At 38.7% G+C, this 144,179-nt stretch overlaps 10 protein-coding genes and 1 long non-coding RNA gene across 11 annotated transcripts; 2 read left to right on the forward strand and 9 right to left on the reverse strand.

Annotated features, from left to right (window-relative positions):
• Positions 1-26,775: 26,775 nt before the first annotated feature.
• LOC109204425 (E3 ubiquitin-protein ligase TRIM7) lies at positions 26,776-28,028 on the reverse strand. Its single transcript, XM_019365277.1, has 2 exons — positions 27,732-28,028; positions 26,776-27,684 (listed from the first exon to the last, which is right to left on the reverse strand). Exons 1-2 carry the CDS (start codon positions 28,026-28,028, stop codon positions 26,776-26,778), a joined length of 1,206 nt encoding a protein of 401 aa, XP_019220822.1.
• A 1,821-nt stretch (positions 28,029-29,849) lies between these two features.
• LOC109204655 (nuclear factor 7, brain-like) lies at positions 29,850-32,697 on the forward strand. Its single transcript, XM_019366219.2, has one exon. The coding sequence runs from the start codon at positions 29,983-29,985 to the stop codon at positions 31,399-31,401; it is 1,419 nt and encodes a 472-aa protein (XP_019221764.1). The 5' UTR covers positions 29,850-29,982; the 3' UTR covers positions 31,402-32,697.
• A 7,415-nt stretch (positions 32,698-40,112) lies between these two features.
• On the reverse strand, positions 40,113-41,224 carry LOC112841853 (E3 ubiquitin-protein ligase TRIM69-like). Its single transcript, XM_025897114.1, has one exon. It carries the CDS (start codon positions 41,034-41,036, stop codon positions 40,113-40,115), a length of 924 nt encoding a protein of 307 aa, XP_025752899.1. The 5' UTR covers positions 41,037-41,224.
• Positions 41,225-52,547: 11,323 nt separating this feature from the next.
• Positions 52,548-54,718, reverse strand: LOC100705847 (nuclear factor 7, brain-like). The gene has a single exon (XM_013270931.3). It carries the CDS (start codon positions 54,452-54,454, stop codon positions 53,069-53,071), a length of 1,386 nt encoding a protein of 461 aa, XP_013126385.1. The 5' UTR covers positions 54,455-54,718; the 3' UTR covers positions 52,548-53,068.
• Positions 54,719-61,854: 7,136 nt separating this feature from the next.
• Positions 61,855-63,240, reverse strand: LOC109204426 (tripartite motif-containing protein 35-like). The gene is made up of 2 exons (XM_019365278.1): positions 63,169-63,240; positions 61,855-63,033 (listed from the first exon to the last, which is right to left on the reverse strand). The coding sequence occupies exons 1-2, from the start codon at positions 63,238-63,240 to the stop codon at positions 61,855-61,857; spliced, it is 1,251 nt and encodes a 416-aa protein (XP_019220823.1).
• A 9,843-nt stretch (positions 63,241-73,083) lies between these two features.
• LOC109204629 (tripartite motif-containing protein 35-like) lies at positions 73,084-75,167 on the reverse strand. Its single transcript, XM_019366150.2, has 2 exons — positions 75,127-75,167; positions 73,084-74,883 (listed from the first exon to the last, which is right to left on the reverse strand). Exon 2 carries the CDS (start codon positions 74,647-74,649, stop codon positions 73,705-73,707), a length of 945 nt encoding a protein of 314 aa, XP_019221695.1. The 5' UTR covers positions 74,650-74,883; positions 75,127-75,167; the 3' UTR covers positions 73,084-73,704.
• A 1,325-nt stretch (positions 75,168-76,492) lies between these two features.
• Positions 76,493-78,753, forward strand: LOC106098184 (nuclear factor 7, ovary-like). The gene has a single exon (XM_019366149.2). The coding sequence runs from the start codon at positions 76,627-76,629 to the stop codon at positions 78,034-78,036; it is 1,410 nt and encodes a 469-aa protein (XP_019221694.1). The 5' UTR covers positions 76,493-76,626; the 3' UTR covers positions 78,037-78,753.
• A 7,256-nt stretch (positions 78,754-86,009) lies between these two features.
• Positions 86,010-87,155, reverse strand: LOC106098176 (zinc-binding protein A33-like). The gene has a single exon (XM_025897115.1). The coding sequence runs from the start codon at positions 87,153-87,155 to the stop codon at positions 86,010-86,012; it is 1,146 nt and encodes a 381-aa protein (XP_025752900.1).
• Positions 87,156-98,851: 11,696 nt separating this feature from the next.
• Positions 98,852-100,390, reverse strand: LOC106098177 (nuclear factor 7, brain-like). Its single transcript, XM_019366151.2, has one exon. The coding sequence runs from the start codon at positions 100,314-100,316 to the stop codon at positions 98,868-98,870; it is 1,449 nt and encodes a 482-aa protein (XP_019221696.1). The 5' UTR covers positions 100,317-100,390; the 3' UTR covers positions 98,852-98,867.
• Positions 100,391-106,213: 5,823 nt separating this feature from the next.
• On the reverse strand, positions 106,214-107,670 carry LOC106098178 (nuclear factor 7, ovary-like). The gene has a single exon (XM_019365279.2). The coding sequence runs from the start codon at positions 107,653-107,655 to the stop codon at positions 106,231-106,233; it is 1,425 nt and encodes a 474-aa protein (XP_019220824.1). The 5' UTR covers positions 107,656-107,670; the 3' UTR covers positions 106,214-106,230.
• An 8,351-nt stretch (positions 107,671-116,021) lies between these two features.
• Positions 116,022-117,950, reverse strand: LOC102076607 (uncharacterized). Its single transcript, XR_266094.4, has 3 exons — positions 117,815-117,950; positions 117,466-117,679; positions 116,022-116,247 (listed from the first exon to the last, which is right to left on the reverse strand). It is a non-coding gene; the product is annotated as an uncharacterized LOC102076607 (long non-coding RNA).
• Positions 117,951-144,179: the final 26,229 nt, after the last annotated feature.

The raw sequence follows: 144,179 nt of genomic DNA on the forward strand, positions 1-144,179 counted from the left end.
CAATACACCCGGAACCGTGGAAGGTCCTGCACCTGGAGGATCTTTAACGATCAACACGCCACACTGTGGAAGAAACTTATCACAGAGCTCTACACTTAGCTCGATATAGCCAAGGTAGGGAATGGACAAACCATTAGCCGCTTTAAGCTGCAACCAATGACAAGCTTGGAGACGCTCTTGACCCCAGGACTCAAAATGCTGGCGGAAAAAGCTTTCAGTAATGGTAGAGACCATGGACCCCGTATCAACCAAACAAGGTACCTTTATACCGCCCATGTCCACATCTATATGCGGACAGGATGAAATTAATTTGGAGACTGCCTCTGGACCATTAGAAACAACCCTTGAGCCAATAGACACCCCACCCGAACTGTGGCTCGGCAATACGGAGGGTGCTAGTTTTCCGAAGCCGTATTTAAAGGAGAGTGCCTGCGATTATGCAGAGGAGCCTGCGAAGGAGGCCGGGAACGAGGAACACGTTCCCCATCACACTCCCGAGCAAAATGTCCAGGTTGCTGACAACGTCGGCATATAATGGAATCGCTCCGTCCTGAGCGAGACATTCGATGGGGGCCCTGCAATTGAGCAATGCTCTGAGTGAGCTGATTAAGTTGCTCCTGCTGGCGCTTTAACAATTCCTTCATCTCACTCATCTCAGACAAATGGGTGGGCTGGGCTATTCCTGAAGGACCGCTATGGACCCCATACTGAATCCCATAGACAGAAGGAACAGAACTGCTTCTATGTCTAACGCCACTAGGCAACCCTTCACGTTCCCACCTAATAGCTTCCCCTCTAATCTCCAGCAATGTCAGTGTTGGCTGCCTCCTTACTAGCTGCTTTAACTCCCGCCGCAAGGTACTGTCTAAGACCTGTTCAACAAATTGATCTCTTAATAAAACATCAGCATTGGGCATGCCACTGGGGGCACTTGATTTAACTTTTTCCATAAGACCCAAGAGAGCGAGAGAAAACTCTTGCAGTGTCTCACCTTCCTGCTGTTTTCTAGAGAAGAAAGCTTCCTGCAATGCTACATAGGAGTCTGAACAGCCATAAAGTTCTTGCAATATAGTGATTATCTTAGCGGGATCCGACCTCTCTGCACTAGGGCGATATTTGATCTCCTCACGTGCTTCCCCTTCCAGGTGGTCAAACAGGAAAAATGCTTTATCAGCCAAAGACAAATGACGTGCTCTAGCACAAGCTTCTATTTCCTCCAACCATTCATTCAACCCTATACCTGATTTTCCTCTAAACATAGGGCATTTTCTGTCACGGGGCACAAAAACTAGTCTCTCTGCTACAGAGACACCAGCAGTTGGGGGGTTAACAGATGATGCAGTCGAAGTAGAAGGTGTAGCACTAGTACCTGACCCAACAGCCCTCTCCTGACGCAGCCTCTCATTGTCTGCTTTCAGCTGCGCGATCAAGTCCCTGAGTTCCTGTAACTCTTCCTCCATCTCTGTAACACAGCTGTGGAATCCCACACCAAAGTAGCTGCTGCTTTGCTTTTATCCTACACAAAATAAATAAAAAAACAGTTTACGTTACACCAAATAATAAAAAAAAATAAAAAGGAACACACGTCTCTGTTTTTAAAGAGTATATCCTGTCGACAAACGCCAAGTTTGTGGCAGCACGAGGTGGAAATAAAGTAATTACTCTTCACAGTTTTAAAAAGACAACGCCACCCTGGGAATTTCACCCAGAGAATACTGGAGGTAACACTAATCACTACGAAGGCAGTTAGGTTTGTTATACTCAATACAGAGACGAGGTTCAATGATAAAATAAATTGACAATTTATTAATTAAAACAACATTTAAAAGCACAGTGATAAATATCAATGTAAAAGTATGCAAAAAAAGGTATTCAGAGCTGAGGCTTACCAGTGGAGGGCAGGGATGCCACACACAAACTCAAAAAAAGAAAATACACCAAGACACAAGTGCAGCACACTCACACTAATAAATTAAACAAGGCAGGTGTGTACACTCAGAGGATCCCACCACCAAGGCACCCTAGTCTCCTCCACGTCAGCACTCCGCATCTGAATAAAAGAAACAAAGGAAATTTTAATATATTACAACAAAACTAATATATAGCGCTGGGGGATAACCCAACTGCAAGACCACACTGGTGATCTGCAGCTAGAAAAAGGGCCTCCCACCAGTGGCGTAACAAAAATCCAAACTACAAATCAAACAGTAAAACATACAATCTGGGTAAAACTCTAAAATATGGAGCAAACGGAATCGCCGTAGTGCTCCGACTTGCCGTCTGCACGGCTATAAGTTAATTATCCAGTCAGTTAATCAATATGCGCGCCGGCCGACCCGCGTGGCATGCATATGGCCGTTGTCCACGCCGACGTCCACTTTAAAGGCTGGCAGCAGCAAAGAAACTTCGCAGCCGGAACAGACAGTAAAAGTAAAGTAAAACAAAGCAAAGGATCACAGCAAAGCAAAGCAAAGCAGCAGCACTTCAGTTCACGTAGCTTGGCGCAAAACTCAGGCCCACACTTCCTGCAAAGCATAATAAATAATTACTATAAAAGAACAACAGAAGGCAGAGAGCGTAACAGAAGTTGATTACGTACCAAGTAAGCCGTGTCATAAAACGTAAGCAGAATGGCTCAGAGGAGGCTTCTACAGCTACGACCTACAAACAATAGCTGTTTACCATCAAGCAAAGTAATATATACACTACAATGAGTAAACACCTACCAGCTGCGATGGAGGCTTCAGAAAAGTAACCCGCAACTAATCTCAGCAACACCAACAGGAAGTCAGGTGACCAAAAAGGAGGTCACAGGTAAGCGATCCAGGGACACTCAAATGGCCACTATTTATACTAGCGCCCCCTAATGCGCCAGGCTGCAAGTGGGTTGGACCGAGGGATACCATTCATCCTGCCACATAAGCTTATGAGATCTCAGAACAATACACTACCCGGGTAGTACTACTAACATTAACACTATACACACACACTCACACACCTGAACTGAAAAGACTGAAAAGAACTCTGAACACTGAACACTGAACTCTAAAACTGAATACACGGACTGACAAATATGGACTATTGGAACTGTTGTGAACTGTTGAATGACTGTTTTTGTTTTTGTTTTGAATAAATGTTGACTGTTCTTTTAGCTGTGTGTCATTCGCTCCTTAGTCGATTCCTAGAGAACATAAGCCCAAGATCCTAACTTTCTCTACATTCAGTAGTGGTAAAGTATCGCGTGTTACACTTATATCTGAAGATGCATTTTCCAGTGACCGCACAGCTGATTGTTCAACAATGTGTTCGCCAGATTGGGATGCTAGCACGGATGTATCCGTGGTAACTAGCCAACTGGCTAGAATAGCTGGAGACAGTCATGTGGAAAGTGATGAAGGGTCTGATGCGGAGTGTCAAAGTGGGAGAAAGCATGTCACCTCAGACTGTAACACAACCTCATCAAAGAAGCGCAAAAATTATGACAATTATATTTCGCTGAGGTTCACATGTATAAATATTGTTGGAGTTTCCTGGCCACAATCTGTTAATTGCGCAAAAGTATTGTCTCACAACTCAATGAAACCTCCACTATTGCGCAGACATTTAGAAACAAATCATCCCCATTTGAAAAATAAACCAAGAGAATATTTTGAGCGACAGCTAAAATCACTTCCAACAAGTAAAACCAGCATTCGAATGCCAGACCCTATGAATAAAAACAGACTACATGGTAATATGTCTGTGAAGGTTCTCAGTCATCCAGGTCATCGTAGTCAAAAGAGTTTGCAAAGAAAAAGCGTCTGGACTTCTTTAAGTTGCTCGAAGACGTTTCACCTCTCATCCGAGAAGCTTCTTCAGTTCTAAGGTCAAATGGCGGGGAGTCCCAGATTTAAACCTAGTGGGAGTATCCCCCCACAGAGGGACAAAAGGACCCCCTGATGATCCTCTAATCGCCTGAGCCAAGGTGTGAAACTGGGTGTGGGTCCCAATCAGCCAGGGTTTCGGGTGAGCTCATTGTGAAACCTGGCCCCACCTTATCATGCGAATTCCTGAGGTCAGATGGCCCAGGATGTGAGTGGGCGTTAAGGCGTCTGGGGAGGGAACTCAAAACTGGATTATAGATGGCAGACAGTTGGTGTCGTAAACCGCCGCCTCTGTTCAAAGATAGTCGCTCACAGTGGACATAGATGGCTTCTTTCACTCCTCTTTCAGGGGGTCCTTTTGTCCCTCTGTGGGGGGATACTCCCCACAGAGGGACTGTCTCTAAGCCTGTCTCTAAGCCTGGAACAAGTATTGCATCACTTTGCAGTGGTCCTGAAGCAGGGGTGATTCTAGGATCAGAGCTTTGGGGGTGCTGAGCACCCAGAGAGCTGCCCATCCAGGCAAGGTAAACTTTACTCGTCACAATGAGACTGCTTCCCTGTCTCTGTCAGTCCCTGCATCCTTAAATGTCTCCCGTTGTCCCGTGTTCCCTCTGACTGTCTCTTTGGTGCATTTAAACCCCTGTTCCTCCCTGTCCTCATCGTCTGCTGTCTTCATCTCCATTATTAGTCATCATAATTTTACCCTCTCTGTGCAAGTCTCCAAATTTCTTTATTAAATCATAAGATTCTTAAATTCATCAAGTCTCTCTGTGCCTGGGTCCTCGTCACAAAACATGACATCACTGTTTTGTACATTTTAACACAATTTAATCCCCACATTTGTGAAAGAAAAGCAAAACACTTTTTTGAAAAGTCTGTAACAAAACCATCAAATCTGATAAAGTTTATTTAAAGGCTGCTAAAGAAGAATGGATTGGAATTTTTAAAAAAAAATACATATCCTAACCTTAATTACTGGGGGAGAATAATGAATGATGCTCATAGTGAGTAAAAAGTAAACTGAGTGCATTTTTTGGACAGAGATTCACTTTAAAAGTGTATGTATAATATAATACAGATACATAAAAAATACACTCCAAAAATAGAAGAGTCCTTGAAATGTACAAAATATTATTAAAAAATTAAAAAAATGGAGACACCTTGGCCTATGGTACAATGTATACAATGTATGAAAAGATCTTTACTGCAGATACTACTATGGCTCTGCAGATTTTTTCTTTTCTTTTATCCTATGTGTCTGTCACATTTTGGTGGTCAAGTCTCTCAAGCATCTTTCTCAGCTGACATCACAGCCAGGTGCTGGAGTCTGCTTTGACCCATGGTCCTTCTCAGCCAGGTATAGAGCTGACTCAAGACACTAAAAGACCTTTCACAGCTACAGCTGCTAACTGGGTTTGTTAGGTCAACCTGAATAACAGTTTTCAGTGTGGGGAAGATCTGATTATCCAGAAGATTGTACAATGTTAACATATCTGGGATGGCACCAGCCTCACTCTTGAGCTTCAAAAAGTTTTTGGCAACCGTGACTTCCTCTGAATGAAGTTCAATATGGTAATGCAGGGCCAGGGCTGACAACCCAGTTTGTTTTGCAGACTCTGTATAGCAGCTTTAATATAGGGAGAACACAACTTCCAGATTGTATGGATAAAATTATTTGGGTTTTTTCCTTTGCCAGTTTAACAGTTTCTGTTTTGCCTGTTAGTACTCCCTGTCTGTTTCCTTACCTGGTTCTTCCTGACCTTGTACTTTCTCCTCACGTTCCCCTCTTTCCTCTCTCCCTGTTCGGACTGACAATCATACACAAATAGATTGTATTCAATTAGATTAAAAAAATATATTATTAAGATCACTAATAAAAAAAAGTCCTCTCTCAGTGTACTTTCAACCAAAAGGCAAATAACCAAACCACATGTACATCTAATAAAAGATATAAATATTGAAACACTGATCCAACATTATCCTTTATTGATTCATTTCATCTTACACTTTTACCTGAATGTGGCTCCTTTTTTTAAAAAAAAAACTTCCTCATATCCATTATGAACCTGGCTGTCTCTCTGTACACACACACACACACACACACACACACACACACACACACACACACAACAGGAGTTATAAGGTTAATGGGCATCCAGTCAGTTAGCTAGTTAGTACCTTGGGTTCAATATCGGCACATGCACATAGGACAAAATAACCAGTTTCTCTCATTACATTTCAAACAGGACAGTGGTAACAACAGCAGGCTATGGACAATGTTAAGTTTTAGATTTTAAATAGGCTATATACATTTCAGTGAGATCAACAGGACGGTCAGATGTCGCTGATCTTACTACAGAGCAGGACGGATTGTAGGGTAGCAAACATCGTCGGGAAACACGTTTTCAACACAGCAGGTTACCTGGGTGTAATGTTTTTCAGCTAAAAGGAAACATGGTCTGACTCCTGCCTAACTATATAAAGAGTAACTGAAGGTTAAATGCAGCTAACATGTCCCGTTTTAAGCCAGGCACTTACACCTCCGCTCCACTGGGTCTCAGCCACCATCGCTCTGGCAGCAGCGGCGCTAGAGCCAGAGTAGGGGAGAGGCGAGCTGGAACAAACCTTTGGGAGGGGTTATCTATACTTTTGTTGTTTGTGCTGAAGCACCCCTGAAAATGGGCTAAAATCGCCCCTGTCCTGAAGCATCATCATCAACAAACCAACCCCAGCTGATATGAATCTGTGATCTAAAAAGCGCAACCAGGCAGTAGATCATTGTTCCTTTGAATGACGGCCTGATGTGTGCTGTGCACAAGCTTTTCAAGATTTACTGGGTATGTAACTTGTCCTATCCAGCACCACTTGATGATGATGATAATGATAAATGTACTCCTGAACCTAGTATAGTTGTATTTAGTGATGGCCAAATGAAGCTTTCTGAAGCATTGAAGCTTGTATTGAAAAACGGTTCATTACTCGAAGCTTTTCAACACAGTCCTCTCTGGTGACATCTGGTGGCCAAAAATATGAAGAGCAGCTTGAATCCACAAAATAAAACCAACCGCTTCATTATGACTGCTCACTCTACAGAGTGAAATTCTGTCTGATATTGGGCCTCCGTTGTGTTGCTTTGGACGTGTATTTTTGGGGGGTTAAAAAAATGTGGTTTATTTGTTTAATAAATAATCTTGACCAGTAAACTCTCCTTGTTCAAACATGCACCATTGTGTGGTCTTTCTTTGCTTGTGACTTTTTGATGTTGGTAAATACAATAATTGAAAAATACCACATTACATATAATATACATATAATAATGTACAACACATTATGGAGTATGCTTCTGCTGTGAGGTCCTGCCTCCATGCACTTGTGCAAGAGCTAGACGGGTATATTTATAAATAATATTATATTAGGGAAATTTTCCTAGACTTATTTTTGACCTGGGGGTAGAATTGATTGTGAAATGGAAAGGGAAAATGCTTATGAACTTGCAAATTAAAAACATGATGCATTTAAAGTAGCCCTTTTTCATTTTTATTTAAGAAGAGAATTTCTTCTAGTGTGCGATGGCCAAACCTGTTCCTTTTCGTGGAGATCATTTCTCCTGCCTTAAGGAAAATCCCTTCACATGGCACAGAAGTGGCTGGAGTGCAGAGAAACTGGTAGAGATGCAGTTATACAGTCTACCTGGGCCCCACAAACTATCAGCTAAAGAGAATAAATAGATTAAATTGCTGCACATTTGGCAGACTAACATTTTCAGATTAATTAAACAATAAAATATATTTTTTTATAACATTACATGTAAAGAGTCAAGTGGAAGTTTCTCTAAAGTTATTTAATGATATTTATATTATGAAAGCAGATTTGTTGACATTTTAGGTTTTTTCCCATTATAAGATAAAATAAACACGCACAAAACAAAAGCAAACGGCTAGAACACAAAGCTGTAAAACCCACCCGACTGACCAAAATCAACTCAAAATACTCCCACACAACAGAACCTCCTCTATTCCTCGCTGGCTTCAAATCTTTCAGTGGAATGATCAGTGGTTCGCATAGCTGGACTGGCCATCGGGCATACCGGGCATTTGCCCGGTGGGCCGCTGGCGATTTTTTGTTTTTATGGGCCGATGGATTTTTTTTTTTTTTAGGAAGGGTATATGAAAGGTGTTGGATTGGCCAATTGGTCATGATCGACTCTGGGCTGGACCAATTACAGCCGAGGAGGCGGGATGCACCCTCCCCCTTGTTTAGCAATCATAGGCTACGTTCACACTGCAGGCGAAAGCGCATCAAATCCGATTTTTTTGATCCTATGCGACCCATATCCGATCATGGTATGACAGTGTGAACGGCACAAATCCGATATTTTCAAATCCGATCTGGGTCACTTTCATATGTGGTACTGAATCCGATACATATCCGATGTTTTAGAAAGCGACTGCTGTTTGAACTGTCAAGTCGCATTAAATCCGTCTTTTACGTCACTGACACAAGACAGACGCCAATTATCAGCGCCGGAGAAGCGCCCGATAAGACATCGTGAACGATTCCTGGCCATCCGGTGAAACTGTTGGAAAGACCATGTTGAAGAAACATGAACATTTTATTTGTACTGTATTTTCTGCAGATTCTGACAGAAATCTGCAACTATCCTTTGAAGCACCGCTCCTCTAAAACAGCAATAAGGATCATTATTAGGTTATTTACATTATTATGTAAATAACAAAATAACTTAAGCAAAAATTGGGAAACATAAAGTCCGAAGTCTTTATATTAAGGGCCATCAGTCAAACAATATTGTTTGCTCTGGGTCTAAACAGAGCGCGTTGTGTGACATCTTCTTTTGCGCATGCGGGCCGCTTTGAGCGTTTGATGTCGCATTTTATGTGTAGTGTGAACAAGCAGACAAAAAAAATCAGATTTGATCAAAAAATCGGAATTGAGCATTAAGACCTGCAGTGTGAACATAGCCTTATAGACGAACTAAATAAAATGGAGAACAAAAAAAGGAAAGGTGGTGTTTATGAAAATATCACTAAATCTGTCATCTATTAATTTTAATATTATTTAATGATCATGTCTCACCTCTAGCGTTCTTGGTCTTAATTTAAGGTTTCTACCATGTGTTGTAGATAGTTCAGGAGGTTAACTCGACCAAGCAGTCTTTTTGTTTCCGCTATGTACTGTTTAAAATCCAGAATAGGGAGGATGGTGTAGGTTTAAGTTCATTAGATTGATACATAAATACCAACAAGGCAGTGTACATCAAAGCAGTTGTTTTCATGCAAAGGCTTTATGGTTTTTCCTATAGCGATTGACAGATCACGTGACTTTCGCGCATTGCATGCCGGGAACTCGTGGCAAAACAATCCAAGTACCGCATCAAATGCAAGCATTTGCAGCACCGCAAAGCGTTCATTCTCCGGTTCCAATACCTTCTTGGTTTTTCTTTGCCTCACAAAAAGAGGAATGTACAAAACGAAGGAGAACAATGCCGGTCCGTACAAAGACAGACTCGACGAAAAGGCAAAGAAAAGATACGAGGTAAAAATCAAAGGAGTGAAAGGGTCAGACCCTTACGAGCACACAGAGTGGACAAAAGACGATAGCGCGCTGCCCAACTTTCACCACGCTCAGATTTATAATTATATGGTTCTTGGAGTGAGTGCATACACTCATGAAGTTTTTAGTAACTTCAGGTCACTGCAACAGGTACAGTTTACCGACGGATGGGTACAGGACCTTGAAATGCACCGTGTAGAATGAAAGACCATCGTACAAACAAAGGTAAGTTTACCAGTCTCACAAATCGTTGTCATAAATACACACTCATAAACCGTTTATTAATATAACCTTTGAGCTCAACGGTAAATAATTAGTAGTGGAAATAATTTCTGGTACGCATCACAGAAATGTAGCAGTGACAATGATATTGTATGTTGTAATCGCACTGGACAATTAGTGATACGAAACAACTGTTTTATCCTGTGAATAAAAGTATATGTTTTTGTCAATGTACCATGGTAACAACAGAAGCGAAACGCAATATTCTGTCAGGACAATTTACTATTTATGTACAATAAACAAAGGAGCCTAGCGCGACAATTTCTGTTCAGCGCCAGACTTGCTTGTAACTTATATCACCAATTATGTTAAGAAAAATGACATATTAGCTCCTACAAAACACTGACCTTTGTGGGAATGCTTGGAGCAGACTAACATGTGAGCTGGAGTGTTCTGAGACGTTATATTTGGTATATCCAGACCATCCGTCGGCTCTTACTTCGGAAACATGGCTTAAAAAAAATTCTCTTCAGCGATGTAATCCGATAAAAAAAAAAACAAAAAACAAAAAAACGATCTCTTTACCCGTTGGCTTCCCGTGGCTGTCATGTCATTGCAGTTAATAATACAACAGCTTCTTGACATTTTTTGGGTTTCTTTTTATCGCTGTGTAACTGAGTTCAATTGAAAGCCTGCGTGCGCTAGTACCTCTTGCCACAAGTTCCCAGAATCTTTTGCCGATTTTACCCCTGAATGACGTCACATTTTCAATCTCTATCCTGGTGGGCCGGTCTCTAGTCAAAATGCCCGGGCCGATTTTTTGTCCCAGTCCAGCCCTGGTGGTTCGCTATCTGTCACCATCAAAACACCACAAATCCCGCGAATGATTCACTTCCTTATAAACCACTGAATCAGACACCGAAGCAGTTAGGCTCTAAATGAAGCTTCGGACGTCACTGATCACGTGACTCTGGCCAAACGAATCAAGCTTCGACACAGTGCTTCTGAAGCAGTGTGTTGATTTTTTTGACACACGCACCGAAGCGTCAGCTTCAAGCGAGCCATCACTAGTTGTATTATTATTTCAGCAAAGACTTGAAAAGGATTTGCTGAGACTGGATTGTCCTCCATCAGCAACAGAGTAAGCATTAAGGCAGGTGTTGTAGACAGTAGGACAAAATATAATGGAAAGGAAAACAGTGGGGTGATATAGAAAATCATCTCTGCAGATCCTCTATCCTCTGCATAAATCAAATTGATACTCCCTATCCAATTTTGTTATTGTAGGGTCTCTACCTCCCAGTATGAAGTATCTTAAGGTGATTATCTGTGAGTTGGAAACTATATAAACAAAATGAATTGAACTGATTTTTTTTTTTTTAACTGGGATGTTATTTCAGTTTTTTAGGGATAGATCCTACGTGAGAAATCTTGCTTGATGAAGGCTGCAAACGAAATAGCTGTGGCAGAAATCGCTATTTTTATTTGTCTCCACCAGATGGCGCTCCTAGGCTGTTATTCAGATACTCCTGTTTTCTGCCTGGGCAGTTGGTCTCAATACAAAAACCAAATAAAAGGAAAAACAGAACATTTTGACCTCTCATGCTTTACTTTATCTTAATACAGCTTAAAAACGACACACAGAATGTGAAGATTGTGATATCTTACTTATTGAGAAACACTTCAATTAGCTGATCATCACCAAACCAGTTTTACAAGATTTGTTTTTCAGCTGCAACAGGAAACATTTTCTGCGAACATGTCAGCAGGATTGTGTCTGTGACTAAAGACGACTCAGTTAACAAACATGCAAAAAGATTCAAAATTATTGTTCTGTAAAAACTTTGCTGAGATTTTTTCTCCACTTTTCTTTAAAATGTAGTTCATTAATGATAATAATAATAATAATAATAATAATAATAATAATAATGATACATTTTATTTGAGGGCGCCTTTCAGAAACCCAAGGTCACCTTACAAAAAAATACAATTAATAAAAGGAACAGTAGTCATAAAATACATAAAATAAGTTAAAATTACAAAACAGAGCGTGACAACAGGTAAAATCAGCATTAAAGCAAATAAGCCAGTTTAAACAGATGTGTTTTGAGCTGTGTCTTAAATACGGAGAGGGAGTCAATATTTCTTAGTGCAGGAGGAAGAGAGTTCCAGAGCCGGGGAGCAGAGCAACTGAAAGCTCTGTTCCCCATAGTAATAAGGTGTGAGGACGGAACAGTAAGATGAATAGCAGATGATGATCTGAGAGGGCGGGAAACAGTGGTGATATGGAGCAGGTCACACAAATATGAAGGAGCAGATTTATGGATACACTTGTATGTAAGAAGTAAGATTTTAAAATTTATCCTGGCTTCTATGGGGAACCAGTGAAGCTGCTGAAGAACTGGGGTAATATGAGCACTTAACGGAGTGCGAGTTATGACCCGAGCTGCAGAATTTTGAAGAAGTTGGAGTTTATGAAGGGACCTTTTAGGGAGACCAAATAGGAGGGAATTACAGTAATCAATAGGGGATGTAATAAGACTTTGGACAATGATGGCAGCAGCATGGGGGGTAAGGAAGGGACGGAGTCGGTTAATATTATGTAAATGGAAGTAAGCAGACCGGGTTATGTAATTAATGTGAGACTGGAATGAAAGAGTATTATCAAGTATGACACCCAAACTCTTAACCTGAGGGGAGGCAAGGGTGGGAGAACTTTCAGTGTTAATGGAAAAACTGTGGGATTTGGTTAAGATAGATGGTGTACCAACAAGTAAAACTTCAGTTTTATTACTGTTAAGTTTGAGTAAATTGGAGGAGAACCAAGATCTAATCTCAATAAGACAGTCTGAGAGGGAGGTAGGTGGGAGGGATGAATTGGGTTTAGAAGAAAGGTAGAGCTGGGTGTCATCGGCATAACAGTGAAAATTTATATTATATTTTCGGAATATATAACCAAGAGGAAGCATATAAATAATGAAAAAAAGAGGCCCCAATACTGAACCCTGGGGCACACCAGCAGAAACAGGATAGAGAGTTGAAGAATGGGATTTAAGTTGGGTAAACTGAGTGCAGTCTGAGAGATAGGAGGTAAACCAGGCAAGGGGGGTGTGACTAATACCAATGGAAGCTAACCGGTTCAGGAGAATATTGTGAGAAATGGTATCAAACGCCGCACTAAGATCAAGAAGGATGAGAATGGATAGGAGACCAGAATCTGCTGCCATCAGAAGGTCATTGGTAATTCTTAACAGAGCAGTTTCTGTGCTATGATTGGGGCGGAAACCAGATCGAAATTGTTCATAGAGATTATGGTCATTGAGATGTAAATGAAGCTGGGCGGCGACAACTTTTTCAAGAATTTTTGAAATAAAGGGGAGATTTGATATAGGGCGAAGATTATCAAAGTTATTGGGGTCTGCACCAGGCTTTTTGAGAATTGGGATAACAGAAGCCTTTTTCAGTGCTTCAGGAACAATTCCAGTGTTCAGGGAGGAATGAATAATATTGGTTATGAGAGGTGCTAACGAGGGAAGACAGGCTTTAACTAACACAGTAGGGAGAGGGTCAAGTTGACAGGTGGATGACTTAGATTTTTTAATGAGATTAGATACGTCAGTTATGGAGGGAAGAGTAAAGCTTGAAAATAACTGACAGGAAGACAGTGGGGGAACCAGGAAGTCTACTTCAGAGTCAGGAGCTCCTAAAGAGTTAAGTTGACGGTGAATGTCTGAGATTATACAAGTGAAAAAAGAGATAAGAGAGTTGCAAAAATCAACAGAATACATCTGGGAGGGGAATGTGTCTGGAGGTTTTGTAATTTTACTGAACAATGAATAGAGGGACCTGGAGTTACCTTCATTAGAACTAATTAAACCAGAGTAGTAAGCAGATTTGGCTGAGGCAATGCAGTCCTTATAGAACAAAACATGATCATTGTGCATTTCTTTATGTACAGTAAGTCCGGTTTTCTTGAATAGACGTTCGAGTTGGTGTCCTTTAGCTTTAAGGTGACGCAGGTCGGAGGTAAACCATGGAGCTGAACGGGAAAATGAGACAGTTCGATGTTTAAGGGGAGCAAATATGTTAAGAAGGTTATGAAGGTTGACATTATAATGACAAACGAGTTCATGAGGGGTTGAGGAGCAGTGGATAGATGGAAGGTCATGGACGGCAGATGAAAAAACAGCTGGGTTGATATTACTAATTTGCCTAAAAGTGATATTACGAGAGATACAGGTTTTGGAAGCGGTTATGTTTGCATCAAAAGAAATAAACATATGATCAGACTGGGGAAACAATATGGCTTTACAATGGGTGGGGGTAATGCCAGAACAACAGACCAAATCCAGGATATGACCTTTGGAATGGGTAGGAAATTTTATGTACTGTAAAAGCCCAAAACTTTCCAGGCAGGAGGTAAAATCTCTGGAAAGAGGGATTTTATTATTGTCCATATGAATATTGAAGTCACTAGCAATGATCAGATTTGGAGAAAGTACAGAAAAATGAGTGAGAAGAGCAGAAAATTCATTTAAAAACTCCTTGTTTGGCTTAGGTGGCCGATAAACAGTACATATGATGGTGGGGGTAGATCCAGGGAGCTGTAGTGCAGTGTATTCAAATGAATGGGAGGGAGGGGCAGAGACAGGGAGCACTTTCCAGTGCCTCCGGTGAATTATCGCGAGACCTCCGCCCCTCCCCGAGATGCGAGGTTGACAGGTGTAAACAAACTCAGATGGAGTGGAGTCGTTGAGAGAAACAACGGCTGTATCCCGTTTCAGGGTCTGCAGCCTTAAAGTACGCAGCCCACAAGGGCCGCGTAGTCAAAGACCGCTAAGGCCGGAAGTGCGAGGCTTGTGAAATGGGACGGTCTAGCCTCCGTCGCGCTACCCAGGTTGCCTAGCAACTATGATACTACCAGCTGGAAACGTTTCATACAGCTTTGTTTGACAGAAATGACGGAGAACATATTTTGTTCATTTGTTTGTTTGTTTCTACATGAGCTTTGATCATTCTCTGTAAGATTAAGGTCAGCTATTGAACGGCGTATATTTTAAAGTAAAGGCTTTAAAACCAAGTTAGTACAAACGTCACTAATGTCACATAACTTTGCCGACATGTGGCCAACAGTAATGTTTTAATGTTCTTCGTTATTAAACATTTGCACATAAATAAGTGACATAATATTCAGTACTTACTTTTAAAAGTTTACTCTTCGGGCGCCCCTCATCCGCCGTTTTTTTTCGGCAAAGTTATCCACACCCACCGCCGCGCTATGCATTCTGGGATATATTGGGCCACGAAGTCTACACCGCCACGTCCTTAAAATTCAGGGAAATGTAGGACGCATTTGAGGGCCGCATTTCTTTTTTTTAAATAAACTTTATTTAACAAACAATGAGTATACAACATACGAACAGATGAAGTATACAAAACAACAGAACATGAACACACAAAGCCAGGGGTAAAAGAAAAAAGTAACAATTATAAGAATACACGCAAAAAATCACATACATATATTGTTTTGAGAGCCTTTTTGTTGGTGGAGTCTGATATTGATTGTATGTACATTTCCACATCCTTAAAAAAAATGACAGAAATGTGGTGTTTTGTTAGTAAACTTACATTTATGGATAACAAATTTAGCTAAAAGTATTAACAAATTTATCATAAAAAAAACATTTATCATTCTTCTTGGGGGAACTTAAAGAAACAAAATAAAACATTTTCCCATCGTAAAGAAAACTCCCTTAAAATATGGACAATAACAAAACTGCTAAATTCCTTCCAGAATCTCTGTGTACCAAAAAAGATGTGTCACAGTTTCTGGATGATCCCCACAGAAAGTACAATTAGTATTTATGTCCCTTTTAAATTTTACCATGTAGTGACTGGCTGGATAACATTTATGTAGAATTTTAAATGAGACTTCTTTCACCTTATTTACAATCAAATATTTATGGGGGATCATCCAGACTGTCTTCCACTTGATATCTGGAACATATCGGTTCCAATAAGATATTATATATGGGAGAGAGACGATATCTTCTTGGAATAAACTACGTATTCTCTTATTGCTGTTACCAGGTTCCTGTGAAAAGCAGATTTTTCCTATTGGTGACTCAGCTGGATCAGGGAGAGTGACTGAGGTAGATATTGAGCTGTCAGTGTTTTTATATAACATTAAATTCCCTGAGGGTATGGCACCAAGCACCATTGAGAATTCCTGAACACTGATTGGAAAATTATATAGTGCAATAAAGTCGTTGTAAGTAAGTAGTTGTCCCTCTTTATTAACCAGCTGAGCCACCAATAGGATCCCATTTTGGACCCAAGTTTCCAGAAAAAGGGATTTATTTTTATATAAAATATCTCTGTTGTTCCAGATAAGGTATTTGTGAGGTGAGAAGTTGTGTTTATAAATGAGGGTCCACGCTAAGAGGACTTGCTTATGGAAGGATGAAAGTTTTACAGGGAGTTTCTCAACATTGTAATTACAATTTAAAATAAAATTAAAGCCACCAAAACGAGAGAAAATATGATATGGTATAAAGTTCCAGATAGAGGTAGGATTTTTAAGAAAATGTTTAGCCCAATTAATTTTGAAAGTGTTATTTAAAGTAGAAAAGTCTAAGACGTTAAGCCCACCTGATTCGTACTTATTCATCACAACAGTTTTTCTAATATAATGCGTACGGTTTTTCCATATAAAATTAAAGAGCATACGGTCAATATCTTTACTAATTTTCTTATCCACATGTAAAGAGAGAGCAGCATATGTTAATCGGGATATCCCTTCAGCTTTAGTAATTAACACTCTACCTTTCAACGACAAGTCCCTCTGCAGCCACTGGTTGAACCTTTTTAGGGTTTTCTGTATAATTGGAGTGAAGTTTGAAGAGCATCTTGATTTCTGGTCTTTGGATATTAGCAGTCCCAAGTATGTGACTTCCTGTTTAACAGAAATATTACAGATAGTATTTGCAGGGCAGTCTTTAATTGCTAGTAACTCATACTTTTTTAGATTTAGGCATAAACCAGAGGCCTCAGAGAAATCACTAATCACACTAAGGGCTGGAGGGATTTGGTTTGCATTCTTCAAGAAGAGTGTGGTGTCATCGGCTAACTGGCTGATGACGAGCTCCTTATCACCTATGGTGATTCCTTGTACAACACTGTTTGAAATATTAGTTGCAAGAATTTGTGTACAAAGTAAAAATAAATATGGTGAAATAGGACATCCTTGGCGAACACCACATTTCAGGTCAAATCTCAGGGTGGAGTCGTTAATCATTTTAATAGAACGATTACCATTTGTATAGAAGGTTTTGACAGCTTTACAGAAAAACTTGCCAAAGCCAAATTTTTCCAAAGAGTGGAAAATAAATTGATGTTCAATTGTATCAAAAGCCTTATAAAAATCCAGGAAGAGAATGAAGCTATTGTCAGGTACCAAATCAGAGTAATCAAGTAAATCCAAAACCAGTCTAATGTTATTAGAAATGTGTCTATTTCTCATAAAGCCTGATTGTGTCTCATCAATAATTGTGTCCAAGACCTCTTTAATTCTGTTAGCAAGTATTAAAGCCATAATCTTATAGTCATTATTGAGCAGGGAGATGGGTCTCCAATTATCAATAAAAAGTAAGTCTTTGTTTGGTTTTGGAATAAGTGTTATGAGACCTTGAGTAAGAGTAGGAAGGAGGGTGTTATTCTCTATACTTTCTGTGAAAACCTGCAGTAAAAACGGAGCCAGGAGATTAGAAAATGATTTATAAAACTCTGCAGTCAAACCATCTGTGCCGGGAGATTTATTGGCCTTAAGTGCAGAAATGGAATTACAAACTTCCTCCACAGTCAGAGGGCTGTCACAATAACTTCTATCTTCCACAACAATAGTTTTTAGGTTTTTAATATTATTGAGAAATCGTGTTGAGACAGCCTCATTATATTTTGAGTTGTATAGTTTAGTATAGAATTCGGCACAGAAATGTGAAATTTCTCTAGGATTGTCAGAGACAATGCCATTGATATTTAGTTGATGAATAGAGTTTATTTTTGATCTGTTTTTTTCAAGCCTGAAAAAGTAAGCAGAATTTTGTTCGCCCTCCTCCAGCCACCTCTTCCTGGATCTTATAAAAGCACCCTCAGCCTTGTGTCGATATAAACCGTCCAATTTATTTTGAAGTTCTAGTAAACTTAATTTATCTTCCTCTGACATTTCTTCTGGGGACTTCTGGTAATAAGAGGCAATTCTGCTTATTACTTCTTGTTCTTCAGCTTTCCTTAATTTAGCAATTTGACTCCCATATCTTCTCAAGAATTTGCATGCTTCAAATTTAAAAAGTTCCCAATTGGTACAAAAGGACTTCTCCCTGTTAGCTTTATTCCAATAATAAACAATTAATTTATGAATCTGCATGTTAACCATTTTATCTTTTAGTAAAGAATTATTTAACTTCCAATAAGAGAATTTATGAGGTATATTATCCAGTGCAAACATTTGGACATTAATGTGAATTGCTCTATGATCAGTGAGGGGGGTGGCAAGTATATTAACGGTAATATTATCTTTATCAATACAGTCAGAAACAAGGCAAAAGTCAATACGTGATTGCCTGGATCCTGTCTTATTGCTCCAAGTAAAGAGTCTATCATCTGGAAATTTTTCTCTCCAAATATCCACAACATTAAATTTTCCCATAAAATTTTTTAAGTTTGCACTGTATGAAGACTGCTGCCCTGGAGGCCACCTATGAACCGTATTGTCTAAAGCGATGTTAAAGTCTCCACCAATTAAGAGGACTGAATTTGGGTATTTGGAGAGCCAGAAATTAATTCTTTCTTCTAAGGAGTCAAGTAATTTATCATTTTCAGTTTTATTATTGTAACCATATATATTTACTGCAATGAAAGTACTGTTATTGTGTCTGATTATTGAGCAGAGGTAGTGTCCTAAGGTGTCACAGTCAGAGTGTAACACATCCCCAGAAAAAGATTTTTTAAGCGTGGCAACTCCAGCAGAAAGCTCAGAGCCATGGGACAACCAGACTTCATTACCCCATTGTGATTTCCAAAAATTTGTATCAGCAGGTGTGGAATGACTCTCTTGGAAAAAGCAAAAATCTGTTTTAAATTGTTTGGCAAACAAAAACAAAGCTTTGCGTTTACAGGTTTGTCTTAAACCCCTAGTATTAAGAGAAACAAATGAAAAAGACAAAGTTATTAGAAAAAAGAAAAAGTAAGTTCTAAACTTCTACAGCTAAGAATGGATCTATAGAATAAGGGGACCGGGTGCTGCACAATTTAGATAATAGAACAGTAAAAACCCTGAGTGACTAAGCTTATAAAAATATAGTATTTAACTATCTGCTATGGTTTAAATATAGCTTTTTATAGATAAACACACTCTTCAACACAAAATAAAACTTTAACCTGAGGGTGAAAATATCAAGTTCACCATGTAAACAAGCTTACAGAAATGTCATTTCGGAGACTGAATAAGCGTCTCTATGAAAGAGGGAAAACTTCTGATCCACTGATGAATCCTCGGCCTCCCACGAAATAAGCCGGCTTACCCTCCTTACGGCTTTGTCTATCATCGACCACAGTTTGTCACGACGTTCTCTGTCCTCCCTGGACAGATCTTCAGCAAACCTCAAATGATTGTCCTGCAGGTAGGAGGATGTTTTGGCTGCTTTCCATACAGCATCTCTGTAGATTCGGGAGGTGAACTGCACGATGATGCCTCTAGGTCTGGTGCTACCTTGTCGCTTGGCTCCGAGTCGGTGTACGGTGTCGATGACGTCAGGCAGCCTATGATTTTGTTCTGGCAGAACAGACTGGCATATCACAGCCACCTTTCCCCTTACGTCTTCTTTCTCAGCCTCCTTGACTCCATGTAGTCTTAGATTCCACCTCCTGGAATATCTTTCCTACTCAGATATTCTCTGTTGACAGTTGTCCACTCGACCTTCCTCTTTAGTTACTTTTTTTTCCAGGTCGCAAACTTTCCCCTTCATATCTTTCATTTCTGCGCACACAAAATCAATTGTCTTTTTGAGACCCTCAATCTGGAGCGTATTCTCTTTCACCATGTTCGAGTTCTCTCTCACCATGCTCTCAATGTTATCAGACCTGGTGTTTATTAGTGCCGACAGACGAGAAATTATCTGATTTACATCAACTGGGTCAGAGCTGCTGCGTTCGTACATCACCTTCTTCGGAGCTGGCGATTTAAGAGGTGTAACAGGGAGAGGTGGGAACTCATCCATTTCTTCTTCGGCTAACGTGAGTGCCACCGTAGTAGCTGCGTAGTTATGGAAGCTATCCATTAGCACGTTGCTGGGCGTAGCACTCTCCTCGTTAGCATTCTCAGGCGCGATCTTAGACTTGGAACTTTCCAGTCCCCTTTTCGCTCCTTTCTGATTCGGCATTCTGCTGCTTCTTGCCCAATGAATGCTGTATCTTCTCTTGTTTAGTGAATTTTTAGTGTTAGCAGTGTAGAATATATATACGGGAAGGGCGGTGTATACGAGTCTGGCCTAAGTCTTCGGTCAGAAAGACTGCAGCAGTCCAGGAGTTTTTAGTTCACTATCTTTAATGAAACTTCACAGAAGAACTGGTTACAGCAGGGCTTGCCATGATAAATCCAACTGTGGTACAGCCAGATATGCACTTATAATTGTGGCAGATGCAGTATTGGTGACTATAAGCATGGTTTTCTGGAAACAGAAACAGGCAATACTATAATTAGCAGGGTCAAAGATAACTAAGCAACAATCAGAACACATCATCTACTCAGACACAGCAATATTTTACAATGTCCACAAGGGGTCACCGTAAGACCAGAAGTTGGCTAAATGGCACATATATTCCCAGTTGCTAGTACCAAGGCAAGAATGTGGCAAGCTAACAACAGCTAAACTAAGCAATAAATAACAGAAAAATCCTTTAACCGCGGGATATAATCGTTGGAGGAGATTCTGGCCACTGGTATTAACTTAGTGCAAATTAACTAAATAATTAAATAATTAAATAAACCTACTAACGTGATATCAGTGTACCGAGGCATAACTTTAGCTTTAACATGCACAAACAACTATAACTATTATCGTACCAGTTAACCTGTCAAAGGTAATAACACTTACAGTTTCATTAACGCACACGGGATCACACAAACTGCGTTACAACTGCCATGCTCTGTCGCTGCGCCTTTCGTCTCTCACTCCCACTCTCCCTCTGCGTGATGTGCACATGATCAATGATGCGCTCATTTGGGTGCGCTTGATTCTTGCCTCTAGCCATCCTGAGGCCGAGTCAGCAGGGAATTTGCACAAGCAGCATAAAGTTGAGGTTTTACCGTTGTTCACGAACTTTCTGTGCAGAACTCGGTAGAGAGCGTCTACTCACTCCGCCATCTTGGCACGCCCCCCCGGGTAGTGACAGCGCCAGCGTTCACTCGACCGGAAGTTCAAAGCGTCTTACAGACAATTCATGGCAGGAACGGAGGTTAAATATAAATGGAAATTTAAAAATGATTTTAATCTGGGTTTCTTCAAATCAATTCTGCATTAAAGGGTCAACACACCAAAACGGGTTTTGATAACATTTGATTGCTTATGCAAATGGTTTTTTGTTCACGTAAAAGGTTTTTATTTATAACGTGATAATTATGTATATTGTAATAATGTGATATTATGTTGTTCAAACGTGAAAAGCATATTGGTTACAATAATAAACTTTTCACATTATAACGTGATATAGCTCTATTTTTCTTTTACTGGGTGGCAGCTCTACAAATCCGTACCAATCAGTCAAGTGTAGTTACACTGATATCTGACTGAAATGTAGATGCTGCTGAAATAAACATGATATAATTTGATCTGTTTAAATATTTTCAACCTGCTGATGTGATAAAGTTTCAGAACTTAGAAGTCATTTCTTTGAATTTGGAAAACATTAAAATAGAAGTGTTACTATAGAATGTTATTTAACTGAAAAAAAGGTGCTGATAATCAGGATAATTGAGATGTTTTTGTTGTAAAGCTATCTCTTGCTTATCTGACACAAGTTTAATCATTACTCCTTTTAAGAAGTGTCACAGTTTACTGTTCACACTCAACAACTTTGAAAAGCTGTCACGGTTTGCCGGTGCAAGCCGTGTAGAATTATTTAGGACCAGAAGCAGCAGCTCAGGTGCAGGTGAGTACTTATTGACAAGAGTACAAATCAACAGAAATGGTGGGTGACATGAACAGGAAAACCTAAACTGGGTAAAACTAACAAAACAAACCAGAAACGAAGAAGCAGGGAGGTCCAGGGAAATACACATGGAGAGACGGAGGGAGACCAAGGGGAAACAACACAGACGAACCAGCAACGACAAAGACACCAGACACGACTAAAATACACTCAGAGAACACAGGGAGATTACAAACAGGTGGGGGACACAGCTGGGAGTGATTAACGTGACGAGACAAGGGAGGCAAACTGAAAACACTCACATCAGACGCAGACCTTCACAATAAAACAGGAAACACATACACACAAAGACACAGACTAGGAAACGTGGACTTAACACAGGAATAGATGGGCAGAACAGAATAACACTAAACAGGAGGAAGAACAGAACCAAAATAACACTAATAGAAAACCCAAAACGCTGGGTGACAGGGGATTTCTTTAAATCACCCTGCCGCTCTTTCTTTAGCCAAGACTCCTGAGTTTAGAAAACACAAACACTGCAGTTCTTTCACTCGCGAGGGCAGTCATGAACACAGGATCTGCGCCCATTGACTGTCCGCATCCTTTATTTATACTTTTCTGTGTGTGTGTGTGTGTGTGTGTGTGTGTGTGTGTGTGTGTGTATGTGTGTACAAAGGTAACAACGTCATTTAGAGCAGCGGGTTTTTCCCCTTCTCTTCATTTGCATGTTCTCGTAAAAGAGCTGAGCTTGGTCTTCTCTACATCTAAATGTTCAGAACAACAGGATGCGGTTAGTATCTGCATAAGTTCAGCACACAAGTTACTAGGTAAAGAGTCATGTAGAAATGTGCTTAATGATAATACATTTCATGTAGCTGATCACATATATACCATATTGGAATTGCAAGCGAATGCATCTTCAGAGGCCTTTGCGTGTATCTGAATGAAGAGCTAGAGAAAATGGTGGAGAAATACCTGGTACGTTAATTTACCCGTATCTTCACTAAGGAGATGCCCAAAGTTTCAGTTAATGGGGTTTTCTTGTATATTCCAGTAGCTTAAAATGAGTAAAAATAGGGCTTTTAATACTATTTTCTCTCACTCAGATAATTTATGCAACACCATTTCATTCTCCGGATGTAACAACTTTACTTTCAAGATATGCTTTATTAAATTGCCTTTTTAAAATGCTATGTGATGAGCATGAGTGAAAAATCATTCTTACTTTTTGTTTTTTTCCAGGATGTTGATAAAAGCACCACCTGTGCCATAGCAGAGATGCTCTTTTGAATCAGTGTCATTTGACCAGAAGGTACATAGCCAGCAACAATCCTCAGGATGTGTTGATTATTCTAGTGTAAGTAGAAGTGATAGGTGAGTTGGGTAATTCAGTTTTTGCAGTGGTACTGGTGCTTGGTCTTGTCTGTGCACTAAACCTGAGCTACCCTCAGGAACTCAAGTACATATTTGAGGATTTGCAGAAAACTGTCATGGAATTGGATGCACACAAGAAAGTAAAGGTTCTCAAAACACTGCTTTTGCATGAGAAGTGGCATGATTGCAAAAGCTAAACCATGAATTTGGACAGTGAATCTGAAATCATTCACAAAGATGGGATAAAATGAAAAAAAAAATATACAAATTAAGTTAAATATAAGTAATGAAACTTGTATGAAGCTTTGTAACCATGGCAAATATAACAGACAGATAGGCAAAAGCTACTTAATTGAGGTGGACCAACAAAAATAAATTAAATTGGCCATAGCAGGAATAAATGAGCTGAATCATCAGTAATTTATTAAGTTCGTTTGACCCAAGTAAAATATGTTGGAATAAAAGAATTGCATAATGTTAAAATAAAATTGTGGAAATTATTACCATGATTTTTCTTATGTTCATTAAAAATGTTTTTAAATGTACAATGTGCTGACTGGAAGTGGTAGAGTTTCCAAATGACACAAGGTTTTGCTCTCAGTTTAAAGTATAGAGCTGTTGTTGTGCTTTCAACACCAAAGATGTCTCATTCTGTGCTTCAGACATTATACAAAAAGAAATGCCATACATGCTAAAAACTTAATCTTTCAGCCTAAAGACACACACATAGTGTTAAACAGAAGAATACCTTTCCAATGAAATCTCAGTCTGACAGATTTTGATATCAGAGGTTTTCCCATCTCCTGCCTTTCCAATGCTGAAAAATGGGAAGAGTTTCTCAGTGAAAGTGTCTCTGTGAGTGTAGATGTGAGTCATGTCTTCAGGGTCATAGAAGGACACCTCCCCCCTGTCATAGTCCAGCTGGACTCTGATCCTCTGGAGACTCTTCTTCACTGCCACAGGCTCACAAAGACCATTGTAGCACGATCCTCTGCGATGGGTTAAACACCAGATTCCATAGTCTCCTGAAGCAAATCGCTCTTTCTTTGTCTCGACTGACTCTTTAGCTAAACTTACAAGCCAATCAGGATGGTCTCCCACCTCCACGCCCCAGCTGCATTTCCCTGAACTGAAACCTACAGAGCCAAAAACGCTAGCACTATAATTATTTCTCTCTGGATTATCAGGAAGCTGCTGCCATGTCTGTCCTCCACATCTCACACTGGTCAGATCATCAGACAGATAAAGACAGCAGTTTGCAGTGTTTGGGTCCAGAATGACAGGACTGAAGTGGACCTTCTCCTTCATCTTCTCCCACACTCTGAAGGACAGGTTGCCCAGGTGTTTGGCCACATCTATCAGTGCTCCTGAGACCAGCTGTGGATCTGACACTGAGCTCTGGGCTCTGGCTCTGCTCTGAGTGTCTTTATAACTGCTGAGGAATGGCACGCTGTGTTTCTGCAGCTCTTCTTCAACAGCAGAGATGCTGTCTGACAGAGAGGAGATCTGCTCCTCAATCACCTTCATCTCTCTGCTGATAGTCCTCCCCTTCTGCTCCTCTTCCTCCCTCAGAGCTGCCAGTCTGGACTCCTCTTCCTCTTTCAGGAACTGCTGGAGCTTGTTGAACTCTGCTCTGATCTGCCTCTCTGTGGACAACAGCAGCTTCTTCATGGGCTAGCCCACTCATTTCATTGTATGTTTTCTCCACTTGTTTGTATTTGTTCCTCTTGTCCTGCAGAGACTTTAAGTCTCTTGTGGGGCGATCGTGGCTCAAGAGTTGGGAGTTCGCTTTGTAATCGGAAGGTTACCGGTTCGAGCCCCGGCTCCGACAGTCTCGGTCGTTGTGTCCTTGGGCAAGACACTTCACCCGTTGCCTACTGGTGGTGGTCAGAGGGCCCGGTGGCGCCAGTGTCCGGCAGCCTCGCCTCTGTCAGTGCGCCCCAGGGTGGCTGTGGCTACAACGTAGCTTGCCATCACCAGTGTGTGAATGTGTGTGTGAATGGGTGAATGACTGGATATGTAAAGCGCTTTGGGGTCCTTAGGGACTAGAAGGCGCTATATAAATACAGGCCATTTACCATTTACCATTTAAGTCAGATTTCAGCTGCTCGTTCAGGTCACTGACTGCTTCTTCTACAGGAACCACTTTGTGAGTCTGGTGGAGAGAAAACTCACACACAGGACAGATGGCTGCCTGCTGCTAGTGGGGCAGAATTTGTTTTTAGCTTGTTCCCTGAATCTTCGCAGGCAGCTTAAACAGAAGCTATGATGGCATCTCAGAGACACAGGATCTCCGAAAGTCTCACAACAACATACATGGCAGGAAAATGTGTTTTGCAGTCCTGTTTAGGCGTTAAATGTTTTTAAAGAAATATTATAAAAGCTGACCTTCAGCTGACATCTCTGCAGTTTTGTTCATACAAACTATTTTCAGCTCTGTCGGCGTGTAAATATTTCTGTAGGATATGTCTGAATTTTATTTTTACTCTTAAACAACATATGTTAGAGTTTATAAACATACAGGTGTGAGAATGTAAACTTTATCAACATTTGCATTTGATTTCTGTGAGGATCAGACCAAAGTGAGAATCAGTGACTCCATCAAAGCAAACTGCACAAGTCTTCTCTGATATGCAGTTTAACAGAGCTGAGGTTGAATGTGAATGTTTGTATTTACAAACTGACAGAAGTAAATTATCATTTATTCTAAGGAATCAGTAAATGTTTACACAACAATCAAAGTGAAGTTTCATGTTAAATAAATCTGAACCAATGACTGAATGTGTCTGAAAGCTGATTTACAGTCAAACATTAAAACAACAGAATCACCTAATTTGATTTATTTCACTTCACAGAGACATTTTGTGATTCTCAATAATCAACTGAAATGGCTGAAATGAAGATGCTGCTGAAGTAAACATATTGTAATTTTATCTGTTTAAACATTTTTAACCTGCTGATGAGACACAGTTTCAGAACTTAGAAGTCATTTCTTTGAATATGGAAAACTTTAAAGTAGATGTGTTACTATAAAATGTTATTTAACTGAAAACAAGGTGCTGATAATCAGGATAATTTAGATCTTGTAGTTGTAAAGTTGACTCATGCTGATGTGACACAAGTTTAATCATTAATCCTTCTTTAAAGAAGTGTCACAGTTTACTGTTCATACTCAACAACTTTGAAAAGCAAAGAAATCATCACCATTCAGATTTTAAAATTAATAAAATATTTACATAAACAAAATGAGAAATATTGTGAAAATATTCATTTAAAAGAAACAAGAATATTAAAAGCAAAAATTTCTTACAGAAACTCGAGTGGGTCAGATTTTCACATGAAAAAGTTCCTTTGGTTTCATTGAATTGCTAATACTTCCATTGAATCAATAAAATAAAATAAAAACTGATAATGAAGTTAGACAGTTTGATTAATAATTTCCCTAAAATTAAGCTGCTGGACTGAAAGAAAAACCCCCCCAAAACAAAACAAGACAAAAAAAACCCCCCAGTTAAAATAAAGAATCACTTTACAATCAAATCTCAGTCTGACAGATTTTGATATCAGAGGTTTTGGCGTCTCCTGCATTTCCAATATGAAAATATGGGAAGAGTTTCTCAGTGAAAGTGTCTCTGTGAGTGTAGATGTGAGTCATGTCTTCAGGGTCATAGAAGGACACCTCCCCCCTGTCATAGTCCAGCTGGACTCTGATCCTCTGGAGACTCTTCTTCACTCTCACAGTCTGACCAACAACATCAGTGTATTTTCCACTGCGATGCCATAAACACCACCTTCCATATTTTGGTGAAAAAGAAAGCTCTCCCTTCCTGTCAACTGACTCTTTAACTAAACCCACAATCCAGTCAGGATGGTCTCCCACCTCCACCTCCCAGCTGTGTTTCCCTGAGCTGAAGCCCTCAGAGCCAAACACATCGGCATACTCAGTGTTTCTCTCTGGATTATCAGGAACCTGCTGCCATGTCTGTCCTCCACGTCTCACACTGGTCAGATCATCAGACAAACAGAGCCAGCAGTTTGCAGTGTTTGGGTCCAGAATGACAGGACTGAAGTGGACCTTCTCCTTCATCTTCTCCCACACTCTGAAGGACAGGTTGCCCAGGTGTTTGGCCACATCTATCAGTGCTCCTGAGACCAGCTGTGGATCTGACACTGAGCTCTGGGCTCTGGCTCTGCTCTGAGTGTCTTTATAACTGCTGAGGAATGGCACGCTGTGTTTCTGCAGCTCTTCTTCAACAGCAGAGATGCTGTCTGACAGAGAGGAGATCTGCTCCTCAATCATCTTCATCTCTCTGCTGATAGTCCTCCCCTTCTGCTCCTCTTCCTCCCTCAGAGCTGCCAGTCTGGACTCCTCTTCCTCTTTCAGGAACTGCTGGAGTTTGTTGAACTCTGCTCTGATCTGCCTCTCTGTGGACAACAGCTGCTTCTTGGAGTGTTGAATCACTTCATTGTATGTTTCCTCCACTTGTTCACTTGTTTGTATTTGTTCCTCTTGTCCTTCAGGGACTTTAAGTCAGATTTCAGCTGCTCCTTCAGGTCACTGACTGCTTCTTCTACAGGAACCACTTTGTGACTCTGGTGGAGAGAAAACTCACACACAGGACACACAGCTCTCTGCTCGTCCACACAGTTGTTTTTAGTTTGTTCCCAGAATTTCTGCAGGCAGCTTGAACAGAAGTTGTGGTTGCAGCTCAGAGACACAGGATCTCTGAAAGTCTCTGAACACACATGGCAGCTCAGGTAATTTTCAAGAAGAGCTCTCTCAGCCATTTGATCTTCAAGTATTATTAACTCACCAAATTAGCATCTCTTCAACTTTCTGATTAAAATCCTCCAAACGTGTGTTTTTCAGCAGAGATCTCTTTCCCTGTAATGGCGTCTCAGCTCAGTTCAAAAGTTTCGAAATTTACTTTCATTTTCATGGATCACAGTCACGTGTTAAACTGAAAGATGAATATATCATTTGTGTCCACCAGAGGGCGCTGTCAGAGTCATTCAGATAGTTTTGCAGTTTGTGCTTCATAGAAAAAGCCAAAATGTAAAAAATGTTTACCTTTTGAGTTTTTTATGCTAACAGAATATAAAAATGACACAAAGAAGATGAAGCTGTGGTGTTTCAGAACTTCAAGTATCACAAATCAGCTTGTTTTCAGAATTTTTGTTTGCAGCTTGAACAGAAGTTGTGGTTGAAGCCAAGGTCATAAATTTGGATTCAACATTGAGATTGCTAACCTGCCAGACCCCTGCTCTCATCTCCTCCTCTAAAAAAACATAATAGGTTTGATTAAAATGCAACTGAAACATATCAAATCAAATGTTTATTTATAGAAAAATAGAATAAATCATTAAGGAAAATATCCTTGTTATAAACCAAACGTATACAAGTCAAGTACATTTCTTTTGATCAGATTTCATTAAAGTGACAAATATAATACTGTAAACTGGCTACTTCCTGTAAGTAGTTCGAGCTCAAGGACACAGGATCTCTGAATGTCTCTGAAAACATTACAGTTCAAAAATGTTTCTACATTCAACAAATTTAACGTCTTTACAGCTTGTACATTACAGTCCCTCAAGAAAGCAAAGTTCTTTTAGAGAGCTCACCTGTTGTAATGGTCTTCTAGTTAATTATTAATCACCAAACACAATATCTGCTTTTACTACCTGGGCTGTGGCCTCAAACCTGAATAAAACTTTAGACCTTTAGAATCCAACTTTCAAGTCTGTCATGAACTGAAATGTGATGAGCTGACCAGTGTGAGAAATACCAATTAAAAACAATACACAAATGAATAAAAACTAAAAACATCACAGTGGATAATGAGAAACTAGTAATACTGATGAAAAAATAAATTGACTTAAACTTGTTGATATAACTTAATATGACATGACATTAATGACCGTTGTGTGTTTCTGCTATATTTGAATGTTCAGTGATGGATGATGAAGACAATTAAACAACAAAGATATTATTACTAAATTATTATTTGTTTCAGTGTTTGTGTGTGACTGTGCCTTTGTAGTCATGTATGTGAAACGTTCATCTTCTGTAGGTTACCAAGTAGAGGGTCAGGATTTTCTACTGAATGAAAATGCAATACAAATACTTGAAACTGACAACACAGAAGAATTTACTGTCACATGTCATGAGTCATATTCTGGTGAAAAAAAATAAATCACAAGTCCATACATCCAACCTACAGCAGGACCTAAAACTAGCAGCTCAGTAACTGGGTGTTGGTCCTGTCCTTAGTCCAGGGGTGGGGAACTCCAAGCCTCAAGGGCTGGTGTCTTGCAGGTTTTAGATGTGTCCTTGATCCAACACAGCTGATTTTGAAGTTACCTCCTCAGCATGTCTTGAAGTTGTACCGAGGCCTGGTAATGAAGTAATCATTTGATTCAGGTGTGTTGATCAATGGTGATATCTAAAACCTGCAGGACACCGGCCCTTGAGGCCTGGACTTCGCCCCCCTTGCTTTTAGTTCAGAGCCCATTCCAGTTTAACACGTACGGAAGCGTAGAATTGCCACCCAGGCAAAAGAAAAAGAAGAGCTATATCACGTGACTGTGATTCATGAAAATGAAAGTAAATTTCGACACTTTTGAAAGGAGCTGAGACGCCATTACAGGGAGTCAGTCTCTGCTGAAAAACAGGCATTTGGAGGATTTTAATCAGAAAGTTCAAGAGACATATTTTGGTGAGTTAAAAATACTTAAAGATCAAATGGCTGAGAGAGCTCTTTTTGAAAATTTCCTGAGCTGCCATGTGTGTTCAGAGACTTTCAGAGATCCTGTGTCTCTGACCTGCAACCACAGCTTCTGTTCAAGCTGCCTGCAACAATTCTGGGAACAAACTAAAAACAAAAACTGTCCAGTTTGTAAAAGAAAATCTTCAAAGGATCGTCCAGATGTCAACTTTGCGCTGAAAGAACTTGCTGACTCCTTTTCTGGAAGAAAGAAACCTGGATCATCGGAGACAGAAAAACGAGACACGGAATTAACAGTGGTGTGCAGTAAACATGAGGAAGTGCCTAAACTGTTCTGTGTGGATGAGCAGAGAGCTGTGTGTCCTGTGTGTGACTTTTCTCTCCACCAGAGTCACAAAGTGGTTCCTGTAGAAGAAGCAGTCAGTGACCTGAAGGAGCAGCTGAAATTTGACTTAAAGTCTCTGCAGGACAAGAGGAACAAATACAAACAAGTGGAGGAAACATACAATGAAGTGATTCAACACTCCAAGAAGCAGCTGTTGTCCACAGAGAGGCAGATCAGAGCAGAGTTCAACAAACTCCAGCAGTTCCTGAAAGAGGAAGAGGAGTCCAGACTGGCAGCTCTGAGGGAGGAAGAGGAGCAGAAGGGGAGGACTATCAGCAGAGAGATGAAGATGATTGAGGAGCAGATCTCCTCTCTGTCAGACAGCATCTCTGCTGTTGAAGAAGAGCTGCAGAAACACAGCGTGCCATTCCTCAGCAGTTATAAAGACACTCAGAGCAGAGCCAGAGCCCAGAGCTCAGTGTCAGATCCACAGCTGGTCTCAGGAGCACTGATAGATGTGGCCAAACACCTGGGCAACCTGTCCTTCAGAGTGTGGGAGAAGATGAAGGAGAAGGTCCACTTCAGTCCTGTCATTCTGGACCCAAACACTGCAAGTGGCTGGCTCTATCTGTCTGATGATCTGACCAGTGTGAGACATGGAGACACAAAGCAGCAGCTTCCTGATAATCTAGAGAGAAACACTAAGTATGTCACTGTTTTTGGTTCTGAGGGTTTCAGCTCAGGGAAACACAGCTGGGAGGTACAAGTGGGAGACGATCCTGACTGGAATATGGGTTTAGTTAAAGAGTCAGTTGACAGGAAGGGAGAGTGTCCTGCGTCAACAAAATATGGAAGGTGGTGTTTAATGCATCGCAGTGGAAAATACATTAATGGTGTTGGTCAGACTGTGACAGTGAAGAAGAGTCTCCAGAGGATCAGAGTCCAGCTGGACTATGACAGGGGGGAGGTGTCCTTCTATGACCCTGAAGACATGACTCACATCTGCACTCACAGAGACACTTTCACTGAGAAACTCTTCCCTTATTTTCATATTTTTAAGGCAGGAGATGCCAAAACCTCTTTAATCAAAATCTTCCAGACTGAGATTTGATTATAAAGCAATCTCAGCCTTTTAAGAGTGTGTTTAGTGTTTTGTTTTGTTTTTATCTCTCTCTTACAAAATAAGACTTTAGCAAACATGACAGCAGCAGCATAGTTAATTTAAAGGGTCAGTAAAATTTTAATCAAACTGTCTGATTTCATGATGAGGGTTTTATTTTATTTTGCTTAAATGGAACTCGCGACAATTAAATGAAAACCAAAGCAATTTTTTTTCATCTTAAAATGATTTCTACATTCTGCAATTGTATCACATCATCAGGTTAAAAATGTTATAAAGGCACATGCTCAGCAGCATCTTCATTTCATTCAGATACCAGTGTAACTACAGCTGATTGATTGGATTAAATATTTTCTTTCTTGTTCTGTTATTCTATCTCATTTAATTAGGTTTTTGTTTTGATTTCTAAAGAAATCATTAAATATTTCTTAATATACATTATCTTTATTAAAGAAATATCTTTAATATTAAAACATGCTGAACACAGCTGCAGAGATGTCAGATGAAACTCCAAACTTATGAGGACTGCAAAACATATTTTTCTGATGAGACGGAGACAAAGTTAATATTTGTTCTCTGGTTAAATGTTTTTTTCAACATTTTATTTCTACTTTCTCACATTTTAAAAGGTAAATAATCAAACTTAACTTAAGAAGTGAAATCGATCATGAAGACTGATAAAGACTAATTGGCAACTTCAAAAGCGGTAATTTAAACTTCATTACAGGTTATCAGGTGACAGTAAAATATATGCTGAATGTCTGTGTAATGTGTTCAGAGACATTCAGAGATCCTGTGTCCCTGAACTTGAACCACTTACAGGATGTAGTTAGTTTACAGTAATGCAATAGTCACTTTAACAAAATCTGGTCTAAGGAAATTTACTTCATTGGTATACATTCAGTTTATAACAAACATATGAATAAAAAATAAACCTTTACATATTTCAGTTACATTTTACTTAAAATTATTGCTTCATGTTTATGGGAGCACATAAACTTTTGTGTTTGTGTGTGTGTGCGTATGTGTGTGTGCATGGCATGAGTGCACATGCATCGCAAGGAATTGTAACACACTCAGAAGAACAGGTTGGATATAATGAGTTTGTCGCCATCAGGATAGAGTGGGAAGACAGGGATTGAAATTCTCATGACCATTGATTAACAACCACTGGTCAAAGTCCACTGATCCATGGCCATGAGTACCATGAGAATGGCTGCAATCACAGCATTGTAAGATGGTGAAAGATGTACCCTTAGGCCCCCTCCTCGATTCAGAGACGGTCTATCCCTTTTCACGTAAAGTGCTGCTAGTTTCAGTCATTATGCAAATGTACTGTTTATAAGATTGGGGAAACCTGCAGTCAGCTGAGACTGAAGAAGTCACTTGGATGAGTGATGAAACATTTCTTCCACAAACCGCTACGTCCAGATGAACAGAATCAACTTTTGGAGTTGTATGAACAAAGCTGCAGAGATGTCAGATGAAGGTCCAACTTTATAATATTGGTGGGTTTTTTTGTATATTATATTTACTCACAAGATGGAGACAAAGTTCATATTATCAAAGGTTTTTTTAAACATTTTATTTCCAGTTTCTCACATTTTTAAATGTTAAATCATTAAATGTTAGAAATGACTTCACTTAACAGGTAAAACAGAACATTAAGACTGAACCGAGTTCATCTGTAAATAGTTTAAATAGACAAATAAAACATCTTTTTCTTGTATTTCCATAAACTCTGGATCTAAATAATTCATTTGTCAAGAGTTATTTAGAAATGTTGAGTTACTATAATTGTCAGAGAAAGATGATGAGTGATTAATTAAAAGCCAATAAAACTTTATCTATTCTTTTTGCCAACTGAATCTTTTTTTTAAACGCTGCTGCCAAAACTTGATATTAAGTCAGACTGAGATTTCATTATAAGGTGAACATTTTCTTATGAGGGAAAGTTGCAGTGGCAAAGCTTTATCGTAAAACTTTGTTTTTTTTAACGTTCTTATTATTGGCAAACATATTGTCTATGGCTGATTGATATTTTACTCATTAGCACCAGCAGTGAAGTTTTGTTTATTGTTATAGTTGTTTTTCCTGAAAATCAGCTCTCAGGCATTTAACCCAGCATTTAGTGTTATTTAATTCAAACACGTTCATCACAGAAGTTATAATATTGGTGCTTTATTCATATATTATATTTACTCATAAGATGGAGACAAAGGTCATATTTTTGTTTATGGAAAATGTTTTTTAAACATTTTATTTCCAGTTTCTCACATTTTTAATTGTAAATCACAAATGTTAGAAATAACTTCACTTAACAGGTAAAACAGAACATTAAGACTGAACCGAGTTCATCTGTAGTTCAATGCGAGTTTAAACACATTCATCACAGAAATTTCTACCTTTATTGTTGTTGTTAAATTAAATTCATTTCTTAGAATAAAAGAACATTTCAATACTCTTGTACTGAAACTGTTTTCTTGAATCAGTTGTAGCACTGATGTCACTGTAAAACAGATTTATAAGATAATGGACCTGTTCTGGGTTCACAGGAGTGATGGAGCAAAGCACAGTGAAGAAACCTTGAAATAAAAGCTGCCATCTTTAATAAAACAGGAACACATAAACACAATCAGTCGATGTTAAGTAGGTCACACTTATCCTTCCATTTGTTCCAAATCCCACACCTCGGTTGTTGATTTAAACTTTAGTTTTTGATATAAGAATCAGAAACCTTCAGTTTCAGAATTTACTTCTTTAAAAGACTTTAAGAGAATTAAAGAGCAGTCTCTTCTGTGCAGGAATAATGAAGCCAATTTAGTGTTTTGAGCTCATTTAACTTGTGCTCATTATTAATCACTCTGACTAGTTTCTGTCTTGCATGAGCAATCAAATGTGATCAAAACCCTTTGTTGACCCATTAATGCAGCGTTCCTGTAGAGAAATCCAGTTTGGCTCAAAACAAGAAATTACATCACTCAATCTTATTAAAGTCTGAATAATCACACTTACATTCACGTCAGTCTGATCAGTTCTAATCCAGAGTCCTGCTTTGAAAAAGCAAATTGTCTCTTTATGATCAAATCAAATCGATGCTTGAAGTGAACTAAGAGGGAGTCAGATCTTTGCTGAAAAGCACACATTTGGAGGATTTTAATAAGAAAGTTGAAGAGACGCGAATTTGGTGAGTTAAAATTACTTAAAGATCTGCACAGCCGTTTGATGAATATTTATTAGATTCGTTTGTCTTCTGGAATGCTTATGGTTGTTTGTTGGTGTGATCTGCTCCTGTTCCCTCGCTTCCCTGTGTACAAGTTGGAGGGAGTGTTTGTGTGTGTGCTGTGGTATGTTGGTTTTTGTTGCCACACCAGGCCTGGAGAGTCTCCCGCCTTTGAGCCAGCCACACCTGGGATTAAAAACTCACCTGTTGCCGATCTGCCTATCAATGAGCCCTACTTAAGGGCTCATTGATAGGCAAAAACATAGTTTCTGAATATTTCTTATGTTTCTCATGTAAATATTTGATCAGGTCAAAATCTGAATGATTTATTTGCTTTTCAAAGTTTTTGAGTGTGAACAGTAAACTGCGACACTTATTAACTGACTAAACAACCCGTTCTCACTCCCGTCCAGAGGGTGCTGTTAGTCGTTCAAAGAGTTTTGAGTTCCTTAAAATGACACAAAAGCGAAAATGTAGAAAATCTTGACCTCTCCATTTAAAAAAAAGAAAAGATAAGCTTAATAGAATATAAAAATGACACAAAGAAGGTGAAGCTGTGGTGTTTCAGAGGTTCAAGTAACACAAGTCAGCTTGTTCTCAGAGTCCTTATCTGCAGTTTGAATTAAAGTTGTGGTTGCAGCCAAAGACAGAAATTTGGATTCATCACTGGGTTTAAATTGTCAACCTGCCAGACTCCTGCTCTCACACTTTGAAAAGGAAGAAAAATTCTTGACCCTCATGAACATGAAGCAATAATTTTTTAGTAAATTGCAGCTGAAATACATAAAATGAAAGGTTCATTTTTCAAATAATACATCATTAAAATATGCTTATTATAAACTAAATGTATACCATTGAAATTAAATTCCCTTGACCAGATTCAATTAAAGATTACTGTATTACTGTAAACTGAGGCCATAGTTCGAGTTCAGGGACACAGGACCTCTGAATGTCTGTGAACACGTTACAGTTCAAGAAAGTTTCTACGCTCAACAAATGTAACGTCTTTACAGCTTGAATCTTGCAGTCCTTCAAGAAAGCAAAGTTCTTTTAGGGAGCTCACCTGTTGTAATTGTGTTCTAGTTAATTAACCACCAAACACAATATCTGCTTTTATACCTGGGCTGTAGCCTCAAACCTGCATAAGATTTTAGACCTGCAGACTCCAACTTTCATGTTTGTCATGAACTGAAAAGTGATGAGATGGTGATGTCACCAAAATAATAAAGAGAAACTAAAGAGAGGAATCATAGTGGACACTGAGAAACCAGAAATGCTAATAATGAAAAAATAAACAAACTGATATAAACTTGTTGATATGACATAATATGACATTAAACTGTGACAACACAGAAGAATTTACAGTCACATGTCACAAATCAGATTCTGGTCAAAGTCATGTTTAAGGTATTACTGCCTTGAAGTTGTCAATCACATCCACTCTTTTATGAAACAGAATACCATAGAGCTTTTATAAATGCATTAAATGAATACATGACAAGACAACAAATACTTTATTTATTCCAGAAGTTGGGAAATTACTGTGTTAAAGCAGCCAATTTCACGTACAGAGTCTCTCTAATGGTGTGAGGTCTAGCAGGTGTCTAGTCACAAAATACATTTAACAAGAATTTTGATCATTCACTTAAAGAAGCAGCAGTGCTCTTAAGACTTTTCTGTGACTGATGAAGTCGGAGTAAAAAGAAGTGCTGAGGTAATGCAATATTGTGATCAATGCAGTGACAGAGTTTGTGTGAGAAACCAGAGTTAGGCTGTTGTTGTTAGGCTGCACAATAAATGCACAAAGTCACATATAACAGTGTTAGGCCAATGATGATATTTTAATATTCTTCATATAAATGAATTTATAAAACGTGCATTAGCTTATGATTAATAAAAACATATTCAAAACCACAATTGTTTAATTCTGGAGAGATCACTAAATGGCAGCAATAAATACTTGATTAAATAGGCTGATGCTAGTACTGGGTACCTTGTGTAGTGGGGTGTAAGTAAACTGTGTTAATTTGAATTAGCATTAGGAGACTTATACGGTAATTGTTACAGAGGCCTAAACTGCTGATGATGCAGCCCATCAGCTTTCATTGGCATTACATGATTTACAAAATGACTGAATGACTCATGGCTGTGCCTTAATGTTAAAAAGACCGTATCAATGTTTTTTAGTAAACCTAAAACTACCGTGGCTGCAGTAAAAGTTCGCTTGGGTGCACAAAAACTAATTAATGTTGAGGATTTAAGTATTTGGGAGTGCTACTAGACTCAAAATTACCCTTTAAAAAACACATTTAATAAGTAATGAGAACTGTAAATGTTAATATACGGAACTTTAGACATATCCGCACATCATTAACGGACAAAGCAGTGATTACATTCCTGCACTCTATGATACTGGCTCATATTGAATACTGTATTACAAGTTGGTCCTTTACCAGTCTTGTTGCTATTGGGCCAATCAAAGTATGCTACAAAAGAGCACTGAAAATATTAGACAAAAAACTTTTGTCATACAACCATTGTCAAATTTTAGATAAATACAAGTTTCTAAATTTTACTAATTTCAAATTATTTAAAGTGTAACATAAACACAGTGAAGCTGGAGGATGAACGTTAACTTTTTTCCATTTGATAAAAGTTAATGTGAGGGTTCCCGATGGTTTGGGACAAATGCAATCGCATGGCAGGATGCTGTAAACGGACCAAACTTCAGTCAGGAGAACAACTGAGATAATCCATCCACAATACGAGGTTAGTCATTAATATACTGCAACAACATGGGAATAGAGCAGCTGTGAGAAATTTCAACATTAATGAATCAATGGTACAGAAGTGGAGGAAGCAAGAAGAATGAGTTGAGTATAGTTTGATCTGACTGCTTTGTTTCGCTTGGTGCACCTCATGTATGAAAACATACCCGTTCACCGACAGTGCGCCTTATAATCTGAAAAATATGGTACATAAAATTTGTATGTAATGTATTTGTAATTAATTTTAACATGTTTATCATGATGAAGACAATCTGTGACAGGTGACAGTAATAATTATAGTCTGAGATTTAACAAAAAGATCTGAGGGTTAGTTTGTGTCTTTTAGAAATGTATTACACAGGAAGTAGAAGCAGGATCAAGGATGAGTTAACAGCAAATGGCAGTGACACCTCACTGCAGACTGTAGTTTATATGACTCAGTTTAAAGTTTGCCTGTTGTAATTATGAAATTAACTATCAAAATATAGCTGCCAAGTTAACAAAATCAAATCAGAATCATCATGCACCACTTCATGTACTGACAAATTCTGCAAATAGAAATGCAGGATGTTGCTCATTTCTTAATCGGGTTTATGAGAACGTGTGAATGAACTCATGAAGAACCTTAATGTAACAGTGACCTGTGTCTAAATGAATAACATCACTTTATACATTGAGCAAACCTGAACTTTTACATAAGGCAGGATTGAAAGTGGTTTCGGAGAGCTCATTCACAAACTATGATGTTATAGTGATGATTCCCACAATTTCAGCTGCAGTCTCCTCCTCTCTGAAGCTTCTGCCTCCTGCTCTCCACTCTCTTGTTAAAAGACAATAAAAAGACATACATGACAAAAATAGTGAGCCAGAAACCAACAGATTACCCACATGATAGCCTCAGACTCCTCAGTGTTTCAATACAGAGTGTGTCTGACCACCTAAAAAGCAGGTGTCCATTTAATGAACTTTTGCTATTAAAACAATAGTAAAAGTACATTTAATAGTACAAAATACTCGTCCTCTCTGTGCTTTCATTGAAGTTCACCTTATCATGTTATTGTTAATATTAAAAATATACAGAGTCTGCATTTAGTGAGTATTAACAAATGTTCCTGACCACAACCTTCTCTGATGTAAAGATATGGCAAAAAGCTAAATGTTGGACAATCAATGGATTAAAAAAACGTAACAAATTCACCAAATGTGTGTTTTTCAGCACAGATCTGTCAAAATAAACACGTCTCAGCTCAGTTCAACAGTGTAGAAATTTACTTTAATTTTCACTCACTATAGTCAAGAGGCAGCACGGTGGAGTGGTGGTTAGCAGTGTTGCCTCACAGCAAGAAGACCCCAAGTTCATCTCCACCACCTGGGCTGGGCCTTTCTGTGTGGACTTTTCATGTTTGTGTGGGTTCTCTCTGGCCTTTTTTCCACCTCCACTTGATATCTACAATATGTTATTTGTCTTCACCAGATGGTGCTGCTAGGCTGTCGTTCAGATACGCATATTATTTGTGTGAGTAGTTGCCCTCAAAACAAAAACAAAAAAGGAAAACAAGTAAAACATTTTGACTTCTCATGTCTTTACTTTATCTTAATATAGCATAAAAATGAGACCAAGAATGTGAAGTGTTTGGTATCTTACATATTAAGGAACAATGCAATCAGTAGAGGTGGGCAGATCGATCCAAGTATTGATAGTATCGATACCAACTCTGGTATTGCTATGGGATCAAGTCTACCATGATAGGATTGATGCTTTGTTTCTATCCCCACATATTTGTATTAAATTCATACATTTTTTGGAGATTAAAATTATACCTCAAACATGCAGTCTGAGGTATAATTGTTACATGCCATGACAAGTGGCACTGTTATTCCTCTGTTTTTCTTGTCTTTCAAGTGTAAAGCCTGTATCTATTGGCCCATTTAAAGTTAATTGGTATGTGTCTATTGGCTGATCTGTGCACAGTAGGTCAATCACTTGCCAGGGATCATTACAAAAGGGCAGCTGCCTAGCCAGTTGGACCTGCTTCTGACTCTCTCTGTGTTTCTGTGTGTGATCTTAAGGTGGGTTTAATAAAAAATAAATAAATCTGTGTTTCCTGACTCAAATCAGTGTAGTTTGAATAAAACAACATCGATGCATTAAATCCTGAATTGATTTTTAAAAGAAATATAATTTGCCCAAAGTCATTTCTTTGAATTTGGAAAACTTTAAAGAAGACGTGTTACTTTCAAATGTTATTTAACTGAAAACAAGATGCTGATAATCAGGAAATTTAAATCTTGTAGTTGTAAAGTTGACTCTTGCTGATGTTTAATCATTAATCCTTCTTTTAAGAAGTGTCACAGTTTGCTGTTCACACTCAACAACTTTGAAAAGCAAAGAAATCATCATCATTCAGATTTTAAAACTATCAAAAATATTTACATGAACAACATGAGAAATATTCTGAAAATATTAATTTAAAAGAAACAAGAAAAAAATGTAAAAGTTTCTGACAGAAACTCGAGTGGGTCACAAGATTTTCACATGAAAAAGTTGCTTTGGTTTCATTGAATTGCTAATAGTTCCACTAGATCAACAAAATGAAATAAAACCTGATAATGAAGTTAGACAGTGTGATTAATAATTTCCCTGAAATTAACCTGCTGCTGTACTAAAAAAACAAGAGAAAAAACAGTTAAAATAAAGAATCAGTTTACAATCAAATCTCAGTCTGACAGATTTTGATTAAAGAGGTTTTGGCATCTCCTGCATTTACAACACAGAAATATGGGAAGAGTTTCTCAGTGAAAGTGTCTCTGTGAGTGTAGATGTGAGTCATGTCTTCAGGGTCATAGAAGGACACCTCCCCCCTGTCATAGTCCAGCTGGACTCTGATCCTCTGGAGACTCTTCTTCACTGTCACAGTCTGACCATCACCATTAGTATATTTTCCACTGCCATGATTTAAACACCAGATTCCATATTTTGGTGAAACAAAACACTCTCCCTTTCTGTCAACTGACTCTTTAATTAAACCTACAATCCAGTCAGGATGGTCTCCCACCTCCACCACCCAGATGTGTTTCCCTGAGCTGAAGCCCTCAGAGCCAAAAACATTGGAATACTTTGTGTTTCTCTCCGGATTATCAGGAAGATGCTGCTTTGTGTCTCCATTCCTCACACTGGTCAGATCATCAGACAGATAGAGACAGGCATTTGCAGTGTTTGGGTCCAGAATGACAGGACTGAAGTGGACCTTGTCCTTCATCTTCTCCCACACTCTGAAGGACAGGTTGCCCAGGTGTTTGGCCACATCTGTCAGTGCTCCTGAGACCAGCTGTGGATCTGACACTGAGCTCTGGGCTCTGGCTCTGCTCTGAGTGTCTTTATAACTGCTGAGGAATGGCACGCTGTGTTTCTGCAGCTCTTCTTCAACAGCAGAGATGCTGTCTGACAGAGAGGAGATCTGCTCCTCAATCATCTTCATCTCTCTGCTGATAGTCCTCCCCTTCTGCTCCTCTTCCTCCCTCAGAGCTGCCAGTCTGGACTCCTCTTCCTCTTTCAGGAACTGCTGGAGCTTGTTGAACTCTGCTCTGATCTGCCTCTCTGTGGACAACAGCTGCTTCTTCATGTGTTCCTTCATTTCATTGTATGTTTCCTCCAATTGTTTGTATTTGTTCCTCTTGTCCTGCAGAGACTTTAAGTCAGATTTCAGCTGCTCCTTCAGGTCACTGACTGCTTCTTCTACAGGAACCACTTTGTGACTCTGGTGGAGAGAAAACTCACAGACAGGACACACAGCTCTCTGCTCGTCCACACAGAACAGTTTAGGCACTTGATGATCATTACAAAATACATCTATTTTCCTCTTCTTTTTTACTGTCTCAGATGATTTGTCTCCTTCTGTCCCAGCAAAAGAATCTGCAAGTTCTTTCAGTGCAAAGTTCACACCTGGACGATCCCTTGAAGATTTTCTTTTACAAATGGGACAGTTTTTGTTTTTAGTTTCTTCCCAGAATTTCTGCAGGCAACTTGAACAGAAGCTGTGGTTGCAGCTCAGAAACACAGGATCTCTGAAAATCTGAACACACATTTCAGCTTAGGAAATTTTCAAGAAGAGCTCTCTCAGTCATTTGATCTTTAAGTATTTTTAACTCACCAAATTAGTGTCTGTTGGACTTTCTGATTAATATCCTCCAAATGTGTGTTTTCCAGCAGAGATCTGACTCCCTCTCAGTTCAGTTCAAAAGTGTCGAAATTTACTTTCATTTTCAATGACAGTCACGTGTTAAACTGACTGCACAAGTCAGCTTCTTCTCAGAATTTTAATGTGGAGTTTGAACTGAAGTTCTGGTTGCAGCCAAGAGATAAATTTGGATTCATCAGGGGTTTGAGATTTCCAACCAGAACCCTGCTCTCACAATCTCCTGATTTTCCGATAATCATCAAACACAATATCTGCTTTTACTTCCTGGGTTGTGGCCTCAAACCTGCAAGAGATTTTAAACCTGCAGACTCCACCTTTCAAGTTTGTTGTTAACTGAAATGTGATGAGCTGACCAGAGTGAAAAATACCACAAAAGAACAACTACAGTGGACACAGAGAAACCAAAAATACTAATAATGAAAACTAAATGATATAAATTTGTTGATATGATATAATTTGACATAAGTGAACAGTCATAATAGCTGTGTTTCTCCTGCGTTTGAATGATCTGTGATGGACAAGTGACCTTTCTAGAGTATATCTGGACTCATGTGACATCTGGAATAACTTTAAAAACCTGAGTTGGATAAGTGGTCAAAAAAGTCTTAGCCACTTTTCTAATACCTAAAAAAAACAACAAAAAACAAAAAAACAAATAAAATTTTGTTAAATAGATCTAAAAAATATTTTTTAGGAAGAAACAAGAAATAATAATGGGTCTGCTGGATGTGTGTGTACTACATATATTATATATCAGTGTTACCAAGCAGAATATTTACACGGTGCAAACACACACACACACACACACACACACACACACACACACACACACACATTTAATATATGATATCAAATTCACAGCACACTTAGTTTGGAGTACATTAATGAAGACAATTAAACAACAATTATAGGACAAAATTCTTATTTGTTTCAGTGTTTGTGTATCACTGTGCCTTTGTAGTCATGTTTGTGAAATGTCCATTATCAGTTAGCTCCCGAGTAGAGAGTCAGGTCTTTCACTGAATAAAATTAGAATACAATAACTTGAAAATGACAAAACAGAAGAATTTACTGTCACATGCCATAAATTTGATTCTGGTGAAATAAAGTAAATACTTACATAAAAAAAGAAATCACCAAATCATGTTACACACACCCATAGTTTATTTTTTATTTCCATACAAAAACAGAAACCACAATCATCAGATACCAAATGGCATCATATTTAGATATACATACTGTGTCAAAGGACTATATATTACAGTATTACCTGACAACTTGTATTAAGTCAGTGGTTCCGAAAGTGTTTTTGATGGGCCCCCCTTTGTTTTACAAGAAAATGCTGCGCCCCCCCCCCTCCCGCGCGCACGCGCACGCGCACATCCTTCAAACACACACACACACCCATATTTTGTTTTCAAACTCCATTGCGGTTTATGTCACACCGCAAACATTTAGTAAACAATTAAGCAAATACGAGTAAACGGCAATAAATTACAGGTAGTAATAAAATATACTACTAACTCTTTTACGCTACGTCCACACCTACACCGGTACGTTTGAAAACGCAGCTCTTTCTATGCGTTTGGACCTTGCGTCCACACGTAAACGGCGTTTCGAATCACCGAAAACGGAGATTTTTTTAAAGCTCCTTTTTAATGTTTACGTGTGGACAGCAGTGGCGGTCCTAGCCTGTTTGGCGCCCTGGGCGAACACTCCCTCTGGTCCTAAAGTGTATATTTATTTTCTTACTGTTCTTATATTTATTGTTTGTTTACTTGCACTGTTGTAACTGAAGCCTCGTCATCTCGTCTCTCTATATACTGGACTGTATGTAGCGGAGATGACAAAGTAAACTTTATAAAGTTTACTTTGACTTCAGCAGTAAACAGGCGCACCGAGGGCTCTTGCGCTCACTTTTCGCATATAGAATTTTGAAAAAACATCGGTGCAAATTATAAGTCTGTCTCATTATGTCTGCTGTTTTCGTGTTTGTTGGTTTGTTTTTATTTTGTTTTATTTTGCGAGTTATTAGATGCTGCTCCAGCCAGCCAGAGAATCCCCCGCCGCCCCGCCCTCTCCTACCTGTGCCGCAAGCAGCAGGCACACCTCGCAAACGGAGGGCGCCCTTACTCCCAGCAAATGGGTGATAGAAAACCGATCGGTGCCTATGCCATTCCCAGTATGCGCTGGCATGACGTCGGGGCAGCATGAGTACGAGCAATTTTTTTTTTTTGCCCATGCCCGTGATGCCGCCCTGGGCAACTGCCCGTATCAAAAACCGCTACTGTGTAAGTAAGTAAAGTAAGTAAAATTTTATTTATATAGCACATTTCTAGATAAAAGATCACAAAGTGCTTCACAAGGTATAAAACAAAAACAGTCCAAAGTTAACAAAATGCAATTCTAAAAAGATGTGTTTTTAGCTGTTTTTTAAAAGTAATCAATGAGTCTGCAGATCTTAAGTTCTGAGGAAGAGAGTTCCACAGTCTGGCGGCCACAGTGGCAAAAGCTCTATCACCCTTGGTTTTCAGCCTAGTATGCTGAATAACAAGTAGGCCCTGATCACAAGACCTCAGGGACCTACTAGGGACATAGGGCTGTAAAAGTTCAATGATGTAGGCTGGTGCTTGTCCTTGAAGAGCTTTAAATGTCAGAACCAGTATCTTAAAATGGACTCTGAATTCAACGGGGAGCCAGTGCAGCTGTATAAGCAACGGTGTCACATGAGAGTACTTAGATGTTCTTGTCAGAAGCCTTGCTGCAGCATTTTGGACAATCTGCAGACGCTCCAGGGAGTTTTTGTTTAGACATGTAAACAGTGAATTACAGTAGTCCAATCGTGATGAAATGAATGCATGAATAACAATCTCCAGTTCAGTATGAGATACTATGGGGCTCAGTTTAGAAATGTTTCTTAAATGATAGAAGCAGGACCGAACCAGAGATTTGACGTGGACATCCAGGGTAAGAGCAGAATCAAAGGTTACCCCTAGGTTCCTGATAGACGATTTCACAAATGTTGATAGAAGATCAAGAGCATTCATTATGTTAGGTACATGTCTGTCTGGAGCACATACAAGGACTTCAGTCTTTTCTTCATTAAGTTGGAGGAAGTTGTCAGCCATCCAACCTTTGATAGTTTCTAAGCACACATTTAGAATCTGCAGCTTAGAAACATCTTCAGGTTTAAAAGACATATATAGCTGGATGTCGTCTGCATAGCAGTGGTAGCGAATGTCCTCAAAGGGGCTCAAAACATGCTGAAGAGGAAGAAAATATATTAAAAACAATAAGGGCCCCAACACAGAACCTTGTGGCACACCATAGGACAGGGACGTGGAAGATGACCTGTACTTAGAGACCGCCACAGAAAAGTATCGTTCATAGAGATACGAGGAGAACCACTCTAAGGCAGACCCAGATACACCAACCCAGTATTTCAGCCTTTCAAGCAAAATGTAATGGTCAACGGTGTCAAAGGCTGACGTGAGGTCCAACATTAGGAGCACAGAACACTTTCCTGCATCGTTTTGCATCAGAATGTCACTGAAAACTCTAAGAAGGGCTGTTTCAGTAGAATGAGCTCTACGAAAGCCAGACTGAAATTTGCCAAAGAGATTATGTTTGTCTAAAACTGCTGTAAGCTGCTTAGCCACAACCTTCTCTAATATCTTAGCAATTAACGGTATTTTTGAGATTGGTCTGTAATTGCTAGTGAGAGATGGGTCCAGCATAGGCTTTTTTAACAGGGGGTGTATAACAGCAGTTTTAAAATAAGCAGGGACTTTACCAGATCCCAGTGAGGTGTTAACTATGGTGAGCACACAGGGACCAATAGAGTGAAAGACATTTTTGAATAACGATGCGGGTAAAATGTCGAGTGAACAGGAGGATGCTTTTGTTGCATTAACTATTTTTTCCAGTTCTCTTAGTGAGACGGGTAAAAAGCTTTCTAAAATGACAGGCCGAGCTGGCGTAGGAACTGACAATGCAGATGCTGATGGGGACAATTTTTTCCTTACATTACCAATTTTTTCTAGAAAGAAAGAAAGAAATGTTTCACAGTCTTCATTAGAAGAAATAATGGCAGCAGGTGGAGCAGGAGTAATAATATCAGTAATAGTGTCAAATAATACTTTAGGATTACCTCTGCTCTTTGCAACCAGATGAGAAAAATAAGCAGCCCTCGCATCTCTAATTGCATTGTTGAAAGAGGCTAAAAGATCCTTTAAGTAAAGGAGATGAACATTTAAATGAGTTTTCCTCCATAAGCGCTCAGCTTTACGACAGTCACGTTTTATGGCGCGGATGTTGTCATTTAGCCAGGGTAAGGACTTGGAAACAGAAACTGGTCTCATTTTAACCGGACAGATTTAATCTAAAATCGAAAAACAATGGTTATTAAATAGATCTGTTAAGAAATCAACGCCGTTTTGAGGGGATAAAGTTAAATTAAAAGCATCCGAGAAATTCTCCGCTGTGGAGGAATTTATGATGCGCGAGATAATTGTCCGGTGAACAGGAGACAAAGGCTCGTGAAAAGACATGTTAAAAAGAATACAGTGATGATCAGAGATAAAAATGTCCTCAGAACAAATAGAATCAATATTCAAACCCAAAGTAAAAACAAGGTCCAGTGTGTGTCCTTTGTTATGTGTGGGGCCTGACACATGCTGGGTAAAATGAAAAGAATCCATAATGTTGATAAAACCTCTGGCAAAGAGGTCGGAGTCATCATCAACATGCATGTTAAAATCCCCAACTAAAAGCAGTCTGGACAACCTCATAGTAGAGGACAGGAAGTCGCTAAACTCCGATAAAAACAAGCTATTTGGGCCGGGTGGACGATACACCACAGCACAATAAAAAGGATCCTTACTTCCGATTTTGATCAGCTGTAATTCAAACGAAAGAAAGTGTCCAACTTTCACTGAGCGGCAGTTGAAACGGCCCCGACATGCCACCGCGAGACCTCCTCCACGACCAGATCCCCGAGGCTGGCCGATGACGGAGTAACCGTTCGGGCACAGTTCAATGAGAGACGAACAGTCCAAGTCCCGCTGCCAGGTCTCGGTCAGAAATAGGAAGTCCAGTTTTTTGTAAGATATAAAATCGTTAAGAACGAACGATTTATTAGTCAATGATCGGGCATTAAAAAGTACCATGTTCAGCGGGGTGTGGACGAGGTATACAGAGTTCGTCATGCAACGTCGAAGGTATGTGCCTTTTTTTCTCGTTATGCTGTGTGCCACGTTATTGTTTACATGAGATGAATTGCAGAATGGCAGATAGAGACAAAATATTGTTACTGTTAATCTGACTATCTTGAGGTTTTACACGCTTACATACACACACAGTTACTGTCCCCCCATTTAGAAAGGCAGAGGCGTCATGGTGTAATTATTTTATGTGTAGTTGTTTTTTTCCCGTGTAATAATATTCAACATTGCCATCAATACATTTTTCAAAAAAATGCCTCTCTGTGCAAAACGGGTTTAAAAACATAAACAGCTGTGGGATACTGTTTGTCCGTGATTTGGTTAGACCAGCGCTGCTCCCGACGCAGGGAAAACCAATTCTGCAGGGGAGACCTGCCTTGGCACTTGTGACGGTGAAGCCAAACGGAAGATATGCTTCACCATATTTTCTAGTCTTTGTCTTAGAATGAAGTTGGTTTGGGAACATATTCAGCGATGCTTCATCTCCTGCTTTGCGTTTGTGTGGGCGCCCCGTCAAAAACCTGTCCATTATGCTAGCAGTGTCCAAACATTCTCCCCCCCCCCCTTTTCATGCCGCGCCCCCCTGCAATGGCTCTGCTGTCCCCCTAGGGGGCGGGCCCCACACTTTGGGAAGCTCTCTATTAAGTTACCATGTTTGAAGTACCTCCCAAAAGGTTGATTCTGTTCATCTGGGCGTAGCGTTTTCAGTGAGAGAAATGTTTTGTCACTCTGGATGAGTGACTTCTTCAGTCTCAGCTGACTGCAGGTTTCCCCAATCTTATAAACAGTACTTTTGCACAAAAACTGAAACCAGCCCACTAAAGGAACAATGGGCTGCGAGGTCAGTTCCTTCATCATTAATATGCAAATTGTCATGATTATTGATCAAAGACCACTGATGGCCATGAGTACTATTCACAGAGAGTTGGGGAATGGCTGCAATCACAGCATTGTAAGATGGTTAAAGATGTAGCCTTACGCCCCCTCCTCCATTCAGAGATGGCCTTTCCCTTTTCACGTAAATGGCCTCCTTGACTCCGCGCTCAAACCAGCGTTTCTCCCTGTCCAGGATGTGTACATCCTCATCATTGAAAGAGTGTCCACTGGCCTGTATGTGTAAATAGACTGCAGAGTCCTGGCCTGACGAGGTACTTCTTCTGTGAAGTGACATACACTTCGCCAGAGGTTGTTTGGTTTCCCCAATGTATAAATCACAGCAAGCCTCCTGGCACTTAACAGTGTACACTATATTTCTCTGTTTGTGTCGGGGGACCCGATGGTGGTCCAATTTTTGGCGTAGTGTGTTTTGCGTTTTAAAAGCAACTGAGATGCGGTGTTTAGAGAAAATCTGTCTAAACTGTTCCGATACTCCTACAACATGAAGTCTGTGAAGTTTCTCTTTTCATCCAGGTCATTGTCGTCTAAGAAGAAGGGAAAGAAAAGCGTCTGAACTTCTTTAAATTTCAGATGCTTTTCTTTCCAAGCTCCTTAGACTGACACATAAGCGAAAACCCTTAGTGATCCCTTAGGCAACAGTTGTCCTTCTCTCCTGGATCGGCTGGAGGTTTCTTTAGGTGCCTTTCCAGCTTTGACAAATGTCCAGCTGGCATAACTACATTTACTCAGGGGCTTCTTGACGTGATGTTTTTATGCAAAATACTAAAGAGATTTTACAAATGCACGAAATGAATGCATGACAAGATAACAAATACTTAACATACGCCAGAAGTTACTGTTATGGCAGTCAATGAAACCAAATACAAAAAAGTGATGAGCTCAATCAATCAAAACCTAATATGAGACAATAAGGAGCTTATATCTAAACAGAATACGGTGATTTTGGTGTCAGGTGTGCTCTCACTTGGTGTTGACCCACTCTGTGGTAGAATATCACTTCCTGTTACAACACACAGTGGTGGGTTTGTGTAGCTTAAATATGTTGCCAGTTTAATTAAAACATTATAGATAACATCTTATTTCATTGTATAATCTTCATGTGTGTCTTCATGTGCTTTATCCAAAGCACAATCTCTGATTCACTCACAAATAATTTTACAGTATTGACTCACTGTGTCTTTAGGGATTTGCTAACTTAGCTTAGCTCACAGCTGACTTGCTAGCAGCATGGCCTTTTCACCTATCCCTCTTGCGATCTCCTGCTTATTGTTTCAGATGTTTAATTACTCCTTGGCCTTATTTAATAATAACGATACTTCTAATAAATGTAGCTGTTTGCAGCCTTGAAAAACCCATAAATAGCCAGGCCCCTGTAGCCGGTGCAGCCGAAGGTAGCGTAGGACCCATTATGTCTCCCCAAACAGATTGTACCGAGAAACTGGCTTGAACACAGGATGGCTGGGTGATGATGAGGAAGAAGCACAGTCCTAAACAAGAAGCCCCAAGAACACCACAAAGCCATTAATGTGTCCCTCCGCACGACACGCCTGCCGGAGATCAAACTGGTAATTGGCGATTCTGTTCTGAGACATGTGAAGCTAGAGCTGGGAGCAGGGAAATTTAACCCTAGAACACTATCGCCGGGTGATTTACACCTGAGCAAATACATTTACATGATTTCTCTCTCCTGCAGCTGTTTGCGTGTTGAGGAGCCTGTGCCTTCACCAGGGAAGTCTCAAATTTCCCAGGAATGGGTGGACCAAAGACCAGCTTTCCAGAGTCATTATTTTGTTTTAGGAGGTTTTTTTTCATTTTGTTAGACATGGCACAGTTGAAAGTAAAAGAAGACCACTCTAATTTGTCATGTGTTGTCATATTTTGATATATTTGATTACTTTTTATTGGTTATATTATATCGGGTAAAAATCACCCGGCATTAGTGATTGTGTTACTATTTATAGCGATAGTGTTCTAGGGTTAAAACTGCTGGCTAAAGGTAAATGTAAATTCTGTAAAATTATAATTCACATCAGCAGTAATGACATCCAGTTACGTCAATTGGAGGTCACTAAAGTTAATATTGAGTCTGTGTGCAACTTTGCCAAAACAATGTCTGTAGTTTTCTCTGGTAACCTCCTGAGTTGGACCAGGAGTGACATGTTTAACTGCATGTTCTCGTTAAATTGCTCTCTCTCTGAGTGGTGTCCAAAGAACGAAGTGGGCTTTATAGATAACTGGGTAACCTTCTTGGGGAAGCCTAGTCTTCTTAGGAGAGACGTCACCCATCCCCCTTTGGATGGAGCAGCTCTCATTTCTAGAAATCTTGCCAAATTTATTTAACCCCCCAAAACGTGACTATTCAAAGTTGGGACCAGGAAGCAGAGCTACAGTGGTACACACCTCTCTGCAGCTTTGCTGCTCCTGTCGATAGCTATCTATATAATACAATAAGAATAAATAAAATGTGCAGGAGGGAGGAGAACAGGATTTACTGTTATTGGCAAGCCAGAGAGTGATCTAGCAAGGATATGCAGCAGAAATGGGAATACATCAAAGAGTAAAGGGATATGTTGACAACATGGAAAAAGTACTTTAAGGGGGTTGATGACTGAAGAAAATGACAGAGGGTGGAGGATAGATGGAAAAACATTAGGAACAGAAGGAGGAATGCAGAAGAAGAAGTGTACTGGTACCAATTTTTAGGAAGAAGGGTGATGTGCAGAGCTGTTGTAAAGCAATAAACCTGATGAGCCACAGAATGAAGCTGTGGGAAAGAATTGTTGAAGCTAGGTTAAGAAGAGATGATGATCAGTGAACAAAGCATGTTTTAATGCTGACAAAGAAAACTACAAATGTGAAGTTTGATTTGAGAGTGTTGATGGAGAAGTACAGAGAAGGGCAGAAGGAGCTGTGTCATTGTGGATCTAGAGAAAGCATATGACAGGGTGTTGAGAGAGGAATTGTGGTATATTAGACTGGTGCAGGACATATACGAGGACAGTGAGACAGTGGTAATGTGTGCAGTACGAATTACTGATGGATTCAAGGAGAGGGTAGATTACATCAGGGAGAAACCTGTTCCTTTTACAGGGGTTATAGATATATCTGGTTGATCCCAACTATCCATGTATTGATGTTAACACTGGTGGTGTCACTGGCGTAAAGAGAATGAGGAACGAAAAGCTACCAAAACCTATACTGGGAAAACTAATGAGCAAACCTGAAATCATAATGAAACGGGATGAAGAGCAGAGAGACGCAGAACAATGAACAAAACACCATCAAACGCCGACAAGCCGACAAAAAGCACAGACCGACACCCACTATATATACACACACATGGTAATCAGGCAATGACACACAGGAGGAACGCACAGCTGACCCTAATTCACATGATGACAGGAAGACACAAGCTGAACACAATGATAACAGACAGACCATCAAAGGAAAACAGGAAGTACAGACTGTTTTACAAACACACACTCAAGGACACGAACACAACACCGGGAGAGCACGCGGGCAGGTATAACAGGACACAAGAACCAAAAAACCCCAAGGACTGATACGCAATCAGAAGAAACTAGAAAATAATTAACAATAAACTCAAAACGCTGGGTCAGCGACCGAGGACCATGACAGGTTTTGCCTTTTCAACCACAGGTTTGTCATTAATACTTAAGAGCTTGAAAAGAAAGAGACTGGATTTGTTTCCCATTTTTTGAAGATGTTCCACCTCTCATACAGGCGGCTTCTTCACTTCAGTTTGAAACTAACATCTTTGGTTTGCAAAGTTTTCGCTTGCTAATGTGATCTGAGTTAATCATGGAGTCTTCTTTCAAGAAGTGTTGGAACTTATGAACTCATATTTAAAACCTAAATATCAACATCGTTCTGCTTGGTAAGAGTATTTATATAAACAACATGACTAATAATCTGGACATCATGAAAAAATAATTTTAAATATTAGAGAAAGAAAGTAAAGATGAATCTTACTGAGTCTTTAAGAAGATTTCCATATGAGAAAAGTATCTTTGATTTTTATTTTAATTGTTATGAGTGTCAAGAAAGCAACAACAAAAAGTAAAAACCACACAATTAATTCAGAAAGTTGGATCAATAATTTACAATACGTTAACTCTGCTGTTGCTTTCAAGCAAACATCAGAATTAGAAAAAAATCTGGGCTGTCAGATGATAGGTTTGTAGCTTGAACCTATTCGCTGGAACGTTAAAGGCAATGTAATAACACAGCAAGCAAGACACGAAGTAGGCAAAGTTCCTTGTGTCACTCATGCATGAGGGAGGCCTGCCTGGAGCCAAGTGTCGTTCCACCTACTTGACCTCCATCAGACTCTCAGCCAGGTTCCCCATAGCACTCCTTTTATTGAGGTTACTTGAATATGCATAGGGTCATTAACATATGATGTATACATACACACAAAGGGTACCTTGCCTGTGGTTTTGCAAAGTGTGTGTGTGTGTGTGTGTGTGTGTGTGAATTGCTGACCAAAAAGGGTCACACAGCAGGAACAACATCCTAGGTCATAAAGAGGGTAACCTCCCCACACCCAATCTATGGTTCACCTAGATAACACAGTGAAGCCATACAAAGGGCAGGAAGTTTTACCACATCAAACAGACCTTCACAAGGATGTTGCCTGTGATAAAACACTACAGCCCCCCACTCAGAACCTCGAGAATCTGGGGAGGGGAGAACAAAAGAATTCCTTTCAACACACAGTTAAAGTACAAATGGTAAGAATAAAAATGACAAACATTTAACAATTCACTCTAACATCAGATCTGACAAAAAACAATAAAAGAAAAAACATTTTCAACCTTACCTGAGATCATTGGAACAAACAGCAGCTTTAAATGCAAAAATGTTTAGAAATTATACAAATAATGTTCCTGTTTAAATGAGATAACAGAACATACACAAAAATTTCCTAATTTGTGAGCTTTTTGTGTCTTTATCAGTCATCTTCTGGAGTTTCATGGATTGAAAAACACTCAACAGAGGGTTTAGTTAAATAGTGTTCAGTTGTAGTTGTAAATAAGACAGTCTTCAGATTTCTCACACTTAGAAGTGATTAATTGTGTCTGATATTATTAAACAGTTCCCACAGAATTAGAAAATATAAACTGAGAAAAGAGATTTTATGAATAGTGAATAACTGTAATTGTAAATTAGTTGTTACACAAATACGAGGTCAACTGGTATATCAGCATGAACAGTTAGGTCTATTCTACACATGAATATTTTGCACTTTTTTAAAACTATCAACAAAGACATACTTAACTACTAAACTAAAAAACAAAAGAGTGTTAGAAAAGAATTACTTTACAATCAAATCACAGTCTGACAGATTTTGATATCAGAGGTTTTGGCATCTCCTGCCTCTCCAATACTGAAAAATGGGAAGAGTTTGTCAGTGAAAATGTCTCTGTAAGTGTAGATGTGAGTCATGTCTTTAGGGTCATAGAAGGACACCTCCCCCCTGTCATAGTCCAGCTGGACTCTGATCCTCTGGAGACTCTTCTTCACTTTTACAGTCTGACCAACAACAATAATGTATTTTCCACTGTCATAAAATAAACACCAGATTGGATATTTAGATGAAGCAGAATGCTCTCCCTTCCTGCCAACTGACTCCCTAACTAATCCCAAATTCCAGCGTGGATGGTCTCCCACCTCCACCTCCCAGCTGTGTTTCCCTGAGCTGAAGCCCTCAGAGCCCAGAACATTGGTGTGCTTAATGTATCTCTCTGGATTATCAGGAAGCTGCTGTTTTGTGTCTTGACGTCTCACACTGGTCAGATCATCAGACAAATAGAGATAAGGGCTTGCAGTGTTTGGGTCCAGAATGACAGGACTGAAGTGGACCTTGTCCTTCATCTTCTCCCACACTCTGAAGGACAGGTTGCCCAGGTGTTTGGCCACATCTATCAGTGCTCCTGAGACCAGCTGTGGATCTGACACTGAGCTCTGGGCTCTGGCTCTGCTCTGAGTGTCTTTATAACTGCTGAGGAATGGCACGCTGTCTTTCTGCAGCTCTTCTTCAACAGCAGAGATGCTGTCTGACAGAGAGGAGATCTGCTCCTCAATCATCTTCATCTCTCTGCTGATAGTCCTCCCCTTCTGCTCCTCTTCCTCCCTCAGAGCTGCCAGTCTGGACTCCTCTTCCTCTTTCAGGAACTGCTGGAGCTTGTTGAACTCTGCTCTGATCTGCCTCTCTGTGGACAACAGCTGTTTCTCGATGTGTTCCCTCATTTCATTGTATTTTTCCTCCATTTGTTTGTATTTGTCCCTCTCGTCCTGCAGAGACTTTAAGTCAGATTTCAGCTGCTCCTTCAGGACGTCGATAGCAGCTTCTACAGGAATCACTTTGTGACTCTGCTGGTGAGGAAAGTCACAGACAGGACACAGAGGTTTGTCTTCATCCACACAGAACAGTTGGGGCTCCTTTTGATGTTTATTGCATACAGCCCAAGCTTTCTGTCTCTCAGCAAAGGAATCAGCCAGCTCCTTCAGAGGAAAGTTAATTCCAGGACATTTTTTTAGAATTTTTTGTTTACAACGTGGACAGTTTTTCTTTTTGTTTTGTTCCCAGAATGTTTTCAGGCAGCTTGAACAGAAGCTGTGGTTGCAGGTCAGAGTTACAGGGTCTTTGAAGGTCTCTGAACACAGATGGCAACTCAGGTGGCTTTTGATAAAAGTTGGTTTCTCAGCCATTTTCGCTCCTCTCAAAATTTAAAGAAAAACTCACCAAATGTTATTTCTTTCAGATTGTCCCTCTCAGTCTTCCGAGTAAGATCAGTTGAGTTCTCACCTCCTGTAATGGTGTCCTGGCTTCAGCAATGACATATTTATAATCTGCAGTTTCATCCAGATCTTTTCCTGGTTAATTTTTAATTCCCAACACTTTACTATCTGCTTTTATAACTTTTATACAGAATGGGATGTCACCTGAAACCTGTATAATGTTACCTTCAGACTGACAAGTAAGCCTTCAGCTTTCAGACTGTGGGCTTACTTGTGGTTAAGTTAACTCTTTATTGTCATTGCACGGTCATACCTAGAGTATTTAAAAGTAGAATGGGAGGCAGAGCCTTCAGTTTTCAGGCCCCTCTTCTGTGGAACCAGCTTCCAGTTTGGATTTGGGAGACAGACATTATTTCTACTTTTAAAATTAGGCTTAAAACTTTCCTTTTTGATAAAGGTTATATTAGGGCTGGATCAGGTGACCCAGAATCCTCCCGTAGTTCCACTGCAATAGTTCTCTCTGCATGCAATTTTTTAGCTATTATTAATCTATGGCTCCACAGCATGTCTTTGTCCTGTCTTCCTCCCCTCAGTCCAACCGGTTGTGGAGGTTTCTTTCTGTTGAAAGGGAGGTTTTTCTTCCCACTGTTGCCAAAGTGCTTGCTCATAAGGGGTCATATGATTGTTGGGGCTATTTCTCTTTTTTTAATGTATTATGGTAGAGTCTAGCTTACAACATAAAGCATCTTGGGGCAAGTGTTGTTGTGATTTGGTGCTATATAAATAAAATTGAATTGAATTAAAAGTTTATGGTAGACTAAAAAATGAGGAGTGGAGAACTGTGAAAAGCTTTCTTTGCCACAGAGGAAACAGAAACTGATAAAATAGTTCATTTTAATATAATATTTACTAATTTTTTCATCATTAATGACAGATGCATGATTGTCTTATATTGTAATGCTTAATGAAGTTTGTTTCTATTGTTTAACATTATTTTAAGATCATTGAAGCTTAAGGTATTCATTTCCAAAAGCAATCTGGTCCATCATGCTCTAATCATGCTTCAGAAATATCTTTTCCTTATTTTTTTATTACCCCTCTTTCTTCTCTTTGGACTTTACTTGACTGCTTTTATTGTCCAGCTCATGTACCTTTTAGTGCTGCATGGTGCATTGTCATAAACATGAAACGTCCTCATACAGTTTTTAATTCATTCATTAGGTTAACTTTCTGCAAAATATCAACAATTCTATTGTTTCAATCAGGACAATCAGGCGTATAAGCGAAAATAAACATTCAGATCCTTTTCTTCAGATACAATGTCATAAAAGACTTGGCCCTGTAATGTCTAAAAGAACTCATTGTCAGAGATTATCTCAACAGAAGAATTTGAGATTAGGTTCAGTTTTCAAAAGTAACCAGTTACACTGTCTTGATGCATGCTCAGTCATCCATAGAAAAACATCCTTGCAAGAGAGTTGAACTTTGTTGTGACACCAAGACAAATCCTGCTAGCGGAATTGGTCACAGCAGCAGAAACAGCAATTTGAGAAAACAACATTTCAAATGTGGAAACAACAACTGCGGACGAAAGTTTCAGCTTGTCTCAGCAAAGCAAAGCCCCCAGCATCCAACATCACCATGGAGGAGAGAAAGGCACTCACATCACCTAGTAATGACAACAATATTATCATCCTTCTGACAGACAAGGGTAGGCATACAGTTTTGCAAAACCAGAAAGACTATCATGTCACTGCTCAGTGACATAAAAACTAATGAGGGGTTACCACAGGCTTTACCAAGTGGAAGCTACACAAAGTCTGTATGGTTTACTGAAGATACATGAACAGGGTGTACTGTTCATGTATGCTGTAGAAGAGTCAGAGATTAATAACAAATATGATTCAATGCAGAGAGGTCTATTAACACACAGTGAGTGAGAAATGTGACTAAAAAAAGAAATATTCAATGCATCATTCCCCAGCAACATACACCTATTGCATCATAACTAAGGGAGGATTCAGGGTCACCTGGTCCAGCCCTAACTATACAGGGAGTGCAGAATTATTAGGCAAGTTGTATTTTTGAGGAATAATTTTATTATTGAACAACAACCATGTTCTCAATGAACCCAAAAAACTCATTAATATCAAAGCTGAATGTTTTTGGAAGTAGTTTTTAGTTTTAGCTATTTTAGGGGGATATCTGTGTGTGCAGGTGACTATTACTGTGCATAATTATTAGGCAACTTAACAAAAAACAAATATATACCCATTTCAATTATTTATTTTTACCAGTGAAACCAATATAACATCTCCACATTGACAAATATACATTTCTGACATTCAAAAACAAAACAAAAACAAATCAGCGACCAATATAGCCACATTTCTTTGCAAGGACACTCAAAAGCCTGCCATCCATGGATTCTGTCAGTGTTTTGATCTGTTCACCATCAACATTGCGTGCAGCAGCAACCACAGCCTCCCAGACACTGTTCAGAGATGTGTACTGTTTTCCCTCCTTGTAAATCTCACATTTGATGATGGACCACAGGTTCTCAATGGGGTTCAGATCAGGTGAACAAGGAGGCCATGTCATTAGTTTTTCTTCTTTTATACCCTTTCTTGCCAGCCACGCTGTGGAGTACTTGGACGCGTGTGATGGAGCATTGTCCTGCATGAAAATCATGTTTTTCTTGAAGGATGCAGACTTCTTCCTGTACCACTGTTTGAAGAAGGTGTCTTCCAGAAACTGGCAGTAGAACTGGGAGTTGAGCTTGACTCCATCCTCAACCCGAAAAGGCCCCACAAGCTCATCTTTGATGATACCAGCCCAAACCAGTACTCCACCTCCACCTTGCTGGCGTCTGAGTGGGACTGGAGCTCTCTGCCCTTTACCAATCCAGCCACGGGCCCATCCATCTGGCCCATCAAGACTCACTCTCATTTCATCAGTCCATAAAACCTTAGAAAAATCAGTCTTGAGATATTTCTTGGCCCAGTCTTGACGTTTCAGCTTGTGTGTCTTGTTCAGTGGTGGTCGTCTTTCAGCCTTTCTTACCTTGGCCATGTCTCTGAGTATTGCACACCTTGTGCTTTTGGGCACTCCAGTGATGTTGCAGCTCTGAAATATGGCCAAACTGGTGGCAAGTGGCATCTTGGCAGCTGCACGCTTGACTTTTCTCAGTTCATGTGCAGTTATTTTGCGCCTTGGTTTTTCCACACGCTTCTTGCGCCCCTGTTGACTATTTTGAATGAAATGCTTGATTGTTCGATGATCACGCTTCAGAAGCTTTGCAATTTTAAGACTGCTGCATCCCTCTGCAAGATATCTCACTATTTTTGACTTTTCTGAGCCTGTCAAGTCCTTCTTTTGACCCATTTTGCCAAAGGAAAGGAAGTTGCCTAATAATTATGCACACCTGATATAGGGTGTTGATGTCATTAGACCACACCCCTTCTCATTACAGAGATGCACATCACCTAATATGCTTAATTGGTAGTAGGCTTTTGAGCCTATACAGCTTGGAGTAAGACAACATGAATGAAGAGGATGATGTGGACAAAATACTCATTTGCCTAATAATTCTGCACTCCCTGTATTCTTTAGCAAAAAGGAAAGTTTTAAGCCTAATCATAAAAGTAGAGGTAGTGTCTGTCTCCCAAATCCAATTTGGAAGCTGGTTCCATAGAAGAGGGGCGTGAAAACTGAAGGCTCTGCCTTTCATTCTACTTTTAAGGTCATTAAGATAGGGGCTGAATTTTCAAGACCTTGTATGTGAGGAGCAAGAATTTGAATTCAATTCTGGATTTAAGAGTGAGCCAATGAAGGGAAGCCAATATAGGAGAAATATGCTCTTTTTCTAATCCCTAGCTGTGTCTCAATTCAGCGGCTGCATCCTTCGGAGGAACCGGCCTTCGCGGTCTACGTGGGACGGGTCCTCCGAAGACTGAGAAGGCCATAAGTGTGAGGCTGTGAGGCTGTGAAATGGGACAGTCCAGCCTTCAGATTTGCGTCATCGCTGTCTCGGTGGAGTTTAATAAACTCAACTGTTTGCTCCTTGCTGTCTAAAATATAACACGGCATTGAAGTAAATTCTCGACCATCTCACACTTCTGTTTAATTAGTTTTCTGCTTAGGGTTAGTCCATTGCTGCTTTTGAAAAGTATTTTATAATATTATGAGAATATTATAAATACTAATTTAATTAACAAAGTATTGCACAGAATAATAAGAGTAATATCGGGGCGATTGTGGTTCAAGAGTTGGGAGTTCGCCTTGTAATCGGAAGGTTGCCGGTTCGAGCCTCGCCTTGGACAGTCTTGGTCGTTGTGTCCTTGGGCAAGACACTTCACCTGTTGCCTACTGGTGGTGGTCAGAGGGCCCGGTGGCGCCAGTGTCCGGCAGCCTCGCCTCTGTCAGTGCGCCCCAGGGTGGCTGTGGCTACAATGTAGCTTGCCATCACCAGTGTGTGAATGGGTGGATGACTGGATGTGTAAAGCGCTATATAAATACAGGCCATTTACCATTTTAATATTACAACTAAATACCTGCCGCCATTGTTGGAAACTGAAATTGGCTGGGCCGGGCTATGAATTCTGGGATATGGTGGGTCAAGAAGGAAAACCCCGACCCATCCTTCAAATTAGGGGGAAATGAAGGATGCATTTGTCGGTCGCATTTGGAGCAGCCTTCGTATTGGGACAGCTTTCGTTGCATCACTGTGACGTAATCAGCCTTCAAATATGGGCTCCGAAGGATGTGGCCCCTGAATTGAGACACAGCTCCTGTCAGTACTCTTGCTGCAGCATTTTGGATTAAGTGAAGGCTTTTCAGGGAGTTTTAAGGATATCCTGATAATAACGAATTACAGTAGTCCAGCCAAATGAAAGTGTTGATTGTAAAGTAGAACACTTTCATTAAAGCACAAAAAGAACATTCCAATAACCTGGGTACATTTTTTTTTTTTCAAATGCAGGCAACTCTCTCTTCACACAGTACAACTGAGGCTCTTCTTACTGTACACTGCCTCCATTGTTTGATTTTTTGTCTTAAAGCAAAGGATTAAAATGGGGTCAAATTGGCACTTACCTGCAATCTGTTTGCAATAATACCAAGATTAACTGTGATTCAATCTAAATACTTTTGCCCATTGTTGACGGTTGTTGACCATTTGCTTTGTACCTGTAATGCTGTATGGAGTGACCACTAGAGGACCACAAAGAAAGCTGGAGGCTGATGAAGAGTTAATACGAATATAATATAAGGTTGAACTATTTTGTTAGAAATGACTGTGGTCCAGAGAACTGAGACTGAGGTGGAGTGCAGGACTTCTTCAGAGAAGAGGTGCTTTATTACAAACTAATTCTCCATACAAACCTGAAGTCTGTGTAACAGCTGACATGTACAATGTGTAGTACACAAAAGATTATTTACTGTGAGATCAAGAGCTGTCTGTGTATTTATAAAGGTAATAACTGTGAAGAGTACTATTCTGTGAATGACCACAAGATGCCGCCAAAGTTTCATCACTGTGCTCACAGCTTTGAGCCCTCCTGCTTCCCAGTTACACTTGTTCTGATAATATTCCTCTACATTTAATCACAGCTCCCCTGTAAATAACTGAAGTAATAGTAATAAAAATCTATTTTTCCATTTACTGAAATTGTACTCTGCGTTTTGCCACCTAGTCTACTGAAGATAGTACAGGATGAAGTGAAAACAGGTTTAACTATCCAATGTTCTTGGTATCGTTATGTTACAGTGCGCTTACAAAGAGGTTTTGCTGTTTCAACAACAGGTTTGTCATTAATACTTAAGAGCGTCAGAACTTATGAACACATTTAAAACCTAAGAGATCAACATCGATCTGCATGGTCAGAGTATTTATATGAACAACATGACTAATAATCTGGACACCATGAAAAAAAAAAATCATTAAAAATAACAGAGAAAGACAATAAAGATGAATCATATTGGCTTATCTTATTGAAGACTGAAATCCACATAATTAATTCAGACAGTTGGATCAATAATTTACAATAAGTTAACTCTGCTGTTGCTTTAAAGCAAATATCAGAATCATAAACAAAATCTGGGCTGTAGCATCTGGCAAAAAACAAGGAAAGAAAAAAATGTTATATAAACTTAACCTGACATAAAATCATTGGAACAAACAGCAACTTTAAATGCATAAATGTGTAGAAATTATACAAATAATGTTCCTGTTTAAATTATACATACAGAACATTTGCTTCTATGTGAGCTTTTTGGTCTCTTTATTGTTCATTTCTTGAGGTTCATTACAGTCCAGATACCACAAATGGTTCTGGTATGGACAGGAATCAGGGAAACTAACAGTAAGCCCCTTGCCTGCAGATTAACTTAGACAGTAATAAAAGAAGTGACTCCAGACAACTCTTTTGCACAAATACAGAACATTTAGTGAACATAAGGAAAGGATAAATGATGTACAAAATAAACTCTTTTAACTCAAATGATATATCCCCGTGCGGTGTTTAAAACAATCCAATATACTTCCCCTTGAAATTATATTAACCAACGCAAAAGCAAGTTATCACCTCTTGGTGGTTATCTCACTCATACCTCATCCGAAAAATCTTATGTGAATACACCAAATACACAATACTCATACATGGGCCCCAAACACACATTAACACTTGTTGCAGGCCTGCTTGTCGCTCACGCTGTGCGGTGGCGAAACATCCTCTTCTCCCCGGTAAGAGCACAAAAAAAAAAAAAAAAAAAAAGTGTGACTTACAGTCCAGTGGCTCGGTAGGTCGCTGCTCACCAGTCCCAAACTGATTGCGAAGCTTTACGCTGTTAACTTCCACTCACATACTCTCCTTTTTTAGATAACCTCAGTAACACTAGCCAAGTCTCTCACTTGTGGTTAGCTAACATCACTCAGGCATCTCTCCGCCACTTTCTCTCCTCTTCCGTCACAACAGATACACGTGACCTGTCCCCTCACATGCTACCTTCACAGCTCTCTAGAAAGTTCGAATATTTCTACTCCCTTCGGAGTTGCATACCACGAAATCATACTTTATGATTAACATAATAGTTTTGCTGCTCTAATTACCTAGATTTACCCTGTGACATTACTTGGCACATTACATTCAGGTTAAATTTACATAATAAGATTAACTGTAAACACCTTATGATACTGTGGCATTTAAGTCCATGGGAATTATGAGGACCTACTCCTGAATTCCCATCCGGGCAACATACACATGAATACTTTGTGTTTTATTAAAACTATCAACAAAAACATTAAAAAAGAAAGTAAAATACTTAACTACTAAACTAAAAAACAAAAGTGTTAGAAAAAAATTACTTTACAATCAAATCGCAGTCTGACATATTTTGATATCAGATGTTTTTGCATCCCCTGCCTTTCCAATACTAAAAAATGGGAAGAGTTTCTCAGTGAAAGTGTCTCTGTAAGTGTAGATGTGAGTCATATCTTTAGGGTCATAGAAGGACACCTCCCACCTGTCATAGTCCAGCTCGACTCTGATCCTCTGGAGACTCTTCTTCACTTTCACAGTCTGACCAACATCATTAGTGTATTTTCCACTACAATACCATAAACACCAGATACGATATTTTGGTAAAGCAGAACGCTCTTCCTTCCTGTCGGCTGACTCTTTAACTAGACCCACAATCCAGTCAGGATGGTCTCCCACCTCCACCTCCCAGCTGTGTTTCCCTGAGCTGAAGCCCTCAGAGCCAAAAACAGTGGGATATTTAATATTTCTCTCTGGATTATTAGGAAGCTTCTGCCAAGTGTCTTCACGTCTCACACTGGTCAGATCATCAGACAGATAGAGCCAGCGGTTTGCAGTGTTTGGGTCCAGAATGACAGGACTAAAGTGGACCTTCTCCTTCATCTTCTCCCACACTCTGAAGGACAGGTTGCCCAGGTGTTTGGCCACATCTATCAGTGCTCCTGAGACCAGCTGTGGATCTGACACTGAGCCCTGGGCTCTGGCTCTGCTCTGAGTGTCTTTATAACTGCTGAGGAATGGCATGCTGTGTTTCTGCAGCTCTTCTTCAACAGCAGAGATGCTGTCTGACAGAGAGGAGATCTGCTCCTCAATCATCTTCATCTCTCTGTTGATAGTCCTCCCCTTCTGCTCCTCTTCCTCCCTCAGAGCTGCCAGTCTGGACTTCTCTTCCTCTTTCAGGATCTGGTGGAGCTTGTTGAACTCTGCTCTGATCTGCCTCTCTGTGGACAACAGCTGCTTCTTCATGTGTTCCCTCACTTCATTGTATGCTTTCTCCACTTGTTTGTATTTGTTCCTCTTGTCCTGCAGAGACTCTAAGTCAGATTTCACCTTCCCCTTTAGGTCACTGACTGCTTCATCTACAGGAAACACTTTGTGACTCTGCTGGTGAGGAAAGTCACAGACAGGACACAGAGGTTTGTCTTCATCCACACAGAACAGTTGGGGCTCCTTTTGATGTTTACTGCATACAGTCCACGCTTCCTGTCTCTCAGCAAAGGAATCAGCCAGCTCCTTCAGAGGAAAGTTAATTTCAGGATACTTTTTTGAATTTTGTCTTTTACAACGTGGACAGTTTTTATTTTTATTTTGTTCCCAGAATGTTTTCAGGCAGCTTGAACAGAAGCTGTGGTTGCAGGTCAGAGTTACAGGGTCTTTGAAGGTCTCTGAACACAGATGGCAACTCAGGTGGCTTTTGATAAAAGTTGGTTTCTCAGCCATTTTCGCTCCTCTCAAAATTTAAAGAAAAACTCACCAAATGTTATTTCTTTCAGATTGTCCCTCTCAGTCCTCCGAGTAAGATCAGTTGAGTTCTCACCTCCTGTAATGGTGTCCTGGCTTCAGCAATGACATATTTATAATCTGCAGTTTCATCCAGATCTTTTTCTGGTTAATTTTTAATTCCCAACACTTTACTATCTGCTTTTATAACTTTTATACAGAATGGGATGTCACCTGAAACCTGTATAATGTTACCTTCAGACTGACAAGTAAGCCTTCAGCTTTCAGACTGTGGGCTTACTTGTGGTTAAGTTAACTCTTTATTGTCATTGCACGGTCATACCTAGAGTATTTAAAAGTAGAATGGGAGGCAGAGCCTTCAGTTTTCAGGCCCCTCTTCTGTGGAACCAGCTTTCAGTTTGGATTTGGGAGACAGACACTATTTCTACTTTTAAGATTAGGCTTAAAACGTTCCTTTTTGATAAAGGTTATAGTTAGGGCTGCTGGATCAGGTGACCCAGAATCCTCCCGTAGTTACACTGCAATAGTTCTCTCTGCATGTAATTTTTAGTTATTATTAATCTATGGCTCCACAGCATGTCTTTGTCATGTCTTCCTCCCCTCAGTCCAACCAGTTGTGGAGGATGAGTCTGATTCTGCTGGAGGTTTCTTTCTGTTGAAAGGGAGGTTTTTCTTCCCACTGTCACCAAAGTGCTTGCTCATATGGGGTCATATGATTGTTGGGGCTATTTCTCTTTTTATCACTGTAGGGTTTACCTTACAACATAAAGCATCTTGGGGCAAGTGTTGTTGTGATTTGGTGCTATATAAATAAAATTGAATTGAATTAAATGTTTATGGTAGACTAAAAAATGAGGAGTGGAGAATTGTGAAAAGCTTTCTTTGCCACAGAGGAAACAGAAACTGATAAAATAGTTCATTTTAATATAATATTTACTAATTTTATTATCATTAATTACAGTTACATCATTGTCTTATACTGTAATGCTTAATGAAGTTTGTTTCTATTGTTTAACACTATTTTTAGATCATTGAAGCTTAAGGTATTCGTTTCCCAAAAGCAATCTGGTCCATCATGATCTAATCATGCTTCAGAAATATCTTTTCCTTTTCTTTTTTTTTTATTACCCCTCTTTCTTCTCTTTGGACTTTACTTGACTGCTTTTATTGTCCAGCTCATGTACCTTTTAGTGCTGCATGGTGCATTGTCATAAACATGGAATGTCCTCATACAGTTTTTAATTCATTCATTAGGTTAACTTTCTGCAAAATATCAACAATTCTATTGTTTCAATCAGGACAATCAGGCGTATAAGCGAAAATAAACATTCAGATACTTTTCTTCAGATACAATGTCATGAAAGACTTGGCCCTGTAATGTCTAAAAGAACTCATTGTCAGAGATTATCTCAACAGAAGAATTTGAGATTAGGTTCAGTTTTCAAAAGTAACCAGTTACACTGTCTTGATGCATGCTCAGTCATCCATAAGGAAATCCCACAAAGTACATTCTGTTCATCTGGATGTTGCGTTTTCAGTTGGAGAAATCTTTCATCACTTTAGATTTGTGCTAAAATCTAAAGAGGAGCAGATCCGAGAGACACTTAGATGACAATAATCATCAAAAGGTGTTTGAATTCACTGAGAAGGCTAGTCCAGCACACCATAAAATGTCTAAGACCAGGCATAAAAAGGAAGTTTGACTTGTTGTATGTTGGAAACACCAGCAAAATACAGACTAGAAGAGAGAAGGATGCCATGTTACAAAGTGGGTGAGAACACCTTTTGTCCAGAGTTAAAAGACAGATATTCTTAGTTAACATTCTTGTTTTGATTTAGCCGTATCTCATATGTATTCTGTAGAAGGCAAGCATGTACTATCCCGGGTTTATGTTTTGCACTTTTACAGATTATGTAACATAACATCTTGGTTTAAATCAATTCTGACAAGTTTAAGTTAACATGTTATTTATTGCAACTGTTAATTGGTTTAGTTTGAACTCACCTTACCTACCTGTCTTCCAGGAACAAAAGGAGGAAATGTAGTTTTTCCCTGTATTTATCGCTTCTGGGTTAATCGGAGGTCACATGAAGAGACCAGGAGAAGAAGGGGGAGAATCCTTGTAATTTAATAAAGCTGATTTTAGAGTGTTTGTAGAGAAATGGATTTAGTGTTGTCATATGTATTGATTACACCACAGAGTTTTTATTGCTAGGAAAGAGTAGCAGTATACGTTTGACTATAAATGTTTGCCTTACCTAGCTAATGGAATAGTCCAGGGTGAGATTGTTTGGTTAATTGGACTATTTAAGCAGAAGAACGCAGGTGTTTGAAGAGAAAGGAACAGGTGCATGTGGCCTTAATTTCCATTGAGTTAAGTTCAGTTATATTGAACTGCATTAACTATGGAGTTGAGCTTCTTATTTATTTTTTATAAATATTGTTTGGTCACAAAAATGGTGAATAAATCACTTGTTACACTGGTCAGCATCTGTCTCCTGCCCTTCTTTAGCCGCTTAGGTCAAGTTCTACCACATTCCACACAGAGGATGTGGACAAGTGGGTGAAAATTTTGTCTGACAGACAACTCACCCAAGCAAAGAAAAACATCCTTGCAAAGTTTCCTCCAAGTCTGTTTACTGTTGGAACTGTTGTTCATTCTTCATAATGAAGCATTTGTACTTCATTGTACTACGTGAAAATTCTACGTAAGTGCAGAGGTGGAAGGTAACAAATTATTTGTACTTTGTTACCTCACAGAGGTGGGAACTAAGTAAGTATTTGTACTTTCTCATTTTTCCCACCTCTGCACCCACCTCTGTACTTAGGTAGAATCAATATTTTACTTGAGTATTTATTTTTCTGACAACTTTTTACTTTCCCTGCCTACATTTTAACACAAATATCTATTCCATACATTTTCAAAACAGGCTTGCTACTTTAGTTTCAACTGTATCATTATAGTGTTTATAGTCAGGGGTTAAAGTTGACCAGAACAAGTGAAGTTGTCTACATGTTGTAGTCACCATCTAGCTAGCGCTACAGAAGACGAATGCAAATAAAGGGAGTAACATTTCTTCATGACATAAGGTTTCTACTTCAGCTCAACAAACATAGTTTTGATTGATTATTTAATTTCATATTGTGAAATGTCCTGCAAAGAGAGCACTGAGTAGTTATGTGCAAGATAAACTGACCTGCATGATAGACCGATACACAGTGGCTGTGGTTCTTATGGTCAGTGTTGGGTTACATCAAGTGTAGCAGAGATTAATTTACATTTCAGCTGATGATGCTTAGATCCATTCATTGAATTCAGTCATTATACTAGGAAATGGAACTCAGCCAAGCCAAACATCGTCTTACGTCTTTTTGAACTCAGTTGTGTAAATCCACAAAGAGCAACAGGTTAGCTGATCACAGCTTGTCCATTAAGAAAATCTACTGGAGCTCATAATATAATAATATATTTATCACTTGGCCGTCTTCTTCTGTTTGTCTACCACCACTATGCCTGGATGGTTAGTGATGGTAGAAGAAGTGATTCAACACTCCAAGAAGCAGCTGTTGTCCACAGAGAGGCAGATCAGAGCAGAGTTCAACAAGCTCCAGCAGTTCCTGAAAGAGGAAGAGGAGTCCAGACTGGCAGCTCTGAGGGAGGACGAGGAGCAGAAGGGGAGGACTATCAGCAGAGAGATGAAGATGATTGAGGAGCAGATCTCCTCTCTGTCAGACAGCATCTGTGCTGTTGAAGAAGAGCTGCAGAAACACAGCACATCAAAAAACACATCAAAACAGATCATACGTATATTTTCCATTGCATTGTTTCAAACACCAGACTTCAGAGAATGATTTTGCTCCGTCTTTCTGTCAAACAACTTTCACCAAACCTCTCTGGATGGTCTCCCACCTCCCTGCTGTGTTTCATTGAGTTGAAGCTCTCAGAATCTAGAACAGGGTGATAAATATTTTTTTCTCTGGATTGAAGTTGCTGTTATGTCTCCATGTCTCACAGTGGTGATATCATCAGATAAATACAGACAGAGGTTTGCAAAAAAACCCAAAACAAAACCTGCGAACATAATGTGAATTATGTGTCCATCTTATGGTCATTTGTGGAAGACAAACACATTAATAAAAAAAATAAATAAATGTTTACTTGTTAATATTTTTGTATAACGCTACTTATAAAACATTTCAATAACTTACTGGACTGTTTTAGGCAGTTATTTAGATTGAGATGCATGCATCTTAGGTGCAATATTTGAATTTGTGTCAGTTTTTTTTTCATAAAAACATCAGTAAATGTATGCTATCACAATATAAATAGAAATTGAATTAACTGGAGTTTGCATAAAGCTTCATTTATGTTGAAAAACTGGGAAAAGAAATCAATTCTTCACATTTTTGAGGAATTTGCTGTCAAAATGCATAATGTTTTTTACATAACTTTTTATATATAACTATTTAATTTTAGTACAATTAGACTGTATTGAATTTAAGCAAATATTCTTTAACAATCAATTAAGAACAGAGGAAACTATAAAAGATGGTGTCACATGAAAATTATTTTAAAAGAAAATCAGTGCAATGTGCTCCAGTCAATACAGTGTTTGTCTTCCTGCTGAGGTAAACACATGATTCAAAGTTCTGACATCATGAACAGCATGGGAAATACTATGAATGTCATTAAAAAGAAACATGAATATACAAGAAAACATAAATACACAGAAATTTTGTCAATTTAAAATTCACATGACACCCGGTTATGTCAATTGGAGGACACTAAAATTCAGAGGTGCGAAGCAACAAAGTTCAAATACTTTAGTAGTTTTTCTTCTGACAACTTTTTACTTCCCTACTTTTAAAAACAAATATCTGTACTTTCTACTCTACATTTTCAAAAAAGGCTTGTTACTTTCTGTTCGACATATTTGAGGAGAGTTATTATTTCATGTCACTGTGAGCCTTAAAATCAAGCACGATCTGATATCCTGGTGTTGGTGTTGTTCCCACATCATCATAATTAATGTTGCGCCACGTTCAACATTGCAAGTGACCAATCACATTGTTGTGATGTCATAGTTTTGCGACTTCGAAAAAAAACGCCTTAAAAAAATCTACTTCACTTGCAAGACCTCTGTGTGATCCAGCAATTCAAATTCTCTACCATTAAGAAGATCACGCATTTTAGGATACTTTTCTTTAATAAATGGTAGGCATTATACATATTTTCTTTGGAACATTGGAATTTCATATATGAATTCATCATTTGGCTTGCTGTTTGTTTGCAAGTGATAGGCTACTTGACGACAGCATTAACCAGCTAACCTCTATTCAGACAATTTAATGTCTGTATAGAGCCTCGCCTCTGTCAGTGCGCCCCAGGGCAGCTCTGGCTACAATGTAGCTTGCCATCACCAGTGTGTGAATGTGTGTGTGAATGGGTGAATGACTGAATGTAGTGTAAAGCGCTTTGGGGTCCATAGGGACTAAGTAAAGCGCTATACAAATACAGGCCATTTACCATTTACAATTGTATTATGATACATTATGAAAGTACAGGTGACTGTAACTGTCATAAACATGTGGTCAGGCAAAATTGCAGCAGCTTCCCTGATCGTTTTACTAACATAAGTAAAGAGAAAGGGATCTAAATAGCCTAGCCTAATGTTTTTGTGTGCTGAATTAATGAATAAAAATATCAACTGTGAACATAATCAGCTGGCCCATAGGTATGGAAATTGACTTGAATTGTGTGTGGAGATTAACAGTAATTAAAAAAAGAGCTAAATTTGTCCTGGGCCATCATATAAAAATTTGCCCTGGGCCAACGTCTGAAAGTTTGCCCTTGGCCATGATATGACAGCTTGTTAGTAATGGAATGAAAATGAGTGGTTGTACTCACGTGTAAAAAAGAAGTGTAACACATCCAACTGTTATGTTCTTTTGTCCTTACAGAATTTGTGATTCCTTCAGAAGTCAGGTAAATGTCAGCTTTAGAGACTTAAAGCCAAACTACCTACGATGGTTCTTGAGAGGCCCAAGAAGGCCAAAACTAAACTGACTGGGTTCAGTATCCCGAGCAAAGAAGAGGCTGGGGAGCTAGCCCTTGGCTTTGCTGGAAGATTGGCCTGTGATTTCACAAGGGTCATAGTCTGTAAGGCATCGATCCTTCAGCTGTAGATATAAAAAGAAAGTTAGTAGATTAATATGAAAATTATACCTTTTTTGGTAATATGAGACATGTCCTCTGATCTGGATTATTGGTTTAATGTTCTTAATTCACTTACTTTCTAATAACAGACAGACCCGTGGCAAAATCCAAGAAAACCTGAAACAGGAACTGACTGATTCATCTAACTTTAGTTTGGTGAAACATACCTTTGGTCCTTCAGCAGTGGATTCTGTTACTTCTTTCCTTTATAAGAAAATAGATCGCCTCTCTTAAATTATGAAACTTTTGTTGAATTTTATTTGCTGTCAGTTTCATCTGTAAAACAGAATCTGTAAAAATGTTCACTGTTGTTCTAAGTTTGCATTCACTTAACTGTTGTGCAAAAGTTTTGGTTCCTAATCCAAACAATATTACATAAGTGATATCACATATAGCACAGATTTTACAAAGAAAGAAACAAATCACATATATGTCAATATAAATGTATTTGTGTCACACTCTTGTTTTTCAGTGAATTTCCTTTTTTTATTTTGCCTTTCTTTCATTGCAATTTTTCCCAAGGTAGAAATGTCAGTTTCCATGTTTGGATAATTCTCATTGTCAAGTTCTAGAAGCACTAGATGCTTGCTAAGGACTCCTCTTAAGCCATATGAAGAGTTGCAGTAGAACTCAACAGGGCAGACACACATATTGTTGGAATGTGCATCTTTTGGGTCAGAAGGATCATTGCCATCATGCTTATCATATACACGCTACACAATGACTGTGTGGTCTTTCCAACATTTGATTATTTTAAATGAAAGCCCACTGCTCTGTAGCTGTAACTTTTTTCCAGCCCTCATGCAGTTGAATTTGTAATAGTCTCTTTTCTTCTCTTTACCTGACCCCACTTTGAAACATTTGTAATGGCCGTGAAGGGTTAATGAGTTCAGTTTTTCCAACACAACACTGAATGAGTCCTCCTGGTGTTTTCACACATGAACAGAAAGTTGTGTATCTTAGCTAGCCCTACAGAACAGGAGTTAGCATTAAGGGATTAACATGTTGTAGCAGGTAATTTCAAATTAAACGTTTCCATCAGCTCAACAAACATTAGTAAGCACACAAACTGTTTTTGTGCAGTTTGTCGCACAGTGTGTTGATAACTAAAGGTCCAGCTGCTGTATTTCACAGGGAGAGAAAAAAAGGGAGCTAACTTCACTTAGAGATGGAGAAAGATAAGAAAGACAGGACAGGAGAGGAAGAAGAGAGGTTAGATTTAGGTAAGGACTGCTCAGTGGTGTTTGATAAACTGGAAATATGAAACTTAAATGCAAGTCTTCATGTTACGAAGAGTAGGAGGAATGCAGAAGAAGAAGTGTACTGGTACTCATTTTTAAGAATAAGAGTGATGTGGAGAGCTGTTGTAAAGCAGTAAACTTGATGAACCATACCATGAAGCTATGAGAAAGAGTTGTTGAAACTAGGTAAGGTGTGCAGTACGAATTACAGATGGGTTCAAGGAGAGGGTAGATTAGGAATTGGCTCTAAACCCCTTCCTTTTTATTGTAGATATATAGATATAGGTTATAGATATATTTGTCAGCTTTGGTGGAAAACAGGTGTCTTCCAGTAGTTTCTTCCTTTATTACAAACTAAATCTGAAATCTGTGTTACAGCCGGCCTGTTTGGTGTGGAGAAGAATTAAAAACTAATTTGCCGGTAGATCCCAACTCATCAGTGCATTGAAGTTAAACACTGGCAGTGTCACTTGTGTAAATGGGCGCATAGCCATAATTTTTTTCTTTCTTTCTTGAAAGCCACAAGCCAACATTACATAGTGTACACTTCAGACATTAATCTAAGACACTTCTGATCTTTCTGAGTCCCATTCATTGTATAATTTTGACAAATATTTTAATATTGTATTTCACAAATCTGAGAGAAAATAAAAATGATGTACGTCAAAAAGCTGTACGGCTGCACTTGTGTTCACCAGTGTGTTGACCAATGTTTGTAATTTGACAAAAATATTGTTCGTTTTTTGTAACCTGCAAACCACTAACCATCAGGAGGTCTCCTCTGTCTTTCTCACTCCTGTGAAAGTCTGTGCCTTCTGAAAACACACCTGCCTGCCCACTTCCCACTGTGCGTCTCGTCTCAGTTCTGGAATCCACCCTGCCTTTCATGTGTCCTCTCTTTACGACTGCACTGGTGGTCCAGAGAACTGAGACTGAGGTGGAGTGCAGGACTTATCCAGAGAAGAGGTGCTTTATTACAAACTAATTCTCCATATAAACCTGAAGTCTGTGTAACAGCTGACATGTACAACGTGTAGTACACAAAAGATTATTTACTGTGAGATCAAGAGCTGTCTGTGTATTATTAAAGGTAATTACTGGGAAGAGTACGCTTCTGTGAATATCCACAATATGGCGCCAAAGTTTCGTCACTGTGCTCACAGCTTTGAGTCTTCCTGCTTCCCAACTGTACTTGTTCTGATAACATTCCTCTAAATTTAATCACCGCGGCCCAGAAAATAACTCAAGTAATAGTAATAATAATCTATTTTTCCATTTACTGAATTTGTCCTCTGCATTTTGCCACCTAGTGTACTGGAAATAGTACAGGATGAAATGAAAGCAGTTTTAACTGTCCAGTGTTCTTGGTATCATTGTTACGGTGCACTCACAGAGAGGTTTTGCTTTTCAACAACAGGTTTGTCATTAATACTTAAGAGCTTGAAAAGAAATTGACTGGATTTGTTTTCCATTTTTTTTAAAGACGTTTCACCTCTTATACAAGAGACTTCTTCATTCAGTTTGAAACTAACATCTCTGGTTTGCAAAGTTTTTTATTGCTAATGTGATCAGAGTATAATAATTAAATCTTCTTTCAAGAAGCGGTGGAACTTATGAAAACACATTTAAAACCTAAAAGATTAAAGATCAAAGATCAAAAAGGGCCAGCTCTGTCCTGGACTGTCTACTGAAGTCCATCGAGCAGGTTGGCATGAGACTGTACGAGCACTGAGCAGCTCAGTTCAGCAGTAGACTTTTACACCCAAAGTGTGGGAAGGAGCGCTATGGCAGGTCATTCTTACCAGCAGCTGTCAGACTCTATAACACAGTTTAACATGGGCATCTTACTTGCCAGCGGTTTAATTGACATATCATATGTTTTTTAATTGCTGCCACTCATTTGCAGCTTGTTTGTACACTGTATGATCATTAATCCCCCCCCCCACACACACACACACACACACACACATACATTTGTGTACATATCTCTGTACACTTTTATCTGTACACACGAATTTCGGTTGGTTATGTAAATACCAACCTGTGTCTATATTACTCTTGCTATAAGAGCTGTGTAACATTCAAATTTCTCATTCATGGGATAATACAGGTTTATTCTATTCTATTCAATTCTATTCTATCAACATCGTTCTGCTTGGTCAGATTATTTATGAACAACATGACAAATAATCTGGAGATCATGAACAAAATCATTAAAAATAATAGAGAAAAGCAATAAAGATGAATCTTATTGAGTCTTTAAGAATATTTCCATATGACAAAAGTATGATTTTTATTTTAATTGCTATGAGTGTTAAGAAAGCAACAACACAAATTAAAATCCACATAATTAATTCAAACAGTTGGATCGGTAATTTACAATAAGTTAACTCTTCTCTTGCTTTAAAGCAAATATCAGAATCAAAATATCAGAAAAAAATCTGGGCTGTAGCATCTGACAAAAAACAAGGAAAGAAAAAACATTGTCAGCCTTACCTGACATAAAATCATTGGAACAAACAGCAACTTTAAATGCATGAATGTTTAAAAATTATACAAATAATGTTCCTGTTTAAATAAGACATACAGAACATTTGCTCGTTTGTGAGCTTTTGGTCTCTTTATCAGCATCTTGTAGAGTTTAATAGAAAAAAAACTGAACAGATTGATTAGTTAAATAGTGTTCAGTTGTAGTTTTAAATAAGACAGTCTTCAGATTTCTCACGCTTAGAAGTGATTAATTGTGTCTGATATTATTAAACAGTTCCCACAGAATTGGACAATAAAAACTGATGAAAGAGATTTTTCTGAATACTGAATAAATGTAATTGTAAATTAGTTGTCACACAAATACAAGATCAACTGCTATATCAGCATGGATAGTTAGGTCTATTCTACACATGAATATTTTGTATTTTATTAAAACTATCAACAAAAACATTAAAAAGGAAAGTGGAATGCTAAGAGATAGAAAAGAATCACAATCACATCTCAGTCTGAAAGATTTTGATATCAGAGGTTTTGGCGTCTCCTGCCTCTCCAATACTGAAAAATGGGAAGAGTTTCTCAGTGAAAGTGTCTCTGTGAGTGTAGATGTGAGTCATGTCTTCAGGGTCACAGAAGGACACCTCCCCCCTGTCATAGTCCAGCTGGATCCTGATCCTCTGGAGACTCTTCTTCACTTTCACAGTCTGACCATCACCATTAGTGTATTTTCCACTGTTATGCCATAAACACCAGATTGGATATTTTGGTAAAGCAGAACGCTCTCCCTTTCTATCAGCTGACTCTTTAATTAAACCCACAATCCAGTCAGGATGGTCTCCCACCTCCACCTCCCAGCTGTGTTTCCCAGACCTGAAGCCCTCAGAGCCCAGAACATTGGTGTGTTTAATGTATCTCTCTGGATTTTCAGGAAACTGCTGTTTTGCGTCTTGACGTCTCATATTGGTCAGATCATCGGACAGACAGAGCCAGCCACTTGCAGTGTTTGGGTCCAGAATGACAGGACTGAAGTGGACCTTCTCCTTCATCTTCTCCCACACTCTGAAGGACAGGTTGCCCAGGTGTTTGGCCACATCTATCAGTGCTCCTGAGACCAGCTGTGGATCTGACACTGAGCTCTGGGCTCTGGCTCTGCTCTGAGTGTCTTTATAACTGCTGAGGAATGGCACGCTGTGTTTCTGCAGCTCTTCTTCAACAGCAGAGATGCTGTCTGACAGAGAGGAGATCTGCTCCTCAATCATCTTCATCTCTCTGTTGATAGTCCTCCCCTTCTGTTCCTCTTCCTCCCTCAGAGCTGCCAGTCTGGACTCCTCTTCCTCTTTCAGGAACTGCTGGAGCTTGTTGAACTCTGCTCTGATCTGCCTCTCTGTGGACAACAGCTGCTTCTTGATGTGTTCCCTCACTTCATTGTATGTTTTCACCATTTGTTTGTATTTGTTCCTCTTGTCCTGCAGAGACTTTAAGTCAGATTTCAGCTTCTCCTTCAGGACGTCGATAGCAGCTTCTACAGGAACCACTCTGTGACTCTGGTGGTGAGGAAAATCACAGAGAGGACACAGAGGTTTGTCTTCGTCCACGCAGAACAGTTGGGGCTCCTCTTGATGTTTACTGCATACAGTCCAAGATTTCTGTCTCTCCACAAAGGAATCAGCCAGCTCCTTCAGAGGAAAGTTAATTTCAGGATACTTTTTTGAATTTCTTTTTTTACAACGTGGACAGTTTTTCTTTTTAGTTTGTTCCCAGAATGTTTTCAGGCAGCTTGAGCAAAAACTGTGAGTGCAGGTCAGAGTAACAGGATCTCTGAACATCTCTGAACACAGATGGCAACTCAGGTGGCTTTTGATAAAAGTCTGTTTCCCAGACATTTTCTTTGTTCTAAAAATTATCATAAAAAAACTCACCAAATTTGCCTTTTTGCAACTTGTCCCTCTCAGTCCTCCGAGTTAGATCAGTTATGTTTGAGTTCTGACCTGCTGTAATGAGATGATTCACAATCTGCAGTAAATTTCGTCCCTGGTTAATTTTTAATTTCTAACATCCTCCTATTTACTTCTATAACTTTTATACAGAATGAGCTGTGACCTGAAACCTGTATAATGCAACCTTTAGACTCTGAATTTAAAGTTTATGGTAGATTGAAATGTGATTAGCAGGAGATTTGCGGGAAGCCTCTATTCACTTATAATTAATGATAGTTGTATGATTATATTACATTGTAACACTCAATGAGGTCCAGTTTTATTGTTTAACAGTATCATTTAAGATCAAGGTCCGGCCCAAGTCTGGTCCAACATGAATTAATCACGTTTCAGAAATATGACTGTGATAAACAAGGAACTTCTTCATAGTTTTTAATTCAAACACTAAAAGACATGAGGCCTGATCATTTAGGGCTTTGTATGTGAAGAAAAGTATTTTAAATTAACTCTGCTCCAAGCGCTCAGTTTGTTCAAAACGTACATTTTTGTTCATAACTATTTTTCGTTGTTCTTTCTTAAAGTTTTTTTCTTTTTAAAAATATGTTGAAAGTATTATCTTAGATACATGAGTAGTTTGGAAGTAATATTTTAAACCTTAATTAAGTTGTTTGCTTCTTCATGCACAATTAAGGCTTGACTGCCTTTGGAAAAAATGCCTACAGTAGATTATACATCATCTATGTCTGGTTCAAACCAATAACTCACGTTAAACAATGGATTTGTTGATCGTATGCAACAAGTTAAACTGCTGAATCAATTAACAGCATAAACAACTATGGGAAAGTTCATAGGAACTTTAGTGTTTATGGCAATGTGGCAGTAAAACTGGAATGAGCTGGATATTAAAAGCTTCTTTTTGCTTGTGTAGGAGCAGATTTCTTGTGGAAAAATACACATGTGATATGATATAAATTTTAGAAGATAAAACTAAACTTCAATGACCATTAAAGCGTATGACAACCATAAAGTTGTCATAGATGATGATTAAACATTGAATATCTATTAACATTAATAATGTTTTCAGGTTTTATAAGGTTTTATTCTTTATTAGTATCTCCAACTGCTTCTTTCTACTCTGTGAAAAGGACATTTTCTACAATTCTCACACTGATCAGGTCATCACATTATAGTCTACCATAAACTTCAAAGTCTAAAGGTAACATTATACAGGTTTCAGGTTGGATCCTAATTTGTCTAAGGGTTGTAAAAGTAAAGAGCAGAGTGTTAGCAATTAAAATTTAACCAGTGAAAGACGTAGATGAAATTCATTGCAGATTATGAATCTCACTGAAGACCATGCTGAAGCCAGGGCGCCATTACGGGAGATGACAATTCTAACTCTGGAGGACTGAAACTGACAAGCTGAAAGAAATACAATATGGTGAGCTTTTTTTCTTGAAGAGAAATTTGAAAACTGAGAAAATGGCCGAGAAAGAGACATTTCTCAAAAGTTATCTGAGCTGCCATGTGTGTTCAGAGACTTTCATAGATCCCGTGTCTCTGAACTGCAAACACAGCTTCTGTTTAAACTGCCTGCAGAAATTCTGGGAACAAGCAAACAACAGAAACTGTCCCATTTGTAAAAGAAAATCCTCTAAAGAAGATCTTAGAGTGAACTTTGTTCTGAAGGAGCTGGCGGATTCCTTTGAGGCAAGGCAGAAAGCTGGAGAAACAGGAGAGAAGAAATTAATAACGATGTGCAGAAAACATGCAGAAGAGCCTAAACTGTTCTGTGTGGACGAGCAAAGAGCTGTTTGTACTGTCTGTGACTTTCCTCACCAACAGAGTCACAAATTGGTTCCTGTGGAAGAAGCAGTCAGTGTCCTAAAGAAACATCTAAAATCTGACTTAAAGTCTCTGCAGGACAAGAGGAACAAATACAAACAAATGGTGAAAACATACAATGAAGTGATTCAACACTCCAAGAAGCAGCTGTTGTCCACAGAGAGGCAGATCAGAGCAGAGTTCAACAAGCTCCAGCAGTTCCTGAAAGAGGAAGAGGAGTCCAGACTGGCAGTTCTGAGGGAGGAAGAGGAGCAGAAGGGGAGGACTATCAGCAGAGAGATGAAGATGATTGAGGAGCAGATCTCCTCTCTGTCAGACAGCATCTCTGCTGTTGAAGAAGAGCTGCAGAAACACAGCGTGCCATTCCTCAGCAGTTATAAAGACACTCAGAGCAGAGCCAGAGCCCAGAGCTCAGTGTCAGATCCACAGCTGGTCTCAGGAGCACTGATAGATGTGGCCAAACACCTGGGCAACCTGTCCTTCAGAGTGTGGGAGAAGATGAAGGAGAAGGTCCACTTCAGTCCTGTCATTCTGGACCCAAACACTGCACACTGCTGTCTCTATCTGTCTGATGATCTGACCAGCGTGACATATGGAAACACAAAGCAGCAGCTTCCTGATAATCCAGAGAGAAACACAAAATATAGTAATGTTCTGGGCTCTGAGAGTTATAGCTCAGGGAAACACAGCTGGGAGGTGGAGGTTGGAGATCATCCCAGCTGGAATTTGGGTTTATCTAAAGAGACAGCTGACAAGAAGGGAGAGTGTTCTGCTTCACCAAAAAATGGAATCTGGTGTTTAGTGCATCGCGGCGGAAAATATAATAATGGTGCTGGTCAGATTGTCAATGTGACAAAACATTTCCAGAGGATCAGAGTCCAGTTGGATTATGACACGGGGCAGGTGTCCTTCTATGACCCTGAAGACATGACTCACATCTACACTCACAGAGACACTTTCACTGAGAAACTTTGCCCATATTTCTGTATCTTTAATGCTGGTAATGCTAAGACAGTTAATATCAAAATCTGTGAAACTAATATTTAATTGTAAAGGTTAAATGCTGTGAGCGATTCATTTAGCATTTTTTTGTAGTTATTATTGTGTAAGGTTTTAGCTTGTTGATACTTACTGTTGATAAATACTGCTTAAAATTCACCTTTTCATGCTTTTCAAATGAAAGTTAATGAAAATAGAAGAAAGACACCAAAGGCTCAAATATGTGACAATATATTGCCAGTTAAACATCTTTGTTTAACCTCCCATGTATTTACTGAACTGGAATATTTCTTTTACCATATTTCTTCAATTGCAGCTGCTGTTTGTTTACATATGGCTAAATAGGCTTAAGGTGATAAACCTTTAAACACTGACAGAAAAGACTAATAAAGGGACAAACTATATAATTCAGATGGCAGGTTATCCTGTTTTCTTTGTGCAGTCAAATAATATTTTATCACTTTAATATTTACTTTGCACAATTCCAGTCTCAAATAGAATATCTCTTTGAAGGGCAAAATGTCTTATGCCGTTGGACAAAAAAAGTTTAAACATCCAGTAAGTTTCAGACTTTTGAATCACCTTTGCAGGATCTTGTTTTCAGTCAGAAGATGTACATGCACTCATTCCTTGTCAAGGCAGATAGCGTAGGCATTGTATTTTTGGTTTCAACCTAGATGTTACTTTTTCTTCATTTTCATGTTTTGTTATTTTGGCCTTGGAGACCCCTGATGTTAAATTGCTTCCTTTCCCCTTCCTATGTAGTTTGAATGGTGTAGAGAAATTGTAAATAGTTTTTTATCATTTTAAAATTGTAAAATAAATTCCTTTGTCTATGGTTTGGACTGCCAACACTATATGTTACACTCCATGTGTCCCATTGACCTTTTGCAGACAAGGGGGTTTTAACACAGGAGAAGTCCTGGCCTACCACCAGCCATAGATCCTTTCATAGTTCTCTCCCTCTCGTCTTCCTGTGCTGGTGCCTTCAGGCTCCTCTGTTGGCTATTCTAAGGGGTTGATGCAGCTCTGTTATATAATACTAACCAGAGGAAAGGCAGCAGAGAACTGAGGAAGAGTTTAATGTGTATTGTGGGCAGCCTTGATACTTTGTTGCAACTTGTCTGGTGCAGCCAAAAATCAATGCCTGCCAGTAAAAGTAGAGATATGGAGCAGATCACTATGAAACTGAACCACCCCAACTCATCCTCTCAGGTGATCACAGCAAAGTCTTGTAGTTTTTAGTTTTTCAGTCACCTCACTTGGTTGCTTCTGGATTGAAAAGCACAATCCACGCATTAACTTGGGAGACAGACATATTGAAAGTTGAAGCCTTTATTGTTTATCCCATCCTTAACAATCAACTGAGAAATGTCTAGAACTAACTCCTTCAGATTTTTAGTGCCAGCTTCACATACATCTTAGTAACAATAATCTTTGAACAAGTCAAGTCTGGTTTCTGTATACTTCATAGCACATAAAACACTATTAAAATCTACCAACAACCTCCTGATGGCACCTGACTCAGTTTCTCTCACCATCCTCATCCTTCTCGATCTGACTGCGGTGTTCTCACATTATCCTTCTGAAAGGACTTGCATCCACTGGCATTAGTCATACCCCCCTTGCCTGGTTCACCTCATATTTCTCGGATCGCACTCAGTTCATTCAATTTAAATCTCACTTTTCACAATATTTTCTGTTTCTGCTGGTGTGCACTAGGGTTCACTTTCGGGGCCTATTTTATTCATTATTTACATGCTTGCACTCGGTCACATATTTTGGAAATATAATATCAGCTTTCACTGTTACACGGATGGTGCTCAGTTATATTTCTTCCAAACCCAATTTGACCCTTTGTGACTGCCTCATGGAGGTTAAATCATGGTTCTCCAATTTTCTCAAACTCAGCAGTAATAAAATCTGATGTTCTGCTCGTTGGCACAGCTTCCACTCTAACAAAATTGCACAAGTTTTCCATTAATATTGACAACTCCTCCATCTGTCTCCATACTTTTCTCACCTCCCGTGCTGGTGCGATACTTGTCCATAGACTTGTCACTTTTCAGATTGATTATTGTAATTGTTACATGTCTTGGGACTCTTTGTTTTCTCCCTCCACTTTGTTTTCTGTTTCTCCATAGGTACACAGAATGCAGGCTGGTGCCAGTTTGGAATCTCCAGCTAACTGGATGGAGGAGCATTAAAAACACCAAACGTGATTGAGGACCTTCATATAAAGGAAGTTTACCTGTGGCTGGACTCTCTCCCCTCCTACCTGCTCATGACTGTTTGACACACCTCAGTTGCTGCTCTGGCACTTTTATTTGTTAAAGGTTTGTTGTGGGAGTTAGAGGACTAGGTAAGTCTGTGGTATCCTGTACATTTTTTGAAACCTGGCAATGAGGGAAATGAATACAATGCTGTGTTCCCCGAGTCTGACGAAAAGCCACAGACCGAGCGGTAGTTATGTGCTTGCTTTGACGTTCACCTTTTTTTAGCGTGACCCTGGTTTGTTTTATTTGTTTCTTTAATTTGGCACAACTTAATGGTCCCTTTCTCCCCCACATTTTGTATAGCCTTGAGTAATTTTTGGAGACAAAAGAGTAAAGTTGTTTATTTTTTAATTTTTACAAGGATTCTGTCCAGTTACTGTGGTCACTGTGTTACTTCCTCCTCCCAACAGTGATTGTCTTCTCTTTGAGAAGGGACTTGTTTAGGAGACCAAACTCCAACTCCTCCCGAATTCCAACTCCTCCAGAGAGCACATAATTCAGCAGTTTCACTGGCTGCCCACAGATTCTAGAAATACTTTCAAGATATTGCTTCTCACTTTCAAATGTATCTGTAACCTGGCCCCACCTTACTAGTGTGATTTACTCCACATTGCTACTCCCTCTTGTTCCCTCAGGTCTTTGTCTGCCACTCACCTTCTTGTTCCCTCTACTCGTCTCACCAATACACTGTAATCCCAAAAGTTATTTGCATTCAAATGGTTTAGCTATAATCACTGATGGTAATTAATTTTCTTTGTAAAACTAAAATCATATAACTGTGTCAGACAGAACTCATCGCTGGAAGCTTTTTGCACTTAACCTATATTGTTTTGCATGTGATGCACTAAAATGAATACATTTAACATGGTCCTTTCTATTTTAAGTTTATTCTAATAAATAGTTTAAGTTCAATTTTTTATAAGAGAATAAGTTTTAAACTCAACACTCAAATAATAAAAGTAAATTTGATGTTTACTGATTATGTTTAGTTGAAAGCACTTTCACTATTTTTAAGTTTTTGTTGCCCCTCCCTACTTTGGCACAACACCGGCACTGGAACCGAAGAGACGTCGGGACTTGTTTGTCAGAAAAAATTAAGACAAGTCGTTTTTGGTGGTTTTGCCTGGGATTGGACATGTTTGTTTCAGTCTACAGTCGATAGGGAGTACTTTTCCTCAAACCTCCACGCAAACTGGTGAGTTAAATCTTTGTATTTCAACTTTAAGCAAAAATAGTTGCATGTTACATTACGCAAATGCGCACGCTAATTCAATCTACAGTGAACCCTCGTTTACCGCGGGGGTTACGTCCCAAAAACAACCCGCAATAAGTGAAATCCGCAAAGTAGTGAAAAGTATTTATTATAAATGTTTTAAGGCTGTAACCCTCACAGCCTTAACCCCTGCTCATGCGTAATGGTTCTAGCATCTTCCTCGTCCATCCAAACCGCGCGGTTCCATTGTGTGATGTGAGCACATCCAAACCGTGTTCAGGGTTAGCCCGGGTCCGGACTCCGGCCCCGGTCAGAGGAGGAGGACCAGAGTAGAAGAGTGAACCAGTGGACGGTGTTAGATGAAGCTCATCATCTTTATGAAAGAAAAATTAAAAAAATATGCACAACAGGTTAATCCTCCTTCCAGGTTAAGCCTAGGTCGCAACCTTCTGTACAGGCTCCTGCAGCCAATCTACAAAAACCCATTCTCTTGACGGGTTGCTGCCTTATCAGCATTGAAGAATGGGTCAAATGCAGAGGACAAACTTCATTATACAGTTGTATAATGACAATAAGCCTTACAGATTCCCCAAATTTTCCTGTTTTTTAATTTTTTTTATTTGAACAATTAACTTGTACTTAAATAATAAAGAGCATTTATAGAAATACAATACTTTGACCTTTTATACTTGTGTTACTCTCCACCAACAGGTTAACTCACAGTTTTTTCCCCCCCTCTGTAGAATGCTGCTGATGGTGACCTTGAAATCCCAATAGGAATCATCTTCAATGGTGAAAACGGAAGTCCAGAGCAAGAACTGAACCCCTCCCAGCTGGGGATCCTTCTAGAGGGCAATGTGGTAATGGATTCCATCTGCAGTCTTCCTTTGGCAATGTGTCTCCTGTTTGGACTGACTTATGCACTCCACTTGGAGTACCCAAAGTGCATGAAGAATACATTCCTGTTTATCCAGCAGATTATGCTGAATCTGGGACGAAACGATCCTCCTCCAAAACTCCAAAGGCTAAAAAATGAGCTTTCAATGTGTGCATAGATACATTGAATGTTCACTCTTCATTGAGCAGCTTTTTCTCAAGTTCAGGAAGTCATTATTGTGTTTGTAATTGTCTTTTTTTGTTTTTAGTGGATGGCAAAACCAGGGCTTAAAGGAGTAGTTCACTGATTTTACATACTGAGATATGTTCTTACCTTAGCTTTGAAGAGTTGATGCATACCTGTCTTGTCTTTGTGCGAGAGAAAGGCTCTCCCATATATTCCAACTACCTCCACTTTTTGCTCCTTTTAGAAGCTACCGAGCTCCTCCACGTTTTCCCTATTTATGTAAAATTAGATGAAAAGTTACACTATCTAAGTTTAGTTTCACTAAATTTAACGTATAGATTTTTTAAGCCGATAAAAAGGGGCACTATATTACAAGCGCGCAGTAACCCTAGTGCACTCTGGAGCATAGACTGAGTTACTGGGGGGATGAAGAAGTGCTCCTACAGTGTTATTACACCTTGTAATATAGTACCCCTTCTTATCGGCTTAGAAAATCCACACGTTAAATTTAGTGAAACTAAACTTGGAGAGTGTCACTTTTCATGTAATTTTACATAAATAGGGAAAACATGGGGGAGCTCGGTAGCTTCTAAAAGGAGCAAAAAGTGGAGGTATTTGGAATATATGGGAGAGGCTTTGCTCCATTTGCATGACTGAGGGCACGCACAAAGACAAGACTGGTACACATCAACTCGTCAAAGCTAAGGTAAGAACATATCTTATTATGTAAAATCAGTGAACTATTCCTTTAATTTCATTGTCTCGCTGGGGCCATTCCTTATTCCATAGTTTTTATTTTTCCAAGTTAAAATATTTGTGAAAATAAGTTTTACTGTTACAACTTGTTACCCAGAGTGTCGCACCAAAGTTCTTTACTTGTGATACACAGTTTTATCTGTTTAAAAGGATTGTTTTAAAGAAAAAGTTTTATTGGAAGTCCAATTGTGCAAACAAAAAACTTACTGTTCAAAAAAAACTACCTCAGAGACCACAAATAAATTCTTGTCAAAAAGTGGCTAGGAACAACTGAAATATTGTGTTTGTTTCTGAAAGAAATGTCTTCTTAGAAGCGCCATGTGTAAAAATTGGAATACTGTTCAAAGGAAAACAAAAGTCTTGTTTTGTTATAAATAAAGTAAAAAAAAACAAACAAGAAACACTTTAGTGGTCTTTGGTTTTGAGTGTGTTTGCCTTGACATATTAAGTTTTAGTAATAATAATACATTTAATTAAAAGACGCTTTTAATTAAACACTACGCAAAAAAGTGAATTTTGTAATATTAGCACCACTTAAACAATTTAGTTTTTTCTATTAGTATTAAGTTAACTGTACTTAAACAAATTATTTTTGAAATATTGAATACTTAAACACTTTAGGTAGCGATGACTCAATATAGTAAATTGTGACAATTTTACTTTTAAGTTTACTTGACTAAATCAGTTAATTTTTTGTTTTGGGTTGATTACTCAAATCATTTGAAGGGAATCGGTTTCCTCAAACGATTTAAGTGTATTGAACTTATCCGGGTTTACAGTGTATGGCGAACAGAGCTTTCAGCGACTCTGCTTCTGGACTTTGGAATTTCCTTCCTCCCAATATCAGGAATACTGGCTCTCTTCCCTTATTCAAGTCAAGACTCAAAACCCATCTGTTTAAACTGGCTTACTTTTTTTAAACATTGACTTCAACTGTTGTCTAATGCTGTTCTTTTATCCTTTATAATGTTTGTCAAATGCTGTTTTTTTTTAATATCCTTTTTGCTGTTTATCTTATATGCTTTGTACTCACAAATAAAGTTTTGTTGTTGTTGTTATTATTATTATTATTATACAAGTACAATAAGCTCAGTTTTATCTGAATTATTTTCTCTAATTGATAAAACACATCAGAACATCAAAACTGGATCAGGTAACCCTGACCCTTAGTTACATTGCAATAGGCCTCGGCTGTTCGAGGCTTTACATGATGAAGTTTTTCTTCTTTATTGACCTTTTTTCACTCACCATGTGTTTAAACACAACTGCCTTTAAGACATGCCTGTATTTTAACAAACTGGTGTGTGTCATCTGGCTAAATGGTTAGATAAAGCTGGGTATCATCCACATAACAATGAAAGCATATGCTATCACTTCTTATAATTGCCTAATGGAAGCGTAATGACTGACTAAAAATGTACTGTTTATAAAGTTGGGGAAACCTGTGGTCAGCTGAGACTGAAGAAGCCACATGGATGATTGACAAAACATTTCTCCCACTGAAAACATTCATCAGTGAAATTTCCACTGCGATGTTTCAAACACCAGATTTTGGATTTTGCTCCCCCTTTCTGTCAAACCCCTCTGGATGGTCTCCCACCTCCTTGCTGTGTTTCACTGAGCTGAAACTCTCATAATCCAGAGTTATTAAAAATATTTCTCTGTGGATTTTCAGGAAGCTGCTGTTTTATGTCTCACACTGGTGATATCATCAGATAGATAACGATAAGGGTTTGCAAAAAAATAATAAATAAAAGACCAAACATTAGATTGGATTTCTGTTACAAACTCAGTCGCAGATGAGTGTAAGAACTGACCACTCAATCAAAACTACCTCACAAGTCTTCTCTAATATTTGTAAATGTATCCTATGACAATATAAATAGAAACTGAATTAACTTGAGTTAAAGGGTCATTTATGTTGGAAAACTGGAAAAAGAAATCAAGCCTGCACAATTTTGAAGAGTCAGCTGACAAGAAAATGAATCATATTTTTACATAATAGTTTTTTTTATATAATAATTTAATTTCAGTACATTTAGACTGATTAAAAAACATTACAAGCAAATATTCTTTAATAATCAATTAAGAACAGAAAACTATAAAATATGAAAATCTTTCTTTTTAAAATCAGTGCAATGTGCTCCAGTCAATACAGTGTTTGTCTTCCTGCTAAAGTAAACACATTATGATTCAAAAGTCTGAACAACATTAAATACAGACATGAATGGACAAAACAATTTCCATATAGAAAACAATCAAATGCTTAATAGCTCAAATCTTTCAATAATTGATTTCCATGTGAAAACAGCTGTTTAAATATTGGTTAAATATTAGTTTGTGAAAGCCACAAAACAAATTATATATTCAGACAGAGACAGATGGACTAAAAACGTCTATGATCTGTTGCAAAACATTCACTGTGTTAAACATTAGAAATAATCAGTCTGAGATAAAATATTTGAGCTCCCTGGTTAACACAGGCAACTGCTGCTGCTAATTCATCATAAATCTATTAGTTAATTTTGAGACTGGATTATTTAATCACACTGAACAAACAGCAGCTGCAATTGGGGACATGTTGTAAAATAAATATTCTGGTTTAGTAAATAAATCAGAGGTCCACATTTCAAAGATGTTTAACTGTTAAATTCTAAACTCTCTTATGCTCTAATAATCACCAGGCTAATAAATCACTGACAGCTGTTTATCTTTACAATGAAATTTTAGTTTCACAGATTTTGATATCAGATGTCTTCACATCATCAACATTAAAAATACAAAAATATGGGAAGAGTTTCTCAGTGAAAGTGTCTCTGTGAGTGTAGATGTGAGTCATGACTTCAGGGTCATAGAAGGACACCTCCCCCCTGTCATAGTCCAGCTGGACTCTGATCCTCTGGAGACTCTTCTTCACTTTCACAGTCTGACCATCACCATTATTATATTTTCCGCTGCGATGCACTAAACACCAGATTCCATTTTTTTGTGAAACAGGATATTCTCCTTTCCTGTCAGCTGTCTCTTTAATTAAACCAATATTCCAGGCAGGATGGTCTCCCACCTCCACCTCCCAGCTGTGTTTCTCTGAGCTGAAACCCTCAGAGCCAAAAACATTGGCATAATTTGTGTTTCTTTCTGGATTATCAGGAAGCTGCTGCTTTGTGTCTCCATATTTAACACTGGTCAGATCATCAGACAGATAGAGCCAGCGGTTTGCAGTGTTTGGGTCCAGAATGACAGGACTGAAGTGGACCTTCTCCTTCATCTTCTCCCACACTCTGAAGGACAGGATGCCCAGGTGTTTGGCCACATCTATCAGTGCTCCTGAGACCAGCTGTGGATCTGACACTGAGCTCTGGGCTCTGGCTCTGCTCTGAGTGTCTTTATAACTGCTGAGGAATGGCACGCTGTGTTTCTGCAGCTCTTCTTCAACAGCAGAGATGCTGTCTGACAGAGAGGAGATCTGCTCCTCAATCATCTTCATCTCTCTGCTGATAGTCCTCCCCTTCTGCTCCTCTTCCTCCCTCAGAGCTGCCAGTCTGGACTCCTCTTCCTCTTTCAGGAACTGCTGGAGCTTGTTGAACTCTGCTCTGATCTGCCTCTCTGTGGACAACAGCTGCTTCTTGGAGTGTTGAATCACTTCATTGTATGTTTTCTCCACTTGTTTGTATTTGTTCCTCTTGTCCTGCAGAGACTTTAAGTCAGATTCTAGATTTTTCTTTAGGACACTGACTGCTTCTTCTACAGGAACCAATTTGTGACTCTGCTGGTGAGGAAAGTCACAGACAGGACACACAGCCCTCTGTTCGTCCACACAGAACAACTGGGGGTCGTTACTGTGTTCGCAGACAAGCATCCCATCCCATCCCTTCTTCTGCTTTTCTCTCCTAAATGATTCAGTTTTCTGTCTCCCAGCAAAAGATTCAGCCAGCTCTTTCAGAGCAAAATTCACTTCAGTATGTTCTTTTGAGGATTTTCTTTTACAAATGGGACAATTTTTGTTTTTAGCTTGTTCCCAGAATGTTTTCAGGCAGTTCGAACAGAAGCTGTGGCTGCAGCCCAGAGACACAGGATCTCTGAAAATCTTTGAACACACACGACAACGCAGATAACTTTTGAGAAATGTCCTTCTGTCAGCCATTTCCTCTTCTATCAAATCCGTCTTAAACAAAGAACTCACCAAATTGTTTTTCTTTCAGCTTGTCCCTTCCAGATATTGAAGCAAGGTCAACTCACTTGAGCTCTAAACCCTTGCAACTGCATTCTGGCTTCAGCAGTCAGGATCGATAATAAGATTCATAATCTGCAATGAATTTCATTCACGTCTTTCTCTGGTTAAATTTTTATCGCTAGCACTCTATTTACTTTTATAACCTTTAGCCAGAATGGGATGTGACCTGTAATCTGACCTTTAGACTTTAAAGTTTATGACATTATTGCAGCTTCCCGCACTCATTATCAAAAATATTTTATGACACACACACACACTACAAGAAGATTTTTGATTTATGTATCTATGCTTTTCATATTTATTTTCATGTTCATATTTTTGTGTTCCAGGTGCTGAATGGTTTTTTCCTTTGTTTTTTTTTTCACAGTTGCAGCAGTTGGTGAGACATCATGGTTTCTTATTTGCTCTCTTTTTATTATATTTTCTCCCTCTTTTCTTTTTTTCTCCTGCCTATTAGGTTAGACATTGTTAAGTCTAATTGTTGAATGTTGTCATTATGTTCTTAAATTTGTAAGGTCTTAGTTCAATCTATAGGATCAAGACATTCCTTTGTCTCTGACCACTGTCTGGAGAGGCTTTTATTGCAGATACATTCTATCTGGAAGATCTGTTTCTTGTGATGTTGCTTCCTGCTTTTATGACCCTTTTGGTCAGCAGGAGGTCACACACACACACACACACACACACACTCTCACATGCATACAGATGTTTACACATACACACACATAGTGCCTTGTCTTAGAACCATTTGGGGGTTTTATGGTGGGCGGTGCTTTGCTGTGATGTGTATTGTGTGAACTGTTTTCCCAGTAAAAGGCAGCAAGCGGAGGCCGTTGTTGGGGTCATTTTGCGGTAGGATTCAGAATGCTTTCTGAGACACCGGCTGGGGCCTCCCTTGCTAGCAAGTAAAAGATGTTCGTCTTGTTTTTGTCGTTAACGAGAATAAGTTTCTGAACCAGCGGGGCTTGTGGAAACACAGACCCAACAGACATTGTTACACAATACATACAATTTACTAAATCAAATAACACTAACAGAAATTAATACATATACAGATAAAAGCACATCATGAACAAGAGGATCCTATATACATTTTATAGAGCTTATCTTAGAAGAGCAAAATGTGTTTGGTAATGATTATGATTCAGATCATAATTCTGACTGGAAAAGCTTCCAGACATGACATAATTGTTATGTGACAGCTGTGTGCAGGCAGGAGTGGTAGTAAGGAGGACCCAAAGTGCAGACTCCAGAGACAAACGTGAACTCAAAAAACAGCTTTAATGCTGAACTCAAAGTAACAAACTTCAAAATAAACTTACACTGGCAGACAGAACACGCAGCAAGATGAGGGTAGATAAGAGTAGATCACAACACGGACACAGAGAAACACAGGGCTTAAATACACAGAGGGAGCAATCAGGGAATGAGAGACAGGAGGGAAACACAGCTGGGACAAATCAGGGCAAAACCAGACGCATTAACATGAGACACGGACTTTCAAAGTAAAACAGGAAACATAACACAGAGACGCGGACTTGACAAGGGGATACAGCTGACAGTGGAGACAGAGCAACTAGAGAACACACAGACATAAACCACAAGACAGAACTCTAACAAAGAAACCAAAGACTAAAAATGATAAATAATATCAAAATTAATTTCAATAATATAATAAACTCAAAAGCCTGGGTCAACGACCCAGGCACCCTAACAGTGATTAAAAAAATCACAGTTGAAATACACTTGCATGTTTCAGGGCTGAGCCTTAAAAGTTTGTGAGGCTCTCAACTGTATTTCAGTTTTATACACCACACCCTCCTGAGGATGACCTGTGTAATAATCAGTGTAGAGACCTGGTGCAGAAAACTTGTTTTTCAGGCTGATGTGCAGCTCTGTGTCCTATTGAACATTTTTTTAATATGAAATGTATGTATTTTATATGAATTACACTTTTCAGGATCATATACTTGATATTACTGGGATTTATTGATGTCTACTAAATTTATCTGGCACCACCTCATGCTTCCCTTCTAGACAAGCTCTAATCTGGACCTACGTGTTAACATAAAACTATACATGACAGCCACCATTTGTGTAGTTGCTTTTTTACATGTAGGAAGTTAAGAAAATAAAGCTATAAAAATGCATTTTGCCATCCTGTTGAGTGACAAAATATTTTAAACAAGCAAATAATTTTTTTCACAGTCACATCACTGCAATTTTGTTTATACATACTATCTTTAGCTCTATTTTTTTTTTTTTATTTCAGTCTAACAAAAGTTGGATTTCACAAACATACAGTCCAAGTTACATTTGATTTCTGTTACACACCGGAGGAGCAGACCAGTGTGAGAATATGTGATTCAATTAAAACAAACTCCACACATCTTCTCTAAAACACAATTCATTAGAGCTTGTGTTAGACTTGTATTTTGCCCCCCAAAAAAAACAAACAAAAAAAAAACTTAAAATGTAGTTGCTTCTAATAAATTGCAAAAAAAAAAAAAAAAAGGATTTTACAAAACCCAATTGCGATTGTTTCAAGTAAACAGCTTTAGCATGACAAAAGTTTTTACAAAATTTACGTTTTTTTCTAAGAACCAATAGAATATGAAAAAGGACAACTCTTTTAAGAACATGTTAGCTTATGAATATATTAGTCCCAACAGTACAAGCTGGCTGCTTGTGCTGTTGGGACCAGGAGCAGACAATTAGACAATTAGACTCCATCAAAATAAACTGCAGAAGTCTTCTCTAATATGCAGTTTAAGAGAGCTGAGGTTAAATGTGAATGTTGGTCTAAAAATAAAAGCAAATATTTAAAATGCAGTTGTCCAAAATAAATTCATGCTTTAAAAAGAAAAATCAGGTTATAATTGTTTTAGGAAAACAGCTTCAGCACAACAAGAGTGTTTACAAACCATCAAAGCTGGAAATTTTGCTTTTCAGTGGTAGAATGTAACTAAGTACATTTACTCTACTGTACTTAAGTAGGTTACAACTCAGAGATAGCCTGCTTTAATTGAACTTTTGGCTTCCCCTTTATGCCGCTCTATTGTTGCTCCATATTTTATATTTCATACATTATATTTTATAAATTTCTGATTAATTACACTGTAATAATAGTTTTAACAGTATTTGTTGTTAAAGATTTGTTTTGTGCCCAAATTATTCTGCAGCTCATCAGAATGAAAATTTAGTGGCCATGTTTGCATAGCCCTTTTTAAAAATATGCTTTCATGACATTATTGTGTGTTGGGTGGTGGTCAGGGCTGTACAGACTGACAAGCAGGACATTGAATATCAGCTTTCTGGCAGGGAGAGAGCCTGAGAGAGTGCATGAGGTTGAGCAATACTCACCTGAGTTGATAGCTGAGTTTTCAACTAATCACCACCTGGTGGTGAGTTGGTTCAGGTGACAAGGGAACATGCCAGACAGTCCTAGCACACCCAACAGCATTCTGAGGGAGGCTGGGGTCAAAATGGACAATGTTGAGGCTGCTGCAAGGAGCTGCGCCTGCAAGATTGTTGGTGTCTGTCATGATGGTAATCAGAATGAAGCTGAAAAGTGGTCCCATCAGGCTTGGATACCCATCAGTAAAAACTTTGCTGAGATTTTTCCTCTTGGGAAAGGTTTTGTATTTTCTGTCTTTAGTAAATGTGTTTTACTAAAGTCTAAGTCAGAGTGAGAAGTCACTAACTTTGAAGCAGAGCTGAGTTCAGAAGACGTTCAGCATTAACCAAGCTGCTCTGGTGAGTTCGTATTGATGCACATTCATTTTAGTGCTGTGCCTTGTTTTGCCTCAGCAAAATAACTGCTGTGATGTTTATTGTCAAAGGAAGAAGCTGCATGTATATTGTATGTGAGTGAGATTATTAGTAGGTTGATGATCTTTCTAACAGATAAGTGGTTAAACTGACTACCACCTAAGATGGCGACAGTTGTAAAGCCAAGTTCAGAGTTATTGTAATCACCCCTGAGAGAAATGTTTGTTTTGTATACATTTTTATATGAATAGAGCTGATAAATACCCGGCACACCTGACAGCAAGCTGGTATTTTTGGGTGAATCTGTGTGAGATGGTCCTCATCTGGTGACTTGACCCAGCCTTTCCTCATGGTTCATCATCCCAGGTAGATGCTCCTACTTACTGGATGCTGCACTGTTCCTGTGGAGTGGTAGGAACCAAATTAAGGGCTCCAGTGTTGGACATAAACTTTTCTCTTTGACTAAACAAGTATTCACAGGTCTTTTCTGTTTGTTATGAGAAACATTGGAGTAAAAGGACACACTGAAGAAAGACTTATGCATGTAAACACTGTGGTTCTCCAAACTGCTTAAGAATAATTTATAAGTCAGAGAGAAACGTAACAAATGAAACTGATTAAGGTGACTCAGGGTTGAAATTATTGTACTTATGCAATATCTCATATGTTGTGTAATTATTTGTTGTTGTGCTGCAATCCTTTTTTCTTTTCTTTTTTTTTTTAATAAATATGTTTTCTGTTCCTAAGCAGGTGTGGTGTTAATTATGAGCTGGGGGGTCTGATGCTCTTGTGTGGAGCAGCTGCTGTCAATCTCCTTTAAGAACCTGAGTTCTGATGAGACATAGGTATCTTATTTATTTATTTGTAACCTCTTGCCAACAAACTGTGTGATTTGGGGCCTGAATATTTTAATGACTTTCAGAATATAGATAATTAGTATACTGCCCCTGTCAGTCACAGATCCTTAGTACCGTCATCAGTTTTCTCCCCTTTACCTGAGTACATAAATAAATTAAAAAAAATATAAAGTATAAAAAGTGTCACAAAAAAGTTTAAGTTTTGACTGTTTTAATCTACTGAAGCGCAGACTGACACTAAACAAATACTTCAGTTGCTCCAACATGTCAGCAGGTCTGTGCTCAGGACTAAAAAACAAGATTCAGTTTGCAAAGAGAATAAATAAAGTTTTATTAGTTTTTAATTAATCATCTATCTTCTTGCTCTCTTAATAATCTCACTGACTTAAAATTTCCAAAACTCCTAATAAATTATGTAGATCCAGAGTTTATGGAAATAAAGAAAAAAATGTTTTATTTGCCATATTTAGAGATGATTAGTCTTTTTGTTTTACCCATTGAGTAAAGGCATTTCTAACATTTAATGATTCATATTTAATAAAAATATGAGAAAGTGGAAATGTTGGAAAAACATTTTTACCAGAAAAGAAAATATGAACTTTGTCTCCATCTTGTGAGTAGAGTGTGTTTTGCAGTTCTGCTCAGAGACCAAGCAGAACTGCAAAACACCAAGATTATAAAGTTGGACCTTCATCTGACATCTCTGCAGCTTTGTTCATACAAACTATTTTCAGCTCTGCTCTGTCAGTGTAATGAATCAGAGGTAGAATCCATTTTGATCCACTGATATTAAAGTGTTTGAATCAAAACTAAAACCTAATTATAAAATATCAGAAGACACAGAAATCTTTCAAAGTAAAAGAGAATCAAAACACACTGAGCAATTTTTCTCAAGGTGGTAATAAAATCGGAAACCTCACAGTTCTTATGAGTCAAAAACATCTATTGTCTCTGTATATGAAAGATTTCATTGTCTTTAGCTTCTTAATACTGGATTTAAGTTTTATTGCAGCCTTTTTCAACAACACAAGTCAGCTTGGTCCCAAGTTGTCCCATATGGAAAAGAAATAGTAAAAACTTAAAAAGACTTGCATAAGATGTGGCCTACTTCATATAGTGAATCATATAAGGCTTATATGATTTACTCATGGCCACTTTCTCATTATTTTCATATAGTTTTAGTAAGTATCCAAAACATACAAGATTCATTTATATAATTTTTCAAGGGATCTTTTATCTGTTTTCACTCTTGTATATTTTTTTCATACAAGTTTCACACAAGACAGATACAAACTTTATAAGATTTATATAGATCTTTTCCATATGGGGTGTCTGCAGTCAAGGGCATAAATTTGAGTTCAACATTCAGGGGGTTGAGACTGCCAACCTGCCAGACCCCTGCTCTCTCTCTCTCTCTCTCTTTCACACACACACACACACACACACACACACACACACACACACACACACACACACACACACACACACACACACACACAGGGAGAGTTTATGTGCTCTTATTAACATGAAGCAATAATTTTAAGTAAAATGCAAATGAAATATATAAAAGTAAAGGTTTATTTTTTATTTATATGTTTGTTATAAACTGAATGTATAACAGTGAAGTAAATTTCATTTGACTAGAGTCTATTAAAGTGAATATTATATGACTGTAAACTGACTACATCCTGTAAGTAGTCATAGTTCAGGGACACAGGATCTCTGAATGTCTCTGAAGACATTACAATTCAGGAAAGTTTCTAAACTCAAAAAATGTAATGTCTTTACAGCTTGTGCCTTACAGTCTATGCTGGTCAGCCAGCTACAGTTACTTCAAGAAAGTTCTTTTACAGACCTCACCTGTTGTAATTGTGGTCTAGTTAATTAATAAACACCAAACACACTACTGTCTGCTTTTACTACCTGGGCTGTGGCCTCAATCCTGCAAAAGATTTTAGACCTTTCGACTCCAACTTTCAAGTTTGTGATGAACTGAAATGTGATGAACTGACTACAGTGAGAGATGTCGCCAAAAAATAAAATAAAATTAAAAAAATAAAACATTACAGAATCATTACAGGCCCATACTTTTGTAAAATTTCCAAACAATAAGAAATCACAATCATTAGATATTGAATTATATCACATTTAAATATAGTCCTTTGTCACGTTGTTTCTTAACGTTCTGTTTATTTGAACCTTCGTATACAGCGCTTTGTGACTGCCTGTACACGAAAAGCACTTGATAATAAACTTTACTTACTTATTTAAAGTACTACTGCTTTTGAAGTTGCCAATTAGTCTTCATGATCGGTTTTACCTCTTAAGTCATTTGATTATTTACCTTTTAAAATGTAAGTAGAAATAAAAGAAAAAAAAAAAACTATTTAACCAGAGAACAAAATATGAACTTTGTCTCCATCTTGTGAGTAAAATTTGCAGTCCTGATTAGTTTGGAGTTTCATCTGACATCTCCGCAGCTTTGTTCAGCTCTGCTCTGTGTCTCTGTCAGTGTGTAAATATTTTTTTGAAGTTTTAATATTAAAGATATTTCTTCAAAAAACATTGTATTTATATATATTTATATTTAATGATTTCTCTAAAAATCAAAACTAAAACCTAATTATATAACATAGAGTAACATAACAAAGCAAGTATTTAATTCAATCATTCAGCTGTAGTTACGCTGGTATCCAGTGATGGGAATAACGGCGTTATAAGTAACGGCGTTACTTTTTTCAGTAACGAGTAATCACATTTATTACTATTGCTAACGTTACAACGCCGCTACTAACAAGAAAACGCGGTGCGGTCGAGTTACTATTTTTTAACAAACAGACGGTTGAAGCTGTCTTCTTCTTACCGCACTGTATATCAATCTGGGCGCTACAGCTTTAAGTAACTTTTTGGCACAACACCTGTAGCTAAGGGGCAAAACAATCGCATGAGTGCTGCTGTTTGACTGAGGAAGAATAAAGTAGTCCTGGTAAGCCAATCACATGACCACTTTAAGACGACAAAGCAAAAAGGTGATATATACCAGTTTTTAAATTGTGTTGACAGGCCACGTAAAACCAGAGTCATGATAAACAATATATACGTGTGTTTTTTCCTCAATAGTTTCGTCACGTTTACTGTATAAGGACAGCGCTAGCAAGCACTCTCTGCTTATGACCAAAATAGAGAAAAAGATAAAAGTAAACAAAAAACACCCCTTTCCTGTTGGTGGACAAATGTACAATGTCGACCATTCAAATAATGATTTGGCAACATGACATTTGGTTGTTTAGGAGGAAGGGGAAGTTTTAGGAGTGACGGAGAGAGAGCGAGAAAGAGAGGAAAAGAGAGAGAGCGAGTTTTGAGATGTGAGAGATTTGTGACGTTTAGTGTGTTTGGAGTGTGTAGTTAATGTGTAGTGTAGTGGATAGTTTTGTGTTGTGTGTCAGAACAATGAGGTGACTGCTGAATGTTGCAGGTGCTGCCAAAAAGCCACCAAAGGCAGATTACAGTATAAACTAGAAAACAGGAGTGATACATCTCTTGTTGTCAGACCTGCAGGTATCAGAGTTGTAATGTTCTCCTTTAAAGTGGACAGAAATTATATTTTGCAGTGGCACAAATAATTTCTGTGGCATCTTATTTAATGCAGAACACCTGATTGTTATGTAAATAGTTTGAAATGGTTATTTAAAAAAGGGTAAAAGGTAAATGGCTGCAAATAACTTTTTTTGCAAAACTTGTGCATAGGATTTTAAAATTTACAGTTTATATTTGCATTTAAAGTAAAAATAAAAGTAGTCAAAAACGGCCAATTATAACTCTGGACCCCAGAGGGTTAAACATTTTTTTAAAGTAACGCAATATATACTTTTCCTAGTAATTAATTACTTTTAGAATCTTGTAAATCAGTTACTTTTTTGAAGAAGTAGCTAGTAACTATAATTAATTACTTTTTCAAAGTAACTTGCCCAACACTGCTGGTATCTGAATGAATGAAGATGCTGATCCTTAAACCTTTATAAAATTTTTTTTGGCCTTTTCAGCTTTATTTGATAGATTTGGTGAAGAATTGACAGGAACACATGGGCAGAGAGAGAAGGGGGATGACATGCGGCAAAGAGCTGTGGGTCGGACTCAAACCTGGGCCGGCCACTCTCAGCCATATGACATGTGGCCACCTGCTCACTGCACTGAGCTAAACCAGCACCCACCTTTACGACATGTTTAATCTGATGATGTCATACAATTGCAGAATGTAGACAAGATAATAAAATAAAACCCTCATCACAAAATCAGACAGTTTCATTCATAATTTACTGACCCTTTACAACAAATTAACTATGCTTCTGCTATCATGTTTGCTAAAATCTTATTTTGTAAGACTGAGGATAAAAGACCCCGACTAAAAACACTGTTAAAAGGCTGTGATCGTTTTACAATCAAATCTCAGTCTGACAGATTTTGATATCAGAGGTTTTGGCATCTCCTAATTTGCCAATTTGAAAATATGGGAAGAGTTTCTCAGTGAAAGTGTCTCTGTAAGTGTAGATGTGAGTCATGTCTTCAGGGTCATAGAAGGACACCTCCCCCCTGTCATAGTGCAGCTGGACTCTGATCCTCTGGAGACTCTTCTTCACTGTCACAGTCTGACCATCACCCTTATTGGATTTTCCACTGCGGTGCACTAAACACCAGATTCCACAGTCTGGTGAGCCAAAACACATCCCCTTCCTGTCAACTGACTCTTGAACTAAACCCAGATTCCAGTCAGGATGGTCTCCCACCTCCACCTGCCAGCTGTGTTTCCCAGACCTGAAACCCTCGTATTTCTCTCTGGATTATCAGGAAGCTGCTGCCATGTGTCCCCACGTCTCACACTGGTCAGATCATCAGGCAGATAGAGATAGATGTTTGCAGTGTTTGTGTCCAGAATGACAGGACTGAAGTGGACCTTCTCCTTCATCTTCTCCCACACTCTGAAGTTATTTTGAAGTTTTTCTGAAGTATTCTTTTAGATTAAAAAAAAAGAAGAAGAACTGATTACTGACTTGTTTAGATATATTACTTAAAACCTTATTGTTTGTTTCTTCATAGCAATTAAGATTGACTGCCTTTGTTAAAAAAATGCCTACGGTAGATTATACATCATCTATGTCTGGTTCAAACCAATAACTTACATTAAAAATTTTTTTGAGTTACAGTGAAAACGATTGTCCATAAATGGTAATATAAATATAACTTTGAAATTTTCTATTAATGGAAATTATCCGTTAATGATACAGATAATATTCGGTAAATAAACGGAATTTTCCTTTTCATAGCTGCAGGAAATGTCTGTAAATAGTACAGAGAGTATACTGTAAATCTACAAAATTTACCATTTTACCATTTATTAATTAATGGTGGTACAAAATTTGATGAGTAAATCTAATCACCATCATCACTTCAAACAAAACTGATGTCTGCTACTCACAGGCTGCTTTGTACCAGTCCAGCATAATGCGTCTTTGTAAATTTCACCACAGTGCTGTAGACTAACCAGCTTAGCTCTGTGTTGTGTGACAAACTGCACAGAAACAGTTTGTGAATGTGGTTATTTGTTGAGTTTGTATTTTTATGATGTCACTGGAAGCAACAGGAAACTGCAGCACACACAGAAATGTACTTACTCTACACTAATATACATTAACCTGCCTATCAGATTTAATTACCTGAACATGCAGATAATAAGTATATTTTCCATTGCAATGTTTCAAATACCAGATTTCAGATTCTAGTAAAAGATTTTGCTCCCCATTAGTGAAGGAGTCATTCTCCTTTACTAAATCTTTCTTGATGGTCTCCCACCTCCCTGCTGTGTTTCATTGAGCTGAAGCTTACAGCAGCCAGAACAGAGTTTATAATAATTTTGGCTCGCTGGATTGTCAGGAAGTTGTTGTTTTATGTCTCCATGTCTCATACTGGTGATATCATCAGATAAATAAAGATAAGTGCTTATATAGTTCACCTGAGATTAAAGAAAAATGGAAGAGGAAAAAAACAAACAAAGCCATGAACATAATGTGAATTTTGTCTCCATCTTATGGTCATTAATGGAAGAAAAACACATTTATAGAAACAACAAATGTTTATTTGTTAAAATATCCCTATAATGCTACTAATAAAACATTTTAATAAGTCACTGGAGTGTTTTAGGCAGTCATCACGATTGAGATGCATGCAGCTTAGGTGCCAAAGTGTGAAGTACCCCACAAATATGATTGTGTGGTTTTTCACAATATAAATAGAAAATGAATTAACTAGAGTTTACACTGTAAGCAAATATTCCATAATAATCAATTAAGAACAGAGGAAACTATAAAAGATGGTATGGTTTGAAAATTATTATTTTTTACATCTGCAATATGCTCCAGTATTTACAGTGTTTGTCTTCAGACGTAAATCAAGATCCTGCTAAGTTCAACACATTATAATTTAAACATCTGAAAGAATTAACAGCATGACAAATATTCTGACATGAATATACAAAAAAAATTTCCATCTAGAAAACATTTAAATTCTTAATGTCTCAAATCTTTAAAAAAAACTTTTTTATCTTGGATAATCTTATTTAAATGTGTCTAGAATATTAAACTTCTAAACATGTTTTGTTTTTACAAAATAACTAAAATCTTACACACTAATAATAACAAAATGACAGCTTAATAAATCACTCACAGCTGCAATCTTTACAATTAGCCTTAGTTTCACAGATTTTGATATCTGAAGTCTTTTCATCATCAACATTAAAAATACAAAAGTATGGCAAGAGTTTCTCAGTGAAAGTGTCTCTGTGAGTGTAGATGTGAGTCATGTCTTCAGGGTCATAGAAGGACACCTCCCCCCTGTCATAGTCCAGCTGGATCCTGATCCTCTGGAGATGTTGATTCACATTGACAGTCTGACCATCACCATTATTATATTTTTCGCTGCGATGAACTAAACACCAGATTCCATTTTTTGGTGAAACAGGATATTCTCCTTTCCTGTCAGCTGATGCTTTAATTAAACCTATATTCCAACTAGGATGGTCTCCCACCTCCACCTCCCAGCTGTGTTTCCCTGAGCTGAAGCCCTCAGAGCCAAAAATATTGGCATAATTTGTGTTTCTCTCTGGATTATCAGGAAGCTGCTGCTCTGTGTCTCCATTCCTCACACTGGTCAGATCATCAGACAGATAGAGACAGGCATTTGCAGTGTTTGGGTCCAGAATGACAGGACTGAAGTGGACCTTCTCCTTCATCTTCTCCCACACTCTGAAGGACAGGTTGCCCAGGTGTTTGGCCACATCTATCAGTGCTCCTGAGACCAGCTGTGGATCTGACACTGAGCTCTGGGCTCTGGCTCTGCTCTGAGTGTCTTTATAACTGCTGAGGAATGGCACGCTGTGTTTCTGCAGCTCTTCTTCAACAGCAGAGATGCTGTCTGACAGAGAGGAGATCTGCTCCTCAATCATCTTCATCTCTCTGCTGATAGTCCTCCCCTTCTGCTCCTCTTCCTCCCTCAGAGCTGCCAGTCTGGACTCCTCTTCCTCTTTCAGGACCTGGTGGAGCTTGTTGAACTCTGCTCTGATCTGCCTCTCTGTGGACAACAGCTGCTTCTTGGAGTGTTGAATCACTTCATTGTATGTTTCCTCCACTTGTTTGTATTTGTTCCTCTTGTCCTGCAGAGACTTTAGGTCAGATTTCAGCTGCTCCTTCAGGACACTGACTGCTTCTTCTACAGAAATCACTTCATGACTCTGCTGGTGAGGAAAGTCACAGACAGGACACACAGCCCTCTGTTCGTCCACACAGAACAACTGGGGGTCGTTACTGTGTTCGCAGACAAGCATCCCATCACATCCCTTCTCCTGTTTTTCTCTCCTAAATGATTCTGTTTTCTGTCTCCCAGCAAAAGAATCGGCCAGTTCCTTCAGAGCATTGTTGACTTCAGTATCTTCTTTTGAGGATTTTCTTTTACAAGCGGGACAATTTCTGTGTTTTTCTTGTTCCCAGAATGTTTCCAGGCAGCTTAAACAGAAGCTGTGGTTGCAGCCCAGAGTTACAGGATCTCTGAAAATCTTTAAACACCGATTGCAACGCAGGTATCTTTTGAGAAATGTGCGTCTGTCAGCCATTTTCTCTGTTATTAAATCTCTCCTAAACAAAGAACTCACCAAATCTATTTCTTTTAGCTTGTTTCTTCCAGTTCTTGAAGCAAGGTCTATTCAGTTAGATCTCTAAACCCCTGTCACTGCGTCCTGGCTCCAGCAGTCAGAATCGATAATAAGATTCATAATCTGCAATGAATTTCATCTACTTCTTTCACTGGTTAAATTTTAATTGTTAACACTCTGCTATTTACTTTTATAACCTTTATACAGAATGGGATGTCAACTGAAACCTGTATAATGTTACCTTTAGACTTTAAAGTTTATGGTAGACTAAAATGTGATGACCTTATCAGTGTGGGAATTGTAGAAAACCTCCTTTTTTTTTCTTTTTCTTTTTTTACAGAGGATCAGAAACAGTTGAAGATGCTGCTGATGAAAAAACCTCATATGAAATTATTAACGTTCATAATATATTTACTGTTTTATCATCATTAATGATAGCTTTGTTGTTGTCTTCCATTTTGTTGCTTAGTGAAGTTTAGTTTTATTTCTAACATTTGTTTTAGATCATAAGTCATTTGTATTATTCACTACCAATGTGATCCTCCTTGCGCTGATGTTTTGTAAAGATCTTTTTTTATTACTTCTGTTTCTGTCATCTGACTCAGCTTAGCAGCTTTTATTATCGTGCTCATGCACATTTGACTGTCACATGATGTATTATCATAAGCACCGAAGTTCTTATGCACTTTTCCATGGTTGTTCATGCTGTTAATTTGTATAAATTGTAGTAGTATAAATTCCTTATGCTTAACAATTCCATTGTTTAATGTGACTTATTGGTTTGGATCAGACATAAATAATTCACAAGCCATTGCAGGTATTTTTCCCAAGAACACAGGACAGGAGGCAGGATACACCCTGCACAGGTTGCCAGTCTGTTGCAGGTGATAATGTTCCTTTCTTCTTGGCTGTAGGTTTTTATAAGCCACACATAGCTTTTAGGATACCGCAGGAGTATCTGAGCTTATGTCTTCTAGATTACTGGACTCTGGCCACTGACTCAGTTGTTTCCTGAATTCCTTCCTCTTGTGGCCTACAACCCCTGGATGGAAAGAGTACAAAAGAGTAATGAAATAAAAAAATAATGAAAAAAATAGTCTTTTAAGAAAGAGTAATTATGTGCAAAAACTCAACATTAGATTCTCCTGTGGACCTATGCCTAAAGACTCCCAGCTGTGCATTAGTCAGCAGGGGCAGGAACTCGTCCCTGACCCAGAGTGGGCACTCCACCCTTTTCCATGGCCTTAAATCTGGAGGTGCTGCAAACTGTTCCAGTGCGAGCTGGAGGCCATCACCTGATGAAACCAACAGAACCACATCATCTGCGAAAAGCAGAGATGAGATTCTGAGACCACTCGAGTGAAAGCCTTTCGCCACTTGACTACACCTAGAAATTATGTCCATAAAAATTATAAACAGTATTGGTGACAAAGAGCAGCCCTGGCGGAGTTCATCGCCCACCAGAAACGAATCCGACTTATTGCCGGCTGTGCCTCCTCCAAGTCCACAAAGCTGACTATCCTCAAAAGGATAAAGAACTGGTCCAGTGTTCCACAACCAGGACGAAAACCGCATTGTTCCTTCTGTATCTGAGGTTCAGGTAACTGAAGGACTCTCGTTTCCAGCACCCTGGCATAGACTTTCCATGGGAGGCTGAGGACTGTGATTCCCCCTATAGTTGGTTCACACACTTCTTAAAGAACCACCACCCCGGTGTGCCAATCCACAGGTACTGCCCCTGATCTCCACGCAATATTGTAGAGGTATGTTGACCAAGAAAGCTCCACAACATACAGAGCTTTCAGGAACTCAAGGTGAACCTGATCCAGACCGGGGGCCCTGCCACCACGGAGTTGTTAAACTGCCTCAGTGACTTCACCCTCAGAGATAGACAAGTTGTCCCCCTCGTCCCCAGACTCTTCTGGACGAGGCTTCCTCCACAGAAGACGTGCCAGTGGGATTAAGGAGGTCTTCGAAGTATTCCTTCCACCACCCAACAATGTTTTCAGCTGAAGTCAGCAGTGCTCCACCCTCACTATACACAGAGCAGGTAGTGCACTGCTTTCCCCTCCTGAGTCTGACAGTTTACCAGATGTAGTTTTAGCAATTTGACTCGCAGTTCTTTAATTAATGATGGACTGCAGTTTCTCTTTACTTAGCTCATTGGTTCCTGCCATAATATGAATTCTAACAGTTGTCAAATAGGGTAGTTAGCTGTGTACCAAACTGATGTCTGCACAACACAACTGATGGTCCCAACCCCATTAAGAAGTCAAGAAATTCCACAGATGAACTCTGACAAGTCACACCTGTGAAGTGAAAACCATTTCAGGTGACTACATCATGAAGCTCAATGAGAGAAGGCCAAGTGTTTGCAGCGCTGTCAACAAAGCAAAGGGTAGCTACTCTCAGGAATCTAAAATATGAAACATAGTTAGAGTTATTTATCCATTTTTTTCTGTACTACATAATTTGATACATCTTCCTTCATATAATTTGTCTACAGAGTACAAAGTAGTAAAAAATAAAGATAAAATATTAAATGAGAAGGTGTGTCCAAACTTTTGACTGGTAGTGTAAGCATGTGTTCGATAACTAGGTTCGATTTGTGTGGGTGGGAAAATAGGCCCCAAGGATGTGTTCATTTTTAAATGGTCTTACATATTTTTAAATGTATGTATAGTGCTTTTCTGCTCTGAGGACTCAAAGCACAACTTGCCTCATTCATCCAAGAACTTTTTTTTGATGCAATGGTATCTAAGTGCTTTCTGTCTAACATTCACATTTATTCATGCTTCAGAAATCAACTTGAGGTTAGTATATAAGGATAGTTGGCATGCAAACTGGCAAAGGATTAAAACACCAACCTTCTGATTAGCAGATGTCCTGGTTTACGTCCTGACCTACAACCACACCTAAGGCCAAAGTAGGATGTAAGAACTCTTAACTAGACGTCCTACTTGTACACAAGTTTAACTTTACTGTTTCAGATGGGTTAAAAAAGGAATGTCCACAATTTTGACTTTTTGAATGCAGGATATTTTATTAAAGTGATTTAGCAGAGGGCAAAGCAAAACCTGCATCAAATAATAATCACATAATGCAATCACTTTAATTATATTTCTCTAATTAACTCTGAGCTAAGGCTGATTCCTAATACTGAATTTAAGAGGAGGGTGGGAACATCCAAGCCTGAAGATGCACCTATATCTGATCTGTCTCAATATAATCCAATAGAAAGAATTCTAAATCCTTAAATATTATTATTAAACACAGCAAAAAAGACCAGGAAAAAAAAGCCAAAAGATGTAAATCCAATTTGTGTCCACAGTGTTTGGCAGTGGTTGATCCTCTGATGATGCTCTATACCCATCGCAGTAAACTAGAGGAATGACAACTAATTCCATCCGTAAGTTCACTCATTCATTACAGTGGTTACATTTTCTTCTCTTCTATTTGTACTTTGACAGGATCTAACTCCATCATGTATGAATATACTTTTCTTCATGCTTCATTCACTTTATAAGTTGTTTTACTTCAACCTGTATTCTTATTAACTCAGTCTCACATGAATATCACAACTCTTTACGATTGCAACACAATTTCTTTTTTGAAAAAGGCTGGAATTCCTTTTATTCCACACTTGGATGGTGATGAGTCAGGAAATCTCAGTCTCTTGGACAGAGTGTTTAAATGTTAATGTTCTTGTATTTATATGCTTGTATGTGGGGACTTTTCAACGTTGTCTTGGTTTTAGCTTAGTCACCATTTGTGTAGTTGCTTTTTGGTGTAAATGTTATAAAATTATTTTTAAAAAGGCATTTTGCCATCTTGCTGAGTGACTAGGAGCGTCTCCAATTTTGTTTCCATTTTGTTCATTCAAACTATCTTCAGCTTTATTTCATTTTTAATTTCAGTGTAACAAGTTAGATTGCACAAATGTACAGTCTAAGTTACAATTGATTTCTGTTACACAACTGAAGGTCTGTGTGAGTCAATTAAAACAAACTCCATACATTTTTCTAAAAACACAGTTTTTATGATTAAGGAACTGACCTCACAGCCCATTGTTCCTTCAGTGGGCTGGTTTCAGTCATTATGCAAATGTACTGTTTATAAGGTTTGGGGAAACCTGCAGTCAGCTGAGACTGAAGAAGTCACTTGGATGAGTGACGAAACGTTTCTCCCACAAAACGCTACGTCCAGATGAACAGATTCAACTTTTGGAGATAAAAACACAGTTCATCAGCAGTGAGGTTAAACTTGAATGTTGCTCAAAAAAATAGATTTTAAAATGTAGTTGCTTCAAATAAATACAAAACAAAATCCAGTTGTGATTGCTTCAAAAAGAAAACTTCAGCACAACAAGATTATTTACAAAACAACACAGACAAATGATTTTTTCTAAGAATCAATGGAAAGTAAAAAGAACAATAAAGTAGGAGTTTCCATTTTAAATAAATTTGAACTAAAAACAAATCCTTGGCTGTCTTCGAAAACTTGGTTTCAAGCAAAAGATGCAAAAAATGTAATAATTTACAATATTAAACAATTTTATGACAGTAATTAATCATTAAACATTTCATCAAACATTTCAAATTAAAACAAAAAATGAAACTGAGCCCTGTTTGATTTGCTGAACCACTGAGACTCTGAGAATGAAGTGTACAAATAAAAATAAAAAAACAGATTAAAACACATCAAACTATAAGAAACGGCTGCTGCATAATAAAACAACTAGAAAGAAGATTTTTCATCTGATGAATCAGCCTTAGTTACACCGTTATCTGACTGAAATGAAGACGTTATAATTTTACCTGTTTAAACGTTTTAAGCTGATGATTTGACACAGTTTCATTGTTTCACTGAATTTGGACAACTTTAAAGTTGTCATGCACTAAAACAAAAACAAGGTGCTGGCAAGCAGGATAATAAACATCTTTCATTTGTGTTCTCAGAGGTTTATTGATGAATCTTTCTTTTATCTTGTGCTTTGTTTTATTGTTCTTATTTTTATTGTTTTACTATGTGTCTTCCTATTGTAAAGTGTCCTTGGGTGACTTGAAAGGCGCTTATAAATAAAATTTATTATTATTATTATTATTATTATTAAAGAAGTGTCACAGGCCACTGTGTAAGGCTGTGCAAGAAGTCCTCAACAGGTCAAGCATTTAAGAAAATATTTCCACATGAAAAAGGTTATGAGTTCCATGAGAACAACAAAATTAAACTTTCAGAATTAATTCAGACTTATGTAAGTTCTTTGACCCTTTACAATAAACCATTCCTGGTGCTGCTATTGAGCAAAATGCTAATCACAGACAACATATTTTCTGTAAGCCTTGGCTAATAAAAAGAAAAGAAAAATAGGATGCAAATACACGATATGGCCAATTAAGCTTTATCCACTTCAGCTGATACAAACACACTGGAACAAACATGAGCTTTAAATGCATAAATATTCAAATATTATAAACTAAATGCTGAGTTAGCCAGCAACAGACTGGCAACCTGTCCAGGGTGTACCCCGCCTCTGCCCTGTGATAGCTGAAATAGGCTCCACGGCCACGACTCTGGTAAGGATAAGAGGAAGAGAATGGATGAAAGGATATGAAATAAATGTTTCTGTTTCATAAATGAAATGTCTTTTGGTGTCCTTAAAACTCATTTAGTGGATAAAATTAAACCTTTCGAACATATTTTTCAGCACTGAGTTATTTTTCAGTAATTACTTTATATTTCAAACAGTCAAAAATAATCTGCACTGATGCATATGGAAATCTTATTCTTAAACACAAGCACACGCACACATACACACATATATATATATATATATCATCACCACACAGACTGTTAGAAAATAATCACTTTAAAGTCAAATGTTAGTCTGGCAGATTTTGATATCAGAGGTTTTGGCGTCTCCTGCCTTTCCAATACTGAAAAATGGGAAGAGTTTCTCAGTGAAAGTGTCTCTGTGAGTGTAGATGTGAGTCATGTTTTCAGGGTCATAGAAGGACACCTCCCCCCTGTCATAGTCCAGCTGGACTCTGATCCTCTGGAGACTCTTCTTCACTGTCACAGTCTGACCAACACCATTAATGTATTTTCCACTGTGGTGCTTTAAACACCAGGTTACATATTTTAATGAAGAAGGAGATTCTCCCTTCCTGTAAACTGACTCTTGAATTAAACCCATATTCCAGGTTGGATGGTCTCCCACCTCCACCTCCCAGCTGTGTTTCCCAGACCTGAAGCCCTCAGAGCCAAAAACAGTGGCAGTATAAGTGTTTCTCTCTGGATTATCAGGAAGCTGCTCCAATATGGCTCCACATCTCACACTGGTCAAGTCATCAGACAGATAAAGAATGGGGTGTGCGGTGTTTGGGTCCAGAATGACAGGACTGAAGTGGACCTTCTCCTTCATCTTCTCCCACACTCTGAAGGACAGGTTGCCCAGGTGTTTGGCCACATCTATCAGTGCTCCTGAGACCAGCTGTGGATCTGACACTGAGCTCTGGGCTCTGGCTCTGCTCTGAGTGTCTTTATAACTGCTGAGGAATGGCACGCTGTGTTTCTGCAGCTCTTCTTCAACAGCAGAGATGCTGTCTGACAGAGAGGAGATCTGCTCCTCAATCATCTTCATCTCTCTGCTGATAGTCCTCCCCTTCTGCTCCTCTTCCTCCCTCAGAGCTGCCAGTCTGGACTCCTCTTCCTCTTCCAGGAACTGCTGGAGCTTGTTGAACTCTGCTCTGATCTGCCTCTCTGTGGACAACAGCTGCTTCTTGGAGTGTTGAATCATTTCATTGTATGTTTCCTCCACTTGTTTGTATTTGTTCCTCTTGTCCTGCAGAGACTTTAAGTCAGATTCTAGATGTTTTTTAAGGTCACTGACTGCTTCTTCTACAGGAACCACTTTGTGACTCTGGTGGTGAGGAAAGTCACAGACAGGACACACAGCTCTCTGCTCGTCCACACAGAACAGTTTAGGCTTTTCTTCATGTTTTCTGCACACCACTGTTAGTTTCTTCTCTCTGCTTTTCTTAATCTCAGATGATCCAGCTTTCTGTCTCCCAGCAAATGAATCAGCGAGTTCTTTCAGTGCCAAGTTCACATCTGGACAGTCCTTTGAAGATTTTCTTTTACAAATGGGACACTTTTGGTTTTTAGCTTGTTCCCAAAATTTTTGCAGGCAGCTTGAACAGAAGTTGTGGTTGCAGCTCAGAGACACAGGATCTCTGAAAGTCTCTGAACACACATGGCAGCTCAGGAAATTTTTGAAAAGTCCAAGTTTCTCAGCCATTTGATCTTGAAGTAGTTTTAGCAAATAAGTGTCTCTTGAATCCTCCCAATGCCTGTTTTTTCAGCATAAATCCGACACCCTGTAACGACTTCTCAGTGTAGTTTAGGAGGGTCAAATTTCACTTTAATGTTGCTGCATCACCGTCACAAGTTAAAATGTTACAAGCAGGAAATGCCGGTATTATAACCGCCTCCACCAGAAAGTCCCATCAGGTGGAGAAAACGTATAAAATGTTGTTTTGCTCAACCAAATAAAACACAAAAATGACACAACAAAAGTGAGGCTTGTGGTGTTTTAATCTTTTAATTAGCTTTAAAAGTTTTGTTTCTCTGCTGCTGTAAGAAGTAACATATCCTGCAAACATGTTAGTGTGACTCTTTATTTCATCTAGTTGAAATGGAGAAGATGATTCAGTGAACATAAAAGCATAGAAAGGCTTTTATCAGGTTTTAGTGCATTGCAGCAACTTCGACCTCATTACCTGTTCACCTGTGCCTCTGTTCTAGCTGCTCACCCTCAGTACCCCTCTGCTACACACTCTGATGAAATAGAAGAAACAACCTTTTAAAGAAAAACTAGTTATGCCTCATGTTAGACAATGTTAACTGACCATTCGCTATTGTTAGGGACATCGCAGTAGCATGCATCCAGTTGGGATGAGATTTTTCTCGTTTCTCTTTTGAATATTCAACTACTTAAAATTGCTGGCTGTTTTTTTCACCTGTTTTACACAGGACAAGATGGGAAAAAGTTTTAAAAAATGATGCTTTTGCTGCCTAATTACATTAAATAAAGAAAATCTGCCACTTTATCATGTTTTACAACAGCTGAAAGGTTTCATACAGTATTATGATATCATGTTTGGAGCGTTGTATTGGCTGATTTTGATTTCTGGTTTGGTTAAAAAAAACAAAAAAAAAACAAAGCTCCCCTGCTGAAAGTTGCATGTATAGTTGCTTAAAGTTTTTCAGACTTTCAGAGTGAATCTCTGAAAGTCTGAACACATGGCTGTTTAGGAAATGCGCTGCAAGTGCAAATTTATGAGCCATGATTTCCTTTTTCAGCTCTTTTACTAAAAACACTCAATAAATGTGAGTTCTCTTCACCTCATCCCTTATTGTTATCTAAGAAAGTTCAGTCCTTTTAGCAATCTCACACTTTGTAAGACTTCCTGGTTAATTCATAATTGTAAAACACAATACTATCTGCTTTTATTACTTGGGCTACTGCATAAGATTACCTTTGTACTCCAACTTTCAAGTTCATCATGGAATAAAATGGGACAAGCTGACCAGTGTGTGGAATATAAAAAAAACACAGTGAAGACAGAGAAACCAGAAATGCTAACAATAAAAAACAAAACAAAACAAAACCAATATGAACTTTTAGATATGGCACATTAATGATACTATGTTTGTCCTGCATCTTCAGTGGAAGACACTTTACACTCTTACATGATTGGTCATCACTGAATTCTAAATTAGAGGAGGTGTAAATGTAAAAGTGTGGTTCTCTGTGTCAGCTCTTTAATGGGCTGATGACCTGTCCATGGTGAACCCAACCACTCACTGTGTGACACCTTTGATAGACTCGAGCTCTTTTGTGAACTTGAGGTGGATACATTATATTATTATTGATAAAACATTTGTAAGGTCAAGAAGCAAACTGATCAGTGTGTTTATGGGAATGTTTGGTTATTCTTCCAGTAAGTCACATTATAAAACCTAATCATTTATCTCTGTACTTTGCAAATAATCTTTTATTATCCAGCTCCGCCACCTTTTAGTTTAACATCTCCCTTTGTGGTGAATTGTAAAACTGAAGTTCTCACAAACTTTCCTTTGGTTTATGCTCTAAATGTATTTAGTAGTACAAATAACAGAATATGTTAAACAGTTCAGTTGTTTGCGTGTCGTTGATTTGTGCCAAAGATAAACGTAGGTGTAGCTTTTGGGTCAGAATAATGAAGCCACTGTGAAATTGCTGAAAAACCTGCATTTCATTTAATACCATGTTAGGGACATGCTAACATGGTATTATAAAAGGGTATGGAAGGGTGTACACACTTTCCTGCTGAGTTTGTTGCATCAAACACCCATTCTGGTTCATACTGACTAAAAAATTAAGTCTGTTTGTAAAACTTGTCATACCATGAGCATGTCTCCTTTTCCTAACCACTTTTCCTCAACTTTGATAATGTTTTCATCAAGGTTGAGAAACAGTGAGTAGAATCATTTATAATAACTTAGGAAAAGAGAAGAGGTGTGTGCTGAGAATCTGAATGACCTTCCACCAGAGTCCCCTTAACAATGTGATGCTGAAAGTACATGTGCAGAGGATTAACTACACCAGGGGTGTCCAAAGTCCGGCCCGCGTGCCAAATGCGGCCCGCGGTCCATTTTTAATTGGCCCTCAAGTAATTTTATAAATAGAATAGAGTATGGCCCGCACTTCAACTTTTGGTTGAGTGTATTGCACTTCTTAGTTTTAACACCAGGGGGAGCTACTGATGATCAAGGCAGTTGCTCCACCAAAAAGGACAATCACAGAAGAAAGTTACCCCCAAGTTACTAAACATGGCAGAACCAAAGAAGCGAAAGGTAGAAAGTGAGTGCAGAAAATTTCAGACACGGTGGGAGAGTGAATATTTCTTCAAAGAATTCAAGGGGACGTGTGTCTGTTTGATCTGCACTGAAACTGTGGCAGTTATGAAAGAGTATAATGTACGACGTCATTATGAAACCAAACATCAGGCCTATGCATCCTACACAGGTGCTGAGCGAGAGCAGAAATTAAAGCAAAGGGTAGCTATCCTGCGGGGTCAGCAACAGTATTTTTTTCGTGCTCAAAAGGTCCAGGAAAAGGCTACAATAGCAGCTATGAGGTCGCCCAACTCATCGCAAGACATGGCAAGCCTTTTTCAGATGGAGACCTCATAAAACACTGCCTTGTTAAAGTCACCGAAATAACGTGCCCGGAAAAAGTGCAGGACTTCAACAACGTCAGCATGTCCAGAAATCCAGTTGTGCGACGCATTGAAGACTCGTCAGCCAACATTAGACTGCAACTGTCTGATAAAGCTGTGCTTTTGATTTTTACTCCATCGCATGCGATCCGAGCACCGATGCCACAGACACCGCACAGCTGCTAATTGTTTTGCGGGGAGTGGACGAGAGCACGAGCACTTTAGGTGAGTAAAAAATATATTCCACAGTACCCGTGTGTTAATGTGCAGGTACACATGCTTCAAATATCAATAATGCGCATCAATTCTGTCACTACCCTGCTTTTGCGCACCACTTTCTTATATGCGTTTTTCTTGTTAACACACAGAGTACACACCGCTGTGCACAGCGCACGCACATGCAAAGTCAGCTGATCTCATCTGATGCAGATCTGCTCCTTGATCAAGTGACATTTGTCTGGATTTTTGGCACGAGTGGCGTACGATGAGCACCGCGGCTGGATGGCCCGATTTACATACCCAGCGCAGCTGATACTCACCAGAATAATTTACTAAAATTATATGGACTCATGTTATTAAGTCCAGTTCAGTCTGTTAATGTTGATAACGGTTTCAAACAAACGTTAATAGGTGTGTTGCTAAGCCTAATAACTTAAATAACAAGCTTGAAATATACCCGTCCCATTTTCCCCTTTATTGTTTTTTCTCTGTGCTGTAAATCTTCTGTCCAAGAAGAAATCTGAGGCTGCTGTTCTGAGAATGAGCTGCCAAAGCTTAAAGATCCATTTTATTTTTAATGGAAAAACATTTATGGAAAGCTGTGATGAAGGCAGTTTTGTCTTTAATTATATTCAACAATATAACACATTTGACCACTTTTAAATGATTTTTTCTAACTTTAATACACTACAGTTAAGGTTATATACCTAATTTCTAGTAAGTGGCCCAGCCCCTCCTATATTTTTTATGTATGTGGCCCTCAGTGAAAAAAGTTTGGACACCCCTGAACTACACGATCAACTATTGTGGTAAAGTCCATCTTACTTCACTACAAAGTTTTCTCAGAGGCAGGTTATATAAACCTCCATAAAAATAAATTAATTATTTAAAAAAAATCAATAAATCCATATAGGATCAGCTTTACTGTAAGACCTCAGCTACATCAGAAAATAGAGACTTTCCAGGCTTTCCTGTAGAGTGCCGTGGTTTTTAACCCAATCCAGTTTACTGTCAGTCTGTACTCCGAGGTATTTATACTCCTCCACTATGTCCTCATCGACCATGGATTGAAACAGGAGTCACAGATTTCCTGGTCCTATTAAAGTCTACATTTATTTTCTTGGTCTTTGTCACATTGACCTGCAGATTCTGCTCACACCACTTGACAAAGGAGACCACCACAGCTAGGTACTCTGTCTCATCACCCCCCACTGATGCATTCACCAGCACATTAGAAAGAGTCATTAGAAAAAACTTTGAAAAGATCTGGTAGATCTCTGTGCAGTGGCTAAAATCTGTAATTTACAGCAATTTGCAGTAAATCTGATGCTGAAAAGAAAACTCGGACGGTGATTTGGACGGTTTAGCTGTGTGGCAGACGGGTTACGCACCGAAATGCAGTACATAAACTCAAAAAGCTTAATGGTGTTTTGAGAGGTATCACTAATACCTTTAAATAATACAAGAATAAAGGGAGAGTTGGAGCAAGACAGCCAAAAAGTAGAACACTGAACAAGGGTGCACACAGCCTACAGCAATGATGTAACAATGAACAGAGGAAGACTCAGACAATATAAACACCAGATAATGAGGGAGATGGGGAACAGGTGAAAACAGGCTGAAGACAATTAACCTAATGATAGGGGAGGGAAGTAGATCTAGACACGAGACAAAAAAAAATCTGTCAAATTAAACCAGGAAGTAACAAATACAGAGTTGGAAGACACAACACACAGCAACTTTACAGAAAAGGAAACACTGGTGAAGACTGTGAACTGCAAAACTAAAAGCATGACAATAATAATTAAAAAAAATGATAAAAAAGCTCTAAATCAATCCACAAAACCCCAAAGCACAAAAGTACCAAACCCTGGGACCATGAGAGTGACAGTTACTACAAGTGTTTGTTCATGTAGAGTGATATCAAAATGAGTACTGCCTGTTTCTGCAGTGCAATGAAAGGTGAAAACCAAGGAAGGTTCGACTTTCAGCTCCAGTGTTCATGATTTATTACCACCACTGTGATCCCACCAGGTCTCATTACCATCTAGAGTTAACTGAAAACCTTGAACACTGATTCTTCTGCCCACACTTGGAAAAACACACCATTTAAAACTCTTTAATCCAAAAATCCATGATATCGTCTTTGGCCTCTTTTTCTTTTGGGGAGGTACAAAATCATTTGCACTCGTATTTTAGAGTAAGAAAAGATATAAGTTAGGAGTAGTAAATCAAATCATATGATTACCAATGAAAAGTAACAGTTAACAACAAGACTTGAAAGATTTGTTACTGCTGAGGATGATGAGTGTGGAAAACATGTTTTTTTTTTTTATTTGAAACACTTTGATGCACAAGTACTAACATAAATCTGATATGAATACCACTTTTCACTTGACATGATTGGAACACAATTATAGATTTGTTGAGCTGTATATCTCTTTAATTTTGCAGATATTGATTATTTTAGTTACTTATTTCTCAGTAGCTTCATCTATAATACAGCAGTTTGTCTACACTAAGTGACACTTTAAAAACTGTTCAATCTTTTCTTTTAATTCTATTCTTTCTATTCAGTTTAATTCACTTTTATTTATATAACACCAAATCACAACAACAGTTGCCTCAGGACACTATCATTGTCCTATAATTGTCACTATTCAGCAAAGTTAAGCAGCAAAGTTTGACTTAAAGATCACACATTAATTCTGAGTTGAACTGCAGACCTTTTCCATTTACTTGTGATTGAAGTGAACTGCCAGTAGAGGGAAGCCTTTTATTTCTCTGCTGCTGCACAATATCCCACTGCTCAGCTTTGTTCAGCTTTGCATTACATTTCATTCCACTCTGTAATATTAAGGCTCTGCTGCATTATGATATCAAGGTATAAATCATCTTACCATCAGCATTAATGTTTGATGTAAAGGCCTTCACACAGCTCATCAACAGGGGTCAAACGTTTAAAGTGGAGTTAATGCATTTTACTATTGACGTATGTGTTGAGTGGTGTTGTTGATGGCTGTGTTGTGAGTTGGAGGTCACATTTCTGTCACACCGGCTGACCTGCAGGAAGTGACTCCTCTGTCATCAGCACTGAGCAGAGAAGTTTGTGCCTGTGCTCGTTAAAACAATAATAATCATAATAACTATTCAGAGAAAATTAGTTTCCACTTAACCACTCGCCATCCTATCTGCACCTTGGACGTGACATGATAGTTTATAATCTTTAGCTGATATTTCTCTTTGGAGTAAGTATGATTTCTCTAATGAAGCAGTCTTGCAATTTTAAGTTCAACGTATTCCTCTCTTAATGTCTCTTTAATGAGTAGAGAGAGAAGGCTCAGTCTGAGGGTTGTAAACTCTCTGAGGCAGAAATAAGCTAAAAGCTCTCATTAATCATGGGTAAAGACCAACAGTGACCATATTATCTAAAAACACTACTCACACTAAGACTCATTTCACTTTTACTTTTGAATTGAATTATGTGAAAATACCTTTCACTGTTGCCTGAAATCAAAAGTGAAAATGTTCTCTGCTATGAATCACTTTTACATAGAAAAGTAAAATATGTTGTAGATAAGACAAGTTAATGATAAACCAGAGAAAAACAAAACAGATGAGTGAAGCCAGTACAGAAACAGGATATTAACTTTGACCAATCAGGAAAGATGACTAAAATACTGCCACAATATTAGAAACAATGGCTCTTGGTCTGAAGAGGGAAGCCAACAAGTGTTTAGCACCTGCAGTCTTTCCAATGCGCAGCAGGGGGCGACTCCTCTGATATTAAAACAAAGTCTGCTTACACAGAAGCCTATGAGAAAAAAACCTGCTTCTCACTTAAACTATGACATCAGTAAACACTTTCCTAACATGTTTATGGTCTCAGTCTCTATTTTTAATTCTTATTTGACACAACATGATGTTGGGTTTTTAAATCAGGTCTCTATTAGAATAAAAAAGGACATTAAAGTGGATCATACCTTAGAGCTTGCCAAAATACTCCCGTTTAGGCTTCATCATCAGACTTCAGTTGCTAATAAGTCACATGGTGGTGGATATGGGTGAGCACAAACAGAACGTATTTAAAATGATAGATGTCTTGTTAACTAAAAAAATAATCAGTGACTACAGGATAGTATATTTATTATAATGTTGAGAAATCATGTAAGAAAAAGGTTTAAACCAGCAAATGGCATGTTTGTTCTTTTTTTTTTAAAATGAAAACATCGGGGGTGACTGAGAAAAGAGCCAAGAGAAGAGCTTTCAATCACTGACAGTGGAGTGGGCTGAAGTCAAGGAAAAGAGAAGATGAAAATAAAACTAGAGAACGAGAAAGACGAGGCATCTTTAGCGAGTAGCAGGTCATATTCATGGAGGATCACGGTTTATTCTTTTTAAACACAGCTGAATTATTCAACAGTTTTTTCTTTTTCTCAGAGTAGCGCTGGGAGACGTAAATCAAGGCCACAAGTGAAACTCTCACAGGTTTAGTTTAGTTAGTGCAGACAAAAACACACTCATGCAAACAATGCCTTCACACACACACACACACACACACACACACTGGCACACAAATAAGCCAGGAGAAGGATCACATAAACATACTAGGCTTATCAAACAGACCACCCCGAGGAGTATCTAATAACAACATCTAATAACAAAATGCATACTTTCATCTGAACAAATGAGCTGAGTTTGTTCTCCCAATTACAGATAATTTGTGTGTGTGTGTGTGTGTGTGTGTGTGCGTGTATGTTTATGATCATTATTCAGTTGCAGCAGGCGTGTAGCTCAGCAGACAGATGTGTAATAACAAACAAGTGTGCGTTCAGACAGCAGGGATGAGACGGGCGTCGCTACCCGACCACTGCGATCTGCAAAAGACACCTGGAACCACCTGTCTCACTCGCTTACACACAAACACACACACACACACACAAACACACACACACCTACACACACACACACACACAGCTCCTCAATGATCTCTCAGGGAAGGAAGCTAATTTGTTTCACCATGGAGACATGAGGTGGAAAAGACACTTCAACCCTTGGAGGACTCTCATGTGGATGAAACAAAGCAACCTATCTTACACACACACACACACACACACACACACATACACACGATTGTCATTGATGCCAGGTGAGACACTTAATTCATCCTGTTGTTTGCTTGACATTTTTGCTTTATTAATCACTTACAGTACCAACCATCAGCTAATACGTGCTGTGTATTGGGCACCGTCTTGCACAACTTGCATTCTCCTACTTGCACACGCATGGAAAGCCTCCTCAGGGCTTGTTGTTAATATTCATATCCTGCCCTCACCATTGAGCTCACTGGAGACCTGGGCCGGAGATAGCTGTAAGCAGGGGTGGTCTCAGCCCGCCCAAACATGTGTCTTGTTCATGCAGAAAAAAGTAAAGAAAAAAATCTTTGAGTTCAGCAAATGTAAAAAACAAAACACAGAATATGCTTGCATTACATCGTACACTAGGCAACCTATAGCCTACTTCAAAGTCACCAACTGCTCACCTTTTTTTGTCATGCATACACACGACCCCTTCACTGTATGAGCTGATAGCTCAGATTTCACAAATCCACACTGTCTCTCTGCTCTTTGGAGAATCATACATTTATGAGGCAAACATGAATGTAGCAAAGATGTACACAGATACAAATACCATAGTAAACAAACATCTGTGCAAGTTGTAAATATTACCCAAATTATTTACAATAATGGGCTGTGAAAGAATATCTGCTGAGATTCTCCCACGAAAATCCAGGGTGGATGTAGCTGAGGAGGTAGAGCAAGGCATCTAGTAATAGAAAGGTTGGGGGTTTAATTCCTGTCTGTATCCCCAAGTATCCTTGTGCAAGGCACTGAATACCACATTGCTCTCCAGTGCTTTAATCAGAGTAAATATTAAATAAATAGAGCTTGTATGAATATAGGTGAATGAGGCATGCTGTATGAGTGCTATATAAGAACAAGTCCATTTACCGTACGTCCTTCAAGCTTCTTTTTATATAAAGCCAGAAAAAAGTGCTTGGCAAAAAGTAAGCATAGCGGGACTTCCTAATAACTTCTGAAACAAAACCGTCACAATAGATAAAGATATCTTGTACAGAAGGAAGGCTTTATGCTGTATTTTGCACCACTAGTTATTTATTATTAAATGTGTTAATCATTGCTGCCTCCTAACTGGCAAAGACATTATTCCTGCAGTAGTATAGAACTTAGGTGGTTAAGCTAATGAGCCATGTCGACTTCTTGCTTTCCTTCTTTGATTTATGGCTGTAGCATTTCTTTTCTTGACAGGAGAGTGAATGTGGAAGAAGAGACATATTGTTGCTTACTGCACTTATTGTTGTTAAAACTATTGCAGGCTGATCTTTATCTGTATTCTACGTGATTGTCATTAAATGTGAACATTTTCAGAGTGTGCTTTTTCTTCTTTAGACTGAAAAGGAATGGGAACATTTAGAGACATTATGTTTTAGAGCTTACTATGGATTAGTTTTACTGATCTGAGTCACATGAGATCAAATAGAGCTGTATGTGGCTCATAAACAAAAACGAGTTTGACATTAATGGTAGACATAGCCACACATGTACCTCCAGGACCAGACTTGACTGTCATTGCTGATTGTCCAGCGGGATGTCTGGACTATCAGATCCTCTGGACAGCTGGGTTTGTGCGACCAGCTGTCTTGGATGCGTGTGCTACTCTGACTGGACCGTTACCCTGGCTGAAATGGCAGCCTTGTCTGAGTCCCTTGGCAAGCTAGGCATCATTAGCCGCCATCTTGGCCCAGACGTTTGCTGAGTCCTGTAGAGCGAGAAGGAGGCCAATTAATGTTGACGTGAGGGGATAACGTTTCATTGTAGCGGTGTTGCTGGACATCATTATTGTTGGTTTAGCTGTGAAGGTCAAAAGGAAATTAAATACAGTAATCTTACAAACCTGATGAATGTTTATCAGTAAACACAATAAGCAAACAAAGTCTTTCACTGTGTTTTAAGTTCAAGACGACTGGTAGTTTGGAATAAACAGAAGCAGAACTGAAGTCTCCACTGGATGGTTGATAGTGGTTCACATGTTGCTGGGGTATATCGCCATGGTGACATCTGCTAATGACCTGTCACACTCCAAGATAAGTGATAAACACATAAAACCTTTCTACTGGTTCATTCACTGAGGGCAACAGTGTGCTACAGGGTACCAAAATATCATCACACTTTTCTGTATAGATTCATATAGTAATTGTATAAGAAAACAACAAAAAACAATTCAATTCTACAATTCAAAATGTTCATTTTTATTTAAAAAACATCAAGTTCATTTTTTAATAGTTGTTTAATCCATCAACCAGATAAATGGGCTGGTTCTTTTACAGCATTTTTCTATCCTACTTGAGCACTCAAAAATGTATCCAACATGTCTCATTCACACAACACTTTTTTCTACATTTAAGTGCTTTCTATCTAACATTCACACACACTTTCAAACTCCAGTGAACACAGCGGGAGCAACTTGAGGTTCAGGATCTTGCCCAAGGATTCTTTGGAATGCAGACTGGAGCAGCCATGAATCAAACCACCAACCTTACAATCAGTTGATGATTTGACCTCCTGAACCACAGCCACCCCCAAGTAACAAATAACAAATAAGTGTGTCTGCATGTGTCTGAGATGATCTACTCTGCATTGAACTTCATGAGTCAGAGGTGGATATCCCATTTCTGTCATTTGAGGTTTGGAGCACTATTACATTCTGGCACCTTACATTTCCCTTCATCACATGCTGTCCAAGCTACCAACACCCACACACATGTGTACACACATCACTATTTACATGCACACACTGTTGCTTAAGTGACCCCTGATCTCCTGACGCTTCCTCTGACCTGATTCTGGGGTCGGCTCGTCCTCGCTGTCATGCCTTAATGACTGGTTAATGATACTAATATGCCTGGAATGGTTGTTGGTACAGACAGGCTGGTCTGAGTATATAAGAAACTGCTGATCTCCTGGAATTTCCCCACACAACAATCTAGAGTTTATGAAGAATTATCCAAAAAAGAGAAAATATCCAGTGAGCGGGAGTTCTCTGGGCAAAAATGCCTTCTTGATGCCAGAGGCAAATAGCCGGCCTTATGTTAACAGGTCATGGCTTTAGGTGCTGATGTCATGGTGTAAGGAATATTTTCTTGACCCACTTTGAGTCCTTTTGTACCAGTTAAGCATCATTTAAACAGGAATTTTTCCAGCACATTGTTAAATCTTATTGCCACTAAGATTTAAGTTACTTGTGAAGAAAAACAGTGTCCAACCTGGTACTAGCAGGATTTACCTAATAAAGTGGCACGTGATTGCTTATTTGTGCATATACACTGTCATGTGGCTGAGTATTAGCCTGATTGCAGATGTTAGAGAAACTGAAACCTGATAGGGGTATATTTTATTTGCTTCAAAGGATGATGAACATAAGCCACATCAGTCATCACTTTCATATATTTCAGCAAACATGGTGTGCATTACAATGGCAAACATTATACCTGTTGAATATTTGCACGGTAGCCTTCAGCTAACATCAGCTTTGTTCAATTTCCAAGACACAAGCCTGACTGTAGAATTTGATTCTATTAAATCGTTTTCGAAAGCCTCCCTTTGCTCTTTTATTCGATTTCATGCAACTTTAGATTTTCCTAAATGGTGATATTTTTCCTGAAGAAAAAAGAAAAACTAAAAGTTTATGGATCCCAGCATCTGATCCTGCTCATAAAGTTAAATCAAATTAAAATGCAACACTAAGAGGAAGCATTGTATGGAGGCGGTATGAAAGAGATCAAGATGAACTTTAAATTTAATGCCTGCACGTCAGAGCTGTTTGCAGGGTCAGAAAGTTGTCTCTGTCAAAGCCCTGGAGGGTTTCATTGAGCCCCTGTTAATGTTGTTATGACCGCTGAGCTAATGCAGCATCCTGTCATGTTGTTGTCCCTTAGAAATTGTTGTGTGTGTGCTGAGTATCTCACTAAAGGGGAGCTGGGAAAGGAGGGGAGGGGGTCATTACAGTACATTAAGAGGGGGATTATACTGACCATGCTGACATCAACATGTTAGCTAATTGACATAGGGGGATATACTTGCTGGTTACCAAATCCTCTTTGGGCTCAGACTCAATAAAAACACTTATGGGGCAAATGCATGTCTGCAAGTATATACTTACAAATACAAGCGAGACTTATGAGACTTTAAAGCTGTTAGCCCACGTGTGCACTGCAGCACTGAAGTTTTCATTACATGCAACAACACAAATGTGCAGTGCAGCTGGATTATATACTAAATGATCTTTAATCCGCCAAGTTTTTACTCTCAAGTACAAAGTTTATGTGATGTAGGAATAGTGCAGGTTTAATGAATCCACAGACAGTCAGTGGGTGTCATGCATCCTGCACGTCCTTCCCAAGCAGCTCCCACGCCTAAACCAAACAGAATTTCCAGTAGTGAGAATGCGTCTGAAGCATGTGAAAATCCAACTGACTGCCACATTTGAGAAAGGGCAACTGTAATAATGTGTGAAAACAGCTCAAAGCAACTTAAGATTCACTGGAAGTTGGCCTCAAAGTGGATGTAGAGAAATTATCTGTTACATTCTACAAAGACAATATGGGTATCTATCTATTCATTAATTAACCACAAATCCAGAGTCATGAGGCGCTGAGCGATGCTAACCAGCGCTATTTTAGAATCACTAGTTAACCTAACAAACACGACTTTGTAGTGTGGGAGGAATCCAAAGAACCCAACAACTCCAGCAAACAGGAAAGTAGATCTTGGGGTCTTTGAGGGGTTGAAACATCTCCCATTTGTGTACAAATTTTAGTGTTTACTAAATGCTAAAAAGATGACAGATTGTTCTGTTTGCCTTTAAGTTGATAACACTGATAGTCAAGTCATTTTAAAGCCTTCACTCATTTAACAATAATTTTCCCCAAAGCTTTATAAGCCTCATAATCTCATTTTAGGCATTGGTTTTTATTTTAGGTGAGATGAGACAGAGGTACAGTATGGTACTATCATACTCCAAGAGCAGGAAGGACTCAAATGCAGACACTGAATGCAGTTCAATGCATTTACAGTAATGTGAAAAAACTATTTACAGTGTATTTCAAAAAGGGAAAACAAAAACATCCACAGTCTCTATGTTTAGCATCCAAGCCGATGGTCCTATAGATTCCACTCTGTCTTTAGACTGAGCAGTGAAAAAGACTTCCCTCTCCAATTCACATGCATAAGTCCTCCTTGAGGAAAACAGGGCAGACTCCTGGACAGAGGTGAGCATCTACAGCGACTGGTTTAACGGACGAGCGCTGGCTGAAGGAGTGTCCTCAGGATTGCACTGCACAAAGCAGAGATGAGAATGGGCAAAAGATACCAAGGGCCAAGGAGTCTGTGATGTACTTCTCCATGACCTCCCGTTCTGGCTTGGACAAACTTTACAGTCTATTGCACAGTGAGGAGGGAGTGGGATCAAGACCCTTATGGAAAATGTTGGCTAGGTCATGATAGATGGATGGCATGGAGGACAGATGGGTGATCCTGCAAAGGACTGGCCCAGTTGGCGAAGCTGATCATAGGCAGTCCTGATAAGAGGAGAGGCTCCATCCTGGAAGGCTATTCCAGGCCCAGTCAATGTGTGGATTGTGTTCACTCAACCAAGGATGCCCTAAAACAAGGGGTGTGTCAGGTGCAAAGCAGTGCCAGCATAAAAGCGATCTTAGATCCGAAGCATATGTACGACGCTGCTGTCGAAAAATGAGCAGACACCGGGTCAAAAAACCTCCACATTTGTTCAACTCACCGAAGAAGACCTCGGGTGTAGGCAACAGCTTCTCCAGCGGCTCCGGAGGCGGCGGTAGAAGTAGTGTGGGAATCACGGGCTGAGGTAGGAGCCAAGGTGCTGCAGGAGAAGAAGATGAAACACTGAAGCACTATGACACAGAAAGGGGGGATTATACAGCATCAAGCAACATGAGGGAGTCAACACACTAATGTTGTTCATATATAACTGAACATCTGACAAGCACCTGAACCTTTACTAATTGGTGGTTCCTAAATAACATTTAGTAAGGGTCGGGAAATATTATGAGCACTTCAGACTTGTTTAAAAGTCAAAGTTGCTAATTATTGTTTACCGTGCTTTTAAGTGCATAAACCAGTGATTCTTGGCACGCGGCCATAGGGAGCTACATACAGCATCACTGTACTCCTCTGGATTTGCATATTTTAAAGCCTCGGTGAAGATCACGGCTTTGTAACAATATCAAATACCAATTTCACTCAAAATCTTATGGAAACACTTAACACTTTGTCTTTATTTTATTAGCGCTGAATTATCAGATGCACACATCAAGGAAAACACTCAAAATGTCTGGGGTTCATCCTGTGATGACAGAAAACACAAATCCACAGAAGTCCCAAACCAGCTGGACTATCTCACCTCTGCCAAACCCGCCTTATCTGTGACCGTGGAGCGAAGTTCCCGAATGACTGAGGCCTCTCCAGCTGCAGCCTTCACCTGGGTGTAGCTCAATAAATAACTTGAGCAATTTGTTCTGCGTGGAGCAACAAGTTGACAGTCGATTTGTGGGTCACGCACTTAAAGCCAAGGCTAAGGTGCTGTATCTGTTCCAGTGTGACTCATATAAATTCACAGATGATGTCAGGTCAAAGTAAAGGCCTCATCTCCACACCACGCTTCATTTTCACTTCTATCATCTTTTTGTTGCATTTTATTTTTCTTTCCACTCTTTATTTCCTCTCTTAATTGCTTATTCACTTGTCTTATGTCTTTGATTTCCCTTTCTTGCCTTATCTTCTGCTTTAGTTTCCTCCTCTGTGTATATTTCATTTCTTTTCCTTAACTATTTATGCTCATCTTTATAATTTTACCTATCCTCATATGTAATTTCCTTCTCTCTCTTCTCCCAAAATCCTTTCCAGTCTTTTCATTTCCTCTCTTCTGTCCTCATTTCCTCCTTCCTCTCCTTTTTTTCCTTTCTTTTTCCACCCTTCTCACTCAGCCACCAAAGGCTCAGAGGAGCGTCATTGTGGAGCATCTCCAAGCTCAGGGCTCCAGACACAACACACCCAAAGCTCTCTGCTGGGACAGAGGGAGCGAGTCAGACAAAGAGAATTAACATTGAACAACATTAATAAGAGCAGAACACATCACAGTTTCTTCATGTATTCTCTAAGAGGAACTGTGGTTGTTTTCAAGAGCTCTAAAGAGCTTTAAATCCTATGTCTGTAAATTACAGTAAATATAATTATTTTGTAAGAAGATTTTTTTAATGCAAGTAATTGAAGACACTGAAGTCAGAAATGATGGATTTGTTTTACATACAGTGGCTAAAAGTGTGTCTCATATAAGATTCATAAGAGAAGGATAGACTTTAAAGGCTAAAAAGATATATGAAGCCTTATGTTGTCCTGTGCTGTCCCAACTGCTTAGTTTACCTTAGTATTACTTTCAGGCTTTATTTTGTCAATTATTACTTGATTTAAAGTAAAACTCAGATTTTAAGATGTCCTCATTTGCTGAGCATTCAATTGTTTAAATGCTGGATATTTATCCAGCCTAAAATAACATCGTAGCTATTGCCAGTGTCAGTAAGCATGCATGCACTGCGTGTAAGAGCTCACAGCCGCAGTGATGTCACCCCTTGGTTTGGCAAGTCCTGCTAAGTAGCTAGAGCTAAATTAGCTGATTAGCATGATCCTCTTGACTAATTATAATCACTTTGAAGACAAAGATGGTGCTTGCCAAAAAGCCGAGGGGTTTCAAAATGATGGCAAACAAAGTAATGGACGACTTAATGTGGCTACATCCATCATTTCACTGCAATCTGTGATAAAGATGCACAAACTTCTGGGGATAAGCACAGCAGTTTGAAAAGAAAGCCATAAAAACTCTGCAAACTAACAAACTGGAATGTTTTTAATTGGTAAATTCATATGTAAATAAAAAGTTCAGACATTTAATTATATGTAGGAACTTCTTTTATGATATGAAAATCAGAAAAATGCGAATGTGAAAACTAGTTTTGGGTAGTTTTGGATGCTGATCATTAACAGAAAAGTGTCTGACTTTGGACCTTTCCTGCATTTCTTCAGTGTTAACTTCTAATGAAATCAAATCTAATCAAAATAAAATTCAGATACATGCATCAGAAGAAAAAAAAATAGGGCTGGAAGAAGCGGTTCGCTCATTAACCTCAGTAGTGCAGTCACACAGGCCTGCAGTATTGATTAAATGCAGGTAAAGAGGAGCCTTGCTGTGAAAAAGAAGCTGCAAACAGCTGTTCAGTCCTTAAACTTAGCCAAGCTGGTCGCCTGCCAGTGGATCAGCTCCAGATTTTATCCCTCAAGGATGTCACAGAGCATCCTCTCATCTGTCTCATCTCGAGCTTGAGGACTGACTGAATCCTGTTCACAAGTATCGATTGAACTTAACTGTTTTCTTTCAAAATACAGAACATCTGTTGTGGACGCGAATCTGAGGCTCATCTTTCAGTCAAGTTTGGGTTGTGGAGAGGCTGCATTCCCTCATGGGAGAAGCCGATACAGAAAAGGGCTTGTTTAAAGAGAACATGTGGAGAGAGCTCGGAGGGTTTTTGTTCATGAAAAAGAGTCCTTGGGTCTTCTGAGCTCACTTCAAAGAAAATATTGCAGGAATGCAAAAATCTTTGTGCACATGGAAACAAAAACTTTAACTTCAATATCTCAAGTTAAAAAAGAAAATTCATTGTGGTGCGATATTAAAACGCATCGGTGCTGAAAATGCAGGATATTGTATGCACAAAGTGAAGTTTGCTCTCAGCTAAAATTAGAGCGAGATTTTAAAAGCTGAAGATCTCTCTGCAGCTCGTTTCCAACACGCTCTGTGGTGCTCACATGCAAACACTTTTTGACCTCATTTGTTTGTGGTTCGTGTTAAACACGAGTTGTTGCATGCACTTTGTGCTTTTAACCACATCTCGCAGCCTTCACCACCATGTTGCATATTTCCTGAAAGCAAAACTATGAGAGTGAGCATTTATTCTGTGATTTACATATCAGTATCCAGTCATATCCTGTTTCTTCACATGGCAGATGCAGCAGTTCGCACTTACTGGTGATGCAACTGAAATGGTAATGTTTGTTTTGGACAACAAACTGGTCGTTGCTTCTGCTTCTTGTTGACATAAAAATTAAAACTGTACCACCGGTTTTATTCTTAAAGTGTTTTTTACAGCATCCGCTCAGTGCACGTCATTCCTGAGGCCAAAGAATGTGCTCTGTCACAAAGCTGTTGGAGAGATCTTATCATCATCTTGTTGCTATTTTTGGCAAAGCGTTTGACATTTTTCAGCCATGAAAATAATCTGGGCAATATTTGCATGTGTGGTTTTTATTGGCTTTGTATATAATGATCAATAGATCACTACATCCTGCTGAGCGTCAGGATGGAGAGCTCAATGTCCATTATTTTATCTATAAACTGATGTGAAAATGGAAATTGGTGAATTTTTGAGCAGATGATTAGTGTGATTACTGTCTGTGTCATTTCCAATATGTGGAAAAACTTTAACAAGAATTTAAATGTTTCAGTTGTACCAAAGATGTTTTAGAAAGCTGGCTGTCCTTGTTTTTTATTCAGCTGACAAAAAAAGTGACCCTCAGTGTTGAATGGCTGTGTTGGTCTTGATGTGTTATTTGGCTGCTGTTTGTCAGGTGAAAAACAGACACACACAATCTGTTTGTAAAAACAGTTTTGGCACAACTGAAAAACACTTTAAAAGATACAGACAACGTTTTGTCAAAGGTTCAGCAGACATGAGCACAGTTTATGCCCAGATGGTACCTCATAAACAAGGATGAGGACGAGGAGAAAGAGAACTTTTTTAATGTGGTTATTTGTGGAGCAGTGGCTGCTTGTGGGTGTGAACTGATTCACTGAGACAGATTTGATTTAAAATTTCAGGATGTTGACAGCAACACCTGCAGCACTTTCCCTACAAAAAAGTCACATGAATGTTGTTTAGAGCTCTCTGTAGGAAGAAAAACACTAGGATCAGAAAATTTTAGTGGAATTAAAAAGGAATTTAAGAAACAAAACTACTTTTTTGGACACGTTTGCCTCAGTGGAAACAAAGTTCTCGAAACAAATACAAGAACAAAACTCTCTGTGGTCAGTGAACGGCTGTTTTGACTTTTAGTACCACACACATGTTTATATTCTCCTCTCTAGACTGTAACTTGAGACTGTAACTCACTTTTCATTCTTCCTCAGCCAACCCTCAAGTGATTCAGAATGCAGCAGCTTTTGCTCCAGCAAAAACTTACAGGTGCTCACTCATCATCCCTGTTTCTGGTTCCCTTCATTGGCTTCCTTGATTTTCAGGATTCATGTTAAATTCTTCTATTAATTACATTCAAAGATCTGGATACGCCCCCCAAATGTGCACAGACATTTTCCAACAGTTGATGTGTCCTTTTGATCTGGGTTGTTCCACACTTGCTTTAAATCGAGGCTCATCCAAGGTTTGAACCTGTGACGCCTAATCTTTGGAAAACCCTTTTTTCATGTTTCTTTCTGTGAATCTGTGGTTAATTTTTTAACCTGCTAAAATCACATTTTTATAGGTTTTCTCCTCCCTAAACATTCTCTCTGGACTTTTGCACTTGTACAAATCCCTCACAAAGGAAAAAAAATGTTCTCTTTCAAGTCCAAACCTTTAAATGTAAAAATCAGAGAGAAGGCTCTGAATGACATTGGACGTTGCATTCAATGAGAATTTTCGAATTCATGGCAAAGCTTCACACAGAGTCCCTTATAAGTAATTTCCTGGGTCCAAAATATGTGTGGCTGAACCCATGTGTTCACCAAGAAGCAAGCAGCCCTTGGTGTTTTCAATCAGCCTCTTACATGCGGCTCTTTGCTGCAAATCTTGCTGTGGCTTCCTTTTTGCTGTCACCCAGATGTTGCTACTTCCTGTTTTTCACTATGAAAGGCAGGTTTGTAATTTAAAACCATTTATCACTGATTATAAAACTGAACCAATCTCATCACATAGAAGATCTGACAAGAACAAATGGGACCACATCTGATACAAAGCATGTGTTTGCTGTAACCGCCATGTCTGTCTGGCATATTTGTCACTCTTCTGTTGTGGTGAGCCTTGAAGTGTTTGGATTTTTGGGGTGAAAGGTTCACCTAAAGTGTAAAAGTGAAATCATTCAGTAGTATGTGTTGTTGTTTTTACTTTGTGAAACTTTTAAATGATCGTCAAAGTAAAAATTGAGAATCTGCTGCTCCACTGTCTTATTTTGAACTTGAAGTGGTTGTGTTCAAGTCCTGCTTCCATGCGGAGAGCAATGCTGCTTCTGAGGATTTCTGCAACAATGAATTTCTCTGAATGGAGCCTAAAGCTAATTGGCCTCCTGACACAGCAGGAAAACAGTTGAATCTCCAAAGAAAACATTTAGTTTGGCAGCTTTGATGGTGCTCAATAAATAATAAATACTTTTCATCTATACTAACCTGCTTTAAATACATATAACACTGACCACTTACATGACAGTGGGATTAATAAGTGCTGCTGTAAAAAGGATGAGCAGAAATAAGAAAGACAATAGAGTCACAGATTTTGATCGGAAGCTAACAGATAACTATGAGGTGGGTTTGGCAATGAAAACCTGCGAGTTCCTCATACGTGACATCCTGAGATTTGTCACATCTTTCCTCACCAAGTCCAATGAAATCATGCAAAATTTTACCTTCATGCTACTGAAAGTGTCTGAGTTACAGGCCCTCAAAGTATATACAGTATGAATGGGTTAAGATTTAGTGCCTTTGTAAGTTGCCTTGTTTTGTTCAGTATTTGTAATCCCACATCAGCTGAAAAACACATTTAAACACTGTTAAAAAGCCAGATTATTCTTTAATAATCTGATATCAAAATATAGGTAATCATCTAGCTCTAATTATATTTGTGTAAAAGTATTTTTCACACTGGGAACAAAGGAGATCATCTGTATCTGTAATCTTGGTATCCAACACCTGACTTTTTTTGTTTTTCTTTTTTCTATCTGACCAGAAAATTGATTATGTAGTTTCTCCAGGCTTTACGAAGTCTGGAGAGATATCTTTGTTCAGTATCTGCTGATGGAAAGTATCATGCATTGTTAATGGCAGCCACATACTGACCAGTGTTAGGTTTAAGTACTGCTGCTGGTGCTGTCACGGTAAATGCAGATATACATCATATCTGTTTTCTTCAGACACCCTGCTGATTTCCAGCTGAACATGTTCAGAAGAGCTTCTCCAAAAGGCTGCATTTTAGGCGTCCTACACTGAGGCAGTATTGTAGATGTTATGGAAACTTAATTAAATTGACAGGTTTAAAACAAGAGAGCAATAGTCCGAATGCTCACTCAGGACGGCTCTGGCAAATTTAAGTGCAATAGCTTCTGTATTAGGGTGTTATGTAATGTAAAAAATTAATTAAACGATTATTTCTCTCAACCTTTGGAAGATTTCATCGGCATAATTAATGAATCATTCCTGTTGCTTGCTATAGCTGCCATAACCTCCCATGGAGACAGGACTGACGCGCAGGAGTCGACGCTAATAGTTCAAAACTTTATTTACAAAATATTCAAGGACACAATGATTCAAGCTTGGCTCTCAGAAGTTCAGGGTTCCAAAAAGCAGGCAAATCACAGTTCCAGCTTTCTATAGAAAGACTCCTTACTAGATGCAAGAACAGCTCATCAGTCCACAAATGACCTGCACAGAAGACAAGGTAAGTACAGTCCCAGGGAAACACAGCGTCAACAAACACAGCCAACAATGAGCCAGGAACAACTAACTTTTATTAGTTCAACTCAGGACAAGATGATGAGGAACAGCTGAGTTGATTATGCTGATATATGGAGCACAAGGTGGGTCCTGACATGAGCCCGGCCCTGAAACATAAGGCAAGGTTAACCCACACAAAGAGGAGAGGAGCAGCCAGAGAGAGAGAGACATACAGAAACTGGTGGATCGGCACAGGAGGTCAGAGTGACCATGACAACAGCACACAATGAATAAATAAAACACAAAGAAAATAATTAAACTTAATGTTTTCTGGTTTAACAGTTGTAAGTGTGCCACAGTGTAAATTGCCTTTTCTGCTCCGTGTAATGTTTCTGAAACATAACAAAATTAGACAGGAAAGAAAAAAACACACATAATGTGGGCTTAAGTTGACTTTTCAACTGGCTTTTTAATTACGGACTAAAGCATTTATTTTATGCCCCCAGGCGGCAGGACAGTGTCAAAAAACTGATCCTTCATGCTAAAAGCATAAGATTTGAAATGTCAGAGTAAAAATATAAAACTTCCTGTAGTGCAGTACTAATGGGCAACATTACTCGGTCAGTGGAAGATTTGTTTTAGTGATCTTTAAAAACTCACTTTACATATCGTTGATGTTCAATAACTTATTTTTCTCTTCAACATAAAACTCTTGGAAATCAGACTCTGAAAAAGCAAAAACAAAGAAGGCAAAAACATTTTCTGATAAAAAAATTAAAGATTTTTAAGTTAGAAACACAATAATTTAAATAAATATCAGTGTGTTGTAACTTCTAAACTAAGATATTCTCATACATGCCAGCATTTTATAGCTGTGTTTGTTCTTATAGTCTAAATTTTAATAAATACATTTATGCTTCCTGACTGCAGATTTTATTGTTATCAGCTGTTTGTAACTGAGAGGGGGGAGTCAGGCACAAACCTCCCCATCTGGATTCACCAGTGCACCAGCGTTGCAGCACCCATGCTCTTATTCTATTATAATTAGCTTACTTTTTTATGCACTCAGGTTCTGAATGGAGCATGTGGCATCACAAGTGCTTAACCTAAATGTTATCAAGCGTTAATGGTGGCATCATTTTCATCCTAACCATCTGCAAACACCCTTCGTGGAAAGATCTCATGATTACACTTTTTTTTCCCTTTTAAACTAAAGAGCGTGCATAAAGATGGTACTTAAAAAAAATCCAAACAGGGCAAAGGTCAAGCACATGCTGAGGAGTCTTTTTTATAAACTGTTAATAATGGGAAACAGGTGAATAGAGGGGAGAACAAACAGGTGAGGGCAATGAGTGTAATTGGCAAGATAACATTATTCAGGAGTTAATAAGATGACACATGCAAAAGATTAGAAGCTCACAAAGGAGCAGGAAGAGCATCATAATACAGCCTTTAAATTACTCAACTTAGTCAGTTGTTCTTGTTTAAACATACTTTATGTCTCCTTTCCCCTGAAACTGCCAGTGATACTTCCTTTTTCTACTTTTTTAAGTCTAATTAAGAACCAGAAAGATTTTTGTGTATTAAAAGCCTTAATTTGCCCCTGTTGGGCCTAAGGATTGGGGATTTTTCATATATATCTAGCTTATTAACTTAATGTTCCCATCATAAAACTACAAGCAAGCAACACCTTCAACTTTTGATCGCCTCCTACTATTGCAACCTGTCTTCAAACAATCACAGTGCCACTGAGATTGTTTGCAGTCTTTCTAAGACAGATTGGCAAAGGTCCACAAATAGCTCCTGTCTAATGTAAAAACACAGGCTGATGGCTAAAAACGCTGTTGTTTGAGCTCTTCTATGATGTGTCTCTCTGCAGCAGGGGAATCGACTCTACTGGTTTATTCTGCTTGGATTCTTAGATAAAAGCAAGGTTGCTGAACGCCTGTGCCATTTTGCTGTTAAATACTGTTCTGGAGCAATTATGTCACTATTTGTAGACAAATACTTAACCTTAATCGTGTTTTAATTTCACCTTGATGCATCAATATCAATTTGTATACAGCAAGTGACACAATTTAATCATGCCATAGTCTCCTACCACTGTTTTACCTTGTGTGTGTTTAACATGAACAAAAAAGCCACTGGGCTTAATAACTTTTCTAGGGGAAACACTTAAATATATTAAATCTTAATTTTCGAACTCTGGTAAATATGGGTATTAAACACAAAGTGTGACAAAATATCACATGAGGTGGGATCTCAAATAGCACAAAGAAATGTTTTTTGGCATTAAATATTAACACAATGAGCAGTAAAGTGTGTGTCGCAAACACTGGTAAATCAGTTAGTGCGTCTGATTTGAATATTCACCTCCTGATCTTTTGCATCTTAAGAAATTTCATAAATGCATATACTGCAGGGTCAGCTGCAAAAGTCTCGGCGTTCCTACCTTATGTGGTTCTTGAATAAGTTGCAAGTTGGAAATGTGTTTACGCAATGTGTTGGTAAATCTAACCCTACAAGTCATGGGTTGCATTGTGAATTATTATCAACTTTCTATTTTACTGTGAGGTTTTTTTTTCCCGCGAAGCGCGCTGTCCTTTTTGTCTTTCTTGTCACTATTTTGGTCCTCCTACCTTATACTCACACTCAGCGACAGGCCTCCAAAACCTGGCCTGTGATGTGTTTCTACAAGAATATATACATATATATTATTAGTGTGTGTGTGTCTGCAAGTATTTCACAATGCAGGCCGTCGTGCTTACTTTTAAATTGCTGCTTGTTTCTGTTATTTTTTCTGTTCTTTTGTTGTGGGGGGTATGACAGGTCATATCTATTCTAGGATCTGGCACATATCCCCCACTAACATGCGCTGACAGCAATGTCAAGACAACACTTGCATGTGCACAGTTGGTAAAAAAAAAAAAATGCCATGACTGTGTTTGTATCCAGCCTGCTTGTTTTTCTACATATTTATAGCACAGAACAAAATTTATCTCACAGTTTTTACTGAAGTCATGCCTTTTATAAAACTCAGATCCACATTGGCAAAAACACAGTCCCAGACAACACGTGCATGTAAACTCTTGCTTTCCAGATCTCTACATGAAGAGTGCGAACACTTTCAGCTGCAGTGATTTATAACCAGTAATTTTGCTCTCGCCTGTGTCAAGTGACGGTGGGAGTGGCTGGCTGTGTTAACTGCTCCGGTGTCCCAGGCCACTTGAACACACCTGAGCTGAACGTGAGAACTCTTTTTCTGCCAAAAATGTCTGTTTTACTCTCCAGAGGAGCCGCTTACATGCAGCTCACATGGCGGGTAATTAGTCTGAGACTCTGAGACTTCAGTACATGTGCGCTGACACACTTGCAGTCACCCTGCTGCTGAGGTTTTATTTAAAATGCATCACGTCAGCAGGGTGGTTAGAAATCACAGGCACTTGAAGCCACAGAGACTAAGTGGAGAAATGGCTGATTTAAAACATATTTTCGAGAAGGTCTGGTCACAAATCACAGCGTTTCTTTTTAATGCAGCTTAATGCAGTTGTACTGCACAAGGTCCAAGTAGCCTTCATCAGCAAGCTTCCAGCATCATCTTTAAGAGATACCAAAATAATGAGATAAAGTTTGGATTTACTGCGTGTCTTTAAGTTTACAGAGGTGCTAAATATACCTGGTTGAATGTTTGTCCAAAACAAGAATGTGTCAATAAAAAGTGGCTAAAATGCAAAAAATATAAATCAATTATCAGAAAAGATTTTAAATAAATAAATACACAACACAAACAGGCTGAAACTGTCAGACTGTGATAAATAAGATAAGTTCAACAACCTCAATACTGCTTATAATAACAACAACAACTATAAATTAAGGGGTTACCTTAGAGTCCATGCATATTATATATAATATATCAGCTGTGCACTTGGATAGTGGGACAAACAATGGGCTTGAATGCATTACAGACAACTCAGATATCACATTTCCACCCACACACTTCTAATATTTATAGAACAGCTTAAGTTTAGCAAACAGTAGAAATAGAACACATCACTGTTTGCAGACTATAGAAACCAATGATTCATTAATACTTCTGCAGGTGCAGATTCTCCTGACACTGGATCACCAGACCAGTTTCTTCAATAAGTTACAAATTAAATAAGTCAAGTTAAAGTAATCTCTATGAGTCAACGCTCAGTTTCACACAGCTTTTTCCAATTCCTGACTCTGTAAAATGGGATTATCACAGTTATCTCAGCTAAAGGAAAACTGTCTGCTATTTACACCTTCTGCTTGTGAAGAGCAGCCAATCAGAATACCTGACTGGCTTCATGAATATGTTATATAATATTATGGTGGCTGTTTATTGAAACTGCATTGGCTTGAGTCATTTCTTCCCTTGTGTTGTTCCCTTATGGGAAGCTGAGTATGCGCTTGTTCAACAACTACATAAACAATAAGGAAATAGCAGTAAACCAAAAAACAAAAAAACAAACAAACCACTGACTGGTTTGGATCCAATATAAATTTAACTTTCATAAACAGCTGTGCCAGTATATTATTTTTACACACACATAGCGATCATTTTTCACTGGAACAGAGGCGGCAACTTAAAACAGTGCATGTATTCCCATCCTCTGCACAGCTTTGCAGTTATTCATGTAAAGTGATGGTGCATTGAGGGCCCAGTTTGGTAAAGTGGCAAACCCGACTGTCAGAAGAAATATGCAACATAAAACCAATAAGCCTTAGCACCAAATTTAAAGTCTGGTTAAAAAAATATTCTTTACCTTCTTGAATAATCAGAAAATCTGAATTTGATGGTTCTGGGGATTTTTTTCTCTCCTACTTTCTTAACCCACACAAAGACTGCACACATCAAGAGCACAGTGGCTTGATGTCCACGCTGGCAAATGGCAGCCAATTAGCCTGCAGTTTGGTTTGTTGCAGCTATACGCCTCATCAGCGCTTAATGAACACAGTTTGTTGTTCAGCAGCTTCTAAAGCGAGCTGAGAGTCATGGTGGGCACCAGAAGGAGACTGTAGTGACTCCAGCAGAGACCAACTGTTCACAGAGTGGGTTTTCTAACAGCTGTTTATCTCAGTTCCACAAAAAGATGTGTCTGAAATGTAAATCATGTTGATACAAATTAATTTAACATCATGTGACTCAGCGGTGCTCGGTTCCTGTTAACAACTCTTAGATTACTCTGTGAAACTTCGTTTTACTCAGTAAGGTTTCATATCAATGTTTCCATTGTGTTCATAATTTTAGTTTTCAAATCGCTATAAACACTCAGTCAGTTCAGTTCTTTAATCCAGTTCTTGCATCTCACTGAGGTAAGTTTTGCCCTCTTGGACAACAACAAAAAGATATTAGCTAACTGAAATGGTAGGTTAGCCTTTTAAAAAATGCTGGTGAAGGTCAGAAAAAGAAAGGGTTAATTAGGTGGTGATGTATCAGAAGAATACAAGGTGACAGGTGTCTCACCGAGAAGCTGAGGTTGCATATAATTACATGTCAGCTAGCTTCCTGTTTCATCTATATGAGCAGGACGCCTGCCATATTCGTGCTGCCATCAATCAGCATTATAAACCTTGATTCAAGTCAGGTGGCTCAGTGAAATAAGGATGTGGCCCCAGATGTGTAGGTCGAGAGTTCGAGTAGCGACTTGCACTGTAAGCTTTTGCTGATGTTCTCACTCTTCTCTCTGTTGAAAATATTTTGTGTTTTATTTAGTTCTTAAAAATAATTATTGAACACAAACTTTCTGTTGCTGGAAAGTCTAACAAAGTTAACTAGCTTTACATTCACATTAGACCATATTTTTAGAACATTGCACTATAAAGGGCACCAACACCACAAATCCAGGTCAGTAAGATGAATTAGGTGAACCCAGCACACAGCTAATAGCTTCTTTGCCAGCATTCACCTATCATACAGTGAACGGCAGCAATTCTTCTGATAATGCAAATATAATCTAAATAATATATCATCTAAATCATTGACTGTACAACATCGGTCGGTTCAATATATTTTTATTTATATAGCATGAAATCACAACAACAGTTGGCTCAAGGTGCTTGATATTGTAAAGTAAAGACCTTACAATAATACAAAGAAAACAGAGAGAACCCTGACAGTCACATGACCCTCTATGAGCAAGCATTTTGGTGACAGTGGGAAGAAAAAACAATCTTTTAACAGGAAGAAACCTTGAGCAGAACAAGACTGAGAAAGAGGGGGGCATCTGCCACGACCAGTTTAGGTTACAGGAGGAAGAAGGGACAAAGACACACTGAGGAGAGCCAGAGATTAATAATAACTAATAATTAATTGCAGAGGTGTAAAAACAAAAAACACAGCGTGCTTCTTTTTTTTTTTTTTTTTTTTAGGATTGGAGAACTAGTGCGCCAAGCTGTAGTTAAAAACTGTTCTTTTTTTTAATTTATTTATTTGTTTGGTCCTGGTAGGTTGGGCATCTTAACACGGGAGTCTCTGGGGACTGCTTCACTTTTATTTCCAGCCTCAAGTGTTGAACCAAGCCAGCTGCTGTTGCTGGCAGTTCTTTGCAGCCTTTATTTTTCAGTCCTGGTGGTTTGCTCTTGATCTAAGTAAAATACATTCAGTACAATCAACTGTTTTATGATTGTTACTCTTCAAGAGGCATTCAATTGGCTTCTTTTATGTATTTCTCAAGATACAGTGCAACAACTGTGAGAGAAAGCCTGGCGTTAAGCCTGCACTTTTCCTACACCAGCTGTTTAGCTAAAGGAGTCGAGCAGCAGCAGCAGCTGATGGTCTCTGACAGACTCTAGGCTGGTTCAGGTGTTCAGGTGACTCAAAACCCAAAACAGAATCCAAGCAGTAAAAAACGACTCATTTTTCAGGTGTAAAAATAGGCTTTGGTTTTAAGTCATAAGAGCTCCTATTGATCTAAGCTGATGCCTGAAACACGCCTTTATTATGGCTGATCAATGGATGAAGAACAGCCTATTTACTTTTTGGGCACTTCTAATGAAGCAGAGAAGTAAGAAGGACCTTTCAGAAGGCTGAAGAACCCTTTTAGTTTATTTTGCAGATCTTTTCAGTGCATAAAATGTGTTTAGCAGTGCTTTGTATTTTTCTCCATTCAGCAGGTCCTTTAGTTCATCACAAAAGGTCAATTTATTTAAAAAATGAGTCAACAGCTGACATATGGGTATAAGAACAAATGGGAAAACTGGCAGAGGGCACCAAGGAATCCAAAGCAGTTCTAACACTGAATTGAATTTTTGCTCACAATAAAATAAAAAGGTAAGAGTGAAAAATGAAACTTAGCTGAGAAACATCTGTTATCTGCTGACAGCTCCAAAAGCTTCTTCTGCTTAAGATGATATTCTGCCCAAGGTCTGTCCTGAGCACTTGGAGGATTAAGCACAAAGTTGGAATTTGTTGGTTAAATAAGTATTTAAAGTGGAACTCTACCAAACATCCGTAAAAAGAACTTATTATGTTTTAATTTACTAATAAGGATTTTGTATAAATAGCATGCCACTTTAGACACGCTGTCAGCTTAATGTATTTCAAGCTCTTTTGTGTCATCGCACAGCATCAAACGACATATGTAATGACTTGCCACTTTGTTTGTTGACCATTCTAAGATACCAGGCTGGTAAATGTGATGGTAGGACTGTAGTAATTTCTGTTGTCTTTGCAAGCCTTGGCATTTATTTAAAAATCTGTTTCAGCACTTTGTTCAATCAGTAAGCAGAGGAGTAAGATTTGTGTTTTCTTATCAAATGACAAAAAATGAAAGAAATGCTGTAGAGTAAAACCAAATCAATATTTGTTAATAAGCCCAATAAAGAGAGGCTGTGTTTACACAGCAGAACAAACACATTTAAATTCAATTATCATAGCAATATGGATTTACTTCTAAACACTATTACTGTGAGTCTCTTCAGTATAGTCCAATATGCCCAATTGTTGGAAACCTGGAGCCACCGATTAAAAGACCTGGGAGAAAATTCTAAGAAGTGCTGAACTCCATATTTTTATTTCTTTTTAAAACACTATCATTCATGACTTTGCTTTAAAGCGTGATGTTGGGTGGCAGAGTGGAAGCATTAAAAATAGAAACTGTAGAAAGTAAAGGCAATAATTCTCACTAGAATATGGAATCATGTTTACAGATTTGACACCTAAAAAATAAATGTTTAAATGAACATAAAAAAATATGGAAAAGATTTCCACTTGATTCCATTGCTTTATTTTAGCATTATGTAGTTATTCCAACTTAATGTACTTGAGTTGGACCAACTTGATTAATTAATGATGCTAATGTTAATAGAAAGTCTTTCTTTAATGTGGAAATCTTTTCCATGTTTAATTTTTGTTCATTTAAAAAATTATTTTTTTGAGTGTAAGTCTGGCTGCTTTAGAGTCTAGTTAACATAAAAGTTGTGATGTGCATCTTTTATTCCTCCATATGAGTGAATTTATAACAAACTTCACATAACTGTCACTCCATCCTCTTATGAACATAAAAATTTATTTCAAGATCAGGGTTGCTGGAGCCTATCCCAGCTGTCATGAGGCAGGGTAAGCCCTGGACAGGTCACCAGTCTATCGCAGGGCTAACAGACAACTATTCCCACTTATTGGAAGTTTAGAATCACCATTCAACCCCACTAACTGCATGTCTTTGGACTGTGGAAGGAAGCCATGCAAACTCCACACAGAAAGTGGAGTTGGTGGATTTGAATCGGATCTTCTTGCTCTGTGGCAACACTGTGAATCACTGCACCACCAAGCTGTTACAACATGCTTAACAAAAGTAGGAAAGCCATGATTACAAACCTTGATACAGAATTTTCTCTACATTTTTGTCCTTGACAGGTTAATCAATGACATACACGTGGTGTGTGTATGCTTTTCTGCCTCTTATAGCCCCAGTGATTTTCCTGTGGTTTGAATTCTTGTGTAATCTTGTGATATCCTGATTCCAGGCAACTAACCACTCTTGTTAGATTGCTTCACGTCACCTCAACAAAAATAAATTTAATGTGAAGTATTAACTTGTTGAATTTCATGCAGACTGTGTATAATTTAATTACATTCACCACAGAAACATAAAATTATTCTGTTCCAATTACAAGTTACCATCCAATTTCACCTTTTTTGAGTGTAATTTATAATCGTACTCCAGAACAAATTCTTGAGCCAAAGTAAAATAAAAAATAAAGACTTATTCTCCAAAAATACGTTTGTCTATCTACACTGGGAATACTTGCTTCCCCGTTACTCGCCTGGTCAAGCAGCACAAGCCCCTAGGCTATGTGTTACTCTGCACAAACTTTTTATGTCAAAAGTTTCTAAATTTCAACCATTTCTAATTTGCTCCCCTCTATAGTTTTACAGTTATGAGGAAAAGTAGCAGCCAGGTAATGCTATTCAAATGTACCTGATTAATTGGTAGTCAGCAAGTACTAACACCTGTAAAAGCAGAAGCTTCCCATGTGAAACATTTAAAAGGGTGTTAACAAAATGCCACATTCTTCCCAGGAGTGGATGTCCCACCAAATTTATGGCAAAGTCAGACCGTGCAATACTGAAATAAAGAAAATAGAGAAAGTTTTTTGCAGCCACTTGACCTACAGTCATTGAGTCAATCATCAGCACATGTATAAAAAATTAAAGTTCAGTGAAGCATGAATTCATCTAAATTTTAGCTGTAATTGGGTGATGCAATAGGACAATGATCCCAAGCACAGCAGCAGCAAATCTACAAGAGAAAGGCTGAAGAAAGAAACAATCAAGGCAGAGCAGCAGTCTTTAAAAAAATCCAGGCTTCAGCCTCATTGAAACTCAATTGAAATACTGTGACATGAACTTAAGAGAGCTGTGCATAAACAAATGCCTGCAAATCTCAATGAACTGCAGCTAACTTGTAAACTGAGCTCTACAGCAACGGGAGAAACTGATGAAGTCAGAAAGTGAATAGCTACTGAATCATGGGATGTACTAATGTTTACACATGACTTTAGCAATCCTGTACAAACCTCTTTTTCTGCATGATGTGGTGTCTATTTGCAAGCTGATGACTTACTGCAAAGTTTCCTATTTGACTCTGATGCCTCGAAAGTACTGTATTGCCTCATGTAGCAGAGAGGTTAATTCAGTAAAGCCCAGAGTTCATTGTTGTTTCATTTTTTCATTATTTAAATAAATAAATAACTAAAACTAAGTTTTTAAATTTTCAAATAGTTTATTACAAAACTTGTAAGCACCACAAGTAATCCATAATGGAAGCCAAAAAACACCCCTACAAAACATAAAGATCTACCATTCCTCAAGCTCAGACAAAGACAAAAGGGCGTACTATGTCCAACAGTTCCTTGAACTGTGAAATATTTCTGAGGCTTCCTTTGTTTATCCTGGTTTGTTGATCCGCCTGCTGAACACTAAAGTATGCAGCCAAAAACAACACAAGGAATGCAGTGAGAGCGACACGAAACTGCAAAGCTGACGACCAGAAAACCAAAACCAAGAAATGAATGGGTTTAAAAAGAGGCTTTGATCTTATTTTATTATGCTTTAATTGAGGGGAAAGTTATAGTAGTGCTGGCTGTGGTTAAATTCTCACAAACAAGACATCCTCGACATCTTAAGAGTTTAACTTTTAAGATAGAAAATGTGTAATTTGTTACACATTTTCCATCACTGATGACTTTTTTTTTTACTGATTTTTACACCTCACCACTTTTTTATTTCCCAAATTTTACAAAATTTGCCATGAATTTCACTGAAAGGCTCCAAACGCCGTGAGAGCAGATGAGCCTATTTGGCAGATCTTTCTCTCCTGCCTTTCTGTCTGTGTTGGGTTATGTAGCTGGCAGCGGTGGGATGGGGAGCAAAGACGCAGAGTCAGAGCGCACAGCTTCGTTGTTGGAGGGGCAGCTTCCTGTCCTGCATTATTAATACCTGATGTTCACAGTTGACCTGCCCCTTACATACTTCGTTCACCGAGCCGTGAATTCAAGCGTGCGTGTGTGTGTTTGGGTGCGTGTGTTGCAGAGTGAAAAAAGATTAGTGCTACAAGCTCCAGGACTGACACATTATAACCATTAATTGCATAAAGCTTCGCTTCTCTGAGGCAAATTGCTCATAAACTCCTTAATCCTCATCAGTGTCTCATTGGCTGAGTGTTTGAGGTGGTACGGCGCTAATAGCAGTTAGTTCCGTAAGACAATATTTGCAATTTCTTCTTGATAATCTGCCTCAGTTCAGCTAAAACTGGCAGTTCATTACTTCCTTAAATGAGAACGGTTTTATCCAAATACTCAGCCTTTGGAAATTGGAATGTAATATAGATAATTTGCCCTGAAAAGAAATAGATGGAGCAGAGTGGGGCGTCACAAAGCCCTGTGAGAAAACTTTGCTGACAACCATATAATGAGCCTCTGTGAGTATCTCCCACTATTTTATTGTGTCTTTATCTCCTCGCTCTAAACTGGTAGGGTGAAAAGAAGGAGTAAAAAAAAATAAGGGGCTGCAGGTTTGTTGCAAATTACCCATGCTTATTTATTCAGAGATGTCGCCTCATAGAGCAACAAACCCCCTGGGTCTTCTCGCAGGCCGGAGTGAGTGCCAAATCACTTTGCTGCTTGGTAGGAGAGGAAAAAAAGATGGAATAAAAAGGGGAAAATTGGAAAGAAAAGGTAGCGTTTTCCAAGAAGTTGTAAAAAGAAGACATTTGAGGCGACAGATAAGTGGAGGGAGATTACAGGTTGGGGTCGGCAGGGAGGTCGAGCGACAACAAGGGACTGGAAAGAAACGAAGAACTGAGCACAAAGGGAAGACATAAAAGACGGGGAAATAGTTTGGGAGAAAACGATCAGAGCGATAGTCAAATCAAGCCTTGGAGGGAGGGAAATATGAGGAGAGACTGGGGAGAGGGTGGGGGTGATGGAACTAACAAGGGAGGAGGCAAAGCGGGAGGAGGGCTGTTTGAGTGTCTCCCAGGGGTCTCGGAGGGAGAGGAAGATGGCTCTGCAAGTGCGCGCCCCGCAGAGAAGCTCAACAGGGGGTCAGCTTTTTGTTTAGCGGAGAAAAAGAAAACCCTCTTCAACACCCTCGACAGTAACGTGGTGATAAGAGACGCCCATACGCTCCACATTTCAGCTGGTGAAGCAGCTTTGTTCAGAGAGGCTCCTTCTAATTCAGTCATCTCCCACCCCCACATGCTGCCAACCTATTGTACACACATTGACACACACATAAATACACAGCCCGTAACTACTGGTGACATGCTTCCCATTGTTTTGGATCTGTACCCCAAGACGTCTGATTTGAAACCTTATACCTGAGTTCGAAAAGTTTCATAAATGGAAAACACGAGAAGGTAACAGATTTGTTGAATAAATCATGATGTAGTTTGTGAAGCACGAGACCGAAATGGAAAATAAAGTCACGTGAAATGGCAGATTGATGTGAAAGGACGGAGAAGACTGTAAACCTATCGACACGAATGCTGCGTTTCTGTTGCGCCCGAGGAGGAAAGTGTGAAAGAGGGACCACCACATGTATTCAGGTCGACCACACCCACATGCACACAAACAGGAAACCTCTTCTACTGCATTTGGTTTATCATTTAGGGTCCTATGCAGACGTTCACTGCAGACAAACAACCTCTTTTTCAGGAGGGGGCAAAACACCATTTTGCTTTTGTGCCCAGTGGCTGTCGTCCCCTGCAGTTAATCCCCCTTTTACCTGGTATCAGTCACCCCTCTTATTCTCACTTCTTCTTAAACGAGTCAGAAAATTTATACTCTCTAATGATAAAGATTTATGCACAAAAATGTTACAAATTTAAATATATTTAATGGAATTTAGCTTTAGTTTTAATTTCACTTTCTTTCTTTCACTCTTTTGCCTTTAACTCTCATTTTGCACACTGTGTATTTGCTTTAATGCACTTAGTGAATGTTCTATCAATAAATATCGATTTGCTTACTTTATCTTAAACAGAGGTTCTCAGTTCATTTAACATTGATTAGATGACAGTTAGGAATATGCACCTTTCTCTTGGCATGAGTCGAGGTAAATCACAGAGTGGGAGTGGAGAAAGGAGGCTGCATTACAATTTCCATCAAGTTTCCCGAAGAGTTTTTGAAATTTTCAAACTCAAACCAACTATGAACAAATAACAAATAACATCTGTGGTTTAGAAACGCACGAGAAATGCATTTTTAAAACCGTCCTCTAGGTAAGTACTTGCTTTAAATTTGGAGCAAATGTTTCTAACTCTGCCAAAAGTATCTGCAAGAGCAACAAAACACATTTATATATTTGCTTTGCTAAATAAGTCATAGAGTGACCTTGTTACACTGCAGAAAGAGAGAGACCTGACATTTGGGACAACTTTAGAGAAAAATCTTGGCTAAGATCAGGAAAAGATCACGGCATTGGTTAAATATTGAAAAGGAACATTTCGTATCTCGTACCTCAGTTTACACTGCGATGTTTAAAACATCTGTTTAAAAAGATTGCATTCTTCATAGATAAATACGGAAATGGTGCAGTTCTCTCCAAAAGTCTTGGGTCACCCTGAATTATTTCCTAATATTTTTTATTTATTTATTTAAGGAGAGTTGTCTTGGCTTTCTGAAGGTCTTTCAAAGTTTTCCTTTAGACGTTGTCCGATTTTTCACTCATTTTCTGCCCAGGTTTTGTACTTAACCATTTTCAGATGATGGGTGGGGTTTTTTTTTTGTTTGTTTGTATGTTTTGGCCACTGACCTACGAATCCGTGAAACATAAAAAAGGCAACCAAACAATGTTGTGTTTGTATATACCAGATGGCTTTGCAAAGAACCATTTTGAAAATCTATCTTTATAGGAACAATTTAAATTTTTCCCCCCATTTCTTTAGTTGAATCTATTAAAAAGTTGAAACATAACACATTACTGTGTTATGCTTGATATATGTAAGATAAGATAACCTTTATTAGTCCCACACGTGGGAAATTTGTTTTGTCATGTTTGAAATACACCATCCTTTCACTGGGCTCTGTGAAAGGATGCCTGTCAAGAAGCCATTCTTCAGTAAGAAAAACGTGGAGAAAAGGTGAAAGTATGCCAAATTAGGCAAGAACCAGACTGAAAATCAGTGGTAATAGGTCTTGTGGCAGGGATGTCCAACTCCAGGCCTCAAGAGCCGGTGTCCTGGGGATTTTAGATGTGTCCTTGATCCAACACAGCTGATTTAAATGGCTAAATTACCTCCTCAACATCTCCTGAAGTAGTCCAAAGGCCTAGTAATGAGCTAATCATTTGATTCAGGTGTGTTGACCCAGGGTGAGATCTAAAACCTGCAGGACATCGGCCCTTGAGGCCTGGAGTTGGACACCCCTGTCTTATGGAGTAATGACTCTAAAGTTTAAAATGATGGTTCGAATCATTGTCAGTATGTATAGATAAGGTCAGAAGACAGGTACAAGTGTGAATGTCTACAGCTATCTGTAAGTCGTGGTAGAGGCTCTGTCGTGTTTGGGGTTGGGTAGCAGATTTGTTGAAATTGATGCCGTTATGAACGCAGAAAAAAGTACCATCTGATTCTGATCCACCATGAAACACCATCTGGAAAGCATCTGATTGGCAACGGCTTCATTTTCAGTGTAACAATGATCTCAAACACACTGCCAGTAAAAGCATAGCTGGATACAAAAAAATACAATGGAAAACTATTAGTCATGGATTGGCCTCCCCAGAGCTCAACATTACTGAAGCAGTCTTGGATCATGTTGACAGAGAATGGACAAAAGGCGGCCAACATCCAAACAAGAACTTTTAATGTTTTTCAAGAAATCTGGAGAACTGTTCCTGAAGACTACTTAAAGACAATATAACACTAAGAAAGTTTGGGCTGTGTTGAAGAAAGGTGGTCACACCAAATATTGTCTATCAAGCTTGTTCGAACTGTATAAACTCTGTTTGCCTCATGTACTGTATTTCTATGCATCTGTACACGTTTTAATATATCGCTGCACCTGTTCTCCTGCAAAAAATAAAGAAATAACAGGGCCTCAAGATTTTTGCACAGTACCATATATATACACACATTTTTTTATTTAACTTTTTCCCTCATTTTACACAGCAGTCACTGGAGAACCAAGTGCACATTGATCCACTGCTGAAAGCATTCCTTTAAAATGTATCATTTCTTCTTCTTTGAAAAACTTTTGATAGAAAAGTACAGGGAATTATTTAGCCCGTTGGAAGAAAAAAACTCAGTATTTGTGACCTATTTTTTAAATATTTATTGGAACCAAGGGGGTTGGGACTGGGCGCCATAAACACAGTTAGGAAGTCTTGAAGTATTGAATAATGGATTGGAAGACTGAAGAAAAACATATAGATAATCACAAGAAACTTAACCATTTAAATGTTAAGAATTCTTTAGAATCTAAAGCAGATATTGTGGGATCACACAGTAAC

Source organism: Oreochromis niloticus, linkage group LG12, assembly GCF_001858045.2.
Source record: "Oreochromis niloticus isolate F11D_XX linkage group LG12, O_niloticus_UMD_NMBU, whole genome shotgun sequence".
NCBI lineage: Eukaryota > Metazoa > Chordata > Actinopteri > Cichliformes > Cichlidae > Oreochromis > Oreochromis niloticus.

Bases quoted from the DNA above. Each gene is read 5' to 3' on its own strand.
- LOC109204426 (XM_019365278.1), bottom strand. From the start codon at position 63,240: ATGGCTGAGAAACCAACTTTTATCAAAAGCCACCTGAGTTGCCATCTG. The intron at 63,034-63,168 runs GTAACTCTGACC...TTTCCTCTGAAG, and splicing joins CAGAGACCTTCAAAGACCCT to GAGCTGGCTGATTCCTTTGC.
- LOC106098176 (XM_025897115.1), bottom strand. From the start codon at position 87,155: ATGCTTGTCTGCGAACACAGTAACGACCCCCAGTTGTTCTGTGTGGAC.
- LOC109204629 (XM_019366150.2), bottom strand. From the start codon at position 74,649: ATGGTGAAAACATACAATGAAGTGAGGGAACACATCAAGAAGCAGCTG.
- LOC106098177 (XM_019366151.2), bottom strand. From the start codon at position 100,316: ATGGCTGACAGACGCACATTTCTCAAAAGATACCTGCGTTGCAATCGG.
- LOC100705847 (XM_013270931.3), bottom strand. From the start codon at position 54,454: ATGGCTGAGAAACCAACTTTTATCAAAAGCCACCTGAGTTGCCATCTG.
- LOC109204655 (XM_019366219.2), top strand. From the start codon at position 29,983: ATGGCTGAGAGAGCTCTTTTTGAAAATTTCCTGAGCTGCCATGTGTGT.
- LOC106098184 (XM_019366149.2), top strand. From the start codon at position 76,627: ATGGCCGAGAAAGAGACATTTCTCAAAAGTTATCTGAGCTGCCATGTG.
- LOC109204425 (XM_019365277.1), bottom strand. From the start codon at position 28,028: ATGGCTGAGAGAGCTCTTCTTGAAAATTACCTGAGCTGCCATGTGTGT. The intron at 27,685-27,731 runs GTGAACAAGTGG...CAACACTCCAAG, and splicing joins AGAGGAACAAATACAAACAA to AAGCAGCTGTTGTCCACAGA.
- LOC112841853 (XM_025897114.1), bottom strand. From the start codon at position 41,036: ATGAAGGAACACATGAAGAAGCAGCTGTTGTCCACAGAGAGGCAGATC.
- LOC106098178 (XM_019365279.2), bottom strand. From the start codon at position 107,655: ATGGCTGAGAAACTTGGACTTTTCAAAAATTTCCTGAGCTGCCATGTG.